Source organism: Orcinus orca, chromosome 19 (genome assembly GCF_937001465.1).
Source record: "Orcinus orca chromosome 19, mOrcOrc1.1, whole genome shotgun sequence".
In the NCBI taxonomy this organism is placed as follows: domain Eukaryota; kingdom Metazoa; phylum Chordata; class Mammalia; order Artiodactyla; family Delphinidae; genus Orcinus; species Orcinus orca.
Genome location: NC_064577.1, coordinates 409,629 through 553,807, shown reverse-complemented (window position 1 = coordinate 553,807; position 144,179 = coordinate 409,629). Strand labels below are relative to the sequence as shown.

At 45.7% G+C, this 144,179-nt stretch overlaps 2 protein-coding genes and 1 pseudogene across 2 annotated transcripts; 2 read left to right on the top strand and 1 right to left on the bottom strand.

The window, feature by feature from the left end:
• Positions 1-46,351: 46,351 nt before the first annotated feature.
• CCT6B (chaperonin containing TCP1 subunit 6B) lies at positions 46,352-129,155 on the bottom strand. The gene is made up of 9 exons (XM_049701817.1): positions 129,023-129,155; positions 127,350-127,413; positions 123,471-123,644; positions 110,919-110,979; positions 109,913-110,046; positions 108,058-108,160; positions 106,427-106,499; positions 105,859-105,908; positions 46,352-49,770 (listed from the first exon to the last, which is right to left on the bottom strand). The coding sequence occupies exons 1-9, from the start codon at positions 129,028-129,030 to the stop codon at positions 49,649-49,651; spliced, it is 789 nt and encodes a 262-aa protein (XP_049557774.1). The 5' UTR covers positions 129,031-129,155; the 3' UTR covers positions 46,352-49,648.
• LOC101269632 (elongation factor 1-delta-like) lies at positions 65,374-66,333 on the top strand (annotated as a pseudogene).
• A 151-nt stretch (positions 129,156-129,306) lies between the features above and the next one.
• ZNF830 (zinc finger protein 830) lies at positions 129,307-137,529 on the top strand. Its single transcript, XM_004271684.3, has one exon. The coding sequence runs from the start codon at positions 129,338-129,340 to the stop codon at positions 130,478-130,480; it is 1,143 nt and encodes a 380-aa protein (XP_004271732.1). The 5' UTR covers positions 129,307-129,337; the 3' UTR covers positions 130,481-137,529.
• The last annotated feature ends 6,650 nt before the right edge of the window (positions 137,530-144,179 follow it).

Below are 144,179 nucleotides of genomic sequence, written 5' to 3'. Positions count from 1 at the left end.
ACCAATGAGGACTTTTAGAGGAGGAGAGAAGAAACTCAGATAAGGAGAGGAACCTTGAAGACACGTTTTTTCCTACCGTACATTTCCCCAGCAGTCATCCTTATTGGTGGAAAAAAAGGTTAGGGGAGGTGGGTTTGCTTGGTCTGCAAAAGAGAATCTGGGAAGTATTTTCAGAGAAGCACTCAATTTCTATTTTCAGGTACTTGAAGGGCTTACATCAGGAAGGCAAAAAGATGTGATCTATTTCCACAAAATCGAGACCATGGACCCAACCTGCAACAAGAGAGACGTGGAACAGACTGAAGGAAGGACCTCCTACCCATCAGAGCACTGGTACAGGCTTGAGTTCATTGTTGTAAGTTACATCAATAAAGGAGGGGCTCCCTCCCTGAAATGTGTCGGAAGGATGCTAACGTGCACGGACACAGAAAAATCCTCTGTGCCAGATAACCTGTTAGCGGCTCCTACAACTCTTGGGGTCAGAGGCATAGGTAAAGACACCACCAGGCACATTCAGACACACACACACACAGTTCTTGGAGGCTTGAACACGGGCTTTTCCCAGATGAGGCTCTGCAGCCCACCTGCAGCCCTCACCCTCAACTTCCTCTGCATGGTGGCACCACAAGGACAGGGTTCCTCCAGCGGGCTGATGGGCACTGGTGCCCCTGCAGACAGGCAGGACGCCAGAGCCGACACTGCTATCTCCTCATCGCTCCAGGCAGCCACGTCTGAGCCCTCTCCCTTTCAGGAAGCCAAGCCAGGAAATTAACAGGGAGCCCAGACGCCTCCAGATACCTGCCCGGAAATTCAAACCTGGAGCAGGCGGGGGGCTGGCTTAGGAAAGCAGAGTGTAATGGGAGGGGCTCTTTGCAGAGGACAGTGGGTACATGCAGCGGGTGTGCACCAGCCCTTTTTAAAGGGGGGCTGCTGTCACAGATCACCAACCTGGGCTCCCTGGGGATGAGACCAGGAGGGACACAGCCAGCTTGTTCTGGGGAGCATGCTTCACCCAACAGCAGGAGGCCTCAGAGCAGGAGAGCCCTGGCAGCAACTTGGTGATTTATTCTGCAGCTGCCTCCACCTAAAATCCCCTAGGGGATGCAGACAGAGGGGACAGAAATGACGACGAGGTTTCTCCTTAGGGTCAGGGGCTGAAAAGAGGCCGCACTGATTCTGAAGCAAACACAGGTATCACAGCCAGGCAAACCTGGGCTCAAACCCACACTTTGTCGCTTACAGGTTCTGTGACCTTGTGTTTCAGTTGCCTCATCAATGAACTGGGCATAACAATAGCAAGGCAAGCCAACTGTTCTAAAAAATAATCCCCCAAATCTCAGGTGGTTTAAAGATATATTTACTTCCAGTCTAATTCCTTGGGGGCAAGGAGAGCTGTGCTCCATACAGCCATTCAGGAACCCAGGCTCTTCTTTTCAGAGTATCCCAGGGCCTCAGGACTCTCGAGACCAGGGTTTCTCAATCTTAGCACCATTGACCTTTGGGATGGCTAATTCTTTGTTGCAGGGGTTGTGACAACCAAAAATGTCTCTGAATATTGCCAAATGTCCCCAGGGAGAGGGGGAACAAAATTACTCCGCCTGAGAGCCACTGCTTTACACGCCGCCCCCACCCCCGCACCCTCACACCAGCTAACCAGCAGAAGAGGAAAAAGAGAATACATGGAGCCTCACAAAGGGAGTTTGAGGGGCCAACCTGGAAGAGGCATCATGCACCACATCGCTCACACTCCACTGGGCAGATTGAGGTTACCTGGCCCCACTGCAGGGCAGGCTGTGTGTCCAGGAGGGAAAGGAAACAGGGTCTTGGGAGCCTGTAGTCTTGCCTCTGACACACCACCTCTTGGGGCTGTTGGGATGATTTGATGAGCTGAGAATTTTATGTAAATAAAATGCATGGCATATGGTAGGCTCTCAACAAATACTAATGACTAATATTCTTGGAGGGTTTGCATGAGCTCCATGCCGTGCTCTGCACTTAGAATGCATTAGCTCGTTGGATCCCCATTTGCTGATGAGGAAACAGAGGTGCAGGGAGGGCAAGTAACTCCTGCAAGGTCACAGAGTTGGTGGCTCTGAGATGCTGGCTCCAGCACCCACCTCTTGACCCATATGCTGTACTCTACTAAGTATCAGTCTCCTGCCCCAGGTCCCCTCATCCTGCTGTTACATGCAGTACGGTCACTCAACAAATCATAGATTCACAAAACACTTTCTCTGCACAAGGAAGGAAACAAGGGCCCCAGGAAGTGAATGCCCAGGGTCACTCAGCTAGAAAGTGGCAGAGCCAGAACTAGAACCCAGGGCCACTGGCTGCAGAGGCAGCACCCTCTCTGGGGAGGAGGCCACTTCTATCCTCGTGCCATGGTTTAGAGATACTGGCAGAAACCTCTGCCCAGGACAGATCCTGCTCTGGGTCTGCCACTAATTTGCTGGGTGGCCCTTAGCAATCTCTTCTGTGATGGTTAATTTTCTGTGTCAGCTTGACTAAGCCACGTGGTGCCCAGATATTTAGTTAAACATCATTCTGGGTGTGTCTGTGAGGGTGTTTCTGGAAGAGATTAAGAATTAAATTGATAGACTGCCCTCCCCAATGTTGTAGGGCCTCATGCAATCTGTTGGAGGCCTGAATAGAACAAAAAGGTAAGGGAGAATTTGCTCTCGCTCTCTCTCTCTGCCTGACTGTTGAGCTGGAACACTGGTCTGGAACTCACACTGTCAACTCTTCTGGGTCTCCAGTTTGCCACCGGCAGATCTTGGACTTCTCAGCCTCTGTAATTGTGGGAGCCAATTCCTTATAATAGAAGATAGACAGATAGATAGATAGATAGATAGATAGATAGATAGATAGATAGATAGATTTCTCAGCACTATTCATTCCTCACTTGTTCCCATCTGTGGTCCCGGTACTGTGAGGGGTCAGCAATCCTGTGGGAAAGGTGAGGGTATAGCCTCTACCTTGCACAGGACCCCATCCACACATCCAGGAAGAAGCAGAGCCAGGGCTCAAACCCAGTCATGTCTAGGGCCAGACTTAGGGCTTCTCAGGGCTCTCCCATTGCAGTATTCTAGAATTCTGCCATTCTGTGGCCCTAAGCCACTCCCAGCCAAGATCACCAACACTTGGTCCTCAGCCCAGGGAAAGGCTCTGGGGAGAGAGACAAACTTTGGGCACATGAGGGAAAAGATATGGCCCTTGCTCTTAAGTGGGGGTACCCTCAAATCCTCTCTCTCCCTCATCCCCACAGCCAATCAGAGACCAAGCAGTACGGCCCAAGTCAGTTTGGAAGGATTCAGAGGTGAGTTGAAGTCATCCTCCAGTGAGGCAGCAGGACCAGGCCTGGCCCTAGTACTGAGTGCTGGCCATGCACCCCTGGCCATTCTCAGGATCAAGATCGATGTTTACAACTATCACCCACATTCAGCCTGACATTCCTGCCTCAGGTCTGAGCCTCTCCTGGACCACTCCCTCTCCTTCCACATCTAGTTATCCCTAACTGAGTTGATGTTACAGCTTAAATGGCTCTGCATCCAACTCCCCCACTTCATCCTCACTGAGACACCCCTTAGGTCAGGCCCCCTTCATCTCTTTCTGTAGTGGCCTTCTCATTGGTCCCCAGCCTCCACTTTTATCCCTCCAACCCATCCTCCACAATGCTGCCAGGATGATCTTTCTGACAAAACTGGCCATGTCACTCCCCTGCTTGAAACCCTCCATGGTTCCCTGATACCCTCAGGACAAAATCTGGACTTCTCAGTTGGGCCCACAAGATGCTGCTTTGGATCCTGTCACCCTGCCACTCTTCCAACGTAACCTCAGTCATGCTCTTCCTTGCCCTCAATGCTACAAAAGCACCAAATTACGCATGGTTCCCCTGAACACGTCATGGTTTCAAGCCTTCTTTGACTTTGCCTAAGCTGTTTCCTCTACCTGAATTGTGTCCCCTAGGTGGTACATAGCAAACCCCTATTCATCCTTCAAAATCCTGCTCAGATATCACCCTTCACCCTGAAGCCTTTCCTTACCACCTCTTCCCCACAGCAGCACTAATTATAATAATACTTAACGTTGATTTGGTGCTTACAGGCATTGTCCTAGACCCACTACATGTCTCATTTAATTTAATTATCCAATGCTATGAGTAGAGTGACAGTTTTAAAACTGTCCCCTCACCTTAAACCTAGGTAGGTTGTGACTGCCTCAACTAATAGAATGCAGCAGCAGTGATGTGACGTGCCTTCCCAGGTAGGTTATAAAAGACCATGCAGCTTCCACCTTGGTCTCTTGCTTTCCAGACATTTCCTTTCTCAAGATGCTCCCTCTCCAAACCCACCAGGCCCTGAGAAGTCCAAGCCTCATGCACAGGCCGCTAGTGGCTCTGCTCGTATTGTCCAAGCTGAGCCTTGGAGTCACATGTGAGTGACAGATGATTCCAGCCCCAGCCACTTTCGTCACCCCTAGACATTCAAGTCTTCCAGCCGAGGCACCAGATTGTGGAGCAGAGACAGGCCGTCCCCACTGTGCCCTGTCCAAATTCCTGACCACGGAACCTGTCGACACATAATACGATGGTGGTTGTTTCATGACACTGAGTTTGGGGAGTTTGTTATACAGCAATAATAGTCACAACTCTGTTATGGTCCACCCCATTTTACAGATGGGAAAACTGAGGCAATGAGAGGGTAAGTAAATTACACAAGGTCCTAAAGCTAGGAGGGAGTTGAGTCAAGATGGAAACTCAGGCCATCAAGTTCCAGAATTGGAACTTATCTGCTTTTCTCTCAGCCAATTTCACATGATGGTGTAATTGACCACTTAGATGTCTGCCTCTACCTTCAGACTGAGCTACTTGAGGGCAGGGAGGCATCTTACTCCTGTCTCTATTCCCAGCACTAGCTCAGTTCCTGGCATAGAGCCGATGCTGAGGACAGTTTGTTGCACTGGCCTGAGTGCCACAGGGAAGCCCCTGCAGCGGGGTAGGGTGGGGTTTGGGTCACTGGAGCTGAGCCTGTCTGTGCCGTGGTCTCCCCTCTGGCTTCCTCCAATGCTGCCCTGCTGATCCCCAGGCCTTCACCCCACCCAAGGCTTTGACTCATTATCTATTTAAATTGATGATTTTCTGCCCAGTCTTCTCCCTGTGTCCCCGTGGCCCAGCTGACAGCTTCATTAAAAACGGTTGTGGGGCTTCCCTGGTGGCGCAGTGGTTGAGAGTCCGCCTGCTGTTGCAGGGGACCCGGGTTCGTGCCCCGGTCTGGGAAGATCCCACATGCCGCGGAGCGGCTGGGCCCGTGAGCCATGGCCGCTGAGCCTGCGCGTCCGGAGCCTGTGCTCCGCAAAAAAAACACGGTTGTGGTTGGCGCCTCTCAGTCCAGCAGAGCCCACAGGCATGCGTCATCATGGACCTCACAGCCCCGGCCACCTCCCCACTTCTGCCACCAACGACACGTGGGACAGCCCAGCTTAGAGTCAAGGGTTTGAATCTCCACTAGTTACGCCCAGGGACCCCTCCCTCTGGGTCAGGGGACAAGGGGCAACCTCCTAAGTCTGAGGCCCCCAAAGAGATGGGTCCATGGTCAACAGCTTCCCCACAAAGAAGACGAAGACCGGGACCAGAGTCAGTGGAGATAGCTGAGTGCAGACCCTGGCTCCGTGCTGGGGCAACACTGGCTTTGGGGAAGCCACCCTCCTGACCTGCCTTCCAGCTGCAAGAGGAAAACCTCAGAGTGACTCCTCAGGAGTAGGAGAACTTTCAGGCACTGCACAAGCCTCCTGGGGGCTGCTTTTTATAGAAGGGGTCTTTGCCCTCAGCGCCACTGACCCCTGCTCTCCCACTGGGTGACCTCAGGCAGGCCACTCAACTTGCCCTTCCTCAAAGGCTCAAACAAGAGGCTGGATACCTTTCATCTGAGTGAGAAAACAGGCACAGGCCAGGGCCAGCTCAGGTGATGAAAAGGTGAAATAATAATAGCTAAATTTTATTAACATTTTTCTATATCTCAGACACTCTTCTATGTGCTTTCCCTGCATGAATTTATTCATTCATCCCAACAACTCTAGTGGGTAGGCACTGTTGTGACCCCATTATGCAAATGAGGACACTGAGGCACAGAGGGGTCAGGTTACTTGGCCAAGGTCTCACATGCAGCTAGCAGGTAGAGGAGAGAGGAGACACAGTCAAGCAGACCAGATCCAGAGTCCTGACCACTCATCCCTCTCGCTGTGCTAAGCCAGTGTGAAGTGCTTAGCACAGCGTGGCACACACAGTAGGTGACAAAGGACCCTTAGGCCAAGGAGAGGAGCACACACGGGCCCCAGAGGCCACAGGGAGGGACTGCCACCCCCATCCAGAGCAGTGGAGACAGACTGTCCCCACCTGCTTGTAGTTTAGCCGTGAAGATGAGGAAGGCGAGGAGGCCAGTCTCCAGCTTGCCTTGTCCTTTTGTCCTCCTGCTGGCATGAGAAAGGGATCCAAGAGTTATTTACTGCAGAGTTTGCATTACGATGTTCTCACCCTTACTGTACATCCTTTAAAGGTGGAATAAAAATATCTAAAGGGGAAAAAAAGGCTTTTTATTCAGCATCGTAAAAGTCATTGGCAGAGCTTCCTCTGGAAGGGGAAAAAACAGCATAAAATTCTGCAGTGACATTGTTCTGGGAGAACCTTCGCAGCCAGCCTGAGTCTGGAGGGTGTGCCTAGGGGTTAGACTGCTAACGGGGACCCTGCACATGGCTTTGGGCTCCACCAGGTGGGCCTGCTGCTGCATCCCCAGAGCCTACAACTAGATTAGCGGAGTGGGAGCTTAACAAATGCTGGTTAAATTCAAGAGTGAATACATGAATGAGTACTGGAGTGAACACTTCCCCAGAGTTTGCCCAACTGTCCCCAGTGGGAGGGCCAGCAGTGGACCGGAGCATCATGGTGCCCAGCACCTTGAGACTGACTTCCCAGCAAATCACCAGATAGGTCACACTTTCTCACATCCACCTCACACTCTGTCCTTCTGCTGTAAGGGGGTTTAACGCAGGCTTCCTGCCTCAATTTGTCTGCTCAACATCAATTGCTCATGCCCTCCACTTCCCGCCTTGAACTCTAAGGGGCCTCCTCCTCTTCTTGCTGGGGCCTGTGCCTTGCTCAGTGCCCTTCTAGGCTCTCTGCACAGGGTATCTAGGTGCCTGTGTCTTTGTTTCCCTCAAGAGGAAGTGTATTCCTCAGAACAGTGGACCTGTTAGGAAATGCTCAGTAAGTGTGTCTCAGGTGAATGAGCAAATGAATGAATGAGTGAGTAAATGAATGACTGACATCTGCATGATCCTTGACACTTTACAAAGTATTTCCCCATATAGCGCTCCAAGAACTCTCACCACCCCTTCCTCAAATGTGGTATCCAGCTTTGACATCATGAACTCATTTTACAGATAAGAAAGCAGAGACACAGAGAAAGCAAGAGAGTTGCCTAAGATGCAATGAGTATGGGTGTCCTTGAATCCAGTTCTACATCCTTTGCTTTTCCACTGTACCAAGTTGCAATTCACAAACTGTCACTCTTGTCCAACACACCTACAAATGCATGCACACACACAGACACAGATGGATACAAACTACACATATGCACACAGATGTGTGCTCACACGCCTGGATGCATGCATGCACATACACAGATGCATCCAAATACATACATGTATGCGCATGCACACACACACACACACACACACACAGACATTCATGGCAACGAGCAGAAACGATAGGCCTGAAAAGAAAAACAGGAGTTGAGGAGAGAGGGGAGAAGTCCCAGAGGCCTCCTTCAGTGCCTCCCACCACCATCAGGCTTTGCCTTTGATTTTCAACTTTTAATTTTCACATCATCAGTTACTACATCAAAGCAATTTTACTGCAGGTGCGTTGGACCCAAGCTGTTTCTAGCAGCCCTGATTCCAAATTCCTCTTCCCGCTGGGCCCATGTTGCCAATGGCATTTCACTTCTCATTAAATTCCACGTGGGGAGCATGAGGAAGCACGGGCGATGGCCGTGAAAGCACCTCTCACCTCTGTTTCCAACACTTGTTCACTTCTGTTTAAACGTTGCTTAAGGAATTATGTTTGGGGTTCTGGTTAAACGTGACGGAAAAAACCTCCTTCGCTGCCTAGTCCACTGGGCTCTTGTGGAGATAAAATGAGAGGACGGATGTGGATGGGCTGTGTAAACTCTGAAATGCTGTGCATACACGATGAAGTCACCCTTCACCTCCCTTCCTCCCAACACAGCACTGAAATGACTAAGGGCTTTTGTTACGACTTAAACAAGACAAGAGAAAAGGAGAGAAGGCAACAAAATTTGCAATGCTGAGGAGCCGATGGGTGAGTAGTGACTGACTCCCCAGGCCAGAGAAGGCTGAAACCTGAGTGAGCAGGACCTGGCTGCCCCCTAGTGCAGAGGCCCAGAAAGTCTCCAGTACTGGGGATACCAGCTGTTTCTGAAAGTGGGGCTCAAAGTCAGGCTAAAAATGGAAGCATTGACTGAATGCTGCATATGAAATAGTCAGAACCTCCAGATATAACCCTCACTCCCCAGCACAAGAGAGAAGAGCAGTGGATCTGGACAGCTACAAATTCCAGAACACAAGGCCTCACCACGGGCAAGATGCTGATGGAAAACAGAGGTATTAAGTAAAGGTCTACACACCTCCTACTCCCACTCAATTTCCTGAACTTTGGCAGCCCAGCTTCTACCACCCAGGCTGGAGCTCAGAGGATTCCTCTCTGATGGAACAGTACAGCCCAAGAACAGACTGAGAGCTAGGTGTCCCCCAGACACCCTCCACGGTTTTGCCACACACCAGGCCCATGCACGTGAAACTTCCAGGCAGCCAGGGCATCCAATAAAAAAGATGAGGACCCCAAAACAACAACAAAAAAATCTGGGGGAAAGGGGCTCAGGTGAAACAGAAGCAATTTAGGAAGGAGCAGGATATCTCAAAACCCTACAATTATCCTTGGAGAAATAAGAGAAAATACTGCATCTGTGAAAAAGAAACAGGCTCCTATTAAATTTTTTTTAAAAAAGAATTCTTTAAAAAATAAAAAGAATTCTTGGAATTAAAAAGAGAAAGAGAAAATTCCACTGGGGGGATGGTGAATAACATTGAGGAAATCTCCTAGAAAGCAGAACAAAAAGAATAAGAATAAAAAACTGGTGAGGAACTTCCCTGGTGGTCCAGCGGTTAAGACTCCGTGCTCCCAATGCACGGGGCCTGGGTTCGATCCCTGGTCAGGGAACTAGATCCCACATGCCGCAGCTAAAGATCCCACACAAGGCAATAAAGATCCCACGTGCCACAACTAAGGCCAGGTGCAGTCAAATAAATAAATAAAATTTTTAAAAAACAGGTGAAAATGATAAAAAATGACAATTTGTCCAGGAAATCCAACATCTAATTAATAGGTGATCCAGAAAGAGAAAGAAATTGGAAGTAAGGCAATTATCACAGAATTAATATAAGCAAATGTTTCAGCACTGAAAGATATAAGTTTCCAGATTAATGGGTCCCCGATACCAAGGTGCTTCATGGGGAAATTTCAGAACACTGAGGATGAAGAAAAGATATTAAAGCCACCAGAGAGGAAAGAAAAAATCTGGTCACATACAAAAAGATCGGGAAGCTGCATGGCATTAAATTTCTCCTAAGCAGTCTCAGAAATTTTATCTCCCATGCACCACCGAAATAAAACCATAAACCAAGAAAAAATGAAGGTGCAGGATCCAGGAAACATGATATGCAGACAGGAGAGAAGCAAAGGAGGTTTTGAAGTGGTGATAAAGAAACCCCAGGATTGCAGCTATGCCAGTGCGTGTGAAAGGAGAAGGATGGAGGGCTCCACAAGGGATGTCTCCAGAGGAAAAGTGAAGCCAAGGGACCACATGATGGATACCCTGAGAGCAGCGTGTGGAAACTCCAGGCTTGGAAGAAGGATGCTCCTTCTAAAGTGCTTTCTTTAGATCCTAAGATGCTAATTTCCTTCACCTACCACCCCTTAACCCAAAGCGGTTTGTGGCTCACCCTAAAGCACAGCTGGTTGCTATGGAGATGGTTGTATGCATAAGCAGAACAAATATTCATTTCTCTCCAAAACTGGGCAGGGGAAGCTATTAAGGCATTGCTTACTTGGATAGATGTGGGAGACATTATATTAGGGTTCAGAGAAGATTTTACTTATTTATTCAGAATCATCAACATCAGTGTGAGGTTACCTGGTGGAGAGGGAGAAGACTGCACAAGAAGCTTAGGTGGGAACTTCACCTCTAGTGAAAAAGGTGGCCCAGAACTGATATTATAATGTTGGCTGCCTTTTATTTATTTATTTATTTATTCATTCATTCATTCATTCATTCATTTTGGAAGGGAGAAAGAATTTCAACCATGAAAATTCAAAAAGTCCTAGACTTTGAAAACAGAAAACAAGAGATTATGGAGTGTGAGCCTCTCACTGTACAGAGAAGTGCCTCAGGTTGTACACAGCAAGTTAACTAGAGACCAGGACCAGAACCTAGGTCCCCTAACACTCCTAGCCACATGCTTCCAGAACCTTCTTCAAGGTCACCTATCTCTCATTTAAGCATTCTACAAAAATAGAATCAAGCATTTTATTCGGGGCCAGGCACTGAGTGTATTTAAACAAAGACACAATCTAGTGACAAAGAAAGCATGTAAACAGTAAACAGGCACAGGTAAAATAATGGGATGTGTGGTATAATGCAGTTTGTACCAGGTGACATGGAAAAGGAGTGCAAGTCAGCCTCTGGGGGGTCAGGGAAGGTTTCCCTCCCAGGGCCTTAAAGGGGTGGGTTTTCTCCAGAGAGGTGTAGTAGGGTAGGGGTAGCATTCCAAATGGAGGACCAGCCTGTGCAAAGGCAGGATGGCTCTGATTCGCTGGAATATAAGGTCAAGACTGTGAGTTGAGGATGGAAAGACAGGCTGGACTTCAGACTCACAGAGGTGCTTTTGGAGGATGGACTACTAAGGATCAGCAAGTCAGCCTGTAGAATAGGTCTACCAGGACAGCCCAAAGTGGGAAATGGGAAGTGACGGGGAGGAAGTTCATCTCAGAGGTCTGGGGAGAATCAGGAGTGGGACAGGTAAGTGCTCCTTCACCCCTTCTCCCACCCTCAGGTCTTGGCTCCCTCCCCCTTAATTCCTCAACCTCCCACTCCACCCCCAACCAGCGGGCCCAGCCTGCAAGGTAATTATAAAGAAGTTAAACCGAATTACACACGCAGGGCTTATTTTGTGTTTTTCTGCTGCTGCCAGCTGCCAATTATGGTGCAATTAGACTGCCTTCATTAGCAAATGAGAATAGAATTAACATTGTTAATTACTCATTCTGTTAAATGGAGAAGAGGGTGTGGTGGGATGGGGGTGGGGGAGTGGAGGGAGAGAGAGTGCACGGCAGGGGGGAGGTTTGCAGTCTCCCTGGGGCTCCAGGGCCCATGGGAGGTGAAGGAGGAAACCAAGATCTACCCAATGTCAAGACACAGGTGGGGTGAGACAGGCCAGAGAAAGGAGGCTTTGCTCCTTCATGACACTCACTTCCACTCACTGTGTACTCAGTCTGTACAGCACCTCACATACAGTATCCACTTCATCCTTGCTACCCTGTGTGAAGTAGGTCTTAGCAAACCCACTTTGAGAGGAGAAAAGTGATGCTCAGAGAGGTTAGGTAACTTTCCCTAAGCCACACAACTCTAGTAGGTGGTAGAGTCAAGCACTTCTCCACTGCTGACTGCCAGGACCTTTGGTTCTCCTAGGAAAGGGGATCCACATGTAAATTATACTTTATGTAGTGACAGTTTTGAGTCAACTCATTTGATGCTTAGATTTGCCCCATGTTGAAAGAAGAGTTATTAGCCTCATTTTCTCATGAGGAAGCTGAGACTCTGAGAGTCTAATCCAGGGTTGATTTACTATGGCCTGTGGGCCAAATCCGGCCTGCCACTTGTTTTGGTAAATAAAGTTTTACTGGAACACAGCCATGCTCATTTACTTGTATGTTATCCACGGCTTGCTTTCGAACTAAAACAATAGAGCTGAATAGTTGCGACAGTGACCATGTGGCCCACCAAGCCTGAAATAATTACTCTCTGGCCCTTTGCAAAAAAAGTTTGCCAATCCCTGGTTTAAATAATTAACATAAAGTCATAAAGTGCCTGCATAAAAGTGTGGGATTTGAACCCAGGTCTTCTGGCCTCCAAACCCAGACTCTTCAACAACTTTTATCCAGAGGGAAAAGGGGCAGTTCTAGATAAAATAGGCTTCCAGTGAGTTCAGAGAACCTTTAATTGCCCCCAGGAGAGACTCAGCAGACAATTAGAATTATTTCATCCTGACTTCCGAAATTTGATAAGGTTGGCTGCTTTCAGCAACAATCAATAGAAAAGTCAATTATGAGTGGTTTTGAAAAAAGAAGATAAGGAATTCATTATTTCTTATAACAGGAAAGCCAGAGGTAAGGCAATTCCAAGTTTGGTTAATTCAGCTGGGTCCTTGGGATACCATCCAGGACCCAGGTTCTTTCTCATTTTCTGTTCTCCTTTCCTCAGCAACTTAACTACTTCCCTTGTGATCTCAATATGGCTGCCAAAGCTCCAGGCATCACATCCTCACCCAACAAAAACCAAAGATGGTGGGTAGCTGCTTCTTCTGGCAAGTCAGTTTTTCAGATCTCAGGCCTTTCCCAGAAGGCACCCCTGCTCCACCAACAACCTTCCCCTTAGTTGTCACTGTCCAGAATTGCACAACATGCCTGTGCATGAACAATAACCAACAAAGGAAATGGAACTATCATTTGGCTTAGATTAATCGCTTAGGATTCACTCCTAGGGCAGGGAGGGTCCCAGCCTCCCCTGAAAAAACATGGGTGCTAGTATCTTAGGTCTGATACCAAAAAAGAAGTGGGGGAGAGGGGTGGCTGTTGGGAAGGCAATGGACGGAAACTTTAGAATTCTTATTCCGCTGGTCACGTGAAAGTCTTTAACCCCTGAGGTCTGGGCAGTAGACACAGTCCCTCTTCCTCATCTCTCTTTCCAAAGCCCTGTTGCCTCTTCTGGTGCAGGGGGCCAGGAAGAGCCAGGGGAAGGGTTCATCTCCCCAGCTTCCTGGCCTCTAATTAACTCATAGTGTAGGCACAGCCCTCCCGGGACTCTTTGGCCTTTGGTCCTCTCTTCTACATCCCAGCCCAGAAAGGCCAAGGTTTCCTGGCAACCCCCTGCGGTGCTGCCTCCTTCATTCTTATTCTCTAGTCTTCCGATTAGATGACCTCACAAGCCATGAGCTATGCACCAAGGAGTGGAGGCCTGAGTGGTCCCAGGCAGTGGGCTGAACCAACAGGTCACACTTTCTGAGAGGTGCTCAGAACTCTGCCCACCTGGGCTAAATGCCAGCACTGTAGTGCAGTACAGATGGCCAGGGCCAGCCTGGGCAGGGCATGTCCTGCTTCTCCAAGTCTCTCCCTCCCCTCCATCCCTGCCCAGGCTGGCACTTCATTTTCCTGCTTCCAGATTCCCAGCACACATTCTCTGTCTCTCTCTTTGTCTCTCTCTCTCTCTCTCTCTCTCTCTCTCTCTCTCTCTCTCTCCCCACCTTCCGCTCCAACCCAGACACAATCTCTTCTTTTAGACTCTGGGCAACTGGGTTCATGCACCTTTGCCAGAACTTCCTTCCTGTCATCTGGGCAGGATTGGTGAGGCAGAGAGGTTACCCAGCCATTTAAAGAAAGTTTGGGGAGAAGGATGTCAGGCAAGGTGGGTCCCATCTGGGTGCCACCTGTCACACACAAAGGCTCAGAGGCAAATTCCACAAGGCCACGTGGCCTTCGTTAAGAAAGAAGAGTTACAGGGAGCAGGGGTGGGGAGACTGTACATGAAGCCAGTGAGGGAAGGCCTGGGTCTATTTCCTCCCATCATTGATGACACTGCACTGGAGCAGGGCCACCTCCTGATGGCCAGTGCAGGTTTGCATTTCAGGCAATGTTGCTGGCAGGCCCAGCCTTGGGTAAATCTTCATTGTGTAAAAGAGGGGAGGCATGTTCCCTCCTGTCTTAGGTCAGTCGGGCAATGTAGATGCCATAGAATTCACCCCAAACCTGGGGGCCTGGCAGGTGGTGACCCCAAAGGGAAAATCTAACTCAGCCCCAAGGGGGAATGGCCAACCCTATGGGTTAGACATATATGTGACAGAGCCCAAAATACAGAAAAAGAAGAGGTTTAAATGACTTCTGTCCTGTCCAAGTCCAGATCTGGAAAGGCCGGTGCCCCTGGAGAAGAAGTGTACATCCTTGCTTGTCTGGAGCAGACATGAACGATGATGCAAGAATAGGACAGTTGGAAAGTGACCCTGTGCCCCTGGGAACATGGGTGGTTGCACTCAGGTCAGCTTCCTGCAGGGCTGTGGCTTCCCCCAGCCCACCTCTGACCTGCAACTTTCCACGGGCCCCAAGGCCCCATATGCTAAGCAGCCGTTTTACAGCTAACTCCTTTCAACAGCAGGCACCCATGTCCAGACTGCCTGGAGCCAAGTAGTCTAGGTTTTCTCCCCTGTAAACAGGTAGATGAGCCTGGGGTCAGGAGTCAATGTCTTCCTAAGGCATGCAAAGCCGCTCCAGTGTCCAGCACGTGGCCGGGCCCAGACAGCCTAGGATGATGGAAAAAGCAGGGCACCGGGTCTTCCCTTCTCTTGTTCATCCTGGCTTTGTACATTTCCCCTTTCTCAAACAGAGATGCTTCCCAAATGCCATGTGGCATTTGGAATTCCCAAGTCCCAAGCCCTGGTACAGGACAAGTAGCCACGCTGAAGATGTCCTACCTGGCCTAGGTTGATAAAAAGGGAGAAAAGTGGGAGACAGGAATTTTCTGAGCACCCAGAGCATGCCAGGTGTAAGGGCGTCTGAGTGGTCAGGGGTCTGAGAGCCTGAGGATCAGTTTCGTCATCTATAAGATGGAAAGAATAACACAAGTGTTGGAAGGATGAGATGTTGGGGTCTGGGGGTTCCCCAGGTCAAGGGGAATTGGGAAGGCCCAGTTCAGGGAGGCGCCAGCCCTCAGTATACAGAGAGAGGAATGTGGTACCTGGAAAGGTGAATTAGGGACAAATCCCAAAAGGCTTTGAATGCCAAGTCAGGGTTTCTGGACTTATCTGATAGGCCATAGGGAGCTATCAAAAGTTTATGAGCAAGGGAGTGACCTATCAGAGCCATGTTCCCAGCAGAAACATTAGGATAAAAATTTGGAAATGTAAAGAAAATAAAAACCAACAGAAAATGAAGTTTGTTGTCTGTCATCTTGGTGAAGAGAATATTCCAGTCCCAGGCAAAGGAACTTAAATGACTAAAGACATTCCAAGGCGTGAGTGGGAGCTGGGTTGCTAAGGCCAGATGGTGTGATACATCCAGACCACTGAAAAATCCATCTCCCACAGGTGGCCCCAAAACAATGTCAGCTCCAGGCCAGATCCCATCCACCTGCCATTCCTGTTAATAACAAAGCCTAATTAGCATGGCTTTTAAACATCCATTACCTTAATTTAACCCAAAAATCTAATGGAGTTTTATTGGAATTTTTTTTTTTAATTTATTTATTTTTGCTGTGTTGGGTCTTTGTTTCTGTGCAAGGACTTTCTCTAGTTGTGGCGAGCGGGGGCCACTCTTCATCGCGGTGTGTGGGCCTCTCACTGTCGTGGCCTCTCGTTGCGGAGCACAGGCTCCAGACGCGCAGGCTCAGTAGTTGTGGCTCACAGGCCTAGTTGCTCCGCGGCACGTGGGATCCTCCCAGACCAGGGCTCGAACCTGTGTCCCCTGCATTAGCAGGCAGATTCTCAACCACTGCGCCACCAGGGAAGCCCTATTGGAATTTTTTTTCAGCAAAATTAACCCTGAGGGTTTCTTACACATGTTTTCATTCGGGGCTGTGAGCAGTGAAGATAGAGAATTAGAATTAGCCCTTGTGGGTTTTGCTGTAATCCAGTTCCTCTGTCCCCAAGCCCCCGGGTATGTAGGTCTTTGTTTAGCAAAGCTCCTGTCCCTACACCAAATGGTCCCCATAAAGACCATTAGGATGGTAGGAGAGTCAAGCTCCAAGGTTTGATCAGGTGCCTCTCTGATTCAAACATATCCCACCCCGCCCCAAAAGCTGCAATTCTGGGACCCTGAAGAATCTCAGGATACCAGGATAGGATTCCTAGATAAGCAGACTTTCACCATTCGATGTTTTAACCCAAACCCATTCCCCACTCCCTTCTCCTGGCTATCTTCCAGCTAGGGGTGGCCATGTAACCTGGTTCTGGCCTAAAACAAATAGACAGAGGCTCAGGGGAGGGCATCTTTCCCTGAATAAAAAGACAAAATTAACTAGAAGAATGCCCTCTGCCCATTCATCCTTCCCTCTTCTCCCCCCTGGGAACATGGATGTAAGATGTGGAGCAGTACAACCATCTTATGCCATGAAAATAAAAGCCCCAGGCTGGGGGCAGTGCTGTAAAGGGCTGTCCGAGGGGTGGAAAGTGGAAAACAGGGAGAGCCTGGGCCATGGTACAGTCCTCAGCAGTCTATGCTTCAGCTCCTTGTTGCAAGAAACAAACTCTTTCCTTGCATAAGCCTCTGTCAGTCAACCTTGCTGCTACTTGCAGCTGAAAACAATTCTAACTGATAGAGCTGGATTCTGGTCCCAGATTCTGTGTGATTTGGGGCAGGTCCCTGTATCTCTCTAAGTATCAGTTTCCTCACTTGAAAAACAAAAGAATGGAATAAAGCATGCTTAAAAAAATTTTTTTTACTCAGTACACCCTAAAAATCCCACCCTACTCCACTGAAATTGTGTTCCATGAAAAGCTTATACACCGAATCCAAGGGGAGGTGTTTAAGCAAGCAAGGAAGCTGGAGTCCTGCCTGCACCAGAGAAGCCACAAAGACACCACTGGGAACCCCAGTGCTCCAAAGTGCATGGTTCACAAAATGCCCAGCCTTAGAGACATCTGAGGGGTTTTCTGGCTCTGGTATCACGTGGTTCCACTTCCAGAAAGCACTCAGTAGCTCTGGAACCTGGAAGCCAACGTGGCAGGCAGAGTTCTAGAGCAGTGCTTCTCTGCCTCTAGTGTGCTCAGTCTCCTGGGGATCCTGATCAAATGCAGATCCTGATTCAGTAGGGCTACAGTGTGGCCTGATTTCTAACAAGCTCCCAGTGATGTTCAAGCTCCTGGTCCATGGACCATACTTTGAGTAGCAGTCTTAATATCATCTTCATCACCATTATCATCATCGCTAGCCAGGCCATTCCTCTTGCCCTGTCACACATCCCCAGTCAGGCAAACAGCCTAGGGCAGTGAGGAGAGCTCGTCCCAGAGTCAGGTAGATTGGGGTTGAATGCCGACTCTGCCACTTCACTCTGGAATTTGCAGCATCTTGCTCAGCCTCCAAGCTTAACATGGATGCTACCAGGCTGAGTAATACTGAGTAATACTGTAAAGCAGGCAGGGGCTGCAGCTGAGGCCCAGCACAGTGCTCTCAGCCAACTCAGTCATCCTTCTGGAGCAAGGCAACCCGGCAAGACAGGGCCAGGGCTGACATGGGGTGCACGGTGGGGGGATAGAAAGCAGGTGGTGAGAGGAAGTGGGAGAGGGAGGGAGAAGTCAGGGTTGGTATGTCAGAGAATTTTGACATTAAAGGAAAGTGCAAATTATATGCAAATGGCATCTCTGTCTAAGAATACTATGACTGGATAAAGATGCCTCTGCTTGGAGATATCCCCCATCTCCGCAGCCTGAGTCCAGAAGTGACCCTGACCTTAACTTCCCAAATACCAATTTTTAAGATGGAAAGAAGTCATCACAAAAACTTAGCAACCATCTGATCTAACTTTCATCCCCATTTTTCAGGTGGAGAAACTGAGACCCAGAGAGGTTAAGCAACTTGCTCAAGATCATCTAGTTGGTGGCTGGTCTCTTGTCTGTGGCTCTGCATGAAATGGTGACAGGGAATAGGGGGACCCCTATTTCATACAGGCCCTGAAAAGGAGGCAGGCTGAAGGAGGCCGGAAGGGCGTGACAAGATGCTGTCATTGAGCCAACCAAAACAAAGCCCTTTTGTCGGGCCAAGCAGCCAAGACAGGAAATAAAGATGTCAGGGCTCCTGCTCCCCAGTTAGCATCAGTGTTTCTCTTTAACCCAGCCACCTGAAGGTGGCAAATCTGGCTGCCTTGGGGGCCCTACTTCTCACCAGCTCCTTGAGGATCTTGGCAAGACCGACAGTTGCAGAGCTTGGGGGTAGGGAGCAGGACCCCGCCTTCTATGCGGTATAGGAAACGCACCTAGACTCTGGCATCGCCCAAGGCCAGCTTCCAAACCCATCTCTCACACTGGCTGTGTGACCTTAGGCAAGTGCCTCCCCTCTCTGGTCTTCAGGCTCCTTGGCTATGAAATGGAGACAGAAATTCCACCACACCAGGAACATTCAACTACACACAAAGGTGCAATGCCTGGCACAAACAGGCCCTTGACACATGTGACTTCCTGCCCTCATCCTGCCATCTGGTGACACAGACACAGCCCTGCCCTTGGGGAGTTTCTAGTCTGTGGAGAAAGAAATTTAGTCTTTAAATAATTCAGAAGTGATTTACTCTTGGGCACCTGGAATATTTTCCTAGCACTAGCAGATTTTTTTTTTTCATTGGGATTAAGGTTTACTCAAGCCAAGATCAAAATGAGTTTGCATTTTTGAGCTCACAGTGGAAGACAAATTTAGGAGAGAACAATGACCAAAAATGAAGACTCAGAAATTACTGAGTCAACTGACCAGAAGTGGATTTGTACTGGCAGTGTGGGAAATAAAAGGACAAGAGGAAGACTCAGTGAGGCCACCCTGCAGGACCTCAGGAAGCATTGGCTGGAGGCCACAGGGCAGGCTGGTGGCCCGGGCCAGGGAGAACTGGGGCCTTCCACTTTGCTGTGAGCACAGGGGACGACAGCAGCAGGGTGGGAGAAGCGGCTAGCGGACCCCTGAGAAGCTCCATGCCTCGTGGTCCCTTGCTGGCTTGGAGCATTTCTGAGTTCTGCAGGGTGGGAGCTCACCTCTCCCCTTCATAGGAAACCCTCAGATTTCAGCCAAACTTTGAGGTCCTCTCAGGCCCTCAGGTACATGGAATCTAGGGTTGTTCTCCACTAGCTTTCTGATCACTTCCTGCTCTGTTCCTCCATGGAACATGAGTCTTTGAAGGTTTGGTCCACTGCGTATTCTTCTCTTGTAAATACCACCTCCACAGTGCCAATGAAGCATGGGTCCGGCTGGTCCACTCTGATAGCACTCTCACTCCATGCCACCCTGGCACCTGCCCTGCCTCTCCCAGAGATGGGGGTGCCAAAGCCGTAGTGGCCCAGGGCCCACCTGGAATAACCAGTCAGAGTACCTCCTGGGTATGTCCAGCAGTGAGACCAGAAAGAGCCCTGCATGAGAGTTGAGAGACCTGGTTCTTGGCCCAGTGTTGCTGCCTACTTGCTGTGTGATCTTGGGCTCTCATTGGCCCTCTCTGAGTTTTATCTGTAAAATGTCCCCAACGTCCCTTCTGGCTCTGACATCCTCACCTGCTCCCCACCAAGCCCTCATCCATCGCAAAGGGAAGCTGAGAAGGAGAGGAGAGGAGAGCTGGCCTGTCCTGAGCTCTGAGTGTTGGCCACCCAGAGCTCAGGGTAATGTGAGAGAGGTGAGCAGAGCTGACACAGGGCCCTACCTCTGCTCCAAACAATCCAGGGAGCCATGTGGTCATGTGGGAAGGAAAGGGAAGCCCCACACTGCTTTAACTGCACGGAAGCCCGTCGGAGATTTAGAGCTGAGAGGTAGCTTAAAGAAAAAATGGTGCTTATTTGGGTAGGTATACAAACTGATTGCTGCAAAGACTACTGGGAAAACTGATTATCTGACTGTGTGAAGAAACGGGATTAGGATGAGAAGAGGGAAGACACCACGATCTGCAATTCTCATCTATCCTTCAGAAATTGGATCCTCTGTGCTTTCCCAGCCCTGCAAAGTAGAGCAAGCTCTTCCCACATCACAGAGATGGCAATCAGAGGCCCGGGGAAACTGGGAGACTGCTCAGGGTCACAGAGCAAGTTGGAGGCAGAGCCGGTTGAGATCTGCCCTGTCCTAACAACGTAGGAAGGCCCTCCCCTCCTTCTCTAGGGAAGCCCTGCTTTCTTAGCCCTGCTACAGGACTGCTGCTGGCTCCTCCCTGGAGGATGGTATGGTGTGTGGCCTCCAAGATGGACCCCAGTGATCCTCGCCTCCTGAGATCCTCACTTCATGTAGTCCCCTCCCACGCTGTGTGACGAAGCAGATATGACAAAATGACCTGGTGTGACTTCGAGGCTAGGTCACTGAAGACATTGCCACTTCCAGCTAGCCACCACGTTGTGAGGATGCTCAAGCAGGCTGCTTCTCTAAGAAGTCCACGTGGTGAGCAACGGAGGCCTCCCAACCACACCAGCATGAACTGGCCAGGCATGTGAATGAGCCGTCTTGGAATGGGGCATCTGGGGGCAGACTCTCCAGCTCCAGTCAAGCCCTCAGATGGCTGCAGCCCTGGGCCAGCATCTTAACTCTAACAAACTTGGGGCCAGAAGCTCTCAGCTAAGCTGTTCCCAAACACCTAACCCAGAGAAACTGTGAGACATAATAAAAAAAAAATTTTTCTTTTTTTTTGGCCGCACCTGTACGGGATCTTAGTTCCCCGACCAGGGATCGAACCCATGCCCCTGCAGTGGAAGCATGGAATCTTAACCACTGGACCGCCAGGGAAGTCCCAATATTTGTTTGCTTTTTAAGCCACTGAGTTTTGGGGTAATTGTTATGCATTGATATGTAACTGATACAATAAGGAACAGGCCAGAACAGCAGGGACCCTTCACCCCACAGCTTGGCTTTCTATTCATGAGGTCCCAGGACTTGAAGGAGCTCAGGGGCCTGGGCTGGGAGGCTGGGTTATTAGGGCTGGTTTCCAGCAAAGAGACAGCAGTAGTTGTGACCATCTGTGTCCTACTAGTACCTCCTCAGCCATGGTCTGAAGGTCCCTAGGGTCCCTGGAGTCCCATGGCCTGAAGATCAAGTCCACATGTCCTAATGAGGTGTGCAGGCCCTCCACAATCTGGGGCCTGGCCCGTGGTCTCATCCCCCTCCCACCAAGCCCTCCAGCCACAACTCCCACCCCTGCCCCACCCCACGATCCCTACCATCCTCTCACATTGGGCCTCTCTCTATTCCCTGGACAAGAAGAGCCCTCCTGGGACTCCACACCTTTGCATATGCTGTTCCCTCAGGCAGGCATAGGCTCCTCCCTTTAGTCACCTGACAAACTCCTGCCTGAAACCTCACTGTAATGGCTGCCCCTCTGGGAAGCACCCAACTGTCTCAGGCAACTGCCCCTGGTACTCACAGCACCTCGTGATATACAGTTCACCTCTCCATCTCTCTCTCTCTCTCTCTCTGAGAGCAAGGCTGTGCCTTCCTTATCCACAGGCCTTTATCACATGGCACTGGGCTTGGCACGTTGTCTTTCTCCAATAAAGTGTTTTGTTGAATTAATGAATGAATAAATAAACAAACGTGTCCTTGAGCACTTCACTCCCACTCTCTGGGGCTCAGTTATTCACCTCTAAAATAGGAATAATCATCATCTTCCCTTCCCTGCTTACTTCACAGCCTGTCGTGGTGATCCAGTGGGACAAAGGATGTAAACTGTGAAGTGCAATGCACCCATAAGGAGGGCTTCCCTTAACTCTGCTAAGACATCACCACCACTCTGCCTGGCTGCCCTCTCCCCTAGCTTCCTAGTTCAAGGAACTTCACAGGACCTTCTGAGAGAAAGGCAGAAAATTGTCCTCCTCTGTTCCCTGCCTCCCTTCCTCTCCCTGGAGCAACTGTGCTCTCCGTGCCACCCCCATCTTCCCCCAGCAGCATGTAGAGGCCCCTCCAGCCAAGATCTTCTCCCCCTCCTTTCTTTTCCCCCCTCTCTCTTTTCAACAAGCAAACTTGAGAAATGGTAACTGTTTTCCCATTATTCAAATGGCATGGAAATTACCTACTTGGCATTCCTCTTTGACATGGAGGCTTTAATTAGCCACTGGCTCCCCAGTCCCCAGTATTTCTCCTGCTCTGCAGCTCCCTCACTTCCTCAGCCCCCTCCTCCGTTAGCATCCTAATCAGAGATGTCCAGGCTTCAAGGGAAGAGAGAGAGAGGAGCCGTCCGGAAAGAGCCCATCCATGGCTGGAGTGAGGAGCCTGGGTTGCAGTGTCTGCTCCTGTCACCAACACTCCAGCGACCTTGGACTTCTGTGAGGTCACACACAAGTTGGGGGCAGAGCTGTACTCTGATCAGTGCTCTAGTCTCAGTGCATATCTCCATCCTCAACTCAACAAAGTATCATCGCCCCTGTTTCACATATGCCTTTCCCAGACTTGCCTGGCCTTGGCTCCTGCCCTATTCAGCCTTCCCTCTTTCAAGAGTTTAGATCTACTGCTCCCTTGCCTATTGTTTTGGGGTGCTCACACCCGGGGACTCTAGAGATTGGGAGAGCTGATCTGTGAGGTCAGTTCTCGGCATGGTAGGATACAGGCAAGGCGCCCAGTTCAAATCAACGCTCAGTTCAAATCAACACGTCTTTATTAGCAGGTGCCTGGTCCCTGCAGGTCATCCACGTGGAGTGGATGAGAGGCAACTGGTGCTGGGTGTCACAAGCCTGCAGGAGTGTGAGCCATTGTCCTGGCTCTCATGGAATTGGCAAACTAATCGAAAAGACTAGACTGTCACACAGGATGCCACCAAGAATCAAGGAGGAGGCGTAGATGCTGGGCAAGTCACTCTACCTCTTGGGTGTGTTCGTTAAGATAACACTAACTGGGGACTTCCCTGGAGGCCCAGTGGTTAAGGCTCCACGCTTCTACTACAGAGGGCACGGATTCGATCCTTGGTCGGGAAACTAGGATCCCACGTGATGAGTGGCACAGCCAAAATTAAAAAAAGATAACACTAGCTACCACAACAGGTAAAGCCTGAAATCTCAGAGAAGTGTTCCTCTTGCTCATGTAAAGTCCAAAGCAGCACTGGGAGTGGGGAGAGGAGGGTGTACCGACCAAGCCCCCCACCGTCACTGACTGGGCCAGGCTGAGGGAGGCTGTGCCATCCTCAACAGGCAGCTTCCAAGGTCCCCCTGGCCAGGGTGGGTGGCTGGCAGGTGGGAGAGAAAGGATGGATGCCTTAACCGCCTGGGCCCAGAAGTGGCGCACACCCCTTCGGGTCACATTCTATCTGTGAGAAACATACTGGGAAGTGCTATCCCGTGGGGACAGCTGCTTCCCCACACCGTGGAGGGGGTATACAGCAGTGTCTCTGCCACTTAAGCCTTGGTTTTATGATCTGTAAAATGAGCCTTGGTTTTATGATCTGTAAAATGAGGGCAAGGAGGACTGGATTGAATATCAGGACCGGAAAGAACCTCCCCCCATTTTACATCTGAGTCCACTGAAGTCTGGAAAGTTAACAAGACTTGCCCACGATCACAAAGGCACACACAAAAATCTAGGTCCCTGGACCCTCAAGCCAATGATAAAAATTCCAGCTACCGCTCACCTCCTCACACAGGCCCTTTACAAACATTGTCTCTGATCCTTGAACAAGCTGTGAAGGAGGTACCATTGTCCTCATTTTACAGACAAGAACATTGAGGTTCAGAGGAAACAGCTTGCCCAAGGTCACCTGACTGGCAAGTAGCAAAGCCAAGAGTTGACCCTTCCCAAACTGCCTCTCCTATTACTACACCGTCTTCTTCCCAAACAGCTAATGCTGAACTCTCCTTGGTACAAGGACCGAGGCCTCAGGCCTTCCTGCGCTCTGTCTCCTTGGAGCTGAAATCTTTGCCTGCTCACCCTTGACCCCCTGCATGGGCAGCTATCAATATCAACAACCAGCAGAGGCCCAGAGAGGCTGAGCCACTGCCCCAGTCACACAGCAAAGGAGGGCCTACAAAAACAGGATTGGGTTTAGCTAAAACTTTCCAGGTAGGAGTCCAGGGTTGCTGTGGTGCTCTCAGTGTCAGGAACTCAAGTTCCATCTACCTTGTTGCTCCACAGCCTCTCTCCTAAGTCCACCTCAGGGCCTAGCATGGCTGCCCCAGTGCTACATCTGCACTGCGGCCCACAAGAAAGGAAATACAGGGGAAGAGAGGTCCTTAAAGACCCGTCCCTTTAAGGACACATCCTGGAAATTGCACATACAATTTCTGCTTCCATTCCCTTGTCCAGAACTTGCTAACATGGCTACACCTCATTGCAAGGGAATCTGGGAAATGCAGTCTTTGTTCTGGGTGGCCATGTGTTGGGTTCTTATTGAGAAAGAGGAGAGAATGCCTGTAGGAGGCCCGCAGTCTCTTTCCCAGAAACCAGTCAGGCTCAGCTCCCAGTCCAAGCACTGGGCCTATGACAACACTGCCAGGGTGATGGAGACAAGGGCTGCAGGCTTGGTGCAGTCCCACGGTAAGAAATGATGGGTCCCCAGCTGACTCTTTCCTCTCCAGGAGCCTTGGCTCATATTTCTGACTATAAGGACTCAGCCCCAGGCAGGAGCCTAATGGGAACTAATGTCCATTGGGGTTTATTTGGCTTCCACCTGTGGGGTTGGTCTATCTGTCTTCTGGGAATGGGTAAGTGTCCTCCTCCGAAAGGGCAGAGAGAAGGGTTGAGCCCCCTTCTCTCTCACTGACTCACTCCCCCAAAGTAAGTTCTCTGCAGAGAGGGAATGAAATGGGATCCAAGACCTCCTCCTCTAACTTTCCCTGGAGCCACACCGTGATGGTTAATTTTGCGGGTCAACTTGACTGGGCCATGGTGCTCCCAGACCTTTGATCCAACATTACTCTGGGTGTGTCTGTGAGGGTGTTTCTGGATGAGATTAACATTTGAATTGGTAGACTGAGTAAAGCAGATTGCCCTCCCTAATGTGGGTGGGTCTCATCCAATCAGTTGAAGTCTTGAATAGAACAAAAAGACTAAGTAAGAGGGAACTCCTCCTGCCTGACCACTTGAGCTGGGACATTGGTTTTTCCCAGGCTTCAGACTCAAAAACATCAGCTCTTTTTAGGTCTCAAGCCTGGCAGCTCCCAGACTGGAACTTACATCATCAGTTCTCCTGGCTCTCAGGTTTTTGGACTCTGACTTCAGCTGCACCAGTAGCTCTCCTGTCCCCATCTTGCCATCTGCAGACCTCAGCCTCCATAATTATATAAGCCAATTCCTCAAAAAAGATAAACAAACAAACATATTATTTATTTATTCACTTACTATACATAATAAATATATCTCCACCCAACTGGTTCTCTTTCTCTGGAGAACCCTGACTAATACACATACCTGCTTGAGGCCCAGGTAAATTGGGGTCACTGGGCCAGCCCTGAGCCCCACTTTTTCTCAGCTGGGGGCTTGCACAGGTCACCTAACTTGCCCAAGCCTTGGCTTCCTCACCTATAATATGGGGTCATCATAGCTGACTCATAGGATTGGCACAAATACTAGATTAAAGGAGATTACCTAAGTGAGAGGTCTGACACGTGGTAGATGGTTCCCTTCCCTTCCCCCATCCCCACCCAGGATAAAGCCCAATGAACTGGCAACAGCAGGCAGCGGCTGTATCCTTCTGGAGGTAAAAGTTATCTTGGATTCATATATCCACAGCAGGTAGCCCTACAAAGGGACATAAAAATGTCTCCGAAAGCCACTCCCACACCAACGCAGGGTTTATACATTTCTGAGATGCCTCCTCTTCATATATTTTTCCTTCGGGGCTTTCCTCCTATCTTAATTCTTTCTCACTGGGAAACATGGCAGGGGTGGCCTTGGCTAGGGGCCACTGTGGCTGCATCCCCAGTCCCACATCCCAACCCCCAGTCAGGTGTGACAGTGCCATCCATCAGCCCCCAAGTGTTGACCAGGAGTCTGTCCCTGCACTTCCAGAGCTATCCCAGATACTACATTCTCTAGATTAAGAGAGAACTGGGGTGAGACGGAGGGAGGACCCATCAAGGCATATTGGCAGGAGGGCCTTTGACCCATCATGATAAAGACTGATGGTGCTTTGAAGGCCCTTTATAGTGTTAAAACATTTCTGCCCCCTCTCTGGGGAGAGCACCCAGGAGAGGAGGGTCTGGTCCTGATTCTGTCACTACCTGGAAGTGAGGCCAAGACCTCAATTCCCTCATCTATGACACAGGAGAGATCAGATGACCTTCATGGTTCCCTCCAGAATGATTATTTGGTGATGCAAGTGGTGGACACATGTCTCCTTTGTACACCAGCACCCATATCCCCTTCCCTTTAGCCCAACCTCCCTGTTAGGAAGCCCCCAACTGTGTGTATTGGGGGCAAGGGTGGAGGGTCCCCTCTGGTGGAGCATCCTGACCCAGCTGGCCTGCAGTGGGCAACTCTCTGTCCTCTTCCCACTCCATGGGAGCTACTGCGTTCCTGCTGTCCCCAAGATTAGCCTGTCCACCTCCTTAGGATCCAGGGAGGTCCCATGAAACTTAAATAAAATCCCCTTTTTGTTAGCTGCCCGGAATTGGTTTCCATTGCTGCAGATACCCTGGCTGATACATAAGCCACGCCCATGCCCTGAACATATAAGCCCGTTCTTTAGGATGGCGCACCTGCCCTATTGCACATCCTTTAGTTTTTCCCCATCCCTGCCCCTTTTCATTATCAGTTACTGACGTCTCTTCCCCTTATTTATTTATTTATTTATTATTTTTTTAATTTTTGGCCTCACTGCACAGCCTGTGGGATCTTAGTTCCCCAATGAGGGATCGAACACACGCCCTCAGCAATGAAAGTGAGGAGTCCTACCCACTGGACCACCAGGGAATTCCCTATTTCCCTTTTTTAAGGGAGAAAAAGAAGAAGGTGGTAAATCCAGGGTGAACGAAACTATTAAGAAGTATAACCTTAAAGGCAGCTCCTCTCCAAAAATAGAAATCATAACAAACAGAACTGCATTGCTTTAACTTAGACTGTGTTCATCCAGCAGCCCTCTGCTGAGTGCCTGCTGGGTGCCAGGCACTGTGCTAGGCATGGGGACATGCACGAATATGGACACGCCTTCCCAGGAGCAGCTCACAGCCCAGCCTCCCTCAACAGATTAGAACCGAAGTCCCTTGGCAGCACGGTGTCCCTGTGTTCGATGAGATTTTGCATTATGTGAATTTGACACTATGATATAAAGAGATTAAGAAAATCTCACTTAATATGCAAAATCTGAAATAATGTGTATCTCAAACATTTTTCTTAAGCATGAAGAATGTTGAAGCTGGCAGTGAACTGTAAACTACGCTTGCATGCTCACCACACAGCAATGCCACTTTAGCGGATAAACAGGAACACCTACCAACCTCTGTCAGGATTTGCCTTAAATTATGCAGCTTTCTGAATTACACAAGGCCTTCTGGACCATGTGTCTCACATACGAGGCGACAGGTCTGGTGTTCAGAGCTCTGGCGGTGGAATCAGAGCGCCAGGATCTTACTCCCGTCTCCACCACTGTGTGATCTTGGATGAGGCACTGAACCTCTCTGTGCCTCAGTTTCCTCATATGCACAATCAAGATAACAGTGCTGCCTCTAGGGGACTTAGGAGGATTAAATGCGTTCTTCCACGCAAGGTGTTCAGGGGAGAGCCTGCAGCCACTGGAGCAGGGGGTGTTTGCAGCGTCTCCCCAGGCTATGGGTTGGCAGGAAGAGGTCAACACCCACATTATGAGGAACATGAACTGCTGCCCAGAGTAGAAGCAGTTGCCTCAGCACTCTGTATGACCTTGGCCCTTGAGGTCCCCAGGGACCTCAAGGTAGGTAGGTAGGGCCCTCGGATTCCAGCAACATCACTGCCTATTCATGCCTAGGGGGCTAGGGCACATTCCAGACCCTTGGCCATGACCATCTTTGGACTCATTTCAGGGCATTCACAAACACTCTATAGATTCTTTTTAAAGCTAACCCAGCACTAATAGAGCCACATCTTCATCCAGAGGAGAAAGCTGTGCAGGTGCCCATAGCTCCCAGAGCCAAGCCTCTAGCCAGCACCCTGTGTGCCAAAAGCCTGCCTCTCCAAAGTGCTCCATCATAGTTAATTTTTTTAAGCCAATCTAATGCGATAAATACTACCCTTACTTACTCTGGGGAAGTAAGGGAGGCCACCTAAGCTGGCCTGGAAGACTAGGGAGGCCTCCCCGGATGGGGGTGGAGGTACTGCTCTCCAGTATCTTGAATAAACCCAAGAAGCCAGGTGATGGGGTGGGGTAGGGTTGCCACAGATCAGGCAGGGGCAACAAAGGTATGGAAGAGAAAGCATTGGCACATTCAAGGAATTGCCAGTAGCTCCATACACAGTGGGAAGAGCGTCCACCAGGGTCTCACTCGCTCACTTCAGTGAAATGGTTTCTGGAGCAAGTGAGTGAGGCTCAGAGAGACCCTCTCAGAGGAGTCCGTGGCCTTCTTTGCACTGTGGTTGCCTGCCTCTGGCAGTCTGGTGAAGCCCATGGGATCCCACCTTTAAAAGCATAAAACAAAGTATATAGAATTGCAAAGGAAATCAATTATAGCAAAATAGTTGTTATTTTCAAAAGATTTTTAAAAATAAATGTGTGCTTCTAATAATATATGAGGCTCTTTATCAATGCATTAAGTGATAAGACCTAGTGGCAGGAAGTAGTGCTGAGCAAAAATTGTTTTTCAAGATATTAGAACAATGGTGATATGATACGAAAATGCCTATGATTTCTATTGATGACAAATCCCCAGTACTGCTAATTCTACTGTGGTTCGTTGCCTACATTCTTAATAAAGGGAAATACTCAATTGCAGTTAAAGATTAGGGAAAATAAAGATGTTACTTTTTCGCATCCAAGTTCACAGAGCCCCAGAATTCTCTCCACATTCCCCTGGGATCTCCAGGATGCCAGGAGCAAAACCCCCGCCTTACAGGAAGACCCAGCTTGGTTCTCAGAACACAGGGGTTAAGAGAATTGACCACTTGTTCCATTACTGCTGCAGGACCTTGGGCAAGAAACCCTGCCATTCGGTGCCTCAGTTTCTTGAGAATCAAATGAGTTGACACACATAAAGCAGTCAGAATCGTGCCTGGCACACAGTCATTGGTCAATAAATGAGGGTTCGCTCTTTTCATTCTTATTCTCAGCCACCAAAGACGATGGGGAGAGAAACTCGCCGAGAGGGGCTCATTATTTACTAACTGAAGTCATGTTAATAAGGACACGAAGCACAATTAGCAGAGTTATTTCAATTCTGAGGTCTGCTTGACTATAAAAGCCTCACATTTGTCCTTCCCCGATTTCTCTGCTAATTACAACTGCTGCTGTCGTCCATCGCAGCTGCCACATGACGCCCGTGTTGGCTGCATCTAAAGTAGTTGTTAAGGCCGCATAATGGCGCACGCTAACTAATTGGCCATCATACTGAAGATGAATGGAGTCAGACAACGGAGGCTGGCCAGGACTGGGCCCTAGAACCCCGAGCTGCACAGCCCCAGTGAGCTCTCAGGCCTCCACCTGCCCTCCCAAGCTGCCCCTTGGGACAAGGCTATGAGAGGGTGTAGGGATAGGAGTGCTGAACGAGGTGGCCCTGGGGACCCTGACTGGGGCCAGCCCTGCAGCTATTGATAACTTGCTGTGCAACCTTGACTCGGGCCCTGAACGTCTCTGGGCTGTACTTTAATCATCTATAAAATGAGGAAGAGGAGCAGGTAGATCTAGATGCTCTCTAGAGCCCACACTACTGTACTTTGATCGTTCCATAGTGGTTTCTCTTTAGAGTGGCTGGCAGTTCTGCCCAGTCCCCTGGGGGCACCACAGGCTGCCTGAGCGTGAGGAAGTATGAAAGGAGATTGGCAGAGACAGTGGTGCTCACGGAACATTCCATCTGGAGCCCCATACTTCCCAACTTTCATGCAGTTACTAGGCCAAGTTCTGGCCAAAGGACCATGGGCAGAAGTAACAAAGGGGCAAAGCAAAGAAGAGCTGGTACGTGGTTGCCCCACAGTCTCTTCTCACTTGTGGCCAAAAGGCTTTGTGGGGAGATGGAGGAATTGAGCTGAGATGGGAACAGCACAGATTGCCAAACTGGCCCTTGGAGGACACTCCCAGTGGACTTTGCAGAGGTTAGAAGTAAATCTTAGTTGTGTTACGCCATTAAGATTTGCAGGCTAGGGCTTCCCTGGTGGCGCAGTGGTTGAGAGTCCGCCTGCCGATGCAGGGGACACGGGTTCGTGCCCCGGTCCGGGAAGATCCCACATGCCGCGTAGCGGCTGGGCCCGTGAGCCATAGCCGTTGAGCCTGCGCGTCCGCAGCCTGTGCTTCGCAATGGGAGAGGCCACAACAGTGAGAGGCCCGCGTGCCGGAAAAAAAAAAAAAAAAAAAGATTTGCAGGCTATTGTTACTATAGCATAACCTGGTCTCTCACCTCATATAGTTACTTTCCAAAAAGTATTCAAATGATGGGCTTTTTAAATAAAGGATTTAGGAGGTAACTGCTTCATAGTACTGTTAAGAATAGAGGTGTACTATAGCAAGAGGGAGTGGACTTTCTAACAATGAGGCTGGCTCAGCGATGAGATGAGTGATCCTCCCTAGGCCCCCTCACCATGCTCCCCATAACTCCTCAAGTGGGGAACTTGAAACCAAGTTTAATGCACCAGAAATCTATCAGCAGTCCCAACCATGGGGACCAGGATAGAGAGTGAGAGACCAGACATTCTCAATTTTCACTTGGTGAGTTACAAAGAAAATAATGGGTTCTGTGATGGAAGAATCATGCAATGAATTTCAAAATTGAGAAGAAAGTGTTTGGGTGTGGGTTTTACTCTGGGGTTCCCTCTCTCAAGAGGATATCGAAGAAGAATTAAGTACAATTGGGTTTTCCCCCTTCCCAGCCACAGATTGCACCCCAAGAGGTTTCCCTTTCCCTCCTCCTGGAGGGGACTCCAGAATGTGGGAAAGAAATGGATCCTTTCTCATCTCTACAGGGTGGAGGAATCCTACAGAACTTGTGATTCATTTTTTTTTTTAATCTCAAAGTTCTTGAGTTAGGAAATAATTCTGGATTGTCCCAATCCTAAATCAAAGACCCTAGCATTGATCATGATTCCACAGCAGCACAGAATTCCACTGTCAGAAGAATCTTAAAGCAACAGAACAGTCCTGGAAAAAAACAGGACAGCAGGGGTCACCGGCCTGCTCCGCCATCAAGGCCTAACCCAAGAGGCGGGCCATTGGCTTCTTCTTCTTGGGGATGACCAGATGAGCCAGCCCTCAGCCTCCCTCTCTCCCCGTGCCCATGCTTCATGTCCCCACAGCGGAGCAAGCTGCAAGCAAGCTATCCCCGTGCAGCAAATAAAGATATAAGAAATAAAGAGTGTGACTTTGTGTTTTTAGGACGAATGCCAAGTTTCCTCTCCGAGGCCCTCTCCCAAACCTCTGTATATCACCTCCACATGACCAAGCTGTCAGGCCTGCCACCCCAAGCTCTGCTTGGCTGTGATAAACACAAAACAACGCATTTTCTACACCCTCAGGCCCTGCGATCAGGAAGAGGGGGGTGGAAAAAATCCACCCAAGCCATTCCAGGATTTATGTTTGAAACTCTTTTCCTTTGTCAGGGGAGAAAACGAGCAGATGTTCCTAAAGGTGAACCCTGTAAATCAGTGCAGATGTGTTGGTGCATCTTGCCCTTTTTGGCAACTCGGCTAGGTTCAGTTTTGCACCAACACCTGGCCATGCACACTGACACACACCCATCCCACCACCTCCCTTTGACTTCCCTACCTCTTATCTCTCTTTGAATCAGCCTCGATCCCTTCTCCAGGAAGTCTGCCCAGATTATGCTCATCTCTTGCCCAGCCCTACAACTTGGGCCCTTTCTCAGCCCCCAATGTGTTTAGGTCATTTCATAATCATTTACTTCTCTTCATCCAATGAACAGCCCAGGAACTCGTAGAGAGTGCTAATTGTCTCCCCCATCAGACAAGGATCTCCCCCAGGACAGGACATGTCTCCCCCATCAATCCAGGCACTCCTAAGGACAGAAAGCATGCTTCCCCAACTCTATCCCTTTGGCAGGTCAATCACCCTGTTTTAGAAAGCAGGGGAAGCAATACCTTCTAACTCAAAGGTTCTAAACAAGGGGACATTGTGAAGTCTGAAAGTACCTGCCAAATGTTTGTACATACTTGTAATTTTCTGGAAAGAGGATCCATAGCTGTCAAGTGATCCTCAAATGGATCTGTTCAGAGTCAGAGTGAGAGCTTTGGAAGCACCAAGCGCTGAATGGATTGTGATACCGGTGCCCTACCCTTACCCACCATATGTGATTCAAAATTAAAACAGCACTGAACTCTGAAACACAAAGCTTCCGCAACGCACAAGTTCATCAGAGCTAAACGTTCTATTTCTTGCTAAGTCTCCTTAGAGGGTGATCCCTGCACTAGGCCTGCTACATAGCAAAGGTTAAGGCCAGTGGCTCCCAGGATGGAGGTGGTGAAATAGAACATGCCCCTCCCAGCCCCTGACGCAGTCAGGGAGGTGCCGAATCTGGCTAAGTCTCTCCCCTGGGAACCTCTGCTTCCCCAGCTTGGGCAGGGGCAAAGGAGGTGGGGGCCATCTTCATGTTTTCTGAACTGGAATGAGACACGGAAGATGAAACTCTGCAGTATCAGCCGGGCTTCACAGGACTTAGGAACCACTGAGCACCCTCCTGCCTAAACACCCGCCCCTCCCTACACCCCTGACAGTCTCCAGAAGATGAGGGATTTAAGAACTCCCAAGAAATCCCCCACCACCTTTGAAAAGCCATCAGCCTTGAATCTGGTGGGCCTCATGCAACCCAAGTCCACTTCAGTACACAGCCTCACCAGCCACACCCTAAGCGCAGCCCTGGAAGTCAAGTCCCCCAAAGCAAGGGGTCAAGGTTAAGGCTGAGACCCCACTTCCCAATCCTCCCAGGGTTTTGAGACCAACAGGAGACACACAGAGGATGCTGGATGAAGAAACAGCAGGGGCTCCAGACTGGGAGTCGGGAAAACTAGTTCCAGGTCACAGCTCAGCCACCACTGTGCTATTCAACCCTGGGCAAGTCACTGCGTCCTCCAGCCTCCACTACCTCCACCTATAAAGGGAGGGGTTTGGCCACCTGAGTGCTGACCACATCTGTGTGTCTTGGTTGGGGGTCTACACCACAGAGAGGGGCTGGCTAGGAAGACTCATCTCGGAGCCTTTTCTCCACCTCAGCATGCTAGTCTGGTCTTCCCATGGCCCCCCAATGCCAGCCAACACTCCCCAAACTGGGCATTTGCCTTAGGGAGGAATCTTTAATTTCGTGGGAGAATGAACAGGAAGACAGCAGCCCGGCCCCTGGGGGAAGTGCCAGCAGAGAGTAGAAGCAAAGGGGCTTGAACTCTCGGACCATGGTCTGGCTCAGGGGAGAGGGTGGCAAGGCAGGTTGTAGACAGGGCCCTGAGAACTTGGCAGTTATGATTTCCTTTGGGCCCTAAGGGCTCTTACTCTGTTGAGAAGGAAGGGAATTACCAAAAAGCAAAAAGGATATGAGAGAAAAGCAAGGTTTGCTGAGGTTTTGCTAGGTACACGAATAACTGCATTTAATCCCCACAGACCTATGAAGTCATACTATTGTTACCCCCATTGTACAGATGAGAAAACTGGGGTACAGAGAGGTCAAATAACCTACCCAAGATAACACAGCAAGGAAATGACAGGACCAAGACACAAACTCCAAAGCACACGTTCTTTCCATGGGATTACTCCACTGACAGGGATCTCTGGCATCAGGCTCAGAGACCCAGGATACAGGCTGGCTAGGGCTCTCCTTCAAGGAACTAGATGAGCAGTCACTGCCCAAGGTGCTGCGACAGGTCACTGCCCCTCTCCCACTACACACCACCTGCCCTGCTCCCAGGAGGCTCTCAGAGCCCAGCCACCCCTTGGTCCCCTCAGCTCTGAGCTGGACACCTGGAAGGCCAGCAATGGGACACCTCAAGCCTCCTCCAGGAAGTTCAGTCACCCCTGGGCTAGGCAGCACAGTTTCTCCCTGCCACCCCAGCTCTGCCATGCCATGATGTGCCCACAGCCCGGCTGGGCTCCCGGCCCCCAGCTGCCTGGCTCATGACCACTGTGTGTAGTGAAGTGTGCAGTCTAATTGTGTCCCCTAATGATAGCCCTCAGCCGCCAGGAGACAGGTGCAGAGATGGAGGGGAGGGCCTGGAGCTGGAGCCGGGGTAAGGGGCAAGGGCTCCATCCCATTCCCATACCTGCAGAGGACTCAGGGGAGGGGATCATGGAAATGGGGGGATGCTGGGGTGGGAGGGGTGCCTAGCCTCCTGGGACCACAGAGTCAGGCTCTTAGAAGGAGCTCTCCAGCCACCAGAACCTTCAGAAAGAATATTCTTAAATAGCTCCGTACACAGCTAACCGCTATTAAAAGAAGATAGGATCTGTCAGTGCGGAGGCCAGCCAGGCAGAGAAGATTCAGTGGGAAGGGCAGTGGCCCAAAAGAAAGGACCCCCGGCTTCCCCACCAACTTGCTCTGTGACCCTGGTAAGCCATGGCCCCTCTACGAGCCTCAGTTTCCTTGTCTGAAAATCAGGATTTGAGTTTGAACTCATGTATGCAACAAATGACTCATGCTAAGTAGGTTCCAGGCCCTGAATTAGGTCCTGGGGATGGAAAGCACAGGTGAGACCAAGAGATGACTGAGAAAGACACAGGCTCTGCTCTCAGGGAGACTGCAGTCTAGGAGAGAAGCTAAGATTTATAATAATACTAACAGCTAATAGTGATGGAGCACCTACTGCTTACCAGGCAAAACCCTATGAGATAGATGCTAGTATTAACCCCGGTTCACAGATGAAGAAACTGAGAGACAGAGAGGTTCACTAATTTGCCCAAGGTCACATAGCTAGTAAGTAGCAGAGCCAGGATAAGAGTAAAGACAAAATACTGTGGGTATTCAGGAGAGGGAAGGTTTCCTGGAGGAGGTGGCTTCTGACCTGAGCCTTTGAAAGATGGGGGCAATTTGGACTGGCAAACATTTAGGGAAGGGGGAGTAAGAAATTCTATTAGCTGAAAATTCCAATAGCACTTGGCCCCCAGTCTCTGCCAAAACACCAACCACGGTCCCAGGAGAGCAGCAGAACCCAGGCCAACCTCTGCACAGCAGCACTGATAGAGGATGAATGCAAGAAGGATGAGTGGCAAATGGGGAGGGAGGAGGTGGGGAGAATAAGAACACTTCCCAAACCAAGTCCTGTCTGAGCTCCTAGAAATGGGGCAAGAGGGAAAGCCAGAGGGCAGCAGGGCAGTTTTCAACAGACCAGGGAGGAGGGTGCACTCCACACATGGAGGAGGGGAGGGCAGTCTCCCCAGCACCCTAAGGATTAAAACCCCAGTGGTGAGCCACGCACACTCGGAACACTGTGCAGACATAAACCACAGTGCTGGGGAGGATATTTATTGCCGTGGGAAAATGTTTCAAGTGAAAAGGCAGGTTGCAAAATAACATGTATGGTATGATGCCATTCTTGGAAGGAGAAAAATATCTTTATATAAGTCTGGAAGGATATGCACCCAAAATTTCAACAGTGGTTATCTCTGGGCAGTAGATTGTGGATGACTTTTATCTTCTTTACACTTACCTATATTTTCTAATTCTTCTACAATAACAGGTATTATCTGTGTAATTTTTAAAGTTTCTTTTTTTTTTTTTTTTTAAATGCAGTAAACACATTAAGGATTTTGGCAGGGTGGTGTGGGCAGAAGAAGAGATGGGCCAGCAACCTGGGTGCAGTGGTGGCAGAGGATGGAGGGTGGCAGGCCTCCACCAGGATGGGGGTGGGGTGGTATGGGGAGGAAGACCATGCTTCCTTGACAGGACAAAGGACTTATTAAAAAGACTAGCTCATGGGGCCCAGCCTCCTGCATCTTCTGCCCCCCAGTCTCCTCAGAGCCCAGAGGTCTTTCCAGCCCCCAGAAGTGAAGGGTCTGGTCTGGAAGCCCATGGCTTTCTGATGGAGCACAGAGCAGAGGGGGTGGAGCAGCTGGGGGTCCCAGAAGAGATGCGAATTTGGAGGACTAAGCTAGGGAGGTTTGAGAGGAAGCCAGGCCTCAGAGAGAGAAGTGGGCCTGGCACGGAGCAGGGGCCAGGGTGACAGGAGAAGCAGCCTGGAGGGTTAATCCAGGTCACCACCAAGTGCAGAGCTCTCGGGAGGGGAGCCCCGTGGAGCTCTTGATCTGATGGGAAGCCTGAGCTCCAGGCTGAGGAGGGAGTGGAAGGTGAACTGGCCTTCCTGGCCCTTCTCCGAGAAAAAGATAAGAAAGACTGAGCAGAAGCCACAGTAGTAACCGGCCTGGGTCAAGTGTTTGTTACTCTCTTTGCCCTCTTCTATTTCCCCTGTCATTAGCAGTAAAACCCTAAAAACAGCCAGGACTCTCCTTGATTGCATAATAATCAGAGCTTCTAAAACATCCTTAGGCTAACTTGTAAGATAGTGAGTTTCCTGTGCCTGGAGGTATTCAAATAGAAACTGGGCCACCTTCCTGGCCTGCTCTCAAGGGTTTTGCATCAGAAAAACAGCCAGACCTCTGAGGTCCCTCTCATTCCTGAGATCCTCTGAGTCAGTGAAAGTGGGGTTTTAGGCAGAAGTGGCCCGGAAGAAGGTGCCAGGAAAAAGAAACTGTGAAGGCACACACCCTGCCCCTCCCTTGTCCTCACAAATCTCAAGGACCTCACACGGTCTGAGGGACGATCTGTCTGCATGCATGGTCCCCCTTCCCTGCTTCAGTCGAGATGGATGTCTGGTCTACCTTGTGCAAGTGCTGTTCAGGTTCAGGGCCAGAAGGAGAAAACATGCCTGGTATAAAGGGAAGCAGGAGTTCACACAAGGTCACAGGGAACTTTGCAAATTGAAACATCAGCCTCATTCTAATTATTAGTCTTTCAGCCAGTGCACTGAGGTGACAGCACAGACCTCCAAGAGCCTTTGGTAGTGCATAGAATTAGTGGAAGCATCAGCATCATTGTTGGTTATAGATACAGGAGAATCAGCAAAGATAAAATGCTGTAAAAATGTGGTAGGTCATGCAAAGCAAACTGATACTAGTGTAGTCACACTGTTTACCATTTACCTCTCACACAAAGCCAAGTAACTATTGGCATTCATTGTTAAATGGGGAGGACTGATAGGGAGGCCAACTTGAGTTTGCTGGAAGGAAGAACTCCCCAGTAATTAGGGCAGCCCAACAGCCGGACCTCAGGGAGGCCGTGAGCTCCCTGTCCTGAAAGAAATATTCAAGCAGCGGCTGGCTGCGATGGAGGGCTGGCTGGGTCCCTTCCGCTCCCCGCTCAGATCCACTCTCCATCCTCACCCTGCCCTCATCCCAGCATGGACCCCATCACCGCCTGACTCTCTCTGCCTCCTGGTTGGGTCTGGCCAGTGGGAGCCCTGGCAGGACATAGGAGAGGGGACAAGTATTTGTTTCCCACACTGCCTCCCTGCAAGGCCACCTTGGGCCTGAGGACCTCCAGACAGAAGGTCACAGCTCCCCGTGGAGCAACCTGCACCACACACCCGGCTACCTCTCGCTTCTGATTTCTGCTCCGTTCTCCCCGTTCTCGCAGCCCAAGGGAGGGGTATAGCCAGGGAATAGCTGTTCCTAGCCCTGAGGCACTGCTCTATCCCTTGTGGCTTCCCTACACCCTGCCCACACCTTTGTAAATTGTGCCTTTATTAATACCTTCCTGGAATTATCCTAATGAGAGGGTGCCATCTGTTTCCTGCTGCAATCCTGGTTGATAATGGGGGCTCCCAATCAGAGAAAAAACTAAACTGTATGGGCTCTCGACACCGTACAATTAATTCAGCAGCTCCGTGAAATGTGAGTCAGATTCACTTTGTCGTAGGCTTTATTTCATTACAGTACTAAACTTTATGTTATCAGCCATTATCAGATATAGCTTGTGGCTTACAGCTTCCAAAACCATTGCTGCCCATGGCTGCTGTCTATAGATAGAGAAACTGAGGCCTCCCAGAACCTTACCCAAGGTCACAGCCAAACACAGGAAGCCAGGAACCCCAGGATCCCACCCCAGGGTGGCTTCTCTGAGCAGAGCAATCCAACTGGTCCGCCCAGGCATGCTTCCCTATCCCCCTCCCCACCACTGAAGCAGCTGCCCCTTCTCTCCCTCAGTCCCCTTTTCTCCCCATTCCCTCGTGGGAGAGGCTGGTGGGGAAAATGATGAGGATTTTATAGCATTCCTGTAGTAAGCACTTAATAATTCTCCAGGCTATAGATCTGTGCTTCGCATGGGCTGGGGATAATTCACAGTAAAATATGACTTTTCATTTATCACACTGATATGTAATAAATACTTCCCAGTGAAGGTTGGGCACAAAAGCGGGTGGGGTGAAAGACAATCAGATGAGGCTCCATGACTGGGTGTTGGGGTTCAGGTCCGTGGCAGGTGGACTCAGGGAACCAGAACTCTGAAACTAGGGATGCTCACGACGTAAAGGGAAATTCCTCAGGGACTATCAGCCAGTGCGGCACCACAGGTCCCCCACCAGCCTCATCACCACTTCTGAAAAATCAGGAACATCCCTCCTGGAGCCAAACTCCCCCCAGAGACCTGTGGGGCCTGAAACCAATGTGAAACCAACAGCCCAGGCAGCTCTCCTCCTCCTCCACTCTCACATCTGGACCTGACTTGTCTCAAGAGCTTCCCACCCACCTCCCCTTCCACCACCCCCTTTCCAGCCCAACTGACACTGTGCTAATAACTGGACATCTAGATTGTTTTCCAATTTTTCACAATTAGATAACAATCATAATAGCTCCCATTTATTCTGCATCTTCCGTGGGTCAGGAGCACTCGATCATTGAATTCTCAAAACCCCTCATGGCATTATCACCACCCCCAGCTCTCAGGGGAGGGCACTGATGTTCAGAGGGCTGAGCATCTTGCCCAAGGTCACATTGTGATCTGTCTGACTACAAGTCCCACTGTCTCCATGGCCATGTGTCTTAGGTCAGGCTCCGCTGAAGCAGATCTTGGGACAAGGATTTGAGGGCAAGATGTTTATTTAGGAGCATCAGTAGGAGTGTGGGGAGGAAGGAAGCCAATACAGAATGTGTTATGAGCAGGTTACCACAGAGGACAACTAGGGGTGGGGACGGGTGTCTGGAGACAATGTAGAGCACACCTCAGGGTAATCCCGCCCAGTGAGTGAGTTCACTCTGAGTGATTAGTAGAGAGTGTTCTCTGGCCCTGCTGAGATGGCTGAGCAGTTCCAGGAGCCAGAGAAAGCCCTGGGGCAGAGTCCCAGGTTGCAAGCTGGAGTTGACAGCCATTGGATCCCCGCACATTGAAATGCTGAGTGTCAGGGGCACGGGCAGAGCACCGGCAGCACCTGCCTCTCTGGACCCCTGTCACTGCTTGCCTGGACAAACACAGTAGTCACCTAACTGCTCTCCCTGTCTTGGTCTTGCCCCATCTGAAATATCCCCCAGCCCCAGACAGTAAGCACATTCCACCTTAGTCCACATAGCAAAGGATGGGTTGGAAAGTATCTCCTCCAACAGGAAGGATACCTTGCTGATGTCTCAGCGGGAGGGGGCCTGACCACCCAAATGTAGAGACCACAGGGTCTGAATTATCTTTGAATCCTCACTCAGTGCCTAAGGCAGGGCGTGGTCTACAGTAGGTAGACCTACTGCATTTTAAATAAATCCCCCCCAGGCAGGCTTTGCAGTGAGGGGAGGGCTGGCTTCTCTGATAACCCCTCTGCACCACTCCTACTGAAGAACTAATCATGCCTTCCTTGCTCTGTCCAGTTCAGGCTGCTACCCCAGCCCCTAGAGCAAGGCTGCCTCCCTGGGAGACTGAGTCTCTGGCACATCTTAGTGTATGCATGTACAAACACACACACACAGCCCAGAGCTGAGCCTAGAGCCTGACTTAGGCTTACTACCTGCTGGTCAAACGTATGCCTAAGTGACTGAATTAATAATTGGTTAGTGAGTGGTGCCATGACCCCAGCTTGAGAAATTCTTTGGACCAGCAGCCTCATGTGGCCAGGAGTCCACTGGCCTGGTGGAAGGAGAGGCAGGGGTATAGTAGAGGTATCCATGATGGTGAGAGGCTGCATGGTGCCCACACACTACCACCACCAGGGGCGCTCTTCCCTCCTCTTAGAGTTCCGACTCCAAGACCAATGACCTGGCCCATGTCCAACCATAGAGACAAGGAACCAAGACAAGGATGACTGACCAAGGACCAACAGCTGACTCTGACTGAGCTGCATCAGTGCAGAGAGCCAGGGCTCTGGGATGCCATTCAAGTTATTTTCCACCTGGAAAGCTGACTTTCCTGACAATGCTCCACAATTTGACAGGAAAGGGAGCTAGGGGACACATGTACCTCAGATCAAATCCTTGCTCTGCTATTTGCCACTATGTGACCTAATGCAAGTGACAATTTTGCTAAGCCTCAGTCTTTTCATCTGTAAAATGGGCAAAATAATCCGTGCCACACAAAGTGGCTGAAAGAGAATAAAGAACTCAGGAAAGTCCACAGCCCAGTGACCAACACATAGTAAGCACTTGGTTTTCTCCTCACTTTCTGTCTGGCCTGGTGAGTCAAAAGCAACTGCCTACCATCTTGACCCAAAGACCCCATGCTAAGATGATGTAGAATCTCCCCAAGAGCCCATGCAAGAAGAAATCTCAGGAATGATAGGAGGGGTGGCTGAGCATCCTGCTTCTCTGAAAACTTCTGAAACAAGAGCATCTCTGTCCATTCTCCTGCAGCTTTCCTCCCTCCCACCCTGCCAAGCCCCAGGTCAGAAGAGGGACCAGATGAATCCCATCACTAACATTCTTTAACTCCTCGAATTCAGGAATTCTCTCAGGTCCTGAGTGATCTTCACAACCTCACTGTCCTTACAGGGCAGAGTGTATGTGAACCCATTTTTCAGATGAGAAAGCTGAAGCTCGAAGAGGATAACTGATCTCCAAAAGCTCCTCAGCAGATCTATGGGGAGAATGGGGACCTGGGTCATGGGACTGCCTCCCCTGCCCCTGACCCATGGGCCACCCTGACCCTAACACAGCTGGATAAGATAGGAGTGTTCATACCCAAAAGTGAACATGAACTTACCTCGGGCAGCCAGAGACGACTCCCAACCCCTGCTTCCCACTCCAGAATTGAAGCAAAGAGCAAGAAACAATTTGTGGCATTTCTTGCCTGTCGAAGTAGATTTCTTGCTTACAGAGGATATACGGGTTTCTGAATAATTAAGTACGACACTCAGCTTCCAGGGCCCAAGACTCCAAAGGCACAGTGAAGCTGAGGCAGAAGTCTTCCATCAACAACTGAGCCAGAGACTTTGAGAAGTTTCCTCCTCCCATCTGAGGACCAGAAAGACCTGGGCTCCACCTGGGGACAAGAAACCCAGGCTTGAAGGGGCTTCAGGGATGGTCTAGGGTCAGCACCTCATTTCCAGGCAAGAGAACTGAGGGCCAGAGAGGAGAACTCACCCAGGGTCACCAGCAGCCCTGGGAAAATGGTAAAGGCCCTAAATAGGGGCCTACACATCAGGATTAGAATTCAGCTCTACTTCTTTCTAGCTGTGTCACTCTGAGCAACCAACTTTACCTCTCTAAGTCATACTTTTTCTCTTCTGTAAAGTGAAAATAAAACTTCACACATGTTGATAACCTCCATTCTATAGATGGGGGAAAAAAGGAGGTGAAGAAAGTGAAAACTATTGGTGAATTATAAAGAGATATGCAAAGATGGGCTTCAGAAGCCAGGCCTCCTGCCTCTGGGTTCCAGCATCATACTCTCTTCTCTCTCCCCCTCCTCCTCAGCCTCCCACCTCTGCTGCCTCCAAGACAAGACTGAAGGACCCATTCAAGAAGCAGAAGGAAAACAAGGTTAAATTAGAACCAAAGTGCCACCTTCAAAAGAGTAACAGAACTTGACAGACAGGCAACTGACAGCTCCTTGAAGAATCAGAGTTCAAGGTCAGCAGACTTAAGGCTAGTGACATCTCAGGACTGTGAATAGACATCATCACTAGCATTTACTGCCTGCCTACTATGTGCCAGCACTATGCTGAGCCCTTTACATACTCTGTCACATTCAGTACTAACAACGACTCTGTGAGATAAGGTACTATTGTCCTCATTCTACAGAACTGAGGTTCAGAGAGGTTAAGGAATTTCCCTGAGGTCACACAGCTAGTAAGTGGTGGAGCCAGGATTCAAACACAGTGGTCTGCCTCCAAGCCTACACTCTTAAGCCCTCTGCTTTTCTGCCTCCTTGGAGCATTAAAGGAGGTCTCTCTGAACCCCAGGGACTCTATGCAGTTCAAAGAAAGCAGAGAAGACTGTGTGAGTATCCACAGCTATAATTTTTGTTTTTAATGGATCTTTATTGGAATATAATTGCTTCATAATACTGTGTTAGTTTCTGTTGCACAACAAAGCGAATCAGCCATATGCATACACGTGTCCCCATATCCCCTCCTTCTTGAGCCTCCCTCCCACCCTCCCTATCCCACCCCTCTAGGTCATCGCTAAGCACCGAGCTGATCTCCCTGTGTTATGCTGCTGCTTCCCACCAGCCAACTATTTTACATTCAGTAGTGTATATATGTCGATGCCACTCTCACTTCATCCCAGCTTCGCCCTCCCACCCCATGTCCTCAAGTCCATTTTCTATGTCTACCTCTTTATTCCTGCCCTGCAACTAGATTCATCAGTACCAATTTTTTTTTAGATTCCATATATATGCGTTAGCATACGGCATTTGTTTTTCTCTTTCTGACTTACTTCACTCTGTATGACAGACTCTAGGTCCATCTACCTCACTACAAATAACTCAATTTCATTTGTTTTTACGGCTGAGTAATATTCCATTGTATATATGTGCCACATCTTCTTTATCCATTCATCTGTCAATGGGCATTTAGGTTGCTTCCATGTCCTGGCTATTGTAAATAGTGCTGCAGTGAACATTGTGGTACATGACTCTTTTTGAATTATGGTTTTCTCAGGGTATATGCCCAGTAGTGGGATTGCTGGGTCATATGGTAGTCCTATTTTTAGTTTTTTAAGGAACCTCCATACTGTTTTCCATAGTGGTTGTATCAATCTACTTTCCCACCAACAGTGCAGGAGGGTTCCCTTTTCACCACATGCTTTCCAGCATTTATTGTTTCTAGATTTTTGGATAATGGCCATTCTGAACGGCGTGAGATGATACCTCATTGTAGTTTGTTTTTTTTTTTTTGGTTTTTTTTTTTTTTGCGGTACGCAGGCCTCTCACTGCTGCGGCCTCTCCCGTTGCGGATCACAGGCTCCGGACGTGCAGGCTCAGCGGCCATAGCTCACGGGCCCAGCCGCTCCGCGGCATGTGGGATCTTCCTGGACTGGGGCACGAACCCGCGTCCCCTGCATCGGCAGGCGGACTCTCAACCACCGCGCCACCAGGGAAGCCCCTCGTTGTAGTTTTGATTTACATTTCTCTAATAATTAGTGATGTTGAGCATCTTTTCATGTCCACAGCTATAATTTATAGAAGAGGGTAAAAACCTCCTCTCACCCCTGCCCCTGCCTAGAAACGGAAAAGGGCAAGGGAAGAAGAGGAAGAAAGAAGTTGGATAACTTTTCTGTTTTAGCCTCGCAGGACAATAAATGCAACTGCATAAATCACCCCAGGGCCAGGGAAATGAACTAAGACAGAGGGAGGATGGGCCCCCATTTATCACATCCCCCTGCACATAATAAATGCTCCCTATTGAAGCCCAGTGAGTTAGCACCCTTCTCAACACACACTCACAGTCCCACTGCCCCTGCCCTTTGCTCTGGGAACAAAGCCTCCACTCTGGTGGGCTTCCCCCAACCCAAAGGTCACTGAAAGACCTCCAGGAAATGGTGGTTAGATAGGAATTTCAGGGACCAAGGCAGGACCCCACCAGGGGCTCAAGCACAACTGCCCTCCCCAGAAACAAGCAGGGCAGCTTCCCACAACCTCTGTCCAAATCTCAAGCCCCTCCAGGCGATGTCACACTCATCCTGGAGCTGGGCCTGCCTAGAAGGGCCTCCTGTAGCCTGAGGATCCAACTTTAACTCAGAAGAGCCAGTGGGAATGAACCTTAATGATGTTCTCATCCAACAACCTTGCTGACACAGAGAAATGGAGGCCTGAAGAGTCATAAGCCTCATTAGGCTAAAGCTCAGGTGAGAAATGGATAGCCTGTCTCCTGGTCCAATGCTCTCTCACCAGCCTCCAGGCTGAGCTATGTAGCTGTCCCCTGCAACCCCCACTGCATATGTGAGCCCTGGAGCTGGACGCTGAGGTGCTACAGGGCCCACAAATTGCCAGTAGCTCCTCCACACCGGGGCTAGAGTGCAGAGGTAGAGAAAGGCAGCCTGGTGCAGCAGAATCAACCCAGAGTGTTAACAAACAGGCCTGGCTTCAAATCCTAGCTTGATCATCATGTTAGTTATCTATTGCTGTGCAACAATTACCCTAAAACTTAGCAGCTTAAAACAGCGCTTATTCATTGTCTCACGTCTTCTGCAAGTCAGGAGTCTGAGTACAGATTAGCTGGGTCCTCTGCAAACCATGGTTTCTCACAAGGCTACAATCAAGGTGTCAGTCCAGGAGGGCCTGCAGTCTCATCTGATGGTTTGATTGGGGAAGAATTCACTTCCAAGCTCACTCACGTGGTAGGACTGAGTTTCTTGCAGCCTATTGCAATGAGGGCCTAAGTTCCTTGCTTCATCGGCTTCTCCCACCTGGCATCTTGCTTCACCAAAGCATACAAGCCAGAGGGCAATAAATGGAGTCTGCTAGCAAGAAGGAAGTCACAAACTTTGGTAACCTAATCATAAAAGTGACATCCTATTACCTTTGCCACATTCTCTTTATTAGACTCAAGTCACTTGTTCCAGCCCACACTAAAGGGGAGAAGATTACACAAGGGTGTGAATACCAGGAAGTAAAGATCACTGAAGGCCATCTTATAAGTCTGCCTACCATAGCCATTGCTAGCTGTGTGTCCTTGGCCACATTCCTTAACCTCTCTGAGTGTCAGTTTTCTCCTCTGGGGATACTATGCTTGGCATCAAGCACATAGAAGGTGCTCGAGAAATGGTAGTTATTACTCTTCTAATTGCTATTGATAGACTGGGGGGCCAGGAGAGGCATGTCAGGCTGATGAGCCGCCAGGCACACACAGGAAAATAGGTGGACCTGGACACCAGGCAGGGACAGCAGACAAGGTACATGGGCCTTCCCAGTCTGGGCGGGGGAGGGAAGATTTGCTTGCGAAGTAGAGGAAATCATTTGCTAAATTGGCTTCCAGCAGCAGTGTAACAGGGAGAGTTTGGGGCAACCTGCAGATGTTGAACTAGGAACCTTGAGAGTGAGCCACACAGAGCTCCCCTTCACATCATGGCTTCAGGAGGCAGGCTAGAACCTCTGGGATTTGGAGTCCCAAGGAGCTGGTCTCCTCTAAGAGGATCTGAAGGGAACCAGTACTGAGTACAGCACTGGCCAGCTGGCTGATCATATAGGACCTTCCCAAATCAGATGTTTGCAAGTCAGGGGAGCTTGCACGTAACATCAGCCAGTGCTTAGTGAAAGGTGGTACCTATGGAGAGCAAGGACTTTCTTGAAGAGCTCTGCTTCACGCTGTTAAAACAAGTGTCTGATGAAAACCATAGCCAGTTGCTCTAGGCTGTAACCCATAGAGAAGAAAAAGAATAGAATCCTGGAGTACCCACGCTGAAATGACTTTAGAGGATGACAGATGGGCATCAGGGAGCCATGAGCCCTCTGAAATTATTTACAAAATTGTATGTGTGGCTGTGCATTTTGTGGAGGCAGAAAAATCTGTCTACCATCCCAAACAGATTAGGAACACAGACCCAGTCCGACTCTCCCATTTTACAGATAAAGAGACTGAGGCCCAGGTGGTGACAGGAACTCCCCCAGGCCATACAGTTATCCAGCAGGGGACCAAGATGAGGACCCAGGCCAGCCCGTTTTCTCTTGGCCAGATTCAAAGCCCACCTTTCACCTGCAGAAGCTTAGACTCTGCGTCCTAATAATGCAGTGACATCTCTGAATGATGTTTAATTATCTTGCAAAAGAACTGCTTCAATGGGTTGCATGAAACTTAAAGGATTTTTAATAAAATCTCACAAGCTCAGGGGGCTCCAGGCCCCTCCCCATGCTCCCCTTTGTTATTTCTCCTGATCCCATGAAGATATAACATTTGTCACTGTTTCATTAGGACCTGCGGTGCCCCGTATTATTTATGAGCTTCCTATTTATTGAAAATTGTATTTTTGAGGGAGAAGAAGAGGGGGATGAAGTTTATCACAGAGAAGCCTTGGCAAGAAAATTAGTGACATTTCAATGTCCTCAAATCCCTGCCCCTATAAAAACTGAATGAGTCCAGTCCCCAGATGTCAAAGCATGACTTCAAGTCCTTTCCCAGGTGGGGTCTGTCACAGGGCTCCTTGGTACCATGATGATCCTTAGAAAAAGAGAAAGGCTTTTATAATCTCCTCTTTGATCTGATCCATGTCTATCTTCCTCAACACAAAACAAAAAAGAAAAAAAACGCCAAAAAACTGTTTTATTCAAAATAATATATGCACAAGGTTAAATACAGTATCCTGCTAAACTACTTCCTACTCCCAGATCTGTTCCCCCTAGGCAGCCACGTCTAACTTTTTAAAACGTCTCTTCTTACATTTACCTTCATCTTTCTAAATAATATGCTTCTCCTGATATTTCTTCATGCATCAGTTTTAGACACAATCTGTTGACTTACTACTGTAACAGACAAGGATTTACCTCTCTTGGACCACCTCCACCCCCTCCTGCCATATCTCTATTTTTAGTTCTTCCATTGGTTACCTCTGTGATCTTCTACCCTCTAGGGTTGCACTTTGCAAAAAGAGAATCTGCACTTTGTAAAAAGAGGGTATTAATACTCCTATCCTTCCCTTCACCTCACTTCTCCCACTTCTTCCTCCTAACTTCTGTCATCCATACTTATACTTTTATGTTGGTAAAGTTGATAATATTTACATTTATTCTATAACCATAATAAGCCTTTTGGATTAATTCTAAGAAATGAAAATTGCTAAAAAATCACTAGGCACATTATTGTGCATAGGTAAAGACTACTCATTGCAGAGCCAAGTAGTGTACTATAATTACAGTTCTCTTTCAGATATAGCTCTGTGTGTGTGTGTGTGTGCGCTTATAAGTTTCAAGTTGTCTTTCTTTATTCTTTTGTCCTAGAAGTCTTAATAAAGCGTATTCTATCTAGTGCCCCTTTTCATTAGGGACTACCACCATTACCGCCACCCCTGCCTGCTGGGACCTTTGGTCCTCTTGCTTCAATCTGGAATTGTTGCTCTCCAGGCCTGTGCACAGCTCTTACCCTGGAACTCATCCCTGCTCTTCTGAATTCTATCTACTACAGCTTCTTGTCTTCCCAATTTTCCCCTTTTCCTGGATTACTCCCTCATTTATTGTAATACATCCTCAAGTCGCTTTCTTAAAAAGGATTTACAGGAGATAAATTTTATGAGTCCTTGCAACTTGCGTGATGGTTGGCTGGATACAGAAATCCTGGATTGAAAATCATTTCTTTCAGAATTATAAAGTATCCGATGTTGCTGATGAGAGTTTGAAGCCAGTCTGATTCTTGCTGCTTTGTAAGTGACCTGATTTCCCTCTTGGCAATCTTTAGAATATTCCTTTCTCCTGTCGTTCTTCTGACTCACAATGATGTGCAAAATTGGTGTGGACTTTTTTCATTTATTGTGTTGGGCACTCAGTGGGCCGTTTCTTATTTAAGTTGGAATTTACATGTAGTTTTGTAACTTATATATTGTAAACTACAGAAATATATATCAAGATACAAACATTTCCAGTATCTAATGAATTCATTCATGCCTCCTCCTGCTTGACAGCTTTCCAAAAGTAGCCCCTATTCTCTCCTCTATCACCATGGACTAGTTTCACCAGCTTCATATGAATGAACTTTTACAGTATGTATCCTTCTGTGCCTAGCTTATTTTGCTTAACATTATGTCTTTGACATTCACCCATGTTGTTCCATGTAGAGTTTATTGGTTCTTTTTCACTGCTGCATAATATTCCATTTGCGTATACCACAATTTATTTATACAAATGGCAATGGACCTTTGGAACCGTCCCCAGTTTTAAGCTACTATGAACAATGTTTCTGTAACATTCTTGTGTATGTTTTTTTAGTGGAAATAAGTATTCACATCCCTTCAGTCTACATTTAGAAGTAGAATTGTTGGATCACAGGGTAGACATATAATTTAGCTTTTGTAGATGCTGCCAAACAGTTTTTCAAGGTGGTTGTACAAATTTAAACTACCAGCAGCTATGTCTGAGAGTTCCAGTTGCTCCACATTCTCATCAGTACTTTCAGACCTTTTATTTTTGCCATTCAAGTAGGAGTATAGTGGTATTTTATTGTGGTTTTAATTAGCATTTCCTGATGACAATAATAGTGCGCATCTTTGAGTGTGTTTATTGACCATTTTGTACTTCTTTATTGACATTTTATTTTATTGACTTATTTTGTAAATCTTTTGCTCATTTTTACAGTTTCTTTATGAGTTTGTGGGATTTCTATATACAGTCTAGATATACATTCTGTGCTGGGTTTATGTATTACAAATACTTCTCCAAGTCTTCGGCTTGTTTTTTTCACTCTCTTAATGTCATCTCTACTGAAGAGAAGTTCTTAATTTTAATAGGGCCTAAATTTAGTGATTTTTCTTTTATAATTAGTGGTTTTTGTATTCTATTTAAGAAATCTTTGCCCATCCCAAAGACATGAAGCTATTCTTCTGGGGTTTTTTTGTTTTCTAGAAACTATACTGTTTTATCTTTCACATTTAGGTCTATGATCCATCCTGAATTAATTTTTGTATATGGTATGTGACCAGGATTAATGTTCATTTCTTTTTCATATGGCTATCCAACTGGTCTAGTATTCACAGGTCCTTTCAATATGTAGATTCAGGTCTTCCAGCTTTAGGATATTATCTTGCATTATTTCTTGATAATTTTCAGCCCTCTGTCTGCTTTGCAGCACCCATCACTTAGATGTTAGACCTCCTGGATTGCTCCTCTTGGTCTCTTCTTTTTTTCTCTTATTTTTCTTGTCCTTTTCTTTTTTTACTTTCTGAGAATTTTCTTCAACTTTACCTTTCAAACCTTATATTGAGTTTTATCTCAACAGTACTATTTTTCATGTCCAACTAACCTATCTTGTTTTCCCATTGTTCTTGTTCCACAGCTCCACCACACTTCTAGTTGTTAATGGAGAACTGCCCTTTTATGTCACTTTAATGGGCCATTCTCACCCCCTGCAGAGCCTTCTGCACTGAAATGAGGGCTGAAACATCTAGCCTCAGTTGGAGTTCCAGAGAGGGACCCATATCTTCAGAGGGTTCATCCCCTTTCCTCCATTATTCCTTCTTTTCACATCTTCTTTCTTCTCATTCTCTTTCTCATTGTCTAAGATTGGGTTATCTGGGGAAATAAAACAGAAATTTACACACCGGAAATTTATGGGAGTGCCTCCAGGATCAACCCTGAGGAGAGGGTGAAGAAATGGGCAGAGGAGACGAATTGCAATGCAGTTGCAACAAAGGCTTCATCTGATTCCCAAAGACAGCTCTGGAGTTGGAATGGCCCTCCAGTCATCCCACTTTGAGGAGAGAGGGCCGGAATTTTATCCTCCCCAGACCATTGTCAGTTGTTGAATGAAGACTATGTTGGGAAGGAGGTGTAATCTTGGTCTTAGTAGCTCTCTCCAGCTGAGGGAAACTGTTGGAGGACTCAGCTGAGAGCTATCAGCTGCCAACACTCCCAGCAGCTGGGAGAATGAGTGCCTCCTATCCCTCTTGCACTGTAAGGGATCCTGTACATATTCACTCACTCCTGCTGGAACACACTGTCTGGGTCCTGCAACAACTAGGGTATAAAGTCCCTTCCCTTTTATAGTAGACCCAGCACTTCCTCCAGCCAAGTTATGTGTTGACTTTACCCCAGTAATTGTCTGACGACCAGAGGAGAGGTGGGGCTGGAGTCTAAGGGCAGTGTATGTTGTCCAAGGCCTCTGCATCATCCTCCAGCAAGGGCAGAGCAGAGGAGGTGAGTGGCCTTTAATAGGGAAGATCAGGCCATCTGCAGGCCCAAAGGACCAGAGGGATCTGAAGATTGATGATATTCAGGTGCACTGACCCAGATGTTCCCATCGCAAGTTTGGGGATCCCACTCCTTCCCAGTCATGGTTATGATCTTGGAGAAGCAAACTGGCCTTGATATTCAGATTTTTCTGCCCTTCAGTTCCAAGATCATTTTAGGTGCTGCCTCTTGGGCCACTCCTGGCACTAACTTTCTCAGGTGGATTTAGGTAGACAGAGGTTCATGTTCTGAAAGTTTCCTAGGAGTTTCCTGGGGGTCGACACCCATGGAAGAGCATCAATGCCTCCAGCCAAAGACCCCAAGGAACACCTCCACAGGTGAGCAAGTTGGCGTTACTGCTTGCTGGAGTGAGGAACATCATGAGGACTTGTAGGACATCTCAGTAAGGGGATGTTAAAAAGGACCTAAAGGATTTGGACTCATTTTAGGTGATTTAGGAGATGGTTCAATTTTGCTCTGAATTGGCTGCTATTAGGAAACAAGGGTTCTTCTATGCTTCATACGCATCTGTGATTATATTCGATGTTCAGATGGCTTAATAAATCTAATCTAGAAGGAGAGAGACCAAAGTGAGGCTAAAGCCGTAGTTGGGAAAAGAAGCAGCATCACTCACATTAGTCAGTAAAGGAGGATGTTTGTTATTTTTGTGGTTTGCACAGTGATCATGCTTTTGTCTTTGCTTAGACGAGATTACAGAGTGGTCTTGTTTTGTGCCTCCTTTGATCATGGTCACTGACTGGCCTCGTCCAGTGTTCTGTAAGAGGGTTTATGTCTAACGGGCCTAGGTTAAGTGTAAGGCCAGCTCCTGGATGTCAGAGGCTGCTTGTGTCTATCTCAGGAGTGAGGGAAGCAGGATTGGGTGGAGGGAGGAATTGAACTATGATATAGTCCTAGCAAAGGCCTCAGCAGATCCCACAGCGAGTGATGGAGCTAAGATGGCCCTTCAGATTTGTCCCACTCTGAGGAAGGGGCCGAGCCCTTATACCTCCCTCCCAACAGTGAGCAGTCGTTGGATGCAGACCACCCCTGGGAGGGGTAAGGCTGTGGGTGAGGCAGCTCATTTGTGGCTGAAGCTACCCCAGAGAACAACCAGCATCCACTAGACTCAATCTCTCTCCCTCTCCTTCACACATGTCCCATGTGAAACCGGGACCCTGAAACTCCCTGTGTGTACTAGACCTTACAGTGGGGAAATAAAGGAATCCACATGGTGCATTTCCCCCTCAGCCCCATAACTCCCTCTTACCACACCAACATGGGGTATGTGGGACAGAGGGGAGAGAGGCTGGAGGAGAAGGAGGGCGAATGACGGCTCTGTCCTGGACCAGAGGTGGGGGATAGAATTAAAATCACTAAAACTAGCACCTTTGTACAAGCCTCCCACACAACCCCCATATCAGCCCTGTCTTCTCCATCCCTCCTGGGAGCAAAATAATGTAAAATATCCTTCCAAGTAGCTAATCCGCATTACAAAGAGAAATTGGGGCGGGGAGACTTAGGCTACAGGGAAGGATTCAAATTGAAAATGCTCAGGGAATCCCATTAATAAAAACAATAATTCAGCTCCTTACTGAGTAATCCCAGAAAAAGAAAAGAAATTGCTGAGTCCCTGACTGAGTGAGGAACGGGGACAAGAGGAGGTGAAACAGGGACAGGTTGACAGACTGGTCCCTAGCCCACAAATGCCCCTTTGAGTTTCTCCAGAGAAACGTAAAGGTCTGTGGTTTTAATAACCCTGTAATGGGGCCCAAACCAATCTTTCCCCTGGCTGCTTAACACGAGAGGTCTCCAAACTGGAGGTGTAAAGATCTAAAGGCATGTGCTGACCAGAGACCTGGATTCAGTGGGAGTCTCTCTGCACCTCTCAGATTTGCCTGTACAAAGAACAGGATGGGCGCTAACACTGCAGCCACCAGCTCTTTGTCAAGAACTGTGCTAGCTACTTTGTCCCTTATCTCCTATATAATTTTTCTTTTCTTGGCTGAGCCGTGTGGCTTGTGGGATCTTAGTTCCCCGACCAGGGGTCGAACCCGTGCCCCCTGCAGTGAAAGTGCAGAGCCCTAACCACTGAACCGCCAGGGAATTCCCTCCTATATAATGTTAATAATAAAATAATTAGCATATTCTGGGAGCTCATTACATACCAGATGCTGTGCATTATCTCACTGACCCTCACAAGGAAACTGAGAGGTAGACCTATTAATAACTCCATTTTTCTTTGGTTAACAGCTTTGTTGAGATACAATTCACATACTTTACGACTGACCCGTTAAAGTACACAATTCAATGGTTTTTAGTATATTCTCAGAGTTGTGCAACCGTCACCACTACCAATTTTAGAATGGTTTCATTACCTCTCCCAAAAAACCCCACACCTTTTAGTTTTCACTCCACCCACCCTTCCATTCCCCTGGAGACAACCACTTATCTACTTCCTATCTCTATACATTTGCCTATTCTGGATGTTTCATATAAATGGACGCATACAATATGTGATCTTTTGTGACTAGCTTCTTTAACCTAGCACGATGTTTTCAAGGTTCACCATGCTACAGCATGTATCAGTACTTCATTCATTTTATTGCTGAATAATACTTCATTGCATAAACATACCACATTTTGTTTATCCAGTCATCAGTTGATGGCCATTTGGTTTGTTTCCACCTTTTGGCTATTAAGAATAATGCTGTGGGGCTTCCCTGGTGGCGCAGTGGTTGAGAGTCTGCCTGCCGATGCAGGGGACGCGGGTTCGTGCCCCGGTCTGGGAAGATCCCACATGCCACGGAGCGGCTAGGCCTGTGAGCCATGGCCACTGAGCCTGCGTGTCCGGAACCTGTGCTCCGCAACAGGAGAAGCCACAACAGTGAGAGGCCCGCGTACCGCAAATAAAGAAAGAAAGAATAATGCTGCTATGAACATCTGTGTATAAGCTTTTGTGTGGACACGTTTTCATTTCTCTTGTGTATACATAAGAGTGGAATTGCAGAATCATATGGTAACTCATGTTTAACTTTTTAAGGAACTGCCAAACTGTTTTTCCAAAGTGGCTGCACAATTTTACATTCTCAATATCTGTGTATGAGGGTTCCAATTTCTCCACATCCTCACCAACACTTGTCTTTTTCGATTATGGTCATCCTACCATTATAACGTGGTATATCATTGTGGTTTTGCTTGGCATTGCCCTAATAGTTAATGATGTTAAGCATCTTTTCATGTACTTATTGGCCATTTGTACATCTTCCTTGGAGAAATGCCTATTCAGATCCTTTGCACATTTTTAATTGGGTTACTTGCCTTTTTATTATTGAGTTGTAAGAGTTCTTTATGTATTCTAAATACAAGTTCTTTATCAAATACATGATTTGAAAATATTTTCTCCCATTCTGTAGGCTGTCTTTTTACTTTCTTGATAGTATCCACAAAAGTTTTTAATTTTTATGAAGTCCAATTTATCTATTTTTTATTTTGTTGCTTATAATAATCCCACTTTACATATGAAAAAAACTGAGGCAGGTTTTTAGCAACTTGCCCGAGAACACATAATAGCAACTGACAGAGCCAAGATTCAATCCCAGGTCTACAGACTTCAAAGCTTCCTTTGAGGGCCTGAGAAGTCACCCTGAGCAGGGACTGTGTCTTCTGTGGTCCTGCCTGAACTGGGGCAGGTCCCCAAGCCCTGGGAGAATGCTTACTCCTACCTCTGCCCATGGGAGTCAGGAAAGGCCCCAGTATCAGGCCCTGGCAATGAAATGTGCCCCAGATGCGGATACCTGAACTACCCCTCTGCAAGTCTCACAAGGCATAGAAGAGAAACTCTCCCACTTGGAAAGTTTCCATACAGTGTGGCCTGTGGCAGGTGGATGGACAAAAGGAACCTCTCAATCTAGGACCCACCAACACACCAGAGACCAGGAGTTCACCCACCAATATTCAGAGATTCTTACAAAATCCTTCATGCTCTACTTTAATGTTTCCCATACGTCACCTCATTTTTCTCTATAAATATTCATTCCTTCAACAAATGTACATCAGGCACCTATTCAATGCAAAGCACTGAGCCAAGAAACTGGGAGATAAAGTGTTTTTCTCTTTGGATCACCCTGGGAAAATGGAGGAACTACTGACCCTGGTCTAGAAGTGAAGAAATGGAAGTATCAGAACTTTTCATAACTTGACCAAGGTGACAAAACCAGACAGTGGTGACCCAATAAAGCCCAGATCCCGGGGCCCTACATCCAGGCTCTGTCTACACCACAATGAACATCATCAGTCAGTGGGGTCAAATTCAAGGTTATCTCTGCCTTCGTTTCCCATCTAAGAATGGGACTCACCCATTAGAAAAATATCACTCAAACCCAAGAACACAAAGCCGGCTGTAAGTGGGTCTCACAGTAACCATTCCTTCTGCCTCTTCTGCAGAAACAACATGGTAGCTCCACTACTTCAGAAAGGATCTACTATGGTGCTGACTTGGCAATCTGGCTTCCCGGCTTCCATCTTTTGATGATTATTATTTTACGACTAATTTTCCAGTCAAATCCTTTATTTGTGCAAAAGCCCATCCAGCCTTGGGCACTTTCTTCTTGTCTTTGAATTTTATCTCTCTTTTTAATTAAAAAAAAAAACCCACACACATAAGGCAGCAGCACAAACTAGGTCACCATCAAAGACTTCCCTTCACAAAGAGTAGTCCTACAGAGATTAACCCTAGCACTGCCACTGATGCAGGGGGAGACTTTGCTCAGGTTACTTCACCTCCCTAGGCTCAGTATTTTTCTCTCAAATAAGTGGTTTAGGCTCCGCTCACCTGAAAGCTCCTTCCAGCTCTTAAAATTCTTGGGTCCTCATTTAGGCCTGAGTCACAAAAACTAACTATATATTCCTAGGATGGGATGGTAGCCAAGTTGCACAATGACCTCAAATGCAAACCAAGGGTGCACTCCACCTGTTCTTAAGGATGACAGGCACATTTATTGAGCCCCTGTTGTGTGTCAGAAACCTCATGTTTAATCTTCCATCACCACTGTGAAGGAGCAGTCAGAGGAATTCATTTTAAATATAAGCCAGATCATTATCATTTCTCTGTGCAAAACTCTCCAAGGGCTTCCTTCTCATGTAGAGTCAAAGCCAAAATCCTGACAATGACCTACAAGGTCCTTCATGACCCGCCATCTCTCCATCCCCTCTGCCCCCACTCTCCCCAGGTCACTCCGTTCCAGCCACACCGGTCTCCTCGCTGTTCCATGGACGTACCAAGCACGCTCACCTCTCGGCCTTTGCTCTTGTTCCCTCTGCCTGGGATTCTCTTCCTCTAGACCAGAAGTCCTCAACCAGGGGACAATTCCACTTCCCAGGGGACAATATCTGGAGACATTTTTGGCTGTTACAACAGGAGAGAGGGAACTACTGGCATCTAGTGGGTAGAGGCCAGGGATGCTGCTAAACATCAAACAATGCACAGGACAGAACCCCACAACAAAGAATTATCCCATCCAAAATGTCAGCAGTGCCGACGTTGAGAAACCTTGACCTAGATGGTGTCATGGCACCCTCCTTCATTTCCTTCAGGTTGCTGCTCTGCCTTCCATATATAAAATAGAGAACTACCCAACTCAGCAGTCTGTCTCCTTTCTGTCTTAGGTTTCTCCCCGGAAATTAGCACCCTCTAACTCTAGTCATCTCTCTTTCCACCTAGAATGTAAGCTCCCTGAGGGTGGGGACTTTGTCTGTCTTGTTTGCTGCCATGTTTCCCAGCACCTGAAAGAGGTGCTGAACAAATAAATCAATTGTCTCCCTTTCACAATTGTGGAAACTGAGGCTCAGTCAAGCTAAGCAGCTTACTCAAAATCCCTGTGATGGATGCTATCCCTCCAGGGCTGAGGCCCTCACTACCCCAGCTGCCAGCACTGTTAACTACTGAGGTTCACAGCTGAGTCCTGCTTCAGGCATTTGCCCTCAGCTGAAAGCTGCCTTGTCAAAGCTGCCACCCCTTCCCTGGGAGCCCACATGCAATGACTGGACAATGGGGGTACAAAGGTCTGGCTCCTTTGTCTCAATCTTGGACAACTCTCAAGGACCACTCCAGCCCCAGGACTCCCCATGGCATCAGCTGAGGCCTCTGTTGCAACTGCACCACGACGCGACTTCTCCCTCTGCCCCATCCTGCTTCTCTCGCCCCTGTATAGGTATTCTTCTCGAGCACACACCCCTATAAACCTCCCACACACAAATTTAGGTCACTGAATATGTTACTAGGGGAATCTGACCTTTGATGGTCACACAGCTCAAAGGTGGCAGAACTTGAATGCTAACTCAGACTTGATCAACCTGAACATCCCTATTCTTTCTGCTCTTCCATACTGCCTCAGCCTTGACTTTGATCAGCCACAGGTAGGCTAGGGGCTGGGGATACCCAGGTGAACATGACAGAGTCCCTGTCTCTGAGACACTGCAATCCTCAAAGAGAAACAGCTCCCCCATCCAATTCACTGGTGGGAACAGAGTGCCAAGGGCAGAATGGACCAAGCACTGGAGGATCCCATGGGCAGCCGCACTAGGACATACTGTCTTAGAATCTAGACCACAAAAAGACCTCCTGCCAAATGTCAACAGAACAGGTCCCCTCCCCCAGACTCGGGACACAGACCCTGCAACTTCCAGAGAGGATCCCAGCCAGCAGGACCTACAGCAGCCCCTGCCTGGTTCCTTGAGTTCCTTGGGGTAATCTTGGACAAAAGAACTCCGAGGTGTGGTTTTGATAGAAAAGGACACAGAATTCCCCACCCTGGCTGGGGTCTCTTCAGGCTTAGCCTGGTTCTCAATACGTGAAGACCCGATATCCCCCTAAATTCGCCTCCTCTGGCCTCTCCTGGGGCTTGTCTCTGGTCTGATGGCCACCTTTACCCTTACTGAAGTTTCTTTTCCTTCTTTCCTATGCCTCCCCCAGTTCCTGAGAGTCTCAAGAAGTTCTCCAAACATACTCACCCTTTCCTACATAATTCCATTGCCCAGTCCCACCTCCCAGTCCTTCCTTCTGCCACTATTCCTGGCCATTCAGATGCTCAACAAATGTCATGAAAGGAAAAAGGAAGAAAGGAGGGAAGGGAAGAGCAAGGAGAGTAGGGAGAAAAAGATCAAATGACCAACTCATGATAGGGATGTCCTATATTCATCTGATTTAACTTCTAGGGCCTCCAAAACATCATTTAGGAATTTCTCCATTGCTCCTATCCTCCAAGGCAGGTCCCTTGCCTCCATCTTACAGCTGGAAACACTGAGGCTCAAGAATAGAGAAGAAAGCTTTCCTGACTACATTTAGAGGCAGCTGCAAGAGATTCCAATCTTGGGCATCCTAACTGCCTGGCTGTTCTGAGACCCTGGGAGTGAAATACTAATGGGAGGATTCCGCCCACACAGTGATCAGAGAGCAGGCGAACAGGTGCTGACAGACAGATCAGCGGTGCATCAGCAGGAACCACTCCAGCATTCTTTATCATCCCACCCCTACGCTTCGGGTAAGGGCCACCAGGTCCCGGGAGCTGTGCAGTTTCCGAGGGGCTACAGCCCTGGTGCCCTCAGGCTGTGCCATTCTACACTCATCCTCCACCACCCAGCTAAAGCACAGAGGCCAAGTGCCAGCTCTGCCTCTTACCTAAGGAACCTTGGCCAAGGCCCTTTCCTGCTCTGGCCTCAGTCTCCCTGCTTGTAAAATGTGAAAGCTGGACCAGATGAAGTTTGGAGATGATGGAAGAAACCTAGACTCTAGAGGCACCAGCCTTGAGATTGACTCCTGACTCTGCCACTTGCCAATGGAGTAAACTTCAGCGAGTTATGACCTCAGTTTTCTTACCTGGAATGAAAGGCCATCAACACCTACCTCATGGAGTTGTTACAAGAACTGAACGTGACAATGGATATGAAATACCTGGCACAGAACATGTGTTGGATAAATATAATACAACCTTCCTTCCCTTTCCCGCCAGCCCTGCTTCTCTTAGGCTTAAGGCCTTATTCTTTTTTAGATTTTAAGCCCTGAAAGCTGGACATGGATACATTCCCCTTAGCAAAATGTCTCTAGCATAAAGACATACTCGAGAAAGTGGTTTGCTGCCCCTGCCCCTGTCCCTGCCCCAGGGAGAAGGCACAGCACAGACAGTGGCCATGATGGCCATGACAACAACGACAGCCAAGAACGCCACAGCGGGCTTTGCCCTCCTTCCCTCCATCCTGGGTGCCTGCCATCTTCATGCATTCCGTTCAAGCTGAAAGTTGGCACTCAGGCACCACAAGCCAGATGTTTGAGTTTTGTTAAGAGCGGCTTAAATAAAGCCTTTAAAACAATAATTCTCAGCCATCAGAGGGACATTCTCTTTCTGGCTTCACCTCTCTAACACACAAGATTTTTTTAAGATGAAAAGGGAGAGAAAAACAACCCCTCTACAAAGAAGGAACATTTTTTAAAACACATGGGGGGCTTCCCTGGTGGCTCAGTGGTTGAGAATCTGCCTGCCAATGCAGGGAACACGGGCTTGAGCCCTGGTCTGGGAAGATCCCACATGCCGCAGAGCAACGAGGCCCGTGAGCCACAACTACTGAGCCTGCACGTCTGGAGCCTGTGCTCCGCAACAAGAGAGGCCGCGATAGTGAGTGGCCCCTGCTCGCCGCAACTAGAGAAAGCCCACACACAGATACGAAGACCTAACACAGCCAAAAACAAATAAATAAATAAAAATTTAAAAAAACATGGATTTTGCCATGATGCTCTGGCCTTTCTGATATCGCCAACAAAAGAGAAAAGGAACTTAGGGAAAGAGCCAATTTTCTCCAGCCCTTGGCACACACCTGCAGCTCCAGAAGGTGTCTGGAGGAGCCTGGACAGGTGGTGGCCATCTGACGAACTCCCTAAGGCAGAGTTTAAAGAGATACATACTTGGATGACATTGCTGAGTTGGAGAGTCTGTCTCCTTCTCCCTCCTGACCCCTCTTGTCCTCCCAGTGGAGACTGCCAAAAGGGTGCTTCTGAGAAGGAGAAAGCCTGCCCCTCCACCTCCCTGCATGATGGCACCTGGAAGGGAGACCTGAGGTTGGATGCCCTTTGCAGTCTAGAAGTGATCCTTCCCAAGAGAGGTGATATTGAAGGGAACACGCACGTGATGCAAAGCCACCCAGAAGTCTGTCATGAACACAGCTGCACATTTCCAAAAGCCAGTGACAACACATAAATACTTACTACTGTGAGTTAAATACCAGATTCCTAGAAACTACTAGGCCTGGCACAGCTTTAAGAACAGACCCTGTCTAGTAAGAGCCGTAAGAGGAACCTCGTGCTCAAAAGGAGAACAAAACTTCCAGTGATGGTCAAGTGGCTCCTGTCAGACCTGTCCTCCCACACATAACAACTATAAACTCAGAGGACTTCCCTGGTGCTGCAGCTAAGAGTTTGCATGCCACGACTAAGGAGCCCACCTGCTGCAACTAAGACCCAGTGCATCCAAGTAAATAAATATTTTTTTAAAAAAACCTATAAACTCTGGATAAAATATTTTAAAACTACCTAAAGACACTGGTAAAACAAAAAGCAGGCAGAAATCAGAGAGTAATTGACACTTGGAAGAAGGACAATGGGTGTATTTCATGTTTTTAAAGGATTCCTCCTGAGGGAAGACCACAGTCAGTGTCCTACAGGATAGTTCAATTTTTAGGAAACCTGCAGCCTTAGTGGCTTGAAGAATCAGAGAGAAAGTGTGGATGAACACAGCAGCTGAAAGTGATGGCAGAAATTCCAGAAAGGAGAGAGCCACAGAGATTAAGCTCTAACATCTATATATAAACTCTACCCAAATCTCTGGCTGATCCTTCAACATATATGCACAGGGAAGACTCCAAAAAGCCCAGCTAAGATTACCAGAACTGAAGTGAGATTTCAGCTGCTGCCCACCAGAGAGGAGATAAAAGTTTGAAGTGTGAGTTCAGCTAAATTAAAAACAAAAAATCAGCACTCTTTAGAGGAATATAGTAGAATCCAAAGTCTCTCCAATATATCATTCACAATGTCTAGGATATAATCCAAAAGTACTAGACATATGAAGAAACAGGAAAATATCACCATAATCAAAAAGAAATCAGTACAGACCAATGGTGAGATGACATTGTGGCTTTAATGGACATAAAAGTGACCCTGGAATAAGAAGTCACTTTCCAGGGGAAGCTCTGACTCTGAGATCAGATAGACCTGGACTTGTGTCCCAGCTCCACCACTCCCAGCTCTGTGACCTTGGACAGCTCCTCTACTTCTCTGAGCTTCAGCTTCCTCATCTACCAAAAGACAATAACACTGCCTTCCTCCCATGATTATTATGGAACCAAATAGAAAAATGAATATGAAAGCACCTGGAACGGCATTTGGTACACAGTATGAGCTCAATAACTATTTGTTGACCCTAAATAATGATTCCCAAGTCAACGGTGCATCTTCACCCTTACCTCAGGAGCCTTTAAGCCCCTTGACATTCCACGTCCTTTGGTTCTTAAAATGGGAATGTTCCACATTGTATAACCTGAGTTCTGGGGAAATTTTTCTAATACATTCTAAGGGACAGTCCCACCCATCTAAGTCAGAAGAATGCACACATCTAGTCATATCTTCAGTAGGGCCTTGGAAGAGATTAAGAGAAAGCAGTAAGGCCCCCTACCTAGAAATCATTTTATTAAGTGGTTGTTTGAACAAAACCCTGCCTCCTCCAAGCTCTGGACCCTAAATCCCCACCCTCAACTAGGAATGTGTTGATCAGGAACTGAGATACCAAGATAGTTATAGGATTAGATGTTGTTCAAGTTGGAAGAGACTGAGAGTTGACTTGGTCTAATCTCTTCATTTCAGACATGGGGAATCTAAAGCCCAAGAAGGAGAGGTGATTGAGGTTGATTCCCATGGAAAATTAATAAAAGAATCTACCACCTCAATACAACACCTTAGAGGATTACAAACACATATTCATTCATAATTTTATTTCAGTCATATCACAGTTTATGAGCTGTATGAGTAAGTATATGAGAGGGGTTGATGGAAGGGAAAGCCATTCCCATTTTTCAGATGAGGCAATTGAGCCCTAACGGGTGATGTGAACTTTTTCCATGACACCCAGACAAGCCGTGTCTACTTGGGGCTCATCTCTACTCTCTCCATCCCTGATCCTCAGACATAAGCCATTTTTATTAGACCTTGTACCTGTGAATGCAATGCTTGGAGTCCATCCCAAGTGGAGGAAACTGGATAGAAGGTGGAACTATCCAGGAGGAACCATGCTGGGGAGGTGACAGGGACAAGACATTACTTGTCAGCCATGGGAGCAAAACCAGTCAGATTCCCACCCCACCCCACCTCTACTGGGACCCATAAAATTTCAGGGGCTTTGACCTTGGGGTGGCCTTTGGGATGACCCTCTGGGCTGCTAGGATTGGATTTATGTGAAGTATCTCACCACCTTCAGACTGTGGGCCCCACCTGGAAGACTGGAAAAACCTCAAAAAGAAGCCTCTTGGACAAGTGAGGGTCTCTCTCTCTCTCTCTCTCTCTCTCCCTCTCTCTCCCCCTTGAAGGACAGCTAAGCCTCTCCATTCTGGCCGTGTACCCCCCAAGGCTGGAGAATGTGCCCCCTCTCTGCCTTCACCTTTCTTCTCTTGGGTACCCAGCCAAGGCCAGGCCACAGGGAGACCAAATTAGGATTTGTGGCCTGGACCCTCCCTCTGATGCCTGAGGAGTCCCTGCCCCCTCACTGGACAACACTTGTCCATTTGTCCAGGGCACAGACAACTTCCCACAAAGCTAGTGGTCTGGGTGCTAAGGCCCAGGCTCCCTATGCTCTCTCCAGCCCCACTAGCACATCTGCCTCCCCCAACTGTGCCCCCAACCCTTCAGAGCAGTCCTCCAGCCTTCCCCACCCACCACCATGCTGCTATTCTGAGCTGCTCATAAATTGCCAAGTTTGACTCATTTTTCTTCATAAATCCAGAGCTTCCAGCCTCCTGTTTGACTTGTGTTCCTGAATTATCCATGAAATTCTCAATGGCTCATTCAATAGCCAAGCAGAGGTCCCCCTCAGCCTCTACAAAAAGCCACCAGAGGCTGAGACGAGTGATGCTGGGGGATCCAAAGACAGGGGGTGTCCAGGCTCTGGAGAGGGGGCAAACTTCAGAGACATGGCAGGAAACTTAAGGAGTGAGGGGAAGCAACTGGCCAGGTCTGGAGAAGCGATTCTGCCACCACCAAAGGAAGTGGAATCAGAGAGGGAAACAGACTTAGCTGAGGTCACACAGCCTGTTCTTGGAATAATGATAAGCCCTTTGGCATTTCTTTGAATCCAGGATCATCAATCCAGAGAACATTAAGACCAGAAGGAAACTACAGATTCACCTGATTTTTCTTTTAGAATTTGTGTGTGTGTGTTAAAATATACATAACATACATTTGCATTACTGTACAACTATCACCACCATCTATCTCCAAAGCTTCACCCAATTTTACAGACTGAAAACACAAGAGCAGAAAGACCAGAGGACCAGCTCAGGGCTACACAGCACGTCTGTAGCAGAGGCCGGGTTAGCATTTGTGCAACAAAGTGTCGCCCAGAGGCAGACACACCTGTGGGGACAGAGGCTGAGTACGTGCTGCAGAAGAGAAAGGGCTCCTCCACAACTCTTCCCCACCCCGCAGGACCCTCACCTGACAGGCAGCCTCTCCTCCTGTGCACCTGCTCATCCCCTTCCTCCATGAACTTGAGAAACGGCCCCAGCTGCATCTGAGCCAGCAAACACGGCCGGGGTCTCAGGCCCCGGTGGGATTATGGAAGCCATCCATCCCCGGGTGAGAGCTTAAACACATCTACATAATCAGCTCCCCTCGACCCTGCTGCTCCCACCATTTCTCATGAAACCTCACTGAGGCTCTGATTCTTTTTTTTTTCTTTAATCAAAAACATGAACCGACACCACCCCTCCTCCCCCAAGTCAGGGGAAGGGTGGTGCTATTTAGACCCAGGACTTTGGTATGACACAGGCTAGATTAGACCCTGGGAGGGGGACAGTGATTAAACACATCTCCCCAACAAACACACACACACACACACACACACACACACGTGTGAGAATTTAATTACCATGAGAAATTGCTTCCTGACAATAAATGCCACCCCACTCTCTCTCTTCTCCAGCCAGATGGCTTTTGCTGGAATATTTGTCCCCATAATGAGTCCTCAGCTTCTCCCTGAATAATTCATACACAGGTAGGGCTGGATATTGTAGGGAGGTTTGGGATGAAGTGGAGGAGTCAGGGAAAGCTCCCAGGGCTGGCCGAGGTAGGGACTCAGGCCAGTCTACCAGGGGTGGGAAGGGAGAACATCTCTCTGAAAAGAGGACATTTAAGCTGACAGCTGAAAGTTTTAAAAACCCAGTCATGAGAAGAGGGGGGAGGGGAGGGCATTCCCAGCAGAGGGAAAAGCATATGCTAAGGTCCCAAACGTGGGCCACAGGTCTCAGGCCACCTGTACCCTCTTGTCCAAATCTGTCTCTTCTTGGAAGGATTTCCCTCTGCCCTGCTCACCACTGCCTCCTATCCACGAACAGGTAAACAGTGCTTCATAGCTAGCAAGGAGTTACCCCACAATCACCTGTGAGATGGATCACGAAACGTTCCTTTAGAGATGAGGAAGGTGCAGGTTAGAGGGTCAGAGGACCCTCCTGCCAGAGGACCCTGCATTCCCACTGCCCACCGGGCTCTTTGTGGGAAGTCAGGGTCCCTGAGAGACACTCTCCTGCAGAACAGCCCAGCAAGAAAGGTACAGGCTCTGGAATCACACTCCCTGACTTCACATCCTAGCTCCTTCCCTTACCAGCTGTACCTCCGGGGCAGTTCACTCCACCTGTCCCAGCCTCCCTTTCCTCACCGGTAAAATGAGGTTAGTATTTTTCCCCACTGGATAAAGTTGCTCTGTTGAGTAAACACATGGCATGGTGCCCAGCACATAGCAAGCACTCAAAAATAACATAAATAAGATTAGTACTATTCAGGTTCAAGCACAAGACAAGATTAGGTTTTTAATTTGTCTTAAAAATGAAATACACACCCTGCAATCCACACATTCACAGTTTTTATATAAACCAAACACTGTCTCCATCCTATTCCCCTTCCTCCCCACCCTTGTGAATGGCTGAAACTATTGGCCACTGCCCCATGGGAAGAAAGCCCCAGGTTGCTGTGATGACCCATTAAGATGACATACAGAGTGGCTCTGCACACTGGATGGGGCCACACAAATGGTCTTTGTTGATGAACATGCTCTTAAAGCACCAACCTCATTATCTGATGCTCCTGGGTCCTACTGGTCCCTCTACCTCTCTTTTTCAGTTGTAAGCAAGCAGCCATATAGCTGCAACCAAAGTCAGGGACAGACTTTCGTGTTGTAATCAAATGAAACTTGCAGCAAAGCTAATCAGCCACACGCGGGAGCTATGGGTTATGATTATTCTGCTACTTGGAGATAAAAGCTCATTGGTAAGCAACAGCTCAGAGAGGAAGTGCTTCTGTTTCTCTCCTTTGTCAGTTCTTCTGAATCTCTGAATGAGGGTGGCATTAGATTGAATCCATATCACGGACACATATGCTGACATTCATGCTCAAGAAATTCCAGACCCTGGATCCATCATCATCCAGGGCTCCCTGGGGCCCCCACCCCACCCAGCACACAGGTTGAGTCTCCTTGGGTCTGCAAGTGGGTCTCTTTCATCCCTCCCTTCATAAGGGTGTCTAGAATGTCAGCTCACCCATCAGTCTCAGGGAAGGTGGTACAAAGGACATCGATTCTGAATTAGAATGTCTTGGATTCAAATCTTGGCTCAGGCTCTTTCCTCTGCCGTTGCGTACGCCGAGCCCTCCTCGTTGGTCGCTGTGTCCTTGGCTGGTGTGAAAATGGCCACAAACTTTCTAGTGCACGAGAAGATCTGGTTTGACAAGTTCAAATATGATGATGCAGAAAGGAAATTCTATGAGCAGATGAACGGGTCCATGGCTGGCTCCTCACACCAGGAGAATGGCGCCAGCGTGATCCTCCGTGACGTCACAAGAGCCAGAGAAAACATCCATAAGTCCCTGGCTGGAAGCTCAGGCCCTGCGGCCTCCAGTGGGCCCGGTGGAGACCACAGTGAGCTTGTCATCCGGATCGCCAGCCTGGAAGTGGAGAACCAGAGCCTGCGAGGGGTGGTGCAGGATCTGCAGCAGGCTGTCTCCAAGCTGGAGGCCTGGCTGAGTGCACTAGAGAAAAGCTCGCCCACCCACCCGGCCACAGCTCCGCAGACCGAGCACGTGTCTCCCGTGCGCCAAGTGGAGCGCCCCACCCGGAAGGCGGTCACCGTCACAGAGGACGAGGACGATGACATTGACCTGCTCGACAGCGATGAGGAGGAGGACCAGGAGGCTGCCTGGCTGCGGGAGGAAAGGCTGTAGCAGTACGCTGAGAAGAAGGTCAAGAAGCCTGCCCTGGTGGCCAAGTCCTCCATTCTCCTGGACATCAAGCCTTGGGATGACGAGACGGACATGGCCCAGCTGGAGGCCTGCATGTGCTCCATCCAGCTGGATGGGCTGACCTGGGGTGGGGGGCCTCCAAGCTGGGGCCCGTGGGCTACGGCACCCACAAGCTGCAGATCCAGTGTGTGGTGGAGGACGACAAGGTGGGCACGGACCTGCTGGAAGAGGAGATCACCAAGTTCGAGGAGCATGTGCAGAGCGTTGACACTGCTGCTTTCAACAAGATCTGAGCCCTGGCATTGGCCTGAGCGTGTGAAGCCTTGCAGCCAATAAAGACTGAGATTCCAAAAAAACAAGAAAACAAATCTTGGCTCAGCCACTCACTAGCTACATGACCTAGAATGAGTCACTTATCTTCTTAAGACCTTAGTTTCCCCATCTGTACGTGAGGTCAGTGTAAGGATAAATGAATTAGCATATGCTTTAGCAGAGTGGTACATCGTTGGACTTTGGTATCAGATGCTTGGATTCATATCTCAGCTTGGCTACTTGCAGGTTGTGTGACCTTGGGCAAGTGATTTGACCTCTGTGAGCTTCAGTCTCCTTGTCTGTTACACCAGGCTAGAAACAGTATCTACCGCCTAGGGTTGTTATGGGTGAGATAGGGATGTTACATTAAAAAGTGCTAAAAGGAGTGCCTGACACACGTGGCACATGCATCAAATGTTTGCTGTAGTGGTTGTTAGCACGACTACTGGTCCGGCGCTTGGCTTATCTTAGCACTCCTCTCAAACATGCAGGCTCCCTGCTCCCATCTGAAGGGACAGCCTCGGAGTCCCGGGGAACAGTAGCCCTGGAGGCCACAGACACACCCGCACAGCAGGAGGTAGTAACACTGATACTGGGTTTCCTCTGGGGTAAGGTGGGGCAGGGAACTCTGGACAGGGAAAAGTCAGGGAGGAAATCAGACAGGTGGGAAGGGCAGGGATCAGGCAGGGCTGGCTCCAGATGTCAGGGCCGGGACTTGACAGAGCTGCTGGACCCAAACATGTGGGCCTTCACCCTTGGCAACTCTGAGACCAAGATGCCCAGCAGCCCTGACTTTGAAATGTGCTCCATTCAACTGTGAATGAATAATTTACAGTCTTTGATCTTATATTGCTGAGGAGAAGGCAAGAGAGAAGACCATGAGGGCATTGGGAACCAGAAGATGGGAAAGGAGGAGAGGAAATAACCCCTTGTGTCCTATCTGGACTGTCAAGTCTCCTCAGAGACAATTCCCATAGTCTGGATGCTGGCAGGCCCGCTGATCCTTCCTCACTGGGCGACCAGACAGCAAGAGCCACATGAACAGGTTTGGGCCAGTGCATCAGTAAGCTTAGCAGGAAAGAGAAAGGAAAAGTGAATAACCCCGTGAGCAGTGAACGTGTGATGCTTTAGCAGTGCAGCCAAATGACTTCCATTTCCCCTGCTTAGATTCCATCTATCTCTCCAGTTGGCAAACCACCCTTCCTTCATCAGAAAACACTGAGAGAGCCCTTTCTTCACCAGCCTGTGGGTGTGAATGGCACTAACAACACCCAAATATCGCTAGCTCCAAGCTCCTAGCAATATCAGACTGGAATATCTGCCAACTGGGGGATTCAATCCTTTGCAAACTCTCTCCCGGCATCTGAGAGCCCCAGGAAGTAGCTCACCCATGAATAGATCTGCGTTTTCACTCTCTTGACTGCTCCGCAAATTTGCTATGACAAAACCCTCCACTAAATGAGGTGGGTTTTTTCTCTTTTTTAATCTTATTATTACTTTACCCAAGTATTTTGCAGCACCTACTTTGAAGCAGGCACTGTGCTAAGTACTCAGCATTCTCCTGCAGGGTGGGAAGAACTTTCCCTCAATCAGCGTTAGGTTCAGATGCAGGCAGGAGGGGTTCCACAGCAGTGTTGCTTTGTTCCCAAAGGGTTAGGGACTAAATGAAATGACCCTTTCAGTCAACACACACAAACTTTTTTTCCCTCCGGGGACACTCAGGCTACCAATGTCACTGGGTTCCAAGAGTTTTTTCTTTTTTTAAACATGTACATTTTTTTTCCTTTGGCCACACTCCGTGGCTTGTGGGATCTTAATTCCCCGACCAGGGATTGAACCCGGGCCCTTGGTAGTGAAAGCAAGGAGTCCTAACCACTGGACCACCAGGGAATTCCCCCAAGGGGTTTGGTGACCAGCCACACACCTGTTCTCAGAACCGTTACCCCTCCAGCCCTCAGGCATGCTACAGCAGCCAGACCTCAAGACCAGACCTCTTCAGCCCTTTGTGATGAATTCTCTCTCAGGGACCCTTCTGTCCCCCAGCATCCTGGCTTCTACTGCCCCTTCCACTGGTCCAACAGACACAACTCTGAATATATAACCCCAATTGTGGACAGAGTTAAAGGTCTGGGTCCCCCCGACCCAACAAAGTCTTATTCTTCCATGCATCAATGGATGCAAACAGATGCTTGCGGTAAGAAGGGTCATTACCACACATGCCAGCTAGATGAGAGCCTCAGCCAGGCTGGAGGCTGCTGTCTCCCGCCCCAGTCCTGGCTGGAAGCCCCCAAGGCCTCTCCCAGCACAGCCCCTCTTGAGAAAGGGAGGAGCTTCGAGCCACTGAAGCCGTAGGTGAACGGAAGTTCCACTTCTCTGACATCACCTCTCCCCGAAGGGCTGGGCTTGCTCCTTTCTGAGCCTGACCATGTGGGAGCCCAGTGGGGAGGTGCCTGGGATGCAGGTGTCCCCAGCACGGCCACCTTAATCTGGCCCTTCTGGATGGAACCCAAGGCGAGCAGGAAATGTGTTGGGAGAGTTCTGAAGGGGTGGGAGCAGGTTACAACGAGCCACAGAGCAGTCCCCTACACACACAACCCAGACTTGATAACCTATCCAGGCCTTGGCATGACCTAGAGGTTCCAACTTTCACCTAGACCCTGGTTTCTGTGGCCTTCTGCCTCCCTCTTGAGGCCAAGTCCCATTCTAGACCCCTGTTTTGATATCTGCAACCAAATCCTTGGGCTTGAGACTTTGCCTCAATAGCTAACTAACTGAATAACAAAAGCAGTAATAATGACTAATATTTATTAAGCACTATTTATTAACAGAGTCAAACACAGTTACTTATAATTCATTTAATCTTCACATAACCTTGTGAGGTAAGTACTATTATTAACCCCATTTTATGGATTTATAAGCAGAGGCATGATGAGATCATCCCCAAAGGTTGATGGATGGCCTCATCTAGTAACCCACCCACCTGCTAACAGACCTCACCAAGGCCGACCCCTCACCTGACACTTCTCTGAGACATCATCTAGGCCAGTGTGTGTCAAAGCTGAAGACTGGACCTGCCAGGCCTGTGCTAGATTTCTCCTCTAGATCTTATTTCATCGTCAGAATGACTACAGATGGTGAGCATTACTGCCCCATTTTGTAGATACCAATAATGAGGCTTGGAGGCTTAAAGGACATGCTTTACCACCCAGCTAGTAAGTGGCAAAACTAGGAAGTGTATGGCAACCCTTCCTCATGCTTCTTGCCACCCAGCACCCCCACTACACAGATATCCAGCATCCACAGTTGGCAGGCAGGCACCCCACCCCTTCCACAGCTCCGGTTCTGGGAAGACAAGAGGCAAGCAGGGCCCAGGCAAACGCCGCAGGCATGAGGATCTGGGGAAACTCTCTGGACGGCGGCACCCCTCTCCTCTTCCCTCCCCAGGGAATCTTGATGAGGAGAGACATGTGGAGATGGAGGCCTCTTGTAAAACTGATTAAGAAGCCCTCCAAGCTCGAAGAGCAGGTCCTTTACTCCTCTCAATACTGGGGTCCTGGGCCCCTCTGCCACGTGGGCTGAGTGTGTCTCTTCAGCGTCGTGCACCCTCATCCCAGGGCTGCTGCCCCTACCAGAAGTGAGGGGCCAGGTACATCCCCTTAACCCTCACCCTCTGACCCAGCACAGGAGAGCGAGAGCACAGACTGGTCTTGCTTTCCTCCTCTACCCTCACCCTCCTATTTTTGTTTTGTTTAAATAAGCCTCCTTCTGCCAGGCAGAAGGGCCACCTCCCGAGCTCCCTGATCCTGTGGCCAGTCTTGTCAAACCTGGTCTCCCACTGCCTCTTTCGAGAGAAGGGGCCTTCTCTGAACAGCTTGCCCAGCTCTGTGTCCCCCAGCCTGAAATGTGTCCCTCTGCTGGAGTTGGAGCTGTTCTGAGTGTTCGTGGAAAAGTGGAGGAGCTGCCTAAACTCTCTACCTCCAGGCCTTTGTGAACGCTATTTTGTCTTCGGGAAAACTACCACCCACCCTGCCCCCAAATCTTTCTTGTGCTTTAATGCACAGTACAAATGAGGATGGTTTCACCTGTCTGTGAAGCCACCCACAATCACCCCGAAGTTCATTTTCCCCCACTCAGTGCCCTCTGCAACGCACCCCCTTTTACCATCCCCATCAACCTGTGACGTAACCATGGACCCAGGAACCTGAGTTCCTTGGCAGCAGGGCAGGGTCTTACTGGCACGCACAGTGCCAGCACCTAGTAGGAGCTCAGTAAAGGTTGGGTGGCAGAGCAGTTTGCCCTTTCCCTGGGGTGGGAGCCCTCAGGAAGTGTGGTCCTCAAGCCTTTGTAGATCTAGCACAGCAACAGGGACAAGGGCAGAATCCTCCTGATGCCAGGCAGTGCGTAGGCACTCAGAGCATCACATTCATAGACTATGAGTAAAGACAGCACTTAACTGGGCACTTACAAGGGTGCTGGGTGCTGCGCTAAGCACTTTACACCCATTATCTTATTTACTCTTCACAATAACTATGTCACATGGATACCGTTAGGCCCATTTTCAGATGGGGAAATGGAAGATCAGAGGGGTTAATTAAGCTGGCCAGGGAGACACAGCTGCTCAGTGGCAGAGTCGATACTCAAATCAGGTCTGACTCTGGAGTCGCCTGCTCCCCAGCCCCACTGCACAGTGTTCCCCTTGTTGTTTGGGTTTGAGGCTCCATGTGAGTTCATGACTAAAAGGACCAGAGGCTTGGCTGGGAGCAACAATGCCACTCCTGCCCCCTGAGCCGGGACTCAGACTGCCAGGGGACACCATCAAAGGTAAAACATCCTGGTCAATTGTAGAGTCAATTCTCCAGCTCTGGGAGATAAGCCTCACCTGTCAGATGAAAATCTTACCCCGGGCACCTAGCCACCTGCAAATGATAATTCAAGGGAAGCCCAGGCCTCAGAGGCAGCTGAAATCCCTAACCGGGCCCCACAGGTGCACCTCGCCCTGCCTTCCCTCAGCTCCAGCCACCTAAACCCCGGTCCCAATCCTGAACCAGGAGCCTTGAACCTGCCTGCCTGTTGCACCAAACCCGCAGGCATTGATGGCCCTGGGCAACCCAGAGGAAGAGGAGCCATCCTCACTGTCCCAGGACTTGAGGCCTGCGTGGCCAGGGGTCCCAGGCTGCAGGTGAGCTGGAGGGTACTCAGGGCCACACACACACTAAAAAGAGCTTAAGAGTCACTTCTAAAAGAAGGGGATGGTGTGGGATCATGAGAAAGTCACTTCATCTTCTGAGCCTCTGTGTGCTCACCTATAAAATGGGTGGGACTCCCGGCAGGCCTGTCTCAGAGGCTGCTGTGGGGAATTCAAGCAGCACATTTGGGGGAAAGCTTTGCAAGAACCTGAGGGTCATGCAGATGTATGGGACTGTAACAGTTAATAGTGAAAATGGTACACACCCTTAGAGAGGGCTGACTTGGGGCAGGCCCTATTCTAAGTGCCTTAGGCATATTAACTCATTTTATCCTCAGAGCAACCCTCTGAAGTGGGAACGATTATCCCATTTTACAGATGAGAAAAGTGAGACCCAGGGAAGTTAAATAAGTTACCTGAGGACCCCTAGCTAGTGTGTGCCTGTGCGGGTTTGTGAAGCAGGACAGTCGGGCACTAGACCCTGCTCTAACCATGAGGCCACACTGCCTCTCTAGAGCTGTGGTTTGAGGGGTAGAAAAAAGGAGGTCAGGGAGTCGGCCTCTCTGAACAAGATGGCCAGAGGGAGCTGCCCCTGGGGGAGCACCTGCTATGTGTCAAGCACTTTCCTCACCTCTCACTTAATTTAGCAGCCCGGGCGGCAGGGGATAGGAGTGGGGGGCCGGCATCCTCGGCCCCATCGGCGCACCAGGAGACTGAGGGCCAGAAAGCCCAAGGTCTCTTGGTTGGTAGGGACTTGAACAGTGTCTTGAACAGTGTCTTTTCATTTCCCTTCCCTGTTACTTCCAGCCCATACCAGCCTTGTCTTCCTGAGCCCAAAGTCTCTGCCACCCCCTGCATTTCTGGGTTCCAGGAACTGAACACCCTGGGGGATGGGCAGTGAGGTGACCAGAGGCTGGACACAGGCCACACCCTGCCTTACACACCCTGCCACAGGGCCCCCATCTCTCCCTGCCCATGACCAGCTTGCCCGACTCCCACCTCCTCTCCCCATCGCCATATCCAAACTGCCTATCCAGGGCACCCATTAGGGTCCTGCAGAGTGGGGTCTAGCATGGCCACAGCCTGGCCCTGGAGAGCTTTGGAATGTAGGTGAGGACCTGCCCCCCTGAACCAGCCTGGCCCCCAGGATCCCCAGGTGCCCCACCCACATATCCAGCTGTACCCTGGCTACTCTCAGGCCATGATTTTCCCTCCTCTCCCGTCCACAGGAACAGGAAGAAGGAGCCCAGCTCTTCTGCCTCTTCCTCCAGGAGCCCTCACCTCACCCTTAGAGCAGCTAGGCTCCACAGGGCTCTGCAGAGGGTGCGTGGGGTAAGGCTGCCCCCCACAGGCAGCCAGGGAAGGAGGTTGCTTTGCTCAGAAAACCTGAAATCTCTTTGTAAGCAAGTGGGTAGGGCGGGGAGGTGTCAGAATCTCTCGGTGGGATTGTCTCTGGGATCTTGAAACTCACCCCCAAACCCTGAAGCTGGGAGGAATCCATTTAAAGGATATTAGGAGCAGGTTCAGAGCGGGGATGTGGGCAGAGGGGTTCCAAGTCCAGCATACAACCCCTGAGTCAGAGCCCAACCCCCAGCACAGGGTCAGAGGTCATGGGTCACCCCTTACCCCCATCCCTTTCACTGTTCGTACTGCTGACTCTAGGTCTTAAAAGCTCCCGTCCTACATGCACCATCCCACAACCCCTAATTGTCTGAGTGCTTCCTGGGATCTAACCAGAATCCCTCCTGCTACAATTGAAGCCCAGGTCCAAATGCTCTGGTCCTGGTTGGTCAGGGTAGGGGAGATGAGTGAGTGGTCACAGCATCACACCCTCAGGGCTGCCTGGAGTGGAGAAGGGGGCATAGCAAGTTTTGGAAGGGAGCCAGTGGTGTGGGGGGAGCCCCAGGGGAAATCTTCAGACCAAGGGCAGCAAAGCAGAAAGCAGAGCATCTCCTTAAGACAAACGTCTCCACTGCCTTCAGCTCAAAGCTCTATTTGCATAAAGAAATTATCCTTACTGCTCTTTTGCCTAATTGGCAGGGAGCACCTGCCCACGCCAACAGGAACTACCGCTAAGCAGCCCATAAAAGCTGGTGTGAGCAGTGGCTAGCCTGTGACCACCCCACTGGCCAGGACAGGGCCTTAACGCAGCTGCTTCTTCCTGGCATGGCCTGGTCCCAATCCCAGATCTGCCACTTCCTCTGAGTCACAGTTTCTTCATCTGTTAAGGAGGAGGAATAATTCTTGCCTTATTTGGTGTCTGAAAGGATTTCAATGTGGTATCGCTTCGGAAGGTTTCAATGCAAAGCCGGGGACATGCTCAGTGCTCCACACACATTCAAGAGCAAGTTCTTCTGGGGATGGCCCGACTGGGTTCCAAACCATCTCTGCCAGCTAATCCAATGATTCTTGGGTAAATTACTTAACCCTCTCTGTGCCTCACACTCCTCATCTGTAAGAGCAGGGATTAACAATACCCACCACAAGGCTGCAATTACACTTAAATAAGGCAGCATGTGTAAGAGCCCCTGGCACATAGTAGGCCTGTGCTGAGTCAGGATTATTGGTTACCAGATGCCATCAACCAATCCTTCACCAGAGCAGGGAACCCTGCCTGACATTTCAGAGGGAATTCTGAAGCCAGATGAGGGGTTTCCTGATGGTCCCTCCAATTTTGAGTTTCCCTCATCCAAACAGTCACATTCATCATGTTTCAGGGCCCTGGATTCCAGGGTCAGAACCCCTGACGCCTCATCAGGGAAGAAGCAAGCTATGCCTGTGGACTGGTGATGGTTACCATTGGATCCCCCAGTGTCATGTGGACAAGTCAGCTCCCTGGCTGCATCTCAGACCGCTCGCACAGTGCTGGGCTCATCCCAAGCTCCAGCTCTGAGACCCCTTGCATCAACTGTACTCTACATCTGTCTGTTTCAGCCCAGGAACCACCAGGAGGACAGGAGGGGCGAGCTTCTGTCTGGCTCTGTTCAGGGGTCTATCCTAGGAATCCCACAGAGCTGGCCTGCTCTTGGGCTAAGGGGATCCTTCAGAGCCCCCAGACCTACAGGAGTCAGGTCATGGCTGGGGACCTGACCACTTCCAAGGAGAGAGCCATGGGCACCAACTCGACAGGGCCACTCACAGGTTAGGACAATGAGTCATCAGTGACAAACTTGAGAGAAGACCTCAGGCCTGCTGAGTCCTGGGCCAGGGTACTGCCCCTGCACCGGCCTTTCTCCTGAGACTAGGAATGGCTTCACTGAGCTGGGGAGCCCTGTCGCTATGGAATGTCACTCAGTGCTGGAGTGCACACGGAGATCTGAATTCAAATCCTGGCTCTTCTACTTTCTGGTGGGAACAAACCCACTTAAGATCTCTGAGCCTCTGTTTTTTATCTATAAAATGAGGTCATAATTGCTTACTTCCCAGGATGGCTATGAGGATTCAGGGAGATGAGTTCGGTACAGGGATGTAGCAGGTGCCTAGTACATGATGAGAATACAATATGGGGAAGCAGTTGCCACGGCCACCCCTCTGTAAACTGCCTTCTTATTGTCTGTCACACATACACATGTGCATGTACACCCCAGATGCACAAATATGCCCACTCAAACATATATACACACAGCATATACTACAAATATTAATACTGGATAAAAGGGAAGAAAAGAAAAACCTCAAGCCAACTAACAGGGACTTTGTCCCATCCCTGCACACATTTGCTTTTAATGGCACTAGATAGGGAGAGACAGGGGAGAAGGAGAAGAGGAGGCAGGAGGACAGGACCTGAGAGGCGGCAGGGATTCACCCAGAAGCTAACAGTAAAAGGGACAGGGGAGAGGCAGTCCTCCTTGCCTCTCCCCCAGCCCCTGCTGGTCACCTAGCAACAAGCAGCTCTTCAGAATCCTTCCTAAATCGCTGAGAGTCTTCTGCTCAGCAATGCCCTCCACAACTTCCCCTCACTCTTCCTCCAGGTATGAACTGCCCTCACCTGTAAATCCACACCTCACATGTCCTCCAGGCCCACCTCCCAGGGCCAGGAGAACTGTAGGAAGGGACATCGATGGCAAGGTGCTAAGGGTGGGGCACAAATATCTGGGTGTTCCATGTGGCGGGGAGGGGAAACCAGCCTGAGATGGTCAGGATCAGGGCCCAGGAGGGGGCCCACAGCCCTACCCTGAGAAAGGAGAAAGGACAGGATCCAGAGCCACCTGATATCTCATTTCAGAAGGCACAGCTGTGAAAACCCAGAGCTATTTAATATCTGGGATCAATGTTTGGGGAAAGCCAGAGTGGAACAGGGAAAATAAGTGAAAGGAAGCATTTGAGCTTGTACTGTGTGCCGAGCATTTTACACACACACACACACACACACACACACACACACACACACGTGTGCGCAAAGTCTCAACCCAAAAACCCTGCAAGATTAGGACCTCGAACCTCACTTTACCAATAAAGCAGCCGAGGCCTCAAAGAGAGAGGTCCCTTGCCCTTGGTCAGAGAGCAGCAGATGTGCGGCAGCCCTGGGGTCAGAACTCACATCTGTCTGACCTCAAGGCACTGGAATTTCAGGGCTAGTGCCAGGAGTCTGTGAGATAGAACCTGATCAAAGACAGGGCTTCACAGAGTGCCCAGTATGCACAGGGCCACTGCCACATGAAAACACCTGCCTGAACCAGGACATAAGTCAGTCAGTGAGCCCTTTCCCTCCTCCCCTCTCCAGGGGCCATGCCCTCCACTTCCCAGTAGCCCTGGGCTCTGGGCTGCCATGGTGGGTCATCGGCCCCCTCCAAGGGTTTCCCCAAGTTCCAGGGTCTCTAACAGGCAATGGCCATCCACCCCCTGAGACCTCCAAGCCCTCCCAGCAGTCCTGAGCTGCCTCTAAGAGTCCAGGGCTCTTTATTACTGATCCAGCACCGTTCCGAGAGGTAGGCTCTGCACACAGCTGGCAGGATGGCTGGTGGCTTCATGGAGAGGTGGTGATAAAAACAGAAGTATTAGCTGAATGTCTGCCCCTCACCAAGGCAGCCAGCACCCTCAGGACGGGTACTGGGCATGGGTGGGCTTGCAGCAGGGAGACTCCTGCCCAGGACCTGGGGTGTGGGGTGTGTGCCCACTCTCCCCCATCTGCAGCCCTTACAGCTCTCCCTGCATTCATCCTTCTGTCCACTGCTTTGCAGCCCCCTGAACATGCCACCCTCTCTCCCACCTTCATGCCATCCCTATCTCACCCTGTTATCCCCTTCCCCATCAGCTCCTCCTTTCTTCCTGTAATTCAGCGGCCCTCACTGTTGGCTGCACATTAGAATCACCAGGGGAGATTCTCATTCAGTAGGTCTGGATAGGGTCTGGGCATCAGCATTTTTTAAAAGCTTGCCAGGGGATTCTACTGTGCCAACCTGAGGAACTGCTACTTTTTATCAGACCTCAGCTCAGAAGTCAACTCTTCTGGGAAGCTTTCCCTAACCATCCCTCCACCCCCAGCCTGGGCTGGATGTCCCTCCTCTGAGCTCCCAGGTCCCCTGATACCTCCAACTACCAACAGCCTTATCACATAACATTATAATTGACTTTATTACAAGCCTGTCTTGCAAAGACTGCAATCAACTCCAGGGCCAGGACTAGGTCTTGTTCATTGTTATATCCCCAGCACAGGGCCTGCTATGAAGAAGAGGCTTCAGAAATGTATGATTGATGGATGGATGGATGGATGGATGGATGGATGGATGGATGGATGGATGAACAAACACAGGTGCTAATGCTCTGCTCACCAATGTCTATTCCCCTTCTTGTTCAGACAAGCCTCCCGGATTGCTAAGCTGCCTGAAATCCCCTTTGCTTAATCATCGCATTCCAGCTGCCCATCCGTTGCCTACACAGGGTCACATGTCTGGGGTGCCCACCACACCAACCTAGGTAAACCTCTCAGATCATTCTGACTGCTCCACAAATCTCTCCTGCTCCAGGAAGCCCCCATGGTTAACCAGGTGGACCCCCAACAATTCTCCTTGATTTAGAATACCCTGGTTACTTTCCCACCACTTTACCCCACACCTGGTCTTGGAGGGTCCATGCTGGACTGACCTCACAGGTGACAGTCAGCAACAAGTCCAGGACTACAGTCAAGAGACCTGAGTTCGTGCCACCAACTTCCTGCGTGAGCCTGGGCCATTTAACCTCTCTGGGTCTCAGGTTACCCATCTACACAACGAAGGAAATAATAGTACTCTCTTCATAGAGTTGCTGTGAGGATTAATGAGTTAACATATCTAAGGCCTTAGAGTAGGACCAGGCCCAAAGTGCTATTATCAAGGTGTTTGTAACTATTCTTATCTACCAATTGAGAGAACATTAACCACTAGACTTGAGGCCTTTCCAGCCTGATGCATTATTTTACTATATCATCTGCCCAAGCCCCCACCTGTAGACAAGACCACCAACAAGGGCGGGCGACAGGCCTGGATTTATGCCAGTTGGCCCCTGGCTGAGGTCTGGTGATGCTTCTGTAAACGCAGTGGAGGTGTGCCCAGGCTGCCACCCAGCCACTACCAGACTAGAGGATGGCCCACACAATAGATCTCAGCCCCAGAGTCCAGACCCACCTCGCCAGGATCAGGGAAGAGCCTTTTTCAAAACATCATGGCCACCACAGCCCCTCGGTTGTTCTTCCTGCTCACTTTTCAGCCTCCATTTCCCACTCACTGAGGCCCAGTTAGATTCCCTCCGCACCTTCTGCCCTCCCCTTAAATAGACAGAGCATCAAAGCGTGAAAAACATTGAAATTACCAAACGCAATTTCTCTCCAGAGATGACAAATCTGCTGCAGTTTGTATTTCCAAACAGGAGCTGCAGCTCTTGAGCAGCTCCAAGGCAGGTTCCCTGCCCCCACTGACCAACTCCTCATAGGCACAGCGCCCCCTCTCCCTCCACCCCTGCAGAGGAGGAGCACCCTGCATCTTCACTCTAGGGATAAGGATGCTGCAGCGGGGAAGGGTCAGAGCAAGGGCAGAAGGCAGAGGAGGGAAGCAGGTGACAGGTCCCTCGAGGTTCACTCAGCCACACCTGTCCCGCCAAGGCCAGACAGAAGACCCAACAATGATCCCTGAGATGAGTCTGCTTGTTAAAGCTCTGCCTCCAATAAACAATGACAGCAATAACAGAGCCCACCATGCACTGAGAGCTGGACCACCCACTTCACTTACAAATCTCATTTACTCCCCCCCACCCCGAGAGTTGAGTGGTCTCTTTCCTTCCCATTTTACAGGCAAGGACTTTGTGGGCTGGCCCAAAGCCATGCAGTTAGTAGGATATGATGTTGGACCTCTCACCTCCCTGACTCCAAAGCTGGCATTCTTCCCAACCACCATCCCGTGACCTTGGACACCTCTTTCAACTTAGTTTTTCCCTTCTGCAAATTAGTTTGAACCACTGTTTCTTAAAATACTTTTTAAAAGTATGTCCTTGTTTAAGCAACATCAAAATCTCATACCCTTTCTGTGATCTCTATTATGAAAAACATAGAGGGTTTTTTGGTTTGTTTGTTTTCCAAAACAAAATTCTGTTTTCCAAAGAAAAGATTCATTTTCGGGCTTCCCTGGTGGTGCAGTGGTTGAGAGTCCGCCTGCCGATGCAGGGGACACAGGTTTGTGCCCCGGTCCGGGAAGATCCCACATGCCGCGGAGCGGCTGGGCCCGTGAGCCATGGCCGCTGAGCCTGCGCGTCCGGAGCCTGTGCTCCGCAGCGGGAGAGGCCACAGCAGTGAGAGGCCCGCGTACCGCAAAAAAAAAAAAAAAAGATTCATTTTCAAAGATCATAACCCTGAATTTGCTTTTTCATGTGTTAACTCCTCCCTGCTCCCAGGAGATTCCGATGTGCACCTGCGGGAAGACCGGGGTCTCCATGGCTCACCCACTGCACTGGGTTGGGGAGCTCTGGGCTCAGTCTCTTTGGTGCTACCATTGCTCACACCCGAAGAGAGGCAATGGAGCCTTAGGGGTGCCCCTCTTCAGGGGGACTCCAGGCAAGTCACTTCACTCCAAACCTGTCTGTAACATGGGAAGAACAATACTAGTTCCTAGTGGTGGTGTGAGGATTAAATGAGTAAATTTCTGTAACACATCCAGAAGAGGGCCTGGCCCTCAGCAGTCAGCTAAGTGTTAACTATGTTACATTCTAGGGATGTTTAATCAGAGTCATCACTTGCCTGCCCCCAGGAAAATTCTTGTAGCAAGTGCCTGTGCCTTCACTAGGCCCTGGGAGGTCATTTTGGGGACATGTTACATTACTGCAGACTCTCAATTGTCAGAATGACCCAGGATTATTGTGGATCCTATGATCTGTGAGAATCCAAACAAATCACAACCTCTGATTGGTTTGGGTCCAACTCAAACAAATTCAAACAAATCACAGCCTCTGATTTGTTTGGGTTTGATTTCAAATATGAAGGACCTCTGTTTTTCTGTATTTGAGGAACTAGCCATCTGGGAAATTTTTTAAGTTAGAGGGGTCACACACCAAAATAAATTCCAGATGGATCTCAGATCTCAGATTTAAACATAAACAATGAAACCATAAATGTACTAAAAAAAAGAAAAAAGAATCTTAAAGTGGGCAAAACACCTGTATAAGTAGGACACAAAACCCAGAAACCATAAAAGAAAAGATGAATATATTCAACTACATAAAATTGCTTATTTTACGTGAAAAAAATTATAAACAAAATTAAAAGACAAATGATAAGGTCAAGGAAAATACACTTTAAAACATATTTCAGAAAAATGATTAATTTCTTAAAGAACTGGAAATGAATGAGAAAATACCAAAGACCTAGTTTAAAAAATGGGTAAAGAACATGATGAGACAATTCACAGAAAAAAACAAAAATAGCTCTCAGACATATGATAAGATCCTCAACTTCATTAACAAGAAAACACACAAAACCTGGAGCAGGATATCTATGGCTTTTCATTTGTCATTTTTTTAAAACTGTCAATTATACTTCAATAAAGCTGGAATTTTTTTTTAATTTTAAAGTTTGATAATAGTCTTTTGGAGAAACAGGAAGTCTCACTTTGCTGGTGTGAATTGACAAAATGTATATGGAAGGCAATTTGGCAAAATTTGACCCAGCACTTCCATTTCGAGGAATTCACCCTAAAGATTTCTTTCCACGTATGCAAAATGACTTATGTATAAGGGTATCATTGTATAATAAATCCACACCAGTGGGGATAACTAACCAAATGCGGGACCTTGGGCAATGTTACTTAACCTCTCTGGGCCTTAGTTTCCTCATCGTAAAATGGGGATAATAACGGAAGTTGCCTCAGAGATTGTTGTCAAATATGTACATAAAGTCCCTCGAAGAATTGCCTGGGGTGTAGTAAGTGCTCAGCAAATATTACCGTTCATATCATTATTATAATGTTACCAGTGGAACCCAACGTACAGACTGGCTCTGATGGTAGGAGTGAGGAGTTTGGGAGCCACCCATCATCTTCCTTTAAGGAGGAATCTCAGGAAGGCAAAGTGAGATTGCAACTGTGACTGAGTAAGTAGAAATCCAGTTTTTGTATTATGGCCTTTGTATTACAGCAGCCTGGTCAGCAACATAAACAGGAAAAATGGTTTTCCTAGAAGCAAACCTTGACAATGCCCATCCCTGCTCTTGTCCTGGAAGAAAGCATTTTGGCTAAGCAGACTGAACCATTCCTCCTTTCTTGGAAAACCTACCCCAGTGATGGGTGAAAGACTTGCTTACTTAAGGCCAACTAATAATAACAGTAACAGCTAACATTTTGTGGTGTGTTTTCTAAATGCCACACAGAGCTAAGCATTTAACATACAATAATTCATTATTCCTCATACCACTCTATCTGGTAGGTTTTTATTATTCTTCCCATTTTATAGAAAAGGAAACTGAGGCTGCAACTTGGAGATATTCACACAGCAGGTAAGTGGCAGAGTCCACATTTGGGCCTGGATCTCTGTTGCATCAGCCTTGTCCAGGAGGGCATTTCACTGTATTTCTCTGTATAAACCACAGGGTAGCATCTTGGCTTGTGTGCATCTGCTTCTTCTATGTATCTGTCAGTATGAATCAGCCCCAAAGGCAGGACCTCTCTGAGCCCAAGAACAAAATTGGGGTTTAGAGCGTAGGAGGCATGGGCCAGGTCATGGGACCCAACCAGCCCATGTGAGACATGCATTTCTGTCCTGATCCCTATTTTCAGACAGAGAAACGGTCTCAAGGTGGCACACCCAGCAATGTCAGAACCAGGTCGCACTCGCTCCTACTTACTGCAGCTCTCCGTAATACCTCAATGCCTAAGAAGCCCAGGCAAAGGCTGTGCTGGCAGGCAGGGTGAAATGCAGTCCCCCACATGCTCCTACAATGACAAGTGGTCCCTGAGCAGAACCAGAATTCCATTCAAGGCCATGGAGCCCCATTCCCTCACACATATGTGGCCACCAGCTGTTCCCACTAATTATAATACCTTCCCAATAAAGGAGGGGTCAACACTGGGGGAAGGTGTGCAGTAAGAACACAGCTTCCCAGAGTCCTCACAATCCCTTTAGCACAAGATAAACTGTTGCCTCTGATTCAATTTCTTCCTCCCTCACCCCCTAAAACAATAAGAAAACATATTTCTCATCACTGCATTTAATCCTTCAGGCAGGGAAAAGGAGCTATGCATCTACGCAGGTAATGAGGAGGGAGGGAGAAGGCTGGGGAGGGGCAGTGTCAGGGCAGCCGAGTCCAGGAAAAGACTCAGAGGGGAAGACGGCTCAAAATGAAATTCTTAGGGGGATAGGATGCAGCTTGCTCTACTACGCCCTTAGTGAGTTAATCATTCTTTCACTCAACTAGTATCCATTGACACAGGCCCTGTTGTATGTTGGACAGACAGAGAAGAGAAAGACACAGTCCAGGATTCACTGTGTAATGGGAGACACTGACCTATAAGCCACTAACTAGATTACAGTATTCCATGAACTCTGATAGGCTTTGAGGGAGCAAGGACAAGGGAAGGCTTCACTCTGGCTACAGGAGGTTTTGCAGTGGATGGGGTATTTGTGCTGCCTCTCAGAAATTCACCAGGCAGGTGACCTGGAGAGGGAAAATGTCATTTAATAATGGCATTTAGTACTGCAGTGGTCCTTACAGTGAACATGTGTACAGGGCTTTACAGTTTGCAAAGTGCTATTGCACCCATCATCTCATTTAATCTCATGCCATGCCTATGAAGCAGGGATTATCCTATCACACTCATTCTGCAGAGGAGAAAACAGGAGAAATGGCTTGCCTGGGTCTCCACTGTCAGTCAGTAACAGAGCTGGAATTCAAGCTCAGGTTATCTGACTCTAAAACCCGTGCTCTTTCAGGACTTCCCTGGTGGTCCAGTGGTTAAGAATCCACCTTCCAATGCAGGGGACGCAGGTTCGATCCCTGGTCGGGGAACTAAGATCCCACATGCCACGGGACAACTAAGCCTACACGCTCTTGAGTCCGTGTGCCGCAACTACTGAGCCCGCACCTCACAACTAGAGAGACAAGTCTGTGCGCCACAATGAAGAGTCCGTGCACCACAACAAAGAGCCCCACACACTGCAATGAAAGTTCCCGCGTGTTGCAACAAAGATCCCACGTGCCGCAACTAGCCCCACACACTGCAATGAAAGTTCCTGCGTGTTGCAACAAAGAGCCCACATGCCGCAACTAAGACCTGACATAGCCAAATAAATATTTTTAATACTTTTAAAAAATAATAATAATAAAACCTGTGCTCTTTCTACAACCTACTGATGCCAGTTTGCTCCCCAGGAGAAGGATGCTGCAGGGGAGGCAGCAAAAGTAGAGTGGGGTCAAGGTAGGGTTAAGGAGGGCTGTGGACAAATAGCCATGGGCTCCCTGAAACCGGTCAGCTACATCCCCAGGCCAATCCACACACACTGCTAGGTCTGAGCTGAGAGAGCCCCTGCCCTCGGAGTGACATTCTCACTCAGCCAGGCAGCCACTGTGACAGTGGGTATGGTTAGTGTTTTGTAGAAAAGGATGTCTGGTCTGTTGGCTTACATTTGCTCTTGCCTTGTAATTATGGCTCTCTATATATAAATACATGGAATCAGCTGCTATTTCGAAAATGGACTGAAGGGCAAGGAACAAGGACACAACTTTTTGTAGCACTTACAATGTGCCAGGTGCTATGTATGCTAAATTGTCCATCTCATTGGCTCCCCTGAAAACCCCATGAAGGGAAATACTACAATCCCCATTATACAGATGAAGAAACTAAGTCTCAGAGAAGTGAAGCTACTTGCCCAAGGCCTCTGACCCAACCCCTGGGCCACTCATTCCTTAGTACCATAAATGTCCAGAAAAGGAGCAACCAGGGGTCATCAGGACCCAAGTAGCCTGAGCATCACTCTGCAGCATCCTCCTGAATGTTCCAGGGGTCTGCAGAAAGTCCCTTGTCTTCATTTTAAGACAATCAGTGTCAATAATAATAATTTAGTGCTAACATTGATTCATCAGAGCATGACCCTGGCAGTGTGACCACAAAGTTAAACCAAACCATGGGAGAGAACCAGAATTCCAAAGGATGCCATTTTAACATCAAGGAAAGTGTGACCCTAAAAAATAGAAATAATAAAAACAGAACTACAGTATCTCCTCAAGGTCAAAGGTTTCTGGAGCCTGGAGACAGGAGGAGATTTCGATATCTCAAGAGGCCAACAAATGCAAAGTCCGATCACATGTGGAGGTAGCCCAGGAGGGGGCTGCCCGCTTCTGCAGTGGACTGAAGAACTGAGTAATGAAGGGACTCGAAGCCTGCCTGGGTCGTGGAGTGCATGACCACCTTCTTTAATTCATGGAGTCTCTGATACAGCATCTAGACTGGAGCTTAGTGGGTTCCATCAATGCCACTGATAAGAATCCAGTCAGCATTGTGGCCAGTAACTATTATACAGCCTGTCATCTGAGAAGGTGACCCCCAAAACTACTTTGGAATGCATAATTATCTCCTTAGTGCGTAAAGATCTTTCAGTCTCAAAGACAGAAGTGTTTGAGAAACTCAAACACACAGGATGAATATTTTTAGATGTTAAAGGGGCTGTACATATTGGTACCATTAAGTATTTGTAATGTTGGAGAATTTGGCCTATTTGAGTAGCAAGTCAGTCTTTAATTCCAATCTAAAATGTAATTTAATAATTGAGTTAGATATGTGATTTTTAAGTTGAAAAAAATCATTAAATTCATATACAGTGTTGGAACATTTAAAATAATTTAATATTCTCTTAGATTTATAAGAATTACTTAAAATTACCTGGGAAGGTTTATCAGTCAGGTAATAAAACATAGTACTTTAAATTTATCAAATGACATTTTACATATTTGAAGGAGTTTGATTAAGTTGGTAAATGAAACAAACATCATCCAAAAGCCCCTTAAAAAGACTGCTAAATTTTGATAGACTTATAAACAGAAAAAGAAAAATTATAAGCTAAATCTTAAAACTTAAGAACTAGATTTTTATGAAATTTATAACTTTAATAGATTAAATATTCCTTTCAAAACCCAAAGTATCTTCTGGATATTTTTCCTGTGCATACATACAGTCTTTGAGGACTGAAAGAAATCTCACATTGATATCAAGTACTTCCTACATTCTCAGAGCTAACGCTTTATTTTTTTTTTTTTTTTTAATTATTATTATTTTTTTTTTATTTATTTTGGCTGTGCTGGGTCTTCGTTTCTGTGCGAGGGCTTTCTCTAGTTGTGGCAAGTGGGGGCCACTCTTCATTGCAGTGCGCGGGCCTCTCACTATCGCGGCCTCTCTTGTTGCGGAGCACAGGCTCCAGACGCGCAGGCTCAGTAGTTGTGGCTCACGGGCCTAGTTGCTCCGTGGCATGTGGGACCCTCCCAGACCAGGGCTCGAACCCGTGTCCCCTGCATTAGCAGGCAGATTCTCAACCACTGCGCCACCAGGGAAGCCCAGAGCTAACGCTTTAAATGAATGATCTCATTTAGTCCTTACAACAGCTCTATAAAGTAGCAACTATTGTTATCTCCATCTCTGGGCACTGAAGGTGGGAGCCAGGATTCTGAACTGGGGTAGTTGGAATTTCAGAGCCATCTATCTTAATCCCTGTGTCACAAGTTCCTGTGTAAAGAAAGAACCCCCTCTTGGGGCTGGCTTGGAAACACCATTGAACAGCCTGATGGCTGGCCTCTTCTTTCTGCGTCCATTAGTGTTTGAGCCACAGCTCCCATCCTCATCTCTGGACTGAAGCCCGCGTGCCTAGAGCCCGTGCTCCGCAACAAGAGAAGCCGTTGCAATGGGAAGTCCGTGCACCGCAACGAAGAGTAGCCCCCGCTCAGCACAACTAGAGAAAGCCCGCGTGCAGCTTTCCTTCTCACTGTGTATTCTAAGAACTAGCAGCCTGGGCATCACCTGGGAGCTTGTTAGAAATTCAGTGTCTCAGGCCCCACCCCAACCTTTCTGAATAACCTGCATTCACAGGATGTCCCGGTGATATGGTTGCCCATCAGAGTTTGAGAAGCCTAGATCTACAGTATTACTTTGGATCAGCCTTGCTCTACCTGGCAAAAGAAGTTGCTGCTCCACTCTCCCTTTCCCCAGAAAACCCCTGTCTCCTGAGGGCAAGCACAGTGTTAATAGGAGGGATGCAAAGCCACCTGGCCCAGCCCTTAGCAACTGTGAGGGTCTTCCACCACTCAAAGAAGTTCTGCCACCATCTGCAGAGAAAGGTAAATTTTGTTGAACTGCCCAAGGCCACGCTAATCTTTAATTATGCCGTTAATGTGTGTCTCCCCCCAGGTAGCTGTTATGCCAGCAGTAACTGCAGTGCCCTGGCTTTAAACAGCTTGCAGATTTCCTGACAGTATTAATGGAAGTTTTGCAAATTGATTTGGGGAGATTAGGTGGAGAGAGGCTGGCGTGACTTGATGTGAAGCCCATTCTAAGCAGCTCATATCCTCCTGTCCTTGATCCCTGCCCAGGACAAGGGGAAAGAGTAGGCATCAGGAAACCTGGGTTCCAGGCCTGGCTCTCCCACAGTGGAACTGTGGCCTAGGCCCTGTCACTTCTTCTCTGAACCTCTTCTTTAAAATCAGCAGGTTGGTCTAGTCTAGGTTCACCGATGATTCTCCTGGCTTGAATGGCTCTCATTTCTGAGTCGCAGAAGCTTAGAGCGGACGAGCTTCCTTCCCTCCTTCTTTCCCTCGACCATCATTCATACACTCACCTCTTCACTCGGTACAAATGACTGAGGACCATATGAGGCTCTGCTGTAGACACTGGGGACACAGGTATGAACTGGCTGCTTCAGGCTCGCATAGTCACCCTCAGGAAAGCCAAAAGGCAAGTGGTGCTCATCATGGACTGGGTTGGCCTCAGGTTCAGAGTACATTGGCCCTGTCACCATCATCCCCTGTGCTCCAAGATTCAGAGAAGGGAGGTGACCAGAAGAGGCAGTGAGATGGGGTGGAAAGAGAATTGGCCTTGGTGCCAGGGACCTGGGTTCTGGAACCAGCTCTGGCTCTAAATGCTGTGTGACTTTGGGCAAGTCACTTCCTATTTCTAAAGTTCCCTTCTCGGGACTTCCCTGGTGGCACAGTGGTTAAGAATCCGCCTGCCAGTGCAGGGGACATGGGTTTGATCCCTGGTCCAGGAAGATCCCACATGCCACGGAGCAACTGAGCCTGTGCGCTACAACTACTGAGCCTGAGCTCTAGAGCCCGCGAGCCACAACTACTGAGCCCGCGTGCCACAACTACTGAAGCCCGCGCACCTAGAGCCCATGCTCCGCAACAAGAGAGCCCATTGCAATGGGAAGCCCGCGCACCGCAACAAAGAGTAGGCCCTGCTCACTGCAACTAGAGAAAGCCTGCGCGCAGCAATGAAGACCCAATGCAGCCAATAAATAAATAATAAAATATTTAAAAATAAAGTTTCCTTCTCTGGAACATGTGGAAACACAGATGATAATTCCTGTTCTGTCTTGCTAGGGGGTGGTTGAAAAGAAGGTCATTAGTGAACCCAAGTGCCTTTTGTGTGTGGATGGGGGAGAAGGATTATTCAGTTGCCAGGGAGCTGCCCCGCCCATTTCCAAGAAATCCAGCCATGGGGCAGTGTATCCAGGGGGCCAGGCCTTGGCTGAAATCTCTACCACCCCCTGTCCCCATCTCATGAGTGACTGTGACTGCAAAGCTTTTAAAATATTCCCAGGGAGACACGCAGGGCAGGGACAATGGGAAAATGGAGTGGGGGTAGAGGGAAGCAGAGTCAGAACAAGGATGAAGACCAGGGATCTGCCCTAGTCCCCATGGGTGGTCCCTAGTGGTGGAACTGGATCCTCAAGTGTATCCCCATCTCTAAACCACCCCACTGCAGAAAGCAAGGACCCATCCCAACTCCAGTATCCCAGCGAGGGGAAGTAACTGACTTGGGGAAGTGGCCCTGGCCCACACTCAGTTGGGACAGTTAGGAGACAACTTGGGCCTCCTGGCTCTCCCCATGCCCAAGTGGTATTCCTCTAAGCTGGGCCTCCCCTGTATCTCTGCCCTTGTCCCTCTAGCTTCCAGCTTCCTTCTTTGCCCCTCACTCCCCTATGTACCACAGCCTCAGTGTCTTCACCCTCTCTGACAAGCTGGCTAACGCCAAGTGTCCTAAATTCTGCCCAACACCAGCGCCCCTGACTCCAGAGCCTCTGGCACCTAAGGGCTCTCCATGTCCCTAGCCCCTCCATCATCACTGCCATCAGCAGCAAGAAGGGTTTATATGCCTGGGTTTATTCTAAAAATAAGTTTTCAATTAAAGTTGAGAGGTATGAGAGAATGCTGCCTTGGGCAAGCAGCCCCTCTCTGAGGCTTCCTCTCCGAACAAATGGTTTGTAGCATTTCTAATTAATGAGAGATGTGCAGACACGGACACTTAATAGCCTGCAGCAAAACGTAGAGGCTGGGGAGGAGTGGAGCAGAGCTGGCCCTGAGCAGCCTCTGAGCCAGGGTTTGCTGTCCAGGCTGGAGAAGGGAGACCTGCCCTTAGTCCTGTCTCTCCATGGCCAGCCCTGCACGCAGCACCCAGGCCAGCCCTGGCCAGCCCTGAGGATGAGAAAGCCTTGCACTGTGGGTTCTATGCTCCGCACTAGCAGGTGGGAAAGGAAGGCATGTGGAAGGGCAAGCTGCTCTGTACAAATCAGATGGGCCTGAAGGGCCTCTGCACACCTTGCTTTAGGATATTTTATGCCTCTCTCATCTGAATGCCCCCTCTCCCCAGATCTACACCTTGAGCAAGGCTTTTAATGGCTCTGAGCCTTAATATTCTCATGGGGAAGAAAAGGATTGGAGAATCATAAACCTGCAGGCTTGAAAGGATCATAAAGTCCATACTATTCCACCACCAGGGCCTGAATACCTACAAAATCTCTCCCACCAAGAGGTGGCCTGGTCTCCAAGGCTGAGGCCTCACTTCCTCCAAGAGCCACACAGAAGCCACTTTTCTCTGCAGTCAGCTCTGATAGAAAAGTCTACCTTAAAGTACGGTGGACCTGCCTCCCTGAGTTAAGTATGAGCGTTGTGGAAAATTAAGAAGGAAACAAGGCATATGAAGTTGCTGGGTAAAATGATTGTAACTGTCTTTAATTATGGGAACAGATGATCTAGGGCCAGAAGAGAAGAAAGTAGGGGTCAGCCAAGACAAGGTCCCAGAACAGCATCCCAAGCCTTGCTACGGAAACCCACCAGGTGATAACTAGCCCCCCACCCTATCCCACCCCAGAGACCCCTGCCTCTTGGGCTCAACAAGGGAAAAACGGTCAGAGAAAGTGTGCTTAGGTCAGCATTAACTAGCCATCACTAGATCAACAAAAGCTCCTGGAGCCCCTACTATGTGCCAAGGACTGTTCTAGGCACTGAGGATTCAGCTGAGGACAGAAAGCATCTTCCATTCTGGTGCAGGGGAAGTAAAAAATTAACCAATAAGCATTTTATTTAAATCTCAGGTGGTGAGTAGTAGTCTGAAGAAAAATAAAGTAGACAATACAGAACATGGCAGGAGGCGGGGTACTTCTTAAAAAAGGAAGTGTAATAATTAAGTGAGGGAATAAGCCAGGCAAGGGTATGGGGGAGGCATGTTCTAGGCTGAGAAAAAGCAAAGTCCCCAAGACAGAAACGAGCTTGACAGGAGGAGCAGCAAGGAGGCCAGTGTGGCTGGAAAGAAGTGAAGGGAGCGGGGAGGGTGAGAGATGAGGCAGGAGAGGGAGGTGGGGTGGTGTGATGTAAGGCCGCTTAGGCCACGGTGATGACTGGTGGGGGCTGGGCACTCAGGTAACCCTCCCAGACAGGAGCCTTCCTCCCATTCCCAACACAGCAGTCCCCCCCGCCCGCCCCCAACCAGCTCCCAAGTTCACACTCTGCTGCTGCTTAGGGTTCTGCGAGGACAAGGAGGTGGCAAACTCTTTGTCATCCACTGGGGCATCGCCAGAGAGAAGCGGGATGGTGAGGGAGGGCTGACTGGACAGCTACAAGGACTGAGGAAGAGGTGCTTCATCTTTCACGAGAGATAGAGGATGTGAATTTCAGTGGGGAAAGAAAAAAAACATAAAATGTAGACAAAGTAGGCAGAGAGAAAGAGAATGCCAGATAATAACAGTAGCTAACGTCATGTGCCAGGAGTATGATGTAAGGTGCCAAGTGCCACTGTGTTCTTAAAACTTCATAGTCTTTTCACCTTCCAAACAACCCTATTAGGTACTATTTTATGATTCCCATTTTAGAGATGAGGAAACTGAGGCACAGAGCAGTTAAGTAACTTACTGAGAGTCAACCAGTCAAGTGACAGAGCTCAGACTTAACCCAGGCATGCTGGCTTCAGAGTCCACGCTCATAGCTACGCAGGATGCTCCAGACAGGAACTGGACAAAGGTGGCTTGAAGAGAAGCAGGCTGAGCAAGGGGGAGGGAACCTCAAGGGACAAATTTTGCCTCCCATACTACTTTTTCCCCATAAAATTCAATGCTATCCATTCAGTACTTGGGAAGTTTACAAAGTGCTCTCCTATTTGATCCAAAATGACTGTGAAGTAGGTTCTATCATCATCCCCAATTTATAGATAAGGACACTAAGACTCAAGAGGTTAAGTAACCTTACTAGGAAGTGGTAAAGACAAAATTCAAATACAAGGTTTGCTTGACTCCAAATCCCACGCTCTTTCATTCATCCAAAAAGCACTTACGAGCATTATAAGGCACTGAACCAAGTATTCAGACATGGGAAAGACGCTGCCCTTGGTAGGATCCCTTGGTTAGTGACCCTGTCTCCTATACTCTATACTCAGCCCCATAAAGAACAATTAATCTTACTCCTGGCTAAAGCACTCGAGAGCCAGGGGGAGGGAGGGAAAGAACACTCATGAGCTCCTGCTCTGTGCTTGGTATTTTCAGGGATTACATCACTGAGCCCCTCCATCAGCTCAGCAGGGTAAGATGTGGCTGGGACCGCTTTGCCTGTCCAGTGTCATGCTTACCTACCTCTGCAGCATGAGAACCCTGGTCTTATCTAGAGTGACGATGTGCCTAACTAAATACTACATTTTAAAGCCTCTATTGCAACTAGGTGTAGCCAAAAGACTAAGCCGTGACTAACAAAATATAGAGGAAATCACTGTGTGGGACTTCTGAAAAGTCTCCTTAAAACAAAGACAGACTCCTGAGATGGGCCCTTTGTACCCTTTCTCCTTTTCTCCTGTTTCCTGCCCGGAACTCGGTTATGATGGGTGAAGTTCCAACAGATATTGTGGATCATAAAGGCAACTTTAAGAATGGAAATCATGCACACACAATAGTGGAACAAAAAAGATTAGGGTCCTGGATCCCAGATGATACTGAGGAACAAGCCCTGATCTCCCTGCTTCTGAGAAATAAACTTCTATATTACTTAAGTTACTTATCTCAGTTGCTGGAAGTCAAGAGCATGTCTTTGTAACAGATATAGTAGTTACTACCATCATCCCATCTGGAAACCGAGGTTGGCAGTTTGCCCCAAATCCCACAGCTAGGCAAGGGAAAGAAGCAAGTTTCAAACTTGAATTTGCCTGGTTCCAAAAGCCATACTCCCATCCCTTTGGTGAGAGCCTCGTTCACTCTGAGTAATTCATGAGAAGGCACAGGCATGGCAGTAGAGTATTAAACAGCCAACAACCTCTACGTCCCCTGCTCTGGCCTTAATGTTGCACATCAGAGCACACTGTCTTCCTCCCTACCTACGCACTCTAGTAGATCAATTAACTATATACCAGACAGCAGGCACATCTTTTATTTCCCATCTAACATCTCCTCTGCCTCCAAGATCCAAGTTGCCAGGCCTTTTCAGGACTCCCGGAAGAAAGTCCCCTAAACTTACCCTCGTGCAAACTTGACAATGTGCTCTACTCTAAGTACAACTTGTGTATATTAATTCCTTAGAATTTCCTAGATACCAGATAATGTTGTCTGTGAATAAACATAGTTCTACTTCTTCCTTTCCAATCTGGATGCCTTTTATTTCCTTTTCTTGTCTACATGCACTAGCTAAACCTCTAGTACTATGTTGTATCAAAGAGGTGAAACTGGACATCCTTGCTTTGCTTTGTTCCTGATCTCAGGTGGAAAGCATTCAGGCTTTCAGCATTAAGTATGTTGTTTCCTGTGGGTTTTTTTATAGATGTCCTTTATCAGGTTAAGGAGGTTTCCTTCTACTCTAGGTTTACTGAATTGTATTGTGAATTTTGCAAATGATTTTTTGTGTGCATACTGAGATGACTGTGTGGGTTTTGTCCTTACATTAACTGATTTGGGGATATTAAAACAACCTTTCATTCCTGGGATAAATCCCACTTGGTCATGGTGTATAATCTTTTTTATATGATGTTGGATTTGGCTTGCTAATATTTTATTGAGGATTTTTGCTCAGATATGGCTCTGTGGTTTTCTTGGATAGCAGGAATATTGTTGTGTTGGAGGTCACCAAGAGCATCCCCAGGTTTGACGATTCACTAGGAAAACTCAAAGGACTCAGCATAGTCATACTCATGGCTATAATTTATTACAGAAAGAGGATACAAAGCAAAATCAGCAAAGTAAAAGGTGCATAGGAATATGTCCAGAAAAAGCCAAGGGCAAGTTTTCAAGGACCCTCTCAGTGGAGTCAGACCGGAAGCTCTTAATTCCCCCAGCAAGAAATTGTGACAACATGTGTGAAATGTTGCCAACCAGGGAAGCTCATTAGGGACTCAGTACCCAGGGTTTTTCTGAGAGACTGGTCACACGGGCACCCTGTGCCTGACATGTACCCAAATTCCAGACTCCCAAAGGAAAGCAAATGTTCAGCATAAGCCGTATTGTTGACAGTTTAGGCACAGTGAGCCACTCTTTGAGGTTAGGGCAGTGGGAATACTACTGAAATCCGAGTTACCAGATGCCAACAAGGACCAACTGCGGAAGCAGGCCTTTCAAAGGACAGGAGTCAGACCTGCCACGTTAACCCTTTTTTGCACACTTGCATTTAAAACAAAAACCCCGGGGCTTCCCTGGTGGCGCAGTGGTTGAGAATCTGCCTGCTAATGCAGGGGACACGGGTTCGAGCCCTGGTCTGGGAGGATCCCACATGCCGCGGAGCAACTAGGCCCGTGAGCCACAACTACTGAGCCTGCGCGTCTGGAGCCTGTGCTCCGCAACAAGAGAGGCCGCGATAGTGAGAGGCCCATGCACCGCGATGAAGAGTGGCCCCCGCTTGCCACAACTAGAGAAAGCCCTTGCACAGAAACGAAGACCTAACACAGCAAAAATAAATAAATAAATTACTAAACTCCTACCCCCAACATCTTTAAATAAATAAATAAATAATTTTTTAAAAACCCAGAAAGCAGATATTGCTTAATACAAAGGAATTCAATGCTAATGTTGGCATTTTAGCCACAGGAGGTAGGGAGGATTGAGTATCAGGATGTTCTTGGTGCCTTGAAACCACACTCTTTCAGCTTACCCACATGGATGTGGAAGGTCAAGCCTGTGTCTCTAGAAAGCTCCATCTGGACTGACAGAAAAGGCCTCTCAGTTCACGCTGTGCACTGCTCAGGCCCAGCACTGTAGGGAAAATGGCTTTATAGGCCTTCTGGCCTTTCAGCAACGTGAGCCCCCCACCCCGGCCAAAAATGCCCAAGTTTCTTCAGTCAGTCTAGGGTAGAGACTGAGGTGAGCCTAAGGGGAAACAGGAGAGCAAACACTCGTTTGGCATCCCCCTGGCACACTCTCAAGACCCAACCTGCCTCCAGGCAGCAAAATCCTGGTCTTACAGACAAAGCAATGTTGACACTGAGTTCCACTGGCTACAGTCAGACACTTACAGGGTTATTCTGCACTAGCTGATTTTACTCTGTGTATGTCACAAACTGCACCCCTAACCCTTCTCTGATGCATACCACTGATGGTAATCAAAAAAAATAGCTAAGCAGTTGTTAAGCACAAAGTATGAATCAAGCACTGTGTGAAGGAATTTGCACAAACTTATCCCCACAACAATCCTGTAAGATAGGTAAAATATTATCCCCCTTTTAAAGATGAGAAAACTGAGGTTAGGTAACTGGCCTCAGGTCACACAGCTGATAGACGGCAGAGATGGAATATGATCCCACGCACTCTGGCTCCCAAGCCAGCATTCTTAGCTGCCAGCACAACCCTGCTTCACCAAGACAACACCATGACCCAGGGGGTTTCCAACACTGTCCTCCCCGCCAGGATAGCCCATCAGATTCTCTGACCTGGATTGGGGGTGAGGTAGAAAGAGTACTAACTGAGGCTGAAGTTTAGTGAAGACAAAGAATACAATGATACGCAAGTGGGTGGATCATGAACAGTTAAAGTTTCCTTCAGTGGTACCAGCTTCCAGAGGACACCTGGAAATGCAGGGGCATTCCTGGCTGTCACAAGGAATGGGGGTGTACCAGCCATTAGTGGCCAGGTGCTAGGAATGTGAAACATTCTACAGTGGATAGAACAGTCAACACAATAATCGGTGCCTCCCAGATGTCAACAGCACTCCCACTAACAAACATGATGCAACCAACTGGCCCTCGTATACAGCTCCAGGGCGACAGAAGAAACAGGCAATGGGGAAGATCCTTTGAAGCTCATTGCTTTTGAAGCCTTACCTTATGCATCTTGAGCTTTTGTGAAGCACCTGCCAGGCAAGCATATGGACCAAACCTGTTCCTCAAGTTCCACATCAAGATTTATCTCCAAGGTATGGACAGGAGCCAGATTCAGGCCCACAGGCTATTTGTCCAAGACATTTGGCTCCATCCTGGCCCAGGCGATGAGCAGACACAGGGCTATGCCAGCTGATTCTTGGACTAAGCAATTGAGAATGTTGAGAAAGTCTCAGAAGGAAGGAGACTGCAGTCATTGCTCATTGTGACTATCATCAGCTCTGTTCTGTACTGTCAAGGACTCTGCTGAGTATGGAGAAGGTGGCAAGTCAGGTCATGGGAAAACAATTCTTACCATCTGTGGGCTCTGGGGAAATACCAGCACCCTGCTACTTCCCTTCTCTCTCTGTCCTCAAACATAATGCCCCTCAGTAAAGTAAATGCCCCTCCAACTCAAGTCCCAAAGTCTCCTTTACAAAGAAAGGCTAATATTCATGAAATAACTAAAGAGCAGCATAGTCAAGAATCCACAATCAAGTCTGTGTTGCAAGGCAACCTGTAAAGATAGCTTAGCAGCATATGTTTGTTTTTCACTAAAAGCACTAAATCAGTGATCTTCTAAATACTAAAACACTGATCTTCTAGTTTCTCATCTCTGTCCCTCTCCTATATAGCCTAAACATCTGGCCAGGCAAAGTATGACTGAAGATTAAATCTAATTCATGAGACACTTGATTTCCTAGTTGATAAGCTTAAAGACCTCAATTTAGCATAGGATAAGGAAAGCAAGGCTATTTACAGAGTCGCTGGGGATATCCTTAATGATTATACCCTTGTTCCCCTAGATCTCATTGACAATTATATGGGCAGCTGTAAAGGAAGAGTGAATGGATTGTTACAAGGCCTTAATACTTAGTGATATTAAACTGAATTATGTTCAAGAGCAAGAACCCTGGAATGACAGTGGTATTGTGGGAGGCTGGGAAGGCAGTAATGTATGACTATCAGACAGGATCAAAACATAAGCAATACTGATGGCACCAGTAAAGTAATCTCAAAGAAACAGTTATTGTCATGGAAAGGACTGTAAAAAAATATATGGGTAGGAAACAAACTGTTAGGAGGAGAAAGGCAGATGGGGGATAACAGTTCTTGGCTCATGATTCTTTAAGTGAAACAGAGATTTATGAAACAAACTTACGATAAAGTCTTTTTTATTTTTAATGGAAGTGTCATGAATTTTTTATGTACTCAAAAGTTGGCTACTCTCCAAAAGAGAAAATTAGTTAAACAACTTGCATTAAAAATACATAGGTCTTGGGCTTCCCTGGTGGCGCAATGGTTGAGAGTCCGCCTGCCGATGCAGGAGACACGGGTTTGTGCCCCGGTCCGGGAAGATCCCACATGCCGCGGAGCGGCTGGGCCCGTGAGCCATGGCCGCTGAGTCTGCGCGTCCGGAGCCTGTGCTCCGCAACGGGAGAGGCCACAACAGTGAGAGGCCTGCGTACGGCAAAAAAAAAAAAAAAAAAAAACGTAGGTCTGGCAGTTGTAGCAATTAGCAGATTTAGCCAATGTGAACGACCCTCCACCTCACCCTCAATTCACAAACACAGAAAATTGCCAGATAAAATGAAGCATATTTAAAACTACATACTCAATATGACAGACCACTTCACACTCATTAGGATGGCTATTATTTAAAAAACACAAACAGAAAATGATAAGTGTTGGTGAAGATGTAGAAAAATTGAAACCATTGTACACTGCTGGTAGGTATGTAAAATTTATGGAGGTTCCTCAAAAAGTTAAACACAGATTACAATATTATCCAAAAATTTCACTTCTAGGTATACATCAAAAAAAAATGAAAGGAGGGGCACAAAGAGATACTTACATACACATGTTTATAGAAGCATAATTCACAATAATCAAAAGGTAGAAGCAACACAAGTGCCCATCAACAGATGACTAGATAAATGAAATGTGGTACACACATACAATGGAATATTATTTGGCCTTAAAAAATAAGGAAATTGTAACACTTGCCACAAAATAAAGAAACTATAACATGATGAACCTTGAAGTCATTGTGCTAAGAGAAATAAGCCAGACACAAAAGGATAAATACTATATGGTTCTACTCATATGAGGTACTTAGAGTACTCAAACTCATAGAAATAGAAAGTAGGATGGTGGCTGCCAGAGGCTGGGGGGAGAGAAGAATGGGAAATTATTGTTTAATAGGTTAAAAGTTTCAGTTTTGAAAGAATAAAGTTCTGGAGATGAGTGGTGGTGATGGTTGCACAACAATGTGAATGTACTTAATGCCACAGAACTGTACACTTTAAATGGTTAAAATGATACATTTTATGTCATGAATATTTTACACAATTAAAATAAATAGAAAAAAAAACTGTATGGCTGAACTTAAAAGAGAGAAAGGGAGATTTTCCTCAAGAGGAAACCAAAACAGAGTGATAAATTCTGAAGGTGAACTGTAGAAGCCTGGGAAAAACACAAGATCTGGTCTAGGTGTCAAGCTTTTAATGCCCACACAGAAAGAGGGCCACTCCTCCTTGAAGGAGTTGACACTAGGGCCCTAAATGAAACAGGAGCCTTGATGCTAGACAAACTCTACCCACCTGCCAAGTGAAGCAGTAAAGAAACTTGCTCTGTTCAGGGCTCCTATAAGATATTAAAGCCCAAAGTCTGTACCATGCTCAGGAGCAAATGAAGAATTTATATTACCTAAGTGAAAAAAAAAAGGTAAAAACAGGTCCCGTGCTCTATAAATTGCTGACAGTAGTGCAAATTAGTATAACCCCTAGGCGGGGAATTTGCCAATACTGTTGAAATTATAAAGCATATATAATGCACATACAAAGTAGAAAACAATAGCATAATATTTTCAAAATGCTGAGAGAAATAGTGGTTAACTTAGATAAACAAAATGTGGTATATACACACAATGGAATATTATTAAGTATTAAAAATAGGGAAATTCTAACACTTCCCACAATAGGATGAATCTTGAAGTCATTATGCTAAGTGAAATAAGCCAGACACCAAAGGCTTATACTATATGTAAATTACCACTCAATAGCAGAGGGCAATGAAGACCTTTAGAGGGAAGCAAAACGGAGAGTATTACTACCAGACTTGCACTAGGACTAGGATATACAACAGAAAGAAAGAAAGTGAAGCCAGTTGGAAGAGTACAGTTGCAAGGAAGAATGGTAAACAAAGCAATGAGTTAAAAATGAATGGAGGGCTTCCCTGGTGGCGCAGTGGTTGAGAATCTGCCTGCTAATGCAGGGGACACAGGTTTGAGCCCTGGTCTGGGAGGATCCCACATGCTGCAGAGCGGCTAGGCCCGTGAGCCACAACTACTGAGCCTGTGTGTCTAGAGCCTGTGCTCCGCAACAAGAAAGGCCGCGATAGTGAGAGGTCTGCGCACCGCGATGAAGAGTGGCCCCCGCTTGCCACAACTAGAGAAAGCCCTCACACAGAAACGAAGACCCAACACAGCAAAAATAAATAAATTAATAAACTCCTACCCCCAACATCTAAAAAAATAAAAATAAATTTAAAAAAGAGAGGAAAATAATTACATTTATTAAAAAAAAAATTAATGGAGTGAGACTTCGCTGGTGGCACAGTGGTTAAGACTACGCACTCCCAATGCAGGGGGCTCGGGTTCAAGCCCTGGTCAGGGAACTAGATCCCACATGCATGCTGCAACTAAGAGTTCACGTGGTACAACTAAGGAGCCGGCGAGCGGCAACTAAGGAGCCTGCAACTAAGACCCACTGCAACCAAAGACCCGGTGCAACCAAATAAATAAATAAATAAAAATTATGTTTTTAAAAAAAAAATGAATGGAGGGACTTCCCTGGTGGTCCATTGGTTAAGACTCTGCACTCCCAATGCAGGGGGCCCAGGTTTGATCCCTGGTCAGGGAACTAGATCCAGCACACCACAACTAAGAACCTGCATGCCACAATGAAGATCCTGCATGCTGCAACTAAGACCTGGCACAGCCAAATAACTAACTAAATAAATAGTTTTTAAAACAAAGAATGAAAAACACAAACAGGAACTGTTTTACTGTTGTATAAAACAATAATAATAATTATTATTATGACTAATTTAGGGGATTTAAAAGACAAAATGGAATTAAAATATTGAATAAGAACACATATAAAACAAAAGGCAGACTTCCCTGGTGGCGCACTGGTTAAGAATCCGCCTGCCAATGCAGGAGACATGGGTTTGAGCCCCGGTCCGGGAAGATCCCACATGCCATGGAACTAGCCCATGCACCACAACTACTGAACCAGCACTCTAGAGCCCGTGAGCCACAACTACTGAGCCCCTGTGCCACAACTACTGAAACCTGCATGCCTAGAGCCCGTGCTCCCAAAAAGAGAAGCCACCACAATGAGAAGCCTGCACACCACAACGAAGAGTAGCCCCCGCTCGCTGCAACCAGAGAAAACCCCGTGTGCAGCAACGGAGACCCAACGCAGCCAAAAATTAAAAATAAGTAAAATAAAATAAATTAAAAAAAAAACAAGAGGGGATGACTATATTTAAAATGTTTTAAGGACTTTGTATTGTTGTGGGGGAGCAGAGTTATTAACTATATTAAGTAAGCAAGTTAAAATTTTTAAAGTAATAAATAAGATGTATCATTTCCAAACTAGCAGAGGGAAAAGAGGGGTGATAAACTAAATTTAAAAATTACGTCAATCCAATAGAAGGTAGTAAAGGAGAAAAAGCATAAAAAAGGATAAACAGGAAGTATCAAAATTATATGGTAGAAGTAAATCTAATGTATCAGTAATCATAAAATATTAACTTGCCAGTTAAAAGAAATGTCAGACTGAATTTTTTAAAATAATAAAAATCTAGCTGTAGGCTATTTTTAGAGACATACTTCTAAAAACAAAGAAGGTACTTCAATTAAAATAAATAATTTTTTAAAAAAATCAACTATATGTCAATTAATAAATATATTCTTAATAAATATATTTTTAAATAAATAAAAGCAAAGAAAATAAATGGATACTAGAAAAATATTATCCTCTCTCAACCCCCACCCACCCAGCCCCACCATACCAAAAAGAGACAGCATCTCTAGAATAATATACAACAAAATAAGGCTCTAAGGGTAAAAGCAACATTTTATAGGTTTCCATAAAAATATAAATTATGAAAACTGACTCAAAAGGAAATAGAAAACTCAAGACATAAATCAATGAAGAAAATTTTATCAGTAATCGAAAATCCATCCCTCCCGTTTAAAAAACTACTAGGCCAAGACCAAGCTGTCAAGAAAGAGATAACCCTCGGGCTTCCCTGGTGGCGCAGTGGTTGAGAGTCCGCCTGCCGATGCAGGGGATACGGGTTCGTGCCCTGGTCCGGGAAGATCCCACATGCCGCGGAGCGGCTGGGCCCGTAATCCATGGCCACTGAGCCTGCGCGTCCGGAGCCTGTGCTCCGCAATGGGAGAGGCCACAACAGTAAGAGGCCCGTGTACGCAAAAAAAAAAAAAAAAAAAAAGAAAGATAACCCTCCATCTTACTGACTCAAATTGGTCCAAAGAAAAGAAAAAGAAGAATAATTCCCCAACTCATTTTATGAGCCTAGTATGTCATTGATACCAAAACTGGATAGTGAACAAGTAAAATTATGGACCAATCCTGCTTATGAATACTTACAAAAACCTAAATATATATTAGCCTCAAGTCCAGCAAAAAGAGTTAATACAATATTTCATCAAATCAAAAATGTCACTCATTGTAAGACACACCATTACTTTTATACTAAGAAACAAAAATCCTGTCATTTCAGCCATAGCATAATGCTTTCTTATCACTCACACATTTTATTTTATACCCACTGAAGGAGTTTTCAGACTTAGTTACACTTATTTTTATCATTTATCATTCTTATACATTCAAAATGAGGAAAATATAAGCAAAATAAATAACGTTAAGATCTTCATATTGGAGTCCAACTCTTCTAAATCACCTTACAATTCAGAGTCTTTGATATTTATTCTTGCCATCAAGAGGTGGTAGTATGTAACATTTCAAAAAATAGTTTCTACCATTCTCTCTGGCATTTTCTTCTAAGCCACTGACACATAATCGGAAAGTTTTGCTGCTGAAATGTTCTTACTTTACCAGAAGTTAACAACAGAAAGTTTTCAGCAACAATCAAGACTCCTATTTCTTCCTCAAAGGGTCCTTAAATGGCTGTTAACTAAAACGCTAAGGAATCACAGGTAACCAAGTTCAAGCAAGAGCAATTAGAAGATGCCATTGACTGTAAAACATATTCTACTTACAGAAATGTGAAAATGTAAAAAATCTGCACCTCAGAATCAACAAACATGGTATTTCACAATCAAAGAAGATTTATTTCAGGAATACGAGAATAGTTTAACATCAGAAAATGTATTAAAGTAGGTAACCACATTAACACATTAAAGAAAAAAACTCAAAGCATGCAGAAAAGCATTTGATAAAATTCAACAATCATAAATTTTTTTAAAAACCTCTTAGCAAAACAGAAATACAAAGGAACAGACTTAACCGTATACAGCTGACTACCTGCCAAGATTCCACAGTAAAAACAAACAAAAAAATGGTAAAATGCTAAAAACATCCTCTTTAAAGGCAAGAACAGGAAGAAACGTGACTATCATTCCTTCTATCCAATATTCTACAAAAGGTCTTAGGCAGGGGCTTCCCTGGTGGCACAGTGGTCTGGGAAGATCCCACATGCCGCAGAGCAACTGGGCCCATGCGCCACAACTACTGAGCCTGCGCTCTAGAGCCTGTGAGCCACAGTTACTGAAGCCCGCGCGCCTAGAGCCCATGCTCCACCAACAAGAGAAGCCACCACAATGAGAGGCTCGAGCACCGCAACGAAGAGTAGCCCCTGCTCGCCACAACTAAAGAAAGCCCACGCGCAGCAACGGAGATCCAACACAGCCATAAATTAATTAATTAATTAATTAAAAAGGTCTTAGGCAGCTCAATAAAACAGGAAAATACTAGAGATAGTACAAGGAGTGGAAAAGAAGAAAGAGCTAACCTGTTATTATCAACCCAGATAATCCAAAATAAACTACAAACTATTGCACTAATAAGAGAGTTCAGCAAGGTTATGAAATATAAAAGCCAATATATTAAAGCCCATAGAGGGCCTATAGTACAGCAATGAACAATTAAAAATATAATTTTTATAAAAGATGGTATTTATAATAGCTTCTAAAAAAAACACAGGAATAAATTTAATCAAACATGTAATGTATTTTTATAGAAAACACTTAAAACTTCATTGAAAACATTTAGTAAAAAAAAAACTGAAGCACTAAGATATCAATAAAGTGATATATAAAATATTTATGAGTGGAAGGAATATATATATCTATTTCTACCAGAAATAATCTATAAAGTCATTGAAATTCTAATCAAAACATATAACTCAACAAGCTGATCCTGAAAGAGGGAAGAGAGATCTCGGAATAGCCAAAACAATTTTGAAGAAAATAAAGAAGGGGTTGGGGAACTCAACCTACCATGCATCAAGACTTTATGTAAAGTTTTAAGAACTAAAACAATGTGTATTGATATAGTAACAATTATCAGTGCAACAGAACAAAATATTTAAACCAGAAACAAACCCAAGTAAAGAAAATTCAGGGACTTCCCTGGTGGCACAGTGATTAAGAATCCACCTGCCAGTGCAGGGGACACGGGTTCAATCCCTGGTCCGGGAAGATCCCATGTGCCGCGGAGCCAACTGAGGCTGTGCACCACAACTACTGAGCCTGTGCTCAAGAGCCCGCGAGCCACAACTACTGAGCCCACATGCCACAACTACTGAAGCCCGCACACCTAGAGCCCATGCTCTCCAATAAGAGAAGCCGTTGCAATGGGAAGCCCACGCACCGCAATGAAGAGTAGCCCCCGCTCTCTGCAACTAGAGAAAGCCCACGCGCAGCAACGAAGACCCAACGCAGCCAAAAATAAATCCATAAATACGTAAATAAATAAATTTATTTTAAAAAAAATCAAAGAATATCTCTAGGTAGTCCTTTTTCTAAGGAGAAAGGGTGGGAAAAGCATCTGATGAGGAGGTAGGGGACAGTGGCAATTTAACAACATCCATACTTTCTTATTTCTTTACAGAAAGTCTGAAGCAAACATGACAAAACTTTACTATTTTTTAAAGCTAGGTGGAGGGTACAAAGGTGTTTATTATATTTTTTCTGTCCTTTCAGTATATTTTAAGTATTTCACAATTTAAACATTTTACATAGAAAAGGTCTGGGAATATGCATGATATACCCATTTTTAAAGCCCTATCCTATAAAATAAGGATAGAGTCTAAAAAAGATGTTTGTTTATAATGGGGAAAAACTGAAAACAGAATTAGCTAAACAAATTGCAGAACAGCCACACAATGAAATGTCACATAACCACGAAAAAATTATAGTTCAGAAGTGTAGTTATTAACTTGGAAAGATGGTGACAACACATTAAATGGGAAAAAAAAAAAACCAAACTATAAAACTATAGGCTTTTGGGCTTCCCTAGTGGTGCAGTGGTTGAGAGTCCGCCTGCCGATGCGGGGGACGCGGGTTCGTGCCCCGGTCCGGGAGGATCCCACATGCCCCGGAGCGGCTGGGCCCGGGGGCCATGGCCGCTGAGCCTGCGCGTCCGGAGCCTGTGCTCCGCAGCGGGAGAGGCCACAACAGTGAAAGGCCCGCATGCCCCCCAAAAAAAAAAAAAAAAAAAAAGAAATCTATAGGCTTTCAACTAAGGCATTAAATGGTTAAATGAACTTTGCCCCACATGCACCAGCAAGCCAAGGTTCCATTAATGCACTTGCCATGTTTTAATCTCATCAACTTGCGTCCATGGACAGAAGTTAACTACAAGGAGCTTAATAATAATAAAAAGTACAATAGATTAACTCTAGTGTTTTGAATAAGAAAGATATTGCTATAATACTGATATAGAATAGCAGCATTCAAAGCCAAAAAAAATTATTTCTCAGTGTTGGTGCCAATAATCCCAGCCTTTCCAGATGAGATCTGTTCTATCTAATCATCCAGTCAGAGAACTACCAGAGTTAGCACAGTAGTGTAAATTGCTAATCATGTATAAGAAAGAGCCAGGTAAAATATAATAAACTATATTCAAAATAAACTGTCAGGTATCAGTGAAACAAAGCTATACTAACAAAGTGATGCCATATTTATTAGAGAAAAGAGTGGCAGCAAGAAGTTACTAAAGGAATTTTGAGAGAATAAAACATTTTGCCCTGTTACATTTATACCCACTGATAAATTGGAAATTGACTTGGGTACTCTAAAACCTGTGCTCCGTATTTTGTTCATTAAAAGTTGCCCAAGGGACTTCCCTGGCGGCACAGTGGTTAAGACTCTGAGCTCCCAATGCAGGGGGCCTGGGTTCGATCCCTAGTCAGGGAACTAGATCCCACATGCAAGCTGCAACTAAGAGTTCGCATGCCACAACTAAGGAGCCCGCAAGCCACAGCTAAGACCCGGGGCAACCAAATAAATAAGTAAATATATTTTTTTAAAAAGTTGCCCAAAAACATCTAAGAATCACAACAGATTCTATTTTATGAAAACTGCAATAGCATACTAAAGGAAAATTGTTTCCTCTACTCACAATCTTTTGATATCAAATGTGTGGGGATTTTCCCACACCAACCAATTCTCCAACTCTCCAGACACAACTGGGTGTCCTACAATTCAATTCTGACACTAACTACTGGGAGTTAGCATAGACCCCACAGAACTGAGCCCCACAGGCTCAGTTCCACAAGACTGTCCTCCACTTCAGACACCAATGAACAAGTGGTGGGTCCCCATGTTACCCACACTTCTGTCCAACTTCTGTTCCCATGACCCCCCTCCTCATGTTTGATAATTTGCTATACCAGCTCACAGAACTCGGGGAAACACTTACTTACATTTACCAGTTTATTATAAAGGATATTATAAAGAATATAAATAAACAGCCAGCTGCAGAGGTATATAGGGCGATAAGAGTCCTGAGTATAGGAGTTTCGGTCTCCATAGAGTTGGAGTCCACCACCCTCCTGGCATATGGATATATGTTCCCCAACCTGGAGGCTCTCCAAACCCCATAGTTTAGGGATTTTTTTATGGAGGCTTCATCATGTAGGTATAACTGATCAGTAACTCAGTCTCCATACCCTTTTCCTTCCCTCCCAGGGCGGGGAGGCTTAAAGTTCTAACCCTCTAATCACATGGTTGGTTCCTCTGGAGACTAGCCCCCAACCTGAAGCTATCTAGTGGCCCATCAAGAGTTACCTCATTAGCATACAAAAAGATACTCATTAATTCCAGAGATTTCAAGGGTCTTAAAAGATCGTATGTCAGGAACCAGGACCAAGACTAAATATTATAATAAAAAATGTTCCTGTCACCCCTATTGCTCAGGAAATTACAAAGGTTTTAGCAGATCTTGTGCCAGGAACTGGGGATAAAGACCAAATATAGGACTTCCCTAGTGGCACAGAGGTTAAGAGTCCACCTGCCAGTGCAGGGGACACAGATTCGATCCCTGGTCCAGGAATATCCCCCATGCCATGGAGCAACTGAGCCCATGTGCCACAACTACTGAGCCCACGCACCATAACTACTGAAGCCTGTGCGTCCTAGAGCCCATGCTCCGCAACAAGAGAAGCCATCACAATGAGAAGCCTGTGCACCGCAACGAAGAGTAGTCCCCACTTGCCGCAACTAGAGAAAGTGCGAGCAGTAACAAAGACCCAACGCAGCCAAAAATAATAAAATAAAATAAAATAGGCCAAATATATATTTCTTATTATATCATAATATCACACATACAATAAAGGGTAGGGAGTTAGAACTTCGAGGGAAAAATACTTTCATTAATATTATTTGCTGTGAAAGTATTTCTTGTGTTCTTTATACCTTGATGAAATACTTTTGAGACTTATAAGACCACCAAATACAAACTGCATTTATTGTGTAAAAATTAAGAATGGCTCAGGCTCTATAATGGTAGTTGGATGTAAGATGTGCTAAGTCTCAGCTTCTAGAAGAGTTGATTTTGAACTCAATCACCCTTTGAGAGAAGACATACCAGCTCGCATAATTTCATCAACCAGGAGAATGTTGGTGGCAATCACTGCGCTGAGGGAAAAGATGACAGGGTGAGTAAAGCTTACTAATCCACTCTTATCTTTCCCCCTCAGAAATCTTCAGCTACTAATGACACTTTGTTCTGCAATGATGTTGGTGTGAGATAAGACATAGCTATTATAAATACAAACATCACCCCTTGCATTATAATTTCAACTCATTTGCTGATAAAGTAGAAGCCTAATTTTATATTCCAGCAAAACTGAGCTCATTTTTAGCACATCATTTGATCTTTTTCCCACTATGCATGTGGTACTATTTCAGTAAATGTCCTTCTTTCCCTTCTCCCTCAAATAAACAGTAAGATTAACATTTCCCATAACTTACACTGATAGAACTAAAATCTAAAAGGGACTGTAAAATGACAGAAGTTAGTCTTAATAACTGGATACCATGCCTTTTCATACACTTAGCCATTTTCCACTGTAGCAGGCAAAAATAATAGAAAAATCTTAATGTTATCAATTATGTCCTTAAAAGTCTTTCTCTTTTTACTAATACAAACTTACCAAGAGTGAAGAAGTTGGTTTTTCACAAAATAATTATCCCAAACTCCTGCATCTGCTGCTACCATTGGCTCACCTGCAAAGGAAAAACAAACTATTTCAATACTACAATCTTGATATATTCTGTTAATATTGGCTGTATATTCTAACAATATTTAATATACCACCAAAATTACTATTATCAAGGTCACCAATGACCTCCATGGTGTCAAATCCAAAGGTCAATTCTCAGACCTCATCTATCAGCAGCACTTAACTAACACAGCTGATCACACCCTCCCAACCACTCTTTCTTCACTTGTCTTCCAGGACATCACACTTGCCTGTTTTTTTTCTTTTGCACTAGTGGTTCCTTTTCTGTCTACTTTGCTGGTTCTTCCTCTTCCTCCTGAGCTCTTAATGTTAGAGTATCCAAAGGCTCAGTCCTGCATTCTTCTCTCTCTACGCTCACTCCCTAGATGATCTCATCCAATCTTCTAGATTTAAAGCATATACACTCTGACAACTCTCAAGTTTTTATCTCCAAGCCGGACCACTTTCCTGAGCTTCAGACTTGTACATCCAACTGTCTATTTTAAAGTCTCCAGATACTTCAAACTTAACTTTGCCAAAACTCAATGCTGACCTCCGGCCACCACAACATGCTCTACCCACAGTCTTCTCCAATGCAGTTAATGGCAATTCCTTCCAGTTGTTCAGTTGACTACTCTCCACAGAGTAGCAAGAGTGATCCTTTTAAACATATTTAGACCATGTCACACCTCTGTTCAAAATTGCTCCCTATTCCACCACAGAAAAAGTCAAACTCTGTACACTGGCCCACACGCCCTCGTGTGATCTGACCTTCTATTACCTCTCTCATCTCCCTTCTCCTCGAGAACACCAGACAGTGGCTTTTCCACTAGCTGTTCCCTCTGCCTAGGACATTCTTTCCCTAGTTCCCACGTGGAACTTCCTAACTTTCGTTGATTTTGTTCAACAGATATTCTCAATGAGGCCTATCCTGACCACCCTCTTCCCATTGAAACCCCCTCCCCACACTCCTGTGCTAGCATTCACAATCATCCTTACACTGTCCCTTTATTTTTTTCACAGAATTTATTACCTTTAAAAATGTTAAAGGAACTTATTTATTAAGGTTATTATTTACTGCCTATCTTTCCCTGCTACAACATAAGCTCACAAGGGAAGGGTCTTTGTTTTGTTCTGTGTGAATCCCGAGTCAAATAACAAGCACTCAGTAACTATTTCTTAAGTGAATGAATACTTGCTTCTAAGAAGTTCAAAAGTAAAACAAAGGCACCCAAAATTTAAATATAAAAGTCATCCAGGGCTTCCCTGGTGGCGCAGTGGTTGAGAGTCCGCCTGCCGATGCAGGGAACGCGGGTTCGTGCCCCGGTCCGGGAAGGTCCCGCGTGCCGTGGAGCGGCTGGGCCCCTGAGCCATGGCCGCTGAGCCTGCGCGTCCGGAGACTGTGCTCCGCAACGGGAGAGGCCACAACAGTGAGAGGTCCGCATACCGCCAAAAAAAAAAAAAAAAAGCCATCCAAACCTCCACCCCCTTACTTAAGTTCTGGGTCACTGTAGTATAACCTCTTTTTTTATTAAGCAGCTGATTTTTCTTTACTTTCTTACCTGTATTCAAATCTATGCCAACAGGTTGTTTTGATTCTGAATGCTCAACCTGAACTTTCACTAGTGTTTCCTGCAGGTCATATCCAGAATTCTGAGCAAGAACCTTTAGGAATAAAAAATAATAATAAATATATGTATGGAATTCCTTCATATATATTTAAATATCAGATATAAAAAATAAGGCACTGCTCTCTCCAGTCTTATGAAAACACATCCATAATATAGTAATCATCTCCTTTTGAAGAATTCCATTCTTAATCTAAATCAAATTATTTCATGTACCTAGTAACTTTTATATTTAAACATTTTCCCTACGTACATCACACTAAATTCTGACGAAAACTAATTAGAGTTTCCCCACCCCACCCTGCTACATTAATTTCCCTCTGTTAGGGAACCGTGGACTGAAACCACCATTTGCATAAGTTGTCTCACAACAGGAGGTCCTGATAAGGAACACTGAACTGACAAGGTGCCTCCAAAACCAACCAGAAGAATTTGGGAGGGGCCAAAAAGAGGGAGGAGACACCAGCCCATAATATGTCCTGACAACCTCCCAGAAATCCTCATGCTGGAATCCATCTTGACTGAGAGATGTGCACGCCCACCAGGAAGGTTCTTGAGTCGGGCCAAATATGGCACAAGCAAGATGATTGGCCAGAGACAACCTGGAAACCAACTCCAGCACCATAAAACCTGAGACTGCAAGCCACGAGGCAGAGCAGCTCTCCTGGGTTCCCTTGCCCTGCTGTTCTCTGCTCGAGCACCCAAGTCTTTTGCTTTATCAGTATGTGTGTCTCCTCGGACAATTCATTTCCGAGTGTTAGACAAGGGTCCCCGAAGGGGTCCCTCTCTGTTAACACCTCCTTGCAAAAGATTTTTTTTTTAAACGGAAGGAAGTAGAATGGTATTCTTGTTTGCTTAGTCCCTCTAGCCACATGTTTTCTGGTTTTTCCTGGGCACTTGTTAAACCTGCCTATCTGCATTATATCTGTGCCCCTCATTCACATGAGGAGAGTTATGACCTGTGGCAACAGGGATGGAGATACCTGCACTCCAAGCGAGGTTTATTTCCAAGTGGTCCTAAACCAACAGCTGATGAGTGAAAAGGTACCACCAAATGTCTACCAGATTTACCAATATTTGTCAACTATAGGATCGTTAATGACTTTGCCTCTTCAGGGGAAGAAAAAAATGGATATCTAATGCACAAAGATTCAACAAATTATTAATAATTTTAAAGCAATTATCAGAGACTTTGCTAGCATTGTTAGTAATGTTTTAATTCATGGTAATAGTATATTTGAAAGAGTTCTCTGTGTTTCCAAGTAGTTCACAATCAGATTAAGGCAAAGGAAAAAAATGGTAGTTCTCTGTCCTTCTGTTGATACATGGAAAAAAACTGGTTTCTCTCCTTTTCTAGGAATTATAATGACAATGACAAATGCAAGCCTGAAGTTCTCACTTCCCATAATTTAAAGTGCTAATACTTTGGATACCACCAACATAATAAAGGTCTACTCAAAATCTAATTAAATTTTACGTTCTACACTTCTTCATTATGATTAATCATGAACCATTTTTGAAGGAAATTTTTGGAGTTACTTCAACTTTTGGAGCTCAGAGATGGAAGTAAAGTGATAATTTAGCCATTTCATGAACCTCCTACAAGAATTCAGAGCTGTTATCCTAAAAACTTCCCTGCTTTAGCTATATAATATCTTAAACAAAACTGTGTAGGGAAATACAAATACCTATCTTTCTACTCTACTGTTATACATAAAATGGACAATTTAAAATTAATTAGACACCTTTTGTCTAAACAGTTGTTCTTTGGCCATTAGGATAGTTCTACCTTAGGGATAATGAGTAAAGCATCAGCAAAAGCTTGGACTCCAAGACGAGCTCTTCCTTTTATACTGTGCTTGTATGTAACTAGAGCTTCAGCTATTGCCACTTCAACTGCACCCGCTCCTGGAACCACACAACCTATTGGAGAGAAAAAAAGGATTGGCAAGACATACCACACAGAAGAAACAGAAAAAAGCAACTAGCTATTCATGTTCTATTATCTTGCCTGCCTCTAAAATGTATTTAAATATATACAGAAATAAAATAAGTTGCATAGCTCAGTGATCACTCAGATGTCTTATGAAGCATCCTGAAGTTATACACCATTAAACAATTAACATAGTACAGACAAGAGCTGGCTACAGTTTATTTCATTGTTTACAGAGTAGACATTTCTTCCACCATCATCCTTCTCCTTTATGACTATATTTAAAAGGTAGTTATTTATAATTTATGGTGGCAGGTAACTAATTATAACATCTGATTTGAAAAAAATGTTAGGCCAACATAATTTGGCCATAGTTTTTGGTATGGAATTCTCAGGACTCAAGGAAGTATTTGCTTTCTGTACTGAAGCAGAAACCAAACTTTCTGAGAAAAAAAAAAATTTTTGGTGTTCTTATTATTCTAAGGCAAAAGCTCTAGTTAAACACGTCAATTTTCACATCAGGATATGACTCTTATACCTGCTGGTATGACTCTATAAAGTTTTTGAATTTGCAAACTTTGAATCAGTAAACTTGGTTTGGAATCACCCATCTTTAAAACAAAACAACACAAAAAGAGTCTCTCCTTTTATTCCACATCATTTTTAAATTACTACCCCCTTTCTCGGCTTCACTGTACAATATAACTGCTCAAGAGAGTTATGTCTACCCACAAGGTAATTACATCCTCACCTCCCATTCACACTTTTTAAAAATTCCTTGTTAAATACTGAATACATACAAAAGAATATTTACATGTATAAGATATAAAGAATATACAAATAAATGTACCCATGTACCTACCACCCAGCTTAAGAAACAGAAAATTACCAGTAGCTTTGAAAACTTCCCTGATCCCGTTCTCCTGTGAAAACAGAACATACCAAAATGTGTGGGATACTACTAAAGCAGTACCTGAAGAGAAATTTATATCACTAAACACCCATACTAGAAAAGCAGAAAGGTCTCAAACCAATGACCTCAGCCTCCATCTTAAGAAACTAGGAAAGGAAGAGCAAATGAAATTTAATGTAAGCAGAATAAAGAAGACAGTTAAGATCGGAGTAGAAATCAATGAAATAAAAATGACCAATGTCAGAAATGAAAACGGTGTAGAATCTGTCACTACAGATTCTACAGATATTAAAGGATAATAGGGGAATATTATGAACAATTTTATGCCAATAAATTTGAAAACTAAGATCAGGGATTGGCAAACTTTCTGCAAAAGGCCAGAAAATAAATATTTTAGGCTCTGTGGACCATACCATCTCTTTTGCAACTATCCAATTATGCTAGCATAGCACAAAGTCACAGACAATACATAACAAATGGGAGTAACTGTGTTCCAATATAACTTTATTTACCAAAAATAGGCAGCAAACCAGATTTAGCTCATGGGCAGTATGATCTTAACTTAGATGAAGTAGAAAAATTTCTTGAAAGACACAAAGTACTAAAGCTCACTCAAGAAAGATAAACAACCTGAACGATCCTGTATCTATGAAAGAGATTAAATTTGTAGTTTAAAATCTTCCCATGAAGAAAACTCCAGGTATAGAAAGCTTTACTGGTGAATTCCACCAAACATTTAAGGAAAAACTAACACCACTATATAAGAATTCAACACTTTCAGAAAATTAAAGAGGAAAGAATACTTTCTGAGGCCAGCATTACTCTAAAAGCAAAAAAGATAAAGGCATTACAAAAATATATATATACAGACCAACACCCCATATGAATGTAGATGCAACAATTCTTAACAGAATTATAGCAAATTAAATCCAACAATATGGTAAAAAAAAAAAAAGACACAGCAAGCCACATTATTCAAATAATCAAAAGGTGAAGAAACCCAAGTTTCCATCAACAGATGAACAGATAAATAAAATGTGGTACATACATACAACGGAATATTATTCAGCCTTAAAAAGGAAGGAAATTCTGTAACATGCTACAACATGGATGAACCCTGAAGACATTATGCTAAGTGAAATAAGCCAGTCATAAAAGGACAAATATTGTATGATTCATTCCTATAAAGTACATAGAATAGTCAGATTCGTAAAGACAGAATGTAGAATGGTGGTTTCCAGGGGCTGGGGGGAGAAGAGAATGGAGAGCTATTGTTTAATGGGTATAGAGTTTCAGTTTTTCAAGATGAAAAATGTTTGTGATGGATGGTGGTGAAGGTTGCACAATGTGAATGTACTTATGGCCACTGAACTGTACATGTAATGGTTTAAATGACAAAAAAAAATCCAAAATTAAAAAAAACATTTAATTATTTCTAAAACTTTAATCCATTTTTAAAAAGATAATACATCATAACTAAGTAAGGTTTATCCAAGAATGATTTGAAAATCAATGTAATTTAGTACATTAAGAAACTAAAAGAAAAACCATATGATCACCTCAATAGATGCAGAAAAAGCATTTGACAAAATCCAACACCTATTCTTTTTTTTTTCTTAAACATCTTTATTGGAGTATAATTCCTTTACAATGGTGTGTAGTTTCTGCTGTATAACAAAGTGAATCAGCTATATATAAACATATATCCCCATATCTCCTCCCTCTTGCATCTCCCTCCCATCCTCCCTAACCCACCCCTCTAGGTGGACACAAAGCACCGAGCTGATCTCCCTGTGCTATGCGGCTGCTTCCAACTAGCTACCTATTTTACATTTGGTAGTGTATATATGTCCATGCCACTCTCTTACCTCATCCCAGCTTACCCTTCCCCCTCCCTGTGTCCTCAAGGCCATTCTCTACTTCTGCGTGTTTATTCCTGTCCTGCCCCTAGGTTCTTCAGAACCATTTTTTTTTTTAAGATTCCATATATGTATGTTAGAATATGGTATTTGGTTTTCTCTTTCTGACTTACTTCACTCTGTATGATAGTCTCTAGGTCCATCCACCTCACTACAAATAATTTCCTTTCTTTTTATGGCTGAGTAATATTCCACTGTATATAGGAGCCACATCTTCTTTATCCATTCATCTGTCGATGGACACTTAGGTTGCTTCCATGTCCTGGCTATTGTAAATAGAGCTGCCATGAACATTGGGGTACATTACTCTTTTTGAATTATGGTTTTCTCTGGGTATATGCCCAGTAGTGGGATTGCTGGGTCACATGGTAGTTCTAGTTTTAGTTTTTTAAGGAACCTCCATACTGTTCTCCATAGTGGCTGTATCAATTTACATTCCCACCAACAGTGCAAGAGGGTGCCCTTTTCTCCACACCCTCTCCAGCATTTATGTTTCTAGATTTTTTGATGATGGCCATTCTGACCGGTGTGAGGTGATACCTCATTGTAGTTTTTTTTTGGTTTTTTTGTGGGGTTTTTTTTGTGGTATGCGGGCCTCTCACTGTTGTGGCCTCTCCCGCCACGGAGCACAGGCTCCAGACGCGCAGGCCCAGTGGCCATGGCCCACGGGCCCAGCCATTCCGCGGTATGTGGGATTCTCCTGGACAGGGGCGCGAACCCGCGTCCCCTGCATCGGCAGGCGGACTGCCAACTACTGCGCCACCAGGGAAGCCCCCTCATTGTAGTTTTGATTCGCATTTCTCTAATGATTAGTGATGTTCAGCATCCTTTCATGTGTTTGTTGGCAATCTGTATATCTTCTTTAAAGAAATGTCTATTTAGGTCTTCTGCCCATTTTTGGATTGGCCAACACCTATTCTTGATAAAGATTCTCAGCAATAAAAGAGAACTTCCTCAATTTGATAGCAGATGTCTATGAAAAACCTACAACTAGTATCACACATAGTGGAAAAAGACTGAATGTTTTCTCCCTAAGATCAGGAAAAAGGAAAGGATGCCTACTCTCACCATTTCTATTCAACATTGTATTGAAGGTTTTAGCCCATGAAATAAGGGGTAAAAAGAAATAAAATATATCCATATTGGAAAGAAAGAAGTAAAACTGTCTCCATTAACAAGACAACATTATCATTTATATAGAAAATTCAATGAAATCTATAAGAAAGCTACTAAAATAAGTGAGTTTAGCAAGGTTGCAGAGTTCAAGATCAATATACAAAAATCAACTGTATTTTTATATATTAACTAACAATCGGAAATTGAAATCTTAAATATACTATGTACAGTAGGATCAAAATACATGAAACACATAAGGATAAATCTGAAAAAAAAGTTGTGAAATACTTAGTATACTCACATACTAAAAAGTATAAAATATTGCTGAGATAATTCAAGAAGGCCCAAATAAACAGAAAGATGTACCATGACTCAATATTGTTAAAATATCAATTATTCCCAAACTTATCCATAGATTCAGTGAAATTCCAGCCAAAATCCCAGCAGTTTTTTGGTAGGAATTGACAAGCTGATTCTAAAATTGATATGAAATGCAAAACATTTAAAATAATCAAAACAACTTGGAAAAGAACAAAATGGGAGGATTAACACTACAGATTCCAAGACTTATTATAAAGTTACTATAAACAAGGTAGAATGACATTAACACTGAGATAAACAGATTGATGAAATATAGAACCCAGAAACAGAAGCACACAAATGTGGACAACTAACTGATTTTCAACAAAAATGCAAAGGCAACTAAGTAAAAGGATAGTCTTTTCATCAAATAGAGCTGAAACAATTTGATACCTATACACAAAAAAACAAACTTAGATCCATACTTTGCAGCATATACAAAAATTAACTTAAAATGAATCACAGACCTAAATATAAAACCTAAGACTATAGCACTTCTAAAAGAAAACATAAAAGAAAAATTTTGTGACCCTGGGTTAGGTAAAGATTTTTTTAGATACCACCCAAAAGCATAATCCATGAAAGAAAAAATTGATAAATTATACTTCATTGAAATTAAGAATTCCTCTTTGAAAGGCACTGTTATGAGAATAACAGAACAAACTACAGAGTAGCAGAAAATGCCTGCAAATCATACATCTGAAAAGGTATTTGTATCCAGAATATACAAAGAACTCTCAAATTCAACAATAAGAAAACAACCCAATTTTTAAAAGTGCATGGGCTTCCCTGGTGGCGCAGTGGTTGAGAGTCCGTCTGCCGATGCAGGGGACGCGGGTTCGTGCCCTGGTCTGGGAAGATCCCACATGCCGCGGAGCGGCTGAGCCCGTGAGCCATGACCACTGAGCCTGCGCATCCGGAGCCTGTGCTCCGCAACGGGAGAGACCACAACAGTGAGAGGCTCGAGTACAGCAAAAAAAAAAAAAAAAAAGTGCAAAAGATTTGAACTGAAACTTCACCAAAGATATGTAGATAGCAAATAAGCACGTGAAAAGATGCTCAGTATCAATGATCATTAAGAAAATCCAAATTAAAGTCACAATTTGGTTTTTTAAATTTTAGAATGGCTAAAATTAACATGAATGACCATATCCAGTGTTAGTGAGGATGCAGAACAACTGGAATGTTCATAAATGGCTGGTAGGAATGTAAAATGGTACATGGCAAAACAGTTCAGCAGCTTCTAAAAAGTTAAACATGTACCTTCCATAGTACTGCATTCCTAAGCATCTACCCAAGAGAAATGAAAGCATAGATCCATACGAAGAATTGTACACGAATGTTCATTGCAACTTTATTTGCAATAGCCAAGAACTGTAAACAACCAAATGTGCATCAATAGGTGAATCTGATTAAATAAATTGCAGTATATTCATATAATGGAATACTATCTAGCAATAAAATGAATGAACTACTGATTAATAACATCAATTAACTTAAAAATAATTATGGTGAGTAAAAGAAGCCAAACAAAAAAAACTACATATTGTATTATTCCATTCATATAAGATTCTAGAAAATGCAAACTAATCTATAGCAACAGAAAGCTGACTGAAGGTTGCCTGAAGGTAGGGTGACACAGTGAGAGGAGGCAGGAAGGATTACCATGGGGGAATGAGGTAACTTTTTGGGGTGACAAATATGTTCATTATCTTTAATGAGGGGATAGTTTCATGGCTTTAAATGTGTGTAGTAGTTCATTATATGTCAATTTTACCTTGATAAATTATTTCTTAAAAAACTAAGAGGTTAAAGTGATTTAAAAAATAGTCCCTTTTTCTTTGTATCCTAAATTCTAAGAATCAGGTTGAACTACCAACGGCTTCATGCCTGAATCATATACGTTTATCTTCTTGAAAAAAATGTTACTAGCTTTTATCAAAAGTGACTACAAGAAGGAGGGTCTTATATCAAGCCCCATATTTTTTCAATTTAGAAACTGCTCTGTTTTCTCCTTTTCAATAATGAAACCTATATAGCTAACTGTATCTCTTTATGTTCTGGCAGTTTAAATATTATACTATTACATTTGCTATATTCATATTCTTTTTTCCTAGGTTCTAATTTTCCATTTCAGCTTCTATTTTACCATTATTTCACATCTACATTTTTGCTTATCAGACAAATCTGATGTATTGTTTATTATAGAGTTTATTACTCTATTTTTTGAGATACAATTCACATACCATAAAATTCAGCCTTTTAAAGTATACTTTTCAGGGCTTCCCTGATGGCGCAGTGGTTGAGAGTCCGCCTGCCGATGCAGGGGACATGGGTTCGTGCCCCGGTCCAGGAAGATCCCACGTGCCGCAGAGCGGCTGGGCCCGTGAGCCATGGCCGCTGAGCCTGCGCGTCTGGAGCCTGTGCTCCGCAACGGGAGAGGCCACAACAGTGAGAGGCCTGAGTACAGCAAAAAAAAAAAAAAAAACAAGGATAAATTATGTGGCTCAAACATGTGACACAGCTGATCAAGTAATGAAAGGTAGGCACACAATGAGTTTCTTAGGAACAGTTGTTCAAAATAATTACATGGAACAACTAAAAACTGTTAACCTAAATGTCCAACAATAGGGCACTGTTCAACAGATAATGACTCAACTATGTGTTAGTCATGAAAACCATGTAATAACATGGAAAAATATTTACGGGGTAGCTAAGAAGCAGAGAATGACAAATTACATATGAAGCACGATTATAACTATTCTGTTAAAAAATAAGCACCTTGGGGGACTTCCCTGGTGGCGCAGTGGTTAAGAATACGCCTGCCAATGCAGGGAACATGGGTTTGATCCCTGGCCCAGGAAGAGCCCACATGCCGTGGAGCAACTAAGCCTGTGTGCCACAACTACTGAGCCTGTGCTCTAGAGCCCACGAGCCACAGCTACTGAGCCTGCATGCCACAACTACTGAAGCCTGCACACCTAGAGCCTGTGCTCTGCAACAAGAGAAGCCACCTCAATGAGAAGCCCGCCCACTGCAACAAAGAGTACTCGCCGCAACTAGAGAAATCCTGCGCACAGCAACGAAGACCCAATGCAGCCAAAAATTAATTAATCAATTATTTTTAAAAAGCACCTTGGCATTGAAAAGGAAAAATGGAAGGAAACTAAGAGTAGGGTTATGCTTGGGTGGAAGGGGGGGGTTTCCTATTTTCCAAGTGATCTTTCAAGAGAAAATATTTTTATAACTTTTAAAAATTCATTTACACCCAATTAGGAAATGCATTTATACTTATGAATCTTTTATAACCAATATTTGTTACACATTCATGTAAAGAAATAATTTTTAAAATAGTTAAGCATAATTATAGGGAATTTTTCAAAATTTTCATCTAACTAGATTACTCCAACTCCTAACTGAATGCGAAGATACTTTATTTAGGAAGAAAAAAACAAACTATATGTTCAATATTCTTCACTCTTCCAGTCTTCTTCACTCTTCCCCTTCTTCTCACTCTCAGCAAATGATCTTGCTTCTTTGAGAAAATAAAAACACTGTCCCATCACTACCTCTACCAATCTACCTGCACTTGAACCTGAATCTCCTATGACTAGGAATGAATTGCCCATGCTCCTCGCTAAGGTTAACCCCTCTGCTTGTGTACTGTATCCCATTTCCCCTCTCTGCTCCTGCAACTGTCCCCTCTTCCCTCACATCAACTGTTCCTGCCTACAGGAGCATCCTCATCAGGGAACAAACTTGTCATAGTAATGCCCATCTTTAAAACAAAAAATTCTCCTTCAACCCCATTCCCATATTCCCTTCTAGCTACTGCCCCACTTATCTGCTCCCCTTTAGAGCTAAACTCCTCTGAATTGTCTACATTTGCATCCTCACTTCTTCCCTAACCATTCTCTCTTGAGCCCACCTTCAATCTGACTTTCACACTCATCCCTTTATTGAATCAACTTTCATTAAAGCCACCAAAAAACTAATCATTCTCCAAATCTAATGGTCAATTCTCAGTTCACAACTTGCTCATCAAACTGTCAACTGCATATGACATAGCAGATTATTCTCTCTTTCTTGAAACACTTTCTTCTCTTACCTTCTGGGACACTATTCTCCTTTGGCTTTCCTCCTACCTCACTGACCACCCCTTTTCAGTCTTCTCTGCTCAGTCCTCCCTATCTTCCCAATTTCTAAACACTGGAGTTTTCAGGGCTCAGTCTTTAAACTTCCTCTTCTATCTATATCACTTCCCAGATGATCTTATTAACTCTCATAGGGACTTCCCTGGAAATCCAGTGGTTAAGACTCTGTGCTCCTAGTGCAGGGGGCACGGGTTCAATCCCTGGTCAGGGAACTAAGATCCCACATGCAGCACGGCGCAGCCAAAAAAAATTAAAAAATAAATTAAAAACTCTCATAGCTTTAAGTCATCCACACACTGATGACTCCCAAATAAATATTTCCAGTCCAGACCTCGATCCTGAACTCCTGACACCTCTCCAAATTCTTACACAACATGTCCACATGGACATCTAATCGGCATCGAAAACATAACATTCCCCAAGCTAAACTCTTGATTTATTTCCCCAAACCTGCTCTTCCCAGTCTTCTCCATCCCAAGAAATGGCATCTCTGCTTTTCCAGCTGCTCATGCAAAAACCCAAGAGACATCCTTGAATCATCTGTTTCTGTCACATTCTATGTGGAACATCAACAAATCCTACTGCTCCTTCTTTCTAAGTATACCCTGATCCAAATCTTTTTTCTTTTCTCACCTATATTACAACAGATTCCTAACCAGTCTCCTGCTTCTGTCCTTGCACCTCCCACCCTGCTCCGCAGTGTACTCCCCACACAACAACCACGGAGATCCTTCTGAAATATAAACCAAGTACTTGTTGCCCTCAGCAATGGTAAGGTAATTTGGACCAACCCTACTACCAAAAGCAACTAAAAATGCTGGATTAAAAACAAAACAGGGCTTCCCTGGTGGCGCAGTGGTTGAGAGTCCACCTGCCGATGCAGGGGACACGGGTTCGTGCCCCGGTCCGGGAAGATCCCACGTGCCGCGGAGCGGCTGGGCCCGTAAGCTATGGCCTCTGAGCCTGCGCATCCGGAGCCTGTGCTCCACAACGGGAGAGGCCACAACAGTGAGAGGCCCGTGTATCGCAAAAAAAGAAAAAAAAAAAAAACCCTTAAAAACTCTGCAGAGCCATAAAACAGTAAAGAGCTACAAAAGTTTTCTTTCCAAAACTGAAAACAAAACAGGAACTCCAAGAGGTAAGTAGATAACTGTAACCACTCACCCTAAAGTCATCTGACAATTCAGACAAATCTGAATTTTGACCTCATAATGAGAGGGGGACAGAATTTAAAAAGCTCAAGCCTCATCCAAAGTAGAGAGTAAAACAGTAAGACCCTCTTCACATTAAACTAGAACCTCAAAGGCTACATACTCAGGGTACAAACCAGCAGCCCTCACATGGACTTGCAGTTAGAATTCACAACTGGTTATTCAAAAAAACCCTCAAGCTGTGGATTTAGTTTAAAGTTGTCCCTGGGCAGGGCTTCCCTGGTGGCACAGTGGTTAAGAATCTGCCTGCCAATGCAGGACACACGGGTTTGAGCCCTGGCCCGGGAAGATCCCACATGCCGCAGAGCAACTAAGCCCGTGCACCCCAACTACCGAGCCTGTGCTCTAGAGCCCATGAGCCACAACTACTGATCCCGTGTGCCACAACAACTGAAGTCCGTGTGCCTAGAGCCCGTGCTCCACAACAAGAGAAGCCACCACGAGAAGCCCATGCACCGCAATGAAGAGTAGCCCCCGCTCGCCCCAACTAGAGAAAGCCTGCACACAGCAACAAAGATCCAACACAGCCAAAAATAAATTAATTAATTTTAAAAATAAATAAAATAAACACCAGAAGTAGACAAGACAAAACTTTAAATATTGTAATTATCAAACTGAACTATATGTTTAAGGAAATGAAAGGTAAGTTTGAAAAGAGTTCCCTCCTGCAGAGGGAACAGGAAACCATAAAAAGTGACAAGGCAGATTTAAGAACGTCTAAAAATAAGTAAAGACACCTATACATACACACACACATATATTAAAAATAAAGTATTTACAGATGAAATATAACATCTGAATTGGCTTCAAAATAATCCAGATTTGGGCAGGGGGAAGGAAAGAGGAGTATATACGGGGGATATAAGACTGGCCATATACTGAAAATTGATAAAGATGAGTGGCAGATACGTGGGAGTTCATTCACTATTCTATTCTACTCTTATATATGGTTAGAGTTTTCCATAATAGAATGTTTAAAATGAGTTAAGTCCAAAGTCAACAAGGTGCTACTCACTCTCAGGACATACATACTCAGACAATGTTATAATTGTCTTACCTCTCTGATCTCACCTTCTACTACTTTTTCCTCTTCCTCTGCTCCAGGCACACTGGAACACCCCAGCACACTTCTGCCTCGGGGCTTCTTCCACCCTTATTCCCTCTGCTTAGAACACTCTTCTTCCAGATATGCACATGGCTAGCACTAGAGACCCATTTAGCTCTCTAGTTTACTTTCTCATCACAATGATCTTCCCTTACTACCCTAAAATCATGCACATGCTCACATATACAGCTGCTCTAGCCTCTTCAGAGCACTTACTAGCATTATTTGTCCACCATCTCTTTCAACTAGAAATGTAAGATTCTTAAAAAAAAGAAATTCTGTTCTGTTTACTCTTCATTCCTAACACCTAAAACAGTGAATGGCTCCTGGTAAGTATCCAATTAATATATGCTGAATAAATAGACTGATGATGAATAGAAGTAACTAATGAAATCAGTGAAAGAATATCTGAAGATAACCAAGTATTCTAGAATCTATGTACTGTTAAAGTTTACATCATTTACTTTGTATCTGTTTCTGATTTATGCTTCATCTCCATGATTTCTACCATGAGGAGATCAATAGGATAACCCGGTCTTCTAATAGCCAAAACAGAATCCACCACAGCCTGGAAGAGAAATGAATGAGAACAGTAAATTATTTGGTCTACTAAAAGAAACCACTGGCCCTAGTAATCTATCACCAGACTAAGCAGATAAAGTGTTTCAGGCTCCAAAACACAAGGCAAGGTCAGAAAGTGTCACTCTGTCATGGATACAAATGATAACCAGTGCCAATGGATAGTTTAGAGCCTACAGGGACTTCAGAGATTATCAGGTCCAATCCCCTTATTTTACAGAGAAGGAAACTAAGGTGAGACTTTAAGAAGTTATGGTCTTAAAACAAGATCTAACAGGTAGTAGCAGAGTCAGGACTAGAAATCAAGTCTCTTTAACTGCCAAGCCTACTATACAAACACTACTCAAACTTTTCCACCAAAGGACACCTTAATGGAAAAGAAGGAAATGAAATCTAAGGAAAGAGTTCAAATTTGCTGGCTCTAACAACATGAAATTTTTAAGTCTTATGTTTTACCATGAAACTTTTCTACATCATGCCATAATATATACATGTTTGTTTTTTGTTGTTTTTTAATTTTCATTGGGGTACAGTTGATTTACAGTGTTCTGTTATACATGTTTGTTTCAATGTGAAAATAATGCTTTTCCTCCATAGTAAAGTAAAATTGACACTCCAGAAAGACATGTCTCATTTATTCTGCCAAATATCCCCAGGGATATGCAATTTGAGAAGCACAGCACCACACAGCCTATTGCTTAGCTCAGAAAGTAATATGAAAATAACTGACTACAGAAATTAAGTGCTATAGTATAATCATCCTCAAATAAAATAGAAGCAAAAAAATCTATACCTTAGAAAAGTTTACTGAGGTAACATGATTTTTGGTTTTGATGACTAATGGGGAATAATGACAAACCATTGGAAAATGAGAGCATTAGTGTTTCTATAACTCCAAAAGGGAATGGAGGCCCTAATCAGATAGCTTGAAGATTCTGGGCCACGTGATATATGTACTTTAACAGCAGAAAACACAGCAGAGTCTTTATTTAGACTGCTCAGCAAGAAAATGTCTTAATTTCTTAATCTTAATCTGATTTCCCAAGTAGGTTTTCCTATCGGTAAGAATTGACCAGAAACAACTCAGGTGTTTCAGTATTTATATTTCTCAAGGTAAATTAGTAAGACAGAATTCTGATTTCTATGTCAATGTCTTGTGAATTTGGTTGTTATGAACTCATCATTCCTGATAAACTAATATACTCAAGTTTCAAAAAGTGCAAAGCTGAGGAACAATGATAATATCATCAAACTACAGCTACCTGATAAAAGCCTTCCCAAAATACCCCACTTTGTCCTGATATTATATATATATATATATTCTATCTTTAGAAGTAAACAAGTATACACTTCCCAGATGTGAATATTATCTATCAGATCAATCATGCTCATTAAAGTGGTAACCTTGGGCTTCCCTGGTGGCGCAGTGGTTGAGAGCCCGCCTGCCGACGCAGGGGATATGGGTTTGTGCCCCGGTCTGGGAGGATCCCACACGCCGCGGAGCGGCTGGGCCCGTGAGCCATGGCCGCTGAGCCTGCGCGTCCGGAGCCTGTGCTCCGCAATGCGAGAGGCCACAACAGTGAGAGGCCTGCGTACCGCAAAAAAAAAAAAAAAAAGGTAACCTTAACTACAAGACACACTGCCAAAACAACGTCCCCAACCTCACATAATAATAAATAAATATAAGTATATTTATTATTATTATTTTATATTAAATATAAATAATAAATAAATAATAAATATGGACCTCTAGGTTTAGGAGACCAGTGTGCATCACCCCAACAGCTTCCACAGGGGTTGATCCATAGGCAGCCAAGTCCCTCCCAACTTTCAAGTTAACTTAAAAGAAGGCTTAATATGACACTTTTGAAAAATTACACATACTGTTCTGACCAATCAAATCTACTCTGTAAATAAGCCTATAAATGTCTGTCTTCTGTATTTTGTTGTATGTTCAAAAGAACCACATGCCATAGCTAGCTGATTATCTTATAGGAAAAAGAAAAATACCACCATGTGTTAGGCTGTACTCATTCTGCAAAAGTTTAACCACATACCTCTGTTAACACATAAGCCAGCTGAGGATGAACTTTAGTTTGTAGAGATGTTCTAGCCACATCTAAGAGGATTTCTCTTTTCATCTCTTTTTTAATTTTAACTTGTTCCAAAACTTCAAGTGCCTTTATTTTTGCAACTTCAAATCCTTCAGCTATTATTCTAGGGTGCAGGCCCTAATACATCAACATAAAACTGTAAATTATAAAGTAAGTTATCCAAAGTAAAAGTAACTATCCTTTCCTACTAATAGGTATGTCCAAAAAAATTAATTACCTATATCAATGCCACTAAATATAAGTGTATGTATGTAGTTTGTAATCTTTCAGCGCTTCATATTTCAAACAATCTCAAACTTACAGAAAAACTGTTTACAATTTACAACAGTAGAAAAAAACTACAAAAGTTCTTTTTATGTCTGAAAACTATAACACACTGTTGTGTAGTGCTCTTCTGAATGGGCACAGAAGAGAAGACTCCCTGTAATGTAGAGGAAAAGAACCAGCATTGTTTGGAGAAAAACAACAGATAGGCAGCACCTTCACCAAATGTTCAAAGTTAACATCATAGAACGGGACAAACACACACCATGTGCCTCCAGATACGCTGCATTAAGACCAATACAGCATTTCCATGGCACTCCTGCCAAAAGTTCATAACCTGAGTCTGATAATGAGGAAACAGACACATCCAAACTGAGGGACTTTCTTAAAAAAAAACCAGCCTATTCTCTAAAAGTAGCAATGTCTGCAATGTCATGAAACACAAAAGATGGCTCGAGAACTATTCCAGCTTAAAGAAGACTAAAGGGGTATGACAACTGAATGGGACAAGTGACGAAATTTGAATAAAACCTGCAAATTAGATAAAAGTACTTATCAATGTGCTAATACTAATTTCCTGCTTCGATCACTATACTGTGGTTATATATGAGAATTCCCTGGTTTAAGAAACATACACTGAAATATTTAGATCATCACGTCTGCAACTTATTCTTATACCATTAGAAAAAAATATGTATATTACTATATATATACACATTCCATATATATATATATATTCATGAAAGAGAAATGTTATTCTTTGGAATATTCTTGCAACTTTTCTGTAGGTCTGACATTATAACAAAATTTTTTTTGAAAAAACGCTATTGTTTATTCTGAAAAATAATACATAAACTTATTGAAAGCTGGAACTAGTTCTAATTTATTCCCTTCCTCCATTCCTTTATGTCAGTCCTATAGTAACTTTCAAAAGTTGACATTTATTGAGCATTTGTGCCAGGCACTATTCTAAGGGATTTACGTGTATTATTTTAGTCCTCTCAACACTATGAAGTGGGTGTTTTTATCATTCCTGTTTCACAGATGAGGAAATTTAGGCTTAAAGGCTTAGATCACCAGGCTAATAAGAGCCAGAGCCAGGATTTAAACCCAAAAGGCCTGACGCCAGAGCCTGTGTTATTAACCATCTTCAAAACATTTCCTCAGCCTAGGACCTCACAACTTCTCACCTAGACTACTAGGAAAACCTTCAGTCTTGACTCCCTTAAAACTGTCCCCCAAATATTTAAAATGCCAATCTGACCATATCACTCATTCATATGTCAGTATGAACATTCTTCTTGGTTAGTATATTACATGCCTATTCACTACTGTCCGCATCACTTTAAACTCCACCAACACCAGACTGCTTGTAGCTCTGCACACACACCAGTTTGCTTCTTTTCTCTGTGCCTTTGCTCATGTTTTTCCTTCTGCCTGGAATGCTATTCTCCACACCCCTCACTCTTTCATCAGGTTCACTCCTCACCCCTCACTCTTTCATCAGGCTCACTCCTTCTAATCCTAAAGATTCAGCCCAGGCCTATTTCCTCCAGAAAGTGCTTCCTGACTACCTCAGGCTAGTTTAGGATACCCCTCCATCCTCAGTGTTTCTATCCCATCCTGTGCCTAGCTCTGTCACTGCACTGTCACACAGTTTCATAACTATGTCAGTGTCTGTCGGCATCTCCCCTCCCCTAATTTCTTCCTTCCTAGCCCAACCCTAATTTTGTTTAGGTATCTCTCTTCCTCAGTGCTTCAGAGGAAGCTGACCCTATCCCTAGCTCAAGGGACGGATCCTAATTAGATTAAGTCAATTTCCCAAAAAACTGTCACTGGTTTGGGATGGAATAAAACCAATGTCGGCCCAATCATATAAAGGAAGGACTTTTATTCTATGGCTGGGTGAATGGTTTTCTCTTGCCCTCTCCTGCTGAGTGTTAGTAAGGAGAAGAGGCAGCCCTGATTTCTTCTGACAGTCTTTCATCCAGGATGGGAATAAGCCTATGATGAAACAGCATTACAAGTGGAAGAGCTAAGAGACAGAAAGGATCTAGGTACTTGATGACTGAATGAATTTTTTAATCAACTAACCCTAGAAGCCTGTTTTATTGCTATATTTCCTGTTACGGGAGATAATTTTTTTGTTGTTTAAGTGACTTTTAGTCAAGTTTCCACTGCTTACAGCTAAAAGCATCTTGAGATAAGGTGCAGGTACTGAATTAATAGACAGATCCCAATACTAAATGAAACACAAAGTGATCCTTTTAGCACTTCGAAAGGACAGGTTATGCTTTGCTAAAATGGTCCTTGAAAGAGCAAAAATCCAACTGCTTAATTAGAAAAGACAGATAAGTAACGCAAAGAAAACACTACAAATTGAACAAAGGCATGGAGGTAGAAATGTATGTAATGATTTCAGAGGCCAGTGAATGAAGGAGTCTGGCTAGAGGAGACTGTTTATAAAGGGAAATAAAACTAGAAAAGTAGGTAAATTCACAATGTGGAAAACCTTCATTAATTTTTCTCTAGTTATTTTTTAAAAGGTGCATAATTTGGTTTCAACTTTCTCAGTGATGTTTTCTTTCTTAGGCCATTAGTCATGGGTACATGGCTAATTTTTTAACTTTTATATATATTTCAAATATTTCATTTTTTAAAAAGGTATATAATTTCAATAAAAGGCATTATTTTAACTAAAAATTTCATTATTATTTCCATTTATAATTGTCCAAAAACATCTTGATGAAAATTAACTTTTTCCCTCTAAAATTAAACCATTTTACTAGCAAAAAAATAAATAACTTTTTATTCAAAATAAAGTACCACATGAATGTGCGTTCTATGAAATTCTAATACCTCAGAAATGTAAAGATCAGCTTGTTTTAGTAACTCTCCGATAATTAGGACATTTGAAGTAGTACCATCTCCTGTAATGTCATCCTGGGCTGTTGCTACTTTTGCTATCAAGGAAGCTGTTGGGTGTTGAATTTGTTGAAAAAAGCAAGCAAAAGATTAAAAAAGAGAGAGAATGAGATAAAGAAATAGTCCACCAAAAACAAGATAACCTAAGGGTCAACAGTAAAATTAAGAAATGAAATAAGCTTCATTCTATAAGTTCACAAGTTTTATATTATCATACATAATAAATGTCAAAACAAAAAGTTAAAACCTGAGAACTAATGAGGTTTGAACATTTTATAAAAGAGTCTCTGCTTCGAATGCAATGACATTTCCAAAATAAGATTAAATCCTTCAATCTTGAAGATGAATGTATGTATTAACTTGCAAAGGATTTTTTTCCCATGATTACAAAGAACGTAAGTGCATTGACTTTAAAGAATGTAACTAATTTGGAAGTATCCCTAAGTTATTATTTGCACTACACAAAGATCTGAAAACAGCCAATAGACTTTTTTTTTTCCTAAGGTTTAAACAAACAAGCATATCTCATGACTGCAGTATTTAGCTGAGGGCCTTGGTTTAAGGATATACAAATTGTACTATGTTCTCAGCTAAGGCTAATTAAGGTTTATTAAGTCAGCAACATCAGCTCACCATCTCATGGAGCAGTACATTGCCATCTTTGGTGAGTTTCATGTCTCCTGCACCAGAAACAAGCCTGTTCAGAAAACAGTGGTTATAAACTTCATATAGCAAGAGCCAAACAAGACACTCCCAGTGTTAGCCACTCCACTATCCTTAATATAAGTAACTGGGTGTGGAAAACTTCCATTATACCATGGGGGATACCACAGTAACTACCACAGAATCACTTCTCCCCAGATGGACTGCTATGGTGATTTCATTCCAAACAGCACATTTACAAGTTTAAGGACAAGAGCAGTCCATGAGTTATGAACAGTGGCTTGGTACCTGGAAGAGTACTTGGAAGTCTACAAACCACAAATTTGTGAACTTTCTGCAGGTTTCTTTTTTTGTGAAATGTTACCATTCATTCACTCAACTAATGTTTTCCCTCACCCGTCATGTTTATTAGATCAAGTTCTGTCAATTCTACAACGTAAATGTCTCTTAAATCTACCCACTCCTCTCCATCTCCACTGTCATCATCATCTCTAGTCTGGACTACTTAGCATCTTGATATGTCTGAATTTGAATTTACCCTCCACACTGCATTTATCTTTCTAAAAGGCAATGTGATTCAGTCAGTTCCCTCACCAAAAATCCTTCCATGATTTTCATGTTCTCCATCACCTTCATGATAATATCCAAACTATATAGCAATGACATAAGTTACCTTTCCCAATCTGGGTAATGTCTATTTCTTCTACCTCTTCTATCAAATGAGATCTTGTGGGCAAACCTTGGGGTTCCCTTACTACATCATGTTTGCTTTCGTTTCTGTTGGATTTACACCATTGAGCTTCTCTTGTTCCTGAAGTTACCCTATCTAGAAGTCCTTTACTCCCTTCTCCAACTGGAGAACTCTGATTCGTTTTTCAAGACTGATGAAAAATCCTCTGTTATTGAGAAGCTTTCCCTTCTCCCTTCTGCCATCAGTTATTAGTCCCTTTCCTCAGTATAATGGTATATATATAATTAGCACATTCATCTCTACCAGAACTCCTTAAGAATAGAAACTGTATCTTAGTCATCTCTGTGTTCCCAGCATCCCAGTCAGTACATACTCAGTGCCCTCTTTTACTGTTAATATTAATTACTTTGCTCATTCCTCTGAGACTGTATCTCTCTCCTCTTACACCTCTTTGCCCTCACTAGTCTCCTTCCCTCTCTTCTAAAGAAAATAATAGTCCTTAGTAAATATATGCTGAAAGAGCGTTCAACTTGCCTAGGGACGCATAGGTAAAGCGGTCCTTGAATTTGAACCCAAGCCTGCCAGGTTCCAAAGCCCGTGCCGTCTCCACAACACACTGCCAAGCAAAACCCAAACTCTTAAACAGCAGAGGAGCTAGATGGCTTATGTTTCATATATGACACTAAATGAACTGACTTTCTACTTGCATATGAACCTTACCGAGAAGTTGGAGGGCAGGGAGGAGTCACAGTGAGCCCTTTTTTCGGGTAGCATTTCTCCTCCTCTCCCACCAGACTAGAAATGAGCTCAGGGCAGGAATGAGAACGAGGGAAAGCAGGCCCACAAGTGCGTCCACATCGCTCCCAACTCTTTGTGGAACGTCTGCCTCACAGCGCGCCCCGACACCCAACAAACCCCGACGCCCTAACCGCCGCTCCAACCGCCGTCTCACATTTTCATGGTTCCCTTAGGACCCAAGTTGGTCCGCAGCACATCCTGCAGCCCTCGGGCGGCGCATATATTGACTGCCAAGGCCGCCTGGGCCTGCGCCACCTCAGCCTTGGAGTTTATGGCTTTTACCTCAGCCCTGGCCAGACGGTAGGAAGAACCCCCGCCCCGTAAGGCGGCCTCAGCTGCTATTCTGAGGGAAATCCTGGCGCTACGGCTCACGCTCCTGAGCCTCAGCCAATCCGCGCCCGGACAGGAAGTAACGTCATCAGGCGTCGGCGGGACGGAAGCCAGAATCGCCTCGGGTCGGGTCGCAAAGATGGCGTCTTCTGCCTCCGCTCGGCCTGAGGCGGGGAAACGAGTGGTTAATCAGGACGAACTGCGGCGGTTGATGAAGGAGAAGCAGCGTCTGAGCACCAACCGTAAACGGATAGAATCTCCATTCGCGAAGTACAACCGCTTGGGGCAGCTGAGTTGTGCCCTGTGTAACACCCCGGTTAAGAGCGAGCTCCTGTGGCAGACTCACGTCCTGGGAAAGCAGCACCGAGAGAAAGTGGCCGAGCTGAAAGGCGCGAAGGAAGCCGCCCAGGGACCGTCCGCCAGCGCAGTGCCTCAGTCCGCCAGCACAGTGCCTCAGTCCGCCAAGAGGAAGGCGCCGGACGCAGAGAGCCAAGATGCCAAAAGAGCGAAGGCCTCCCTGGTGTCTCAAGTACAGCCCTCCACTTCCGCTTTGCCCACCAACTTTGACAAAGCCGGAAAGGAGTCCACTAGGGCGACCCTCAGTAAGGCTTCGGGACTCGGTTTACTCCCTGATTATGAAGATGAGGAAGAGGAGGAGGAGAAAGAGGAGGGAGGAGGAGGAGAAGGGAAAAGAGGGGATGTCTGTAAGCATCCGGCCAACGCACAGGGCAAGGAACACTCACTTTCCTCCGCGCGGGAGGCAACCGGTAGTAGGCTGCCAAGCGATTTCTCGGACACAAATCCTCCCAAGGCCCCTTTAATTCCTCATTCAGGGTCAATTGAGAAAGCAGAAATACATGAAAAAGTGGTGGAAAGGAGAGAAAACACCGCGGAAGCATTACCGGAAGGGTTTTTTGACGACCCTGAGATAGATGCGAGGGTACGAAAGGTTGATGCCCCAAAGGATCAGATGGACAAAGAATGGGACGAATTTCAAAAAGCCATGAGACAGGTCAACACTATTTCCGAAGCCATAGTTGCCGAAGAGGATGAGGAGGGACGCTTGGACCGGCAGATTGGGGAGATCGATGAGCAGATAGAGTGTTACCGTCGGGTGGAAAAGCTGCGGAATCGCCAGGATGAGATAAAAAATAAGCTTAAAGAGGTTCTGACCATAAAAGAACTACAGAAAAAGGAAGAGGAGAATGTTGACAGCGATGATGAGGTAGAACTACAGGATTTGTTGTCTCAGGATTGGAGGGTGAAAGGAACTTTGTTATAGGGTTTCAAAGACCCAAGAGTTCTACATCCTCTACGACTGTATAAAAAGTTCCACCTCTCAATACGATATCGTTTACTCCATGCCTAGAGATTTGGTAACTTGACTGGGTTGTCGAGATACAATGAGCCTGTGAAGATACCGCTTTGGAAAATTGGTGTAAAATATTTTTGAGGTAAAGGTGTTTTTGAAGTTTTCGAAGTATTACACTCAAATGCCCACTTTTTCACACACTTATAGATCCAAAGTTTGGGTTGTAAAAGCTGTAAGCTGTAAATATTGTACACATTAAATATATATTTACTTAAAAATTATGTTTTGAAAGTTATAAGTTAATAGAAGTCAGACCAACAGACAAGCTTTTAGATGAAAACCAAGTGTGGCATTTAGAATGTATATGGCTTTTTCTTGTCTGACTCCTAAATCAAACTCAAGAGGGTTGTCGCCGGGAGGGGGGTTGCTTTGTTGTTGTTTTTAAGAACACTACTCATATAAGTCATTCAGGGCTAATCAGATCTCTGTTTCAAAACCGTGTTCCAGGAGAGTATGGTGAAAAATATATGCCAAGTATGACCAACCTCCTTAATCCAAAGTTTCTCTTGATTAAACCAGTGATTCTCGGAGGTGGGTGCACAGGAAGATCTCATACAAAGATTTTTCAAAAGTGTATGTGGATCATCTAGGAAGCTTTTTAAAAAATTCATGTGCTTGTGCCCTACCATTGGAGAGATTCAGTAAATCTGGAGTGAGGCTCAGACACCTGTATTAGTTTTGATGGCTTCCCAGGTTATTCTGTGGGAATGCCCTGGTGGTTCAGTGGTTGGGACTCCGCGCTTCCACTGCAGGTGGCGCGGGTTCTACACCTGGTCGAACTAAGATTCCCGCAAGCCGCGAGGCACGGCCAAAAAAAGAAAGCTTCCCAGGTTATTCTAGTAAGGCCAAAATTGGAGCACCACTGCCCTAAATCCAGAACCTATTTATAATTTTCCAGGCTTTGTTTTTTCTTTAAATGACACATTCCGTAAGTTTACTGTCTACTGCATAAAAGAAATGCTACCTTTTATTTATATCCCATCTAATCTTAAATTTTATTGTTACATATTATAAATTAGGGGTCAGAGTTAACAGGGTCTATCAGTTGTAGGAAGGAGGTATAAGTTGTTTCTCTAGCGGTAACAATTAGCCTGTGCTGATCATCAATAGTTTAAATCAGTCCTTCTCCCTTTGGAGATAGAGGTATTCAAATAGGAAAAAGGAATTAGCAGTGTTCCAGGGATAGAAATGCATACAGCACATTCAAATAAAAGTGAGTAGTAATAATAATACCTAAGACTTTCTTATAAGCCAGGCAGAGTTCTAAGTGTTTTACATAAACTCAATCTAGTTTCCCTAAAGCCCAGGTTTTAAGCCCGGGGATAAGGTATAAAAAAGCCTTGAGTGTTAAACAAAAGAATTCTTCCTGTAGGCAATGTGGGCAAAATGGAAGTTTTTGAGCAGAGTCATATCTGCAAGAAATATTATGGAAGATTATTTCAGTTGCAGTATATAGAACGGAATGAACATGGGTAGGGGGTAGGAAGCTGGGAGAATACTTGGAAACTAGATTTTAAAAGCAAGGCAACTAAGACTGTAATTAGGTATGTATTGAAAGAAAAGTAATAGTATTGAAAGAATTCCACAGGAAGGGCTAACATTGACTAGAAGTGAAGAAAAACAGGAGATACATAGATGGAATTCAGGGGTGTTGGGTTTTTCTAGTGTGGGTGCCTAAAAGAAGTTATCTAACACTTATGGAGCATATTAATTGTCCTGCGGCCTTTGGCAGAAAGGCTTTGCTTTCCCGAGCTGTCCAGTGGATCTGTGATAGCAACTTCAGTTTGATAATAATAAGTTTATCATCTTACTATTTCAGGATGTGAGAAAGTACAAGGGGGGTCTTGAATGGTGTGCCAACTTCTACATGGGCCTAAGAGGCTAGGCTAATGATCTAGAGGAGCACTGAATATTAAAAATATAATTCAAGCCACATACGTATATTAAATTGTCTAGTAGCCACATGAAAAAGTAAAAAGAATGTGACATTAGTTTTATTTTATTTAATCCAATATATCCAAAATATTCCATTAAATTTCAATATGTAATCAATATTTAAGTATTATTAATGAAATATTTTACATTTTGGGGGTTCCTGTAGAAATGTATTTTGAAATCTGGCTGTATCTAATACATCTCAATTTGGACTGGCCGTATTTCAAGTACTCACTAGCCATATGTGACTAACGGCTACCATAAAGGACATCTCAGGTTTAAAGAGAAAGATATTGGAACTTCCCTCATGGTCCAGTGGTTAAGACTCAACGCTCCCAATGCAGGGGGCATGGGTTCGATCCCTGGTCGAGGAACTAAAATCCCACATGCGGCACGACACAGCCAAAAAAATAAAGAGAAAGGTATCCAAGTGGAAAAATACATGATCAGGAGGTAGTGAGCAGCCCAGTTTAACTGGAGCAGAGTGTTTATTCCTGACAACAGTGGGAGTTATCACTGAAAAGGTAGGTTACGAACCGTTGTGGAGGGCCTTGAATGCCATGCTCTAAGGAGTCGGAACTTTCACTAAGAGTTGAGTATCCTTGAGGTTGTTGAGTCCTTTACTGTAACACAGTTAAAGGATGAGCTTAAGGAATGCCAGGCATATAAACCCCCAGTGGGTTTTTAGGAGGACCCAAAAGCTCTCAAAATCTCCCAATGCTCTGTATCCCAGAGCATGAGTGATGGGTCCCTGATCAAAATCAAGTGAATCTTTGTTGTATCTGAGATTGATGTAGATAGCTACACAGGCTGTTGAATCCTTCTTGTTCCTCCATGCCTTAGAGAGCTCCTTTGTACCTCTTAGAGCTGTGGGAAATAGGTTTCGGCATTAGACTGCAAGTACCACCAGTGTTTCCAAATTGTAAGAATTGGTCCCAGGGATTTCTTCCTGTCACTTGTTCTGTTTTTAGAGAACCCCCCCCCCACAATTCAGCCAACATTTACAGGCATACCTCAAAGATATTGCAGGTTCCATTCCAGACCACCACAATAAAGTGAATATTGCAATAAAGCAAGCCACACAAATTTTTTGGTTTCCCAGTGCATAAAAAACTTATGTTTACACTATATTTTAGTCTATTAAGTGTGTAATAGCATTATGTCTTGAAAAAAGTACATACCTTAATTTAAAAATTCTTGTATAGAAAATGCTTACCATCATCTGAGCCTTCAGTGATCATAGTAGTAACATCAAAGATCACTGATCATAGATGACCATAACAAATATGATAATAGGGGGAAAGTTTGAAATATTGTGAGAATTATCAAAATGTGACAGAGACACGAAGTGAGCAAATGCTGTTGGAAAAATGGCACCAATAGAGTAGCTCAACGCAGAGTTGCCACAAACCTTCAGTTTGTAAAAACAAATGTAGCACTATGAAGTGCAATAAAATGAGGTATGCCTATGTGTTAGAATTATTGTAAATACTACAAAAAGTAATTATGTAAATACTACCTCTCACCCAAATACAGTTCCCCTAACTTGGAGGAAAAAAAAAAATGCTGATCTCATAACTAGCCTTCAGATGTTCATTTGTCCAGTGCCTTACAATTTACAAAATGCTTTCACATAGATCTCATTTAATGATGGAAGTAATGACTACTTTTTACACACCAGGGAACAAAATAAGATGCTATGGAATTAAAATTGCAGGGAAAAGAGTATAACTTAGACTTAACACTTTTAATGTAACACTCACTAGATTAGTATGGAGTAATGGAAAGAACAAGGGAATTGGCACGAGAAAAGACAGGTTCAAGTTCCCACTCTACTTTTTTTTTTAATGAAGTATAGTTGATTTACAATATTGTGTTAATTTCTGCTGTACAGCAAAGTGATTCAGTTATATACTTTTTCATATTATTTTCCATTATGGTTTATCACAGGATATTTAATATAGTTCCCCCTACTCTACTTTTTAATGTCTAGTGATCTTGGGCAAGCCGCCTCTCTGAAACTTAAGTTTGCTCTACTATAAAATGATGATGATACCCCACAGGGTGTAGTGAGAGTCTAATAATACATGCATGTGAAAGGGGTTTATAAACTGAAGTTTATAAATAAAGCAATAAAAGTGTTTCTGCTAGTGGAATCTGGTCTAACTCTGCCCCATGCTACTACTAACTTGCTAGCTTGATCTTAGGCTAATAATTTAATGCCCCTTAATTCCATCTTTAGAATGAGGGAATTAGAGCAGATGATTTTTCTTTTTTTTTTTTGAGATTTCTTTTAACTCCAAATAATTTTGCCATGAGACAAGTGGCGTCTCACCTTTTAAAGATTTTAAAAGTCATTCAGTTGACTATCTGGAGACAGAGATGGCCAAAGTATTGTTACTTTTACTTGCACGATTTGCCCAGGATAGTCCCAGTTGTCTTGGTTTAATTATGAATGGTGTCCCGTTTCACTCTCAACACTGTTCCTTTTTGGAGATACATATATAGGTATATACTCACCTACCTAAAAGTTTGATATGAGGAAAAACCACTTCTAATGAATGGAAGGTCTTAATGGAAATAGTATGTTTCCTGTTAATGATGCACCCATTGGCTAGCTACTTGGCTGGATGTTGTGTTAGGGGATTTGAGTCAATACATATGTGGGTAGGAATTATGGCCAGATAGATGACCTTAGGTTGGTTTGTTGTCTTTTTTTTTTTTTTTTTTTTGCTGTGTTGGGTCTTCGTTGCTGCTCACGGGCTTCTCACTGCTGTGGCTTCTCTTGTTGCAGAGCACGGGCTCTCGGTGAGCGGGTTCAGTAGTTGTGGCTCGCAGGCTCTAGAGCACAGGCTCAGTAGTTGTGGAGTACGGGCTTGGTTGCTCCGCAGCATGTGGGATCTTCCCGGACAAGGGCTCGAACCCATGTGTCCTGCATTGGCAGGCAGATTCTTAACCTCTGCACCACCAGGGAAGTCCCCCCTTAGGTTGCTTTTTAATACTGAGAGTCTAGTAGCCTGTACAATACCAGGAATTTAGATGCTTTAAATTTGAACAGGAAAAAAAAATTCCTGTAACCCTGTGTTCTATTTTCTATCTGCATTTCCTCCCTCAGCGACCTCATTCATTCCCATGGGTTTAAATATCACCCATACTGCAGCAAATGAATGGACCTAGAGATTATCATACTAAGTGAAGTAAGTCAGACAGAGAAAGACAAATATTATCATACTAAGTGAAGTAAGTCAGATAGAAAGACAAATATCATGATATCGCTTATATGTGGAATCTTAATAATACAAATGAACTTATTTACAAAACAAATAGAGCCACAGATGTAGAAAACAAACATGTTTATGGGGGGGAGCGGGGGGGGGGGAAGGGATAAATCAGGAGATTGGGATTGACAAAGACACACTACTATCTATAAATTAGATAACTAATAAGTTATCTAACTGTATAGCACAGGGAACTCTACTCAATACTCTGCAATGACCTATATGGGAAAAGAATCTAAAAAAGAGTGGATAGGTGTATATGTATAACTGATTCACTTTGCTGTACAGCAGAAACTAACACAACATTGTGAATCGACTGTACTCCAATAAGGGACTTCCCTGGTGATCTAGTGGGTAAGACTTCACACTTCCAATGCAGGGGGCCTGGGTTCGATCCCTTGTCAGCGAACTAGATCCTGCATGCAGGCCGCAACTAGGAGTCCGCATGCCTCAACGAAGATCCCATGTGCCGCAACTAAGACCCAGTGCAGCATAAATAAATAAATAATAAGTAAATATTTTAAAAACTATACTCCAATAAAATTTTTTTAATAAAATTAATATCACCCATATACTGATAACTCCTGATTTATATCCCCAGCCTTAACCTTTCTCCCGGGAGGTATCCTTCATTCCCTTTTCTTATCCAAATCTAATGCATTAGTTAAGTCCTGGCAACTCTACCTCTAAAATATGCCCAGAATCTGTCTACTTCTTTCTGTCTCTACTGGTCCTAACCACCAACATTCTCTGCATTAATTGTTGCCTGTCCCCATCCCAGCCACGAAGTAATCACAGTTATCTTTTAAAAATGTATATCAGGTCACTCTGTCACTTAAAACCCTTCATTATATGCTTCCATCACACTTAGGGAAAAAAAGAATCCAGTCCCTATCAAGCCTACCTGATGCTCTGTGGTTACTAATTCAAATATCTACTATTTATGAACTGCTGACCATGAGCCCCATTAAAGGAGGATGGGAGGGGACAGGTGAGCATAACTGCTGTATGTTGAAATCAAATGTTATCATTCAGGAGTAGTGGCCTGGCCTGGCCAAGTTTTTTTAATTTTCAAGAGAAATTGCAAGTCAGGGTCATTTATGTTTTTAGTGAAATCTCAGAAACACCATGTGAGCTAAATGTGATCCAGGGGACCCCACTTTGTGAACTACTTTCTAACGTCATGTGCTACACTCTCCCCTTTTATTCTCTATGTCCCAGGTCTCACCGGCTAGCCTCCTATTCCTCAAGCATGCCATTTCAGGACCTGTGCCTTGCAGTTCCCTCTGCTTGGGACCTGACCTCAAATAGCATGGTAGTCGTCTCATCATTCAGTTCTCAGCCCTAATGTCCCTTTCTCAGATTACATAAACAGCCATCCCCCCACCTCCTGTCATTATATCACATTTTTCCTGTGAATTCAGTAAACTTACCACTATCTTAAGTTAGCTTGTTTATTGGTACATAAATTTTGTGTCTCCACATCAGAATGTAAACTCCACAAGGGCAGGGAGCTCGTCTGTCTTGTTCACAACCTAAAATAATGCCAGGGGGGACTTCCCTGGTGGTGCAGTGGGTAAGACTCCACGCTCCCAATGCAGGGGGCCTGGATTCAATCCCTGGTCAGGGAACTAGATCCCACATGGATGCCACAACTAAGAGTTTGCATGCCACAACTAAGGAGCCTGTGAGCCGCAACTAAGACCTGGCGCAACCAAATAAATAAATACTTAAAAAAAAAAAAAAGCATAATCCTGGACTGGATCCTGGATCAAAAAAAATAAAATAATGCCAGACACATAATAGGGCTCGATAAATATCTACTGAATGAATAATACCCACAAGGCAGCAAGTTCCTTGGCAAAGTTATCAAAAGACCAAACTGACTCATGGAAATTGGAACCAAAACAGAAGTCAGTTCAGCAGCTTAAAGGAAGGGATAAGAAATCTGCCTTGTGTCTCTCTTCTCTGGCATATGAAGCCCTTATCTATGCTGAGAGTAGCAGCGCAAGGAGGTATACACAATAGCCTCTATAGTGTAATGGGCCACCTCCGCATTTAGCAGCTAATACGAATTCTTCCTGGCACCAAGCAAGCAAGAGGGATGTCCATATGTCAGTGGGAGCTGATGGGGAGCCCTGATTGCCTAGAGGCCTCTCAAGTGGAGAAAAGGAGGAATAAAGTGATTCAATAGCAGAGTAAGATCAAAGAGTCAGCAAGTACACATTGCTTCCCAGCTGCTCTCAGCTCTCAGCCCCCTTCTCTGCCATCACCGTCTCATTCGGCTCACTCCTGTCCCTTGGCAGTCAAAGCTATTTCTGAGTGAGTCTTTGCACTCAGCCATCATCCTTCGTTGAAAGCACTCCCAGTCTCAGAGGAGGAATGGAGTTCCACCTGGCTCCACCTCCATTTTGCTACAGCATTTGGGGGGCTTCAAACACACTGGGGAGCCAGCAGTCACCTTTAGGGGAGTTCAGAGGACCATGCTGGTTGGGTGGTTAGTGGTGGTGGTTATTGTTTTCATTGTGTGTAAGTATTGTTTGCTTGTTGTCCTGCCAAATGTGGTTATAAGAGAGTATCAAACCAGGTTGTCAGGTTATTATTAATAGTAGTTACCATTCACTGGATTCCTACCATGTGTCTGGCATTTTGCTAGGGCTTGACATACCCATCTCTAATCCTTCCAACAACCCTGTACGGTATATACTATCTTCATTTTACAGATGTGAAACTGATGCTCAGAAGTGAAGGAACTTTCCCACAAAGTCCCTACTATTACCCTGCATCATTATTATTTAACATTGCCTTATATTTGCATAGTGAGAGTATTATTTACTCACCAACCTTCAGATCAGTTTTCTTCAAGTCTCAACACCCCCCAACTATTGTCACCTCCATTTTAGATGTAAAATGATTTGTCCAAGGTCACTCAGCAAGTTAATTGCTGAAGTAAGAGTAGGTGTAACTTGATTCCCAGTCCAATGTTCTCTATTTAATAATGAAATATGGGAAATGGGAGAGGATCCCCGAAAATAGCAAGAATTGAGATTAGGGAAGTTTACCATCGAGGTTAAGGGAACTTGGTGCTGTTCAAAGACCTTGGCTGGGCTGGGAAACCAAATATTTTGAAGTTTGTTATCACATTCTCTCCACACCGCCCTGCCTTAACCCCATTTCACCAGCAATAAATTTTACTCCTTAGTGGTCTCTGGTCAGAGCAAGAAGGATGACTTCAGTTCCCAGATATTCCAACTGGGAAACAACAGATACACCATTCCCAGTGGTCCACCACTTTTTAACCAAGTGACCTTGGATTAAGTTACTTCACCCTTACTTTCCCCAACTACAAAACAGGGGGAATAACAGCTTCTATTTTCTGGGACTACTGAAAGGATTAGTTGAATAACTGAAGACATGGCCCTTACCTTCAAGAAAACTGCAATCTGGTTTTATTGTAAACAGTATAAGAAATCCAGCAGTTATTGTGGAATCTAAAAAAAATGTACATGGGACTTCTCTGGTGGCGCAGTGGTTAAGAATGTGCCTGCCAATGCAGGGGACACGGGTTCAAGCCCTGGTCCAGGAAGATCCCACATGCTGCAGACAACTAAGCCCGTGTGCCACAACTACTGAGCCCACGTGCCACAACTACTGAAGCCCGCACGCCTAGAGCCCGTGCTCCGCAACAAGAGAAGCCACTGCAATGAGAAGCCCGCGCACCACAACGAAGAGTAGCCCCCACTCGCCACAACTAGAGAAAGCCCGCACACAGCAGCGAAGACACAACGCAGCCAAAAATAAATGAATTAATAAATTTTAAAAATAAATAAATGGGGGGCTTCCCTGGTGGCACAATGGTTGAGAATCTGCCTGCTAATGCAGGGGACACGGGTTCGAGCCCGTGGGGTCTGGGAAGATCCTACATGCCACGGAGCAACTAGGCCCGTGAGCCACAACTACTGAGCCTGCGCGTTTGGAGCCTGTGCTCCGCAACAAGAAAGGCTGCGATAGTGAGAGGCCCGTGCACCGCGATGAAGAGTGGCCCCCACTTGCCACAACTAGAGAAAGCCCTCGCACAGAAACAAAGACCCAACACAGCCAAAAATAAATAAATAAATGTGGGGTTTAAAAAAATAAAAATAAATAAATGGTACAAATGACAGATGTAAAAAACAAACTTATGCATTTGTAGTGATGTGAATGAACCTAGAGTCTGTCATACAGAGTGAAGTCCGAAAGAAAAATAAATATATATTAATGCATATATATGGCATCTAGAAAAATGGTACAGATGAACCTATTTGCAGGGCAGGAAAAGAGATGTAGACATAGAGAACAGACCTGTGGACACGGTGGGGGGGGCGGGGGGGAAGGGGAGGGCGGGACAAATTGAGAGAGTAGCATTGACATATATACACTACCATGTGTAAAATAGGTAGCTAGTGGGAAGATGCTGTATATGGCACAGGGAGATCAGCTCAGTGCTCTGTGATGACCTAGAGGGGTGGGATGGGGAGAGGGGAGGGAGGCTCAACAGGGAGGGGATATATGTATACATATAGCCGATTCTCTGTTCTACAGCAGAAACTAACACAACATTTTAAAGCAATTATACTCCAATTTAAAAACATAATTTATGGTTACCAATAGGGGCGAGGGGAGGGATAAATTGGGAGATTGGGATTGACATATACACACTACTATATATATAAAATAGATAACTAATAAGGACCTACTGTATAGCACACGGAACTCTACTCAATATTCTGTAATGGCCTATATGGGAAAAGAATCTAAAAAAGAGTGGATATATGTATAATATATGTATGACTCGTTCACTTTGCTATACAGCAGAAACTAACACAACATTTTAAATCAACTAAACTCCAATAAAAATTAAAAAAAAAAAGAAAAATTGGGTAGGACCTTGATCAAAAGTCTAGGGTCAGATTTCTCCCACTTACTAGCTATGTGGTATCTACCTAGTCAGTTTACTCCTCCAGCCTTCTCTGGGTATTGTGTTGTCTGGGTATTCCCTAAGAACCCTCTCACCTCTGTCACTGTGATATCATGATTTATAATAAGAAATATATATTTTGGCCTTTGTCCCCGTTTCTGGCACAGAGCTCCTAAAACCCTTGGAATTTACTAAGTGATTAGAGACAGAAGAGTGATAATGGCGTCATTTGTTATTCAAAACAAGCCCCTTTCAACCACACCTGAGTTTATGTTAATGAGGTAATTTTCGGAAAGCCGCTAAGAATGGGTGCTGTTTACAAGGGAAACCAACTACTGATTAGAGGGTTAGAACTTTCAGCCTCACCTCCAGACCTCCAGGGAGGGGAGGGAACTGGAGACTGAGTTCAATCATCAATGGACCATGATTTAATCGATCATGCCTATGTGATGAAGCCTCTATCAAAACCAAAGAGGGGGGCTTCCCTGGTGGTGCAGTGGTTGAGAGTCCGCCTGCCGATGCAGGGGACACGGGTTCGTGCCCCGGTCCGGGAAGATCCCGTGTGCCGCGGAGCGGCTGAGCCCGTGAGCCGTGGCCACTGGGCCTGCGCGTCCGGGGCCTGTGCTCCGCAACGGGAGAGGCCGCAGCGGTGAGAGGCCCGCGTACCAAAAAAAACCAAAAACAAACAAAAAAGGATGGCATTAGAGAGCTTTCAGGCTGGGGAACACAGGGAGGTGCTTGGAGGGTGGTGTGCCCAGAGAGCATGGAAGCTCTGCACCCCTTCCCACATACCTTGCCCTATGTATCTCTTCTGTCTGTTCCTGAGTTATATTCTTTCATGATAAACCAGGAATACAGTAAGTGAATTGTTTTCCTGAGTTCTATCAGCTGCTCTAGCAAATTAATTGAAACCTGAGGATCGGGTGGTGGGAAGTTCTGATCTACAGTCAGTCAGAAGCGCAGATAACAACCTGGATTTGTGACTGGCATCCGAAGTGGTGGGAGGGGGCAGTCTCATTGGACTGAGTACTTAACCGATGGGGTCTGACACTAGCTCCAGGTAGATAGCGTCAGAATTGAATTAAATGGCAGGACACCCAGCTGGTGTCACAGAATTGCTTGGCGTTTGGAAAACCCATATGTCTGGTGTCAGAGTTAAGTAATATTCAGAGAGTATTGTGTATAATGTAAACGGAAACAGTAGAGTTTTTTCCTTTACAATCACCAAGACCGAGACAGGAGCTGAAGGCAGGAGAGGGAAACTATAGTGGGCTGTTGGTCAGAAGGCTTCAGTAGGAAGTAGAACCTCCCAGAAAAGGAGAGAAGAGGGCTTGGGGCTCTCCTGGTATAAAGGAAATGGCACGAGGAACAAGAGAGGAGCGTTCAACCCAGTCTTCAACCTCTGCTGCACACCAGAGCTGGAAAACCAGCGGTCATCAGTCCCGTGGAGGGCACAAAACTTAAGTTTAAGGACACAAAACTTAAGTTTGCTCCCCAAATAGGCTCTCTTGGTAAAATTAATTTTCCCTTTGAAAATTATTAACTTACCTCCTAAAAAACATGACCACCAGGACTTCACACTAGAAAACCCAACCAAAAGTTCAAGGAGGATGGTAGTAACTTTGAGTCACCCTCACTCTGTATCTCTGACCTCAACCCTGCCCCAGAAGCCCCATCTCTGTGCCATGGATTAACTACTCCCAAAGGCACACCTGACTCCTCTCAGCTGTCCTACTTCAACCTGGCAGCTGCAGCACAAAGATGTTCAAAGGAGAGGCAAAAAAAAAACCCTCTGGTTAAGAACCAACCTCCAGGGACTTCCATAGTGGTTCACTGGTTAAGACTCCACCCTTCCACTGCAGGGGGCATGGGTCTGATCTCTGGTGGGGAACTAAGATCCCCCATGCCGCACAGCGCAGCCAAAAAAAAAAAAAAAAAAAGCCAACCTCCATAGCCTTTATTGAGAATGAAGAGCCATGGGCTGATATGAATTATTACATCTTCCTACAGCTGTTTCCTTTTAAATATTTATCTTGGCAAACACCACCACTGTTTTTTACAACTTATTTTAATTGTGTGACTATTAAGCAAACCAAACCGTAAAATCAGCTCTCAGTGCTGAAATTTATGTGATTCATAGACCAGAGCTTATTAAAAAGAAATCCAACAAGTGCAAACTAGCCTCATGAGTGCCCCACACCATCTCTAGGCAGGTGTGAAGGCTTTTCACTATTACTGCCTGTGGCTTCCAAGCTTCCACAGTGTGTAGCGTAAAAAAAGAACAGAATCTACCCATTTCCCTGTGATTTTTTTTTTTTCTTCTTAACAATCCTGATGAGTGAAAACCGGATGTCAGGGATGCTACAGTCCTAAAGGGGGTGGCAGAAGCTCTGACTCTCAAACAGGATCGGTGCCCTGGAAGATTTAGGATCAAGGTCTGAGGGAAGGACTTAATCATGGGACTTCGAAGAGCCAGGAGGTATCCTGCATATTTGCTACCAAGGTCCTTCTTGATTTGGATCATGGAACTGCTTTGAGACTCCAGTAGAAGCCCTCCCTCCAAAAATGCACTTACACACAAATATTTATATAAAATTTCAGGGGGTTCAAGGACACCCCTGAGCCTATCCACAGATCTCCTAGGGGTCCATAAGCCTTCAGTTATTACTACTTTCACTGTTACCACTCAAGCTGCCCTCATTTCTCTCCTTTTTACAGTAGCCAACTAACTCATCTCCCACTCCCTCTACACAGCAGGCAGAGTGACAGCAATCCTGTTAAAACCTAATCAGATCGTGTTACTTCTCTGCTCAATATAACCCACTAGCTTCCCATTTCACCTGCAATGAAACCCAACATCTTTACAGTGGTTTACAAGACATGATCTATCTCCAGATCCCCTGCTGAGCTCATCTCCAGTTCTACTCAGCCTTAACTCCTGCTGCTGTAGACACACCCATCTCCTTGTGATCCCTCAACAGGACAGACACCTGCTGCTCTGTGCTGTGCAGCCTTTTCTTGCTGTCCCCTCTCCAACTGGCTCTCTCCTTCATTCCTTCAAGTGTACTCAACTGTCACTTTGTCAGCGAGTCCTTCCTAACCACTGTATTTAAAACTGCAACCCCCATTCTGCCCTCCCTGACACCTCCTGTCCTCCTTTCTTTTTCTCCATAACACCCATCATCATTTCACACAGTATGCATTTTCCTTACTGTTTATTATCTTTCTCCCATGCTAACCTGTTAGCTGCAGGAGGGCAGGGATTTCCGTCTGTTTTGCCTCACAGCTGTACTCCAGTTCCTGGAATAGTGTCTAACCCAGAGCAGGCACTCAATGAACACTTGACTGATTGATGACTAGCTTAAACTCTGCAGTGTCACGAATGTGTCCAGGCTGGGAACAGGCGGGAATGTACATTTACTGAAATACCTCCAAGGGA

Excerpts from the sequence above, each read along its gene's own strand:
- CCT6B (XM_049701817.1), bottom strand. Across the intron at positions 106,500-108,057 it reads TGGCATAGATTTGAATACAG|GTGAGCCAATGGTAGCAGCA; the intron begins GTAAGAAAGTAA and ends TTTCCTTTGCAG. Across the intron at positions 49,771-105,858 it reads TGATGAAATTATGCGAGCTG|ATAACCCAATCTTAGACAAT; the intron begins GTATGTCTTCTC and ends TTATTTCCCCAG.
- ZNF830 (XM_004271684.3), top strand. The coding sequence starts at position 129,338 with ATGGCGTCTTCTGCCTCCGCTCGGCCTGAGGCGGGGAAACGAGTGGTT.